The following is a 139687-nucleotide window of genomic DNA, read 5'->3' as shown; positions in this document are numbered from 1 at the left end:
GTGCATGATGTTACACAAATTCTATGGTTGCTGCAAAGCTGAGAGTAAGCGCTCTGGAACTACACTCTGAGATCCTACAGTGCGCTTTGCTTAGTTTTAACCCTACTCTAAATGACAAGGAACATATTCTACCAAGATATCAGTGGTGTAAGTCACAGCTTAAAAGACAACCAGAAGCAGGATCAGGCAAAACTCTCCAAAACAAAGGGCAGTTTTATAGCATTTTAACTATAGCTCTGGGGGAAAAAAAAAAAAAAAGAAAGGTTGGAAATGGATGATTCCTCCCACAGACCTTTTCTGGCAGCACTACGTCTCCAGGAGACCATAGTGCACAAAGAAAGCCAGGGTGGAGTTGTAAACTGGTTGCTTTTCCCTGCTTTTCTTTTCATCAGTGCTTGCTAGGTTCTCCGACTCCATTTCCTCAGGTTCTCAGCCACTTCTGTTAAAAAATAAAGTTTAAATAGTTTAAAGTTTAAAGTTAAAAATAAAGTTTTTTTCAAATATAGAAATTAAATTCCACCTATGGACAAGAAGTATCCTTCTTCAAAGGTCACTGATGGAGATGTAATGTCTCCTGAACAGTAATAAAATATATGCAAAATCTCAGGTCTTTTGTCTATAGCTTTGTTCTGCCAAACAGTTCAGCCGTCCACTTCCACATATGCTCTCTTGAAATCTGCTTTTCTCATCCAGATAGTGTATCCCACTGGTACATCCCTCAATGCCTTCTCCACTTGCAATAAAATACTCTGGGTTTTAATTCTGTTGCTATTATTTAGATATTGCTATAGTAGTATATCTAATATCTAAGTGAGATATTCCTGGGACAATACATTTAAACACAAATTATTATTAAACAACTAAGTCCATTTTTAGACATCAAAGTGAGATACCTAATTTCCAGGAGCGGGTAAAATTAAGTGGGTTTGAGCCTTCCTGGACATCAGGCCAATACTTTTATTTAGGTATCTAAAATCTTAGAAAAGAGCCTGACTTCGGATGTGTCCAGTTGATAGTGCTGGCCCCACATTTTCCCCCTGAAGTTGGAGAGGTGTGGAGGATGAAATGGGGATACTCAGAGGATGGAAAAGAGAACTACGTATTTTTCTGTCATTCTGGTGATACTGCCATTGCCTTTTCCTACCTGTTGATGTCATTACTATAGCACAAATATACTTTGTTGTCTGTTCCCCAGGAAAAGAGACTCCTAACATCAGCAGGGAGCCCTTGTGCCATGAAGCCGTACAACACAGCTGCCAGTGGCTCTGTGGGAGGAGAAGAAGAATCCTAAGGAAAACTACAACCATTTTGCACAAGTCAGCAGACCTACAGTTGCAAACCTGAAGAGCACTTTGTTACCCTCCTAAATCGAATAGTGTTTAGGAACACTAAATCTGAATTTATTGAAGCAAACAGCCATTTGGGAAAAGAGACAGATAATTGTGTGGTAAATATCACAAAAATCCCAAAGTTGTTCTCTGATCGAATTTAGTAATCAAAATCTAAGCTTCCCCTACTTAAATACAGGCTACCATTTAACAGAGTCAGCGCTAAGCTTTTGCTGAGCAGGAAGACACTATTGCAGCATGCCAGTGCCAGCGGCAGAGCGTGGCAGGGGGCCAGGGGCCAGCTGGACCCTTCCAGGGGTGATGCAGCCTGTGCCAGTCCAAGGGTGCAGGGACCACTGGGGAGAAGCAGCCTTCGACAGACCTTGGCCCATGCTGCCTCTTTGGGACCCGCTGGCCCACCCGGCACAGAGCCACCGGAGATGCTTGAACCCAATCCGAGCAGGCAACAGGGGCTCTGGAAATATATTCCTCTGATTAGTACTGTTGGACCCATTTTGTGCCAGAGATGAAAGGTGAGAAACCGGGTGCTGGAGCTGAGCATGATGAGGGTGGGACAGCGGCTGCTGACCCACTGCGAGAGAAGTGCCCAGTGCCCCACGAAGCTTGGCTGGGGCTGCTACAGCCCCCTAAAACATCCCCTGGCTTTTTGACAAGGTTTGCAGGATGGGAAAGTGAAAATCTGGGGAGTGGTTGGAGGGAGAAGGGGAAGAAGTGAGAGGTGGAGAGAAAGCAATGATTGCAGGTGTTGGGGGAGCATCACGCAGAGAGCAGAAATCAGAGCAAAGCCCATACAGAGGTGGAGTCAGAGGGGGTGAAGCATTGCAGTGGAGAGATGGAGGAGAAACTAGAAGGAGTGGTCTGAATGCCTGCACGTCTCTCAGGGTGAACAACAGCGAATCTTAACGAGGCATTTTAGTTACTACAGGAGCATGAGCTTAAGGATCAAGAGCAAAAAACTGCTGTTTTACACGGTTAATAAGTTAACCCTGGCAGCTGACACTGCCGCACTGTGTTCAAAGCTGGAGCGGGCGGGAAAATGTCAGAGGCGGCAACACCAGGGGTCCGCAGGAGACACTGGAACTGCTCGGTTGTGCCCACGCTGGCGGTACCTTACTTGTTTGGAAAGTGGTAATGAGAAGACATTTACTTAAAGGCTGATATTTGAAATAACAACCACCAGTTTTACAAGCATGGACTTGTACCAGTTAATAACCATGCCAGGAAAATGGAAGGTATTTTTAACAGCCAGCTCCTCAATCTGAAAGCCTTGACATGCAAACAAGCTACTCCTAGAATAACAAGTTACCAGAAGGTGATGGCTAAATTCAAAATTGCACCAGTGTGGCTTTAGATCAGCTTAAAATATATTTAATTAAATCAAGCAAAACCTCAATTTCTTACAATTTATCCAAAGGTCCTATAGACTTAATCTGAACTGATTCAAATCCACGTGAACCTGCTTTAAATACAATTAAGAAATGCCTGAGAGTCGGCTGGGTCTTGCGTCTGCCAGCAGCAGAAGCACACAAATGAACCTATGAGATGCTTGTGACTGGAGTTAAGTCAGGTAAATGGGAATGTTTTTCCTTATCAAGTAACGTGGCCGTCTGTGTGCTTATTCAGGCTGGGAAGGTGGCCCTCAGGACCCTGAAAATGAGGTGAAGCAGTAGTGATGCAGAGATCTGCACATGCCTGATGCCTCCTTTTGCATGTTGATGGCTTTTAGCTGGTAGCCATATGCAAAATAGACAGACTTTTTTTCATAGTAAAAAAGCAGTAACAGAGAGTTGGAGAAAATTGTCTTTTTTTCATTTTGTTGACTTTTTCATGCATAGCATTTTCCATGACTGTTTAAATCTGTGAGAAAAACCAAACTCTCCTTATTAAAAATATGTGTGTTTCTGAAGGGGTATACGTATTCAATATAACCTTCATTACGATGCTTCTAATTAACCAATCTGCTTCACAATAAAGTATCTAGCTGTCACCAAAATCAACACTTTTCAGTTATTAATAGATTAAGGAAAGAATGTTAATATCTTCAAGCTCCATTTCATTTGGTCTCATTACTTTGCAAGCCAGATGGTAGCAGGGCCAGACCTGTCAGCAGGCACCGGCAGGAAGAATACACTCACCGAGTGCCAAGCTGCAACACGCACGGCATCTGAAAACCTGCACTCTGGGGCGGCTGCTTACGATTCCTGGGAATTATTCTGCAGAGAGCAGAAGAAATCATGAATCGATCTAATTTTGTTTGATTTTTCTCACCTCTTCCCCTACGGTACCTGACATCATCTCCAAAATAACAGCGGCGTGTGCCTCCAGCTGTGAAGGAGGTAGCTCTCCATTCGTTTCAGGTGGCCAACTAATTGTCTTTTTCCTTATGCTGATGGATTTTACCGTCTCTTCTGAATTGGCTGAGGTGATGCCAAGTTGGAAGAGATGCTGCCATCTACATCCAATTTGCTAGAGACTTTCTTCCTGCAGTGTAAGTCTTAGGACTAAGCGAAAAGCACTTTGTCACACTGATCAGTCAAAATGTGTGGTGCATCCCCAGGCTCATATGGCAGTAAAACCCAGAAAGAGAAGTTCACCTCCATTTACAGCCTGGGTAAAAGGGCTCTCATGCTGAAATTTTAACAGTATTTTTTTTTCTCCTCTTGGAAATAAATTAAAGAATTAGAGGTTTTGAAAAAGAATCACCACTAAAACTTCTGAAAAAAAAATAAGACCATCTGTTTTTCACAAAAACTCTCCAAGATTTTTACTTTTAATCAGAAAAAAATGAAAAATTTCAATTTGACCTGAACTAAAATTTGAGAAAGATTTTCTCAGGTTCCCTTTTCTTTCCTTGAAGCTATACAGGGAGGGTAGTTCAGAGTAACACAAGGCTGGGTCAGTTATGTTTCCATAAAGAAGCAGAACTAAACATACCAAGGCCATTCTGGAAATATGTTCTTGAAACTTTCCATTGGGAATTCTGCCATCTCTCTGAGTAGCCTGTAACAGTAATTTTTTATTGTTATAATTAGCAAGGTTTTCCTAAAGTCAAACCTAAATCTTTTTTGCTGCAAATTAAGCCAATGTCATCTTATCCTTTCCCATGCTGAACAATTGATTACTTATCCTCTTTAGCATCTGTTTCGTGTATTGTAAGACCATTAATGTTTCCCTACCCTAAATGTTGTCTTCTGTGTATTAAAAGGATTTCTTATTTACAACAAGCTCAAATTTTCTAAGTTTATTTTCATTCTTGTTCCTCTATCCTGGATTTTCCTCAATAATTTTTTGGACTCCTCCCAGCTTACCAGTGCATCCATGACTGATTTTTTCAACTTGTTCACAGTTGAAAAACAAAACTAATTTAAAGAAAGCTGGAATGTTTTTCTTTTCCTAAGGAGAAAAAAAAAAAAAAAAAAAAGAAAAGAAAGGATTTTCCATTCTTTTATAGAAAATGCTCTTACATGAAAACATTTTACCATCCCAAAATTACTATCATCTCATTACAACCCTAGGCATAAATGTAGAAATGGTAATATTTTTATGAAACATTGCAGTGAAAAGGCTCTGAATGGGAGCAGGGCACAAATATACCGCAGCGTGGGGAGACCTGTGGAGAAAAAGCATCTGTTCTGGTCCTTGTTTTGCTGTGGGGAGGCCAAGTTGCAATTTCCTTGTCCATCCGAAGGACAGGACGAGCAGGGCTGTGGGAGTGGGGCGATGCAGGCAGGACCTCACTGGCCCCATCCTGCCGCAGCCTGCAGCCCGGAGAGGGAGCAGCTGCAGCGACTGCTGCAAGTTGGTGAGCTGGTAACGGTAAAACTAATGGCAGACAGAGATAAAAAACGATCTGCTGGTTCTAATTATAGAGTTGGGTTATAGAGTTTAAATATAAAAGGCTTTCACACAAACTCATGTGTATGATAGCCATATGTAATTAGATATTGCAGAAGACATAGATTAATAGTAATGAAGGCCATTTTAGAAAGGCCAGCTAAAATTACCCAGAAAACGAATTGAGAGAGGAAGAATAGAGGCACCGATGGGGAATTTATCAGAAAAAAAGTCCTGTCCTTCATCTGAATAATACTGAGGGAGGGGAAGCAAGTAGCAATATCAAAATGGTAATCTGCTGAGATAAAGACAATAAATCCTATAGTTTTTAGGAAACAAAATGAGCTGCAGCTGGTACTACACATAGTGAAAAAGAACTATTTATGCCACTGTGTACAAAAAGGAGTTTCTTCTGCAACTTTGTTTTGGCCTTCGCCAAACTATGTTTTCTCATCAAAGCAGGAGAGGTCAAGTTTAAGACCTAGACTGTTAAAGCTGCGTTTATTTCAGTAACTGACATACATACTTTCTTGGTGAAGAGTCTGTAGATAGAGAAAGGGTGCATGAGCAAATGCAAGAAAGGCCAGACCTTTCCCAGACCTCTCAGTCTTTGCCACACGGTCATAGGACTGGAAGGTTCCCCCGGGCTCATATGGTCTGTTCATCATCCCCAAGGCAAAATCAGCGGTAATCATGCCTTTCCTGAGAAAGGCTAGTTTAATCTGTTTAATCTGTTCTTAGAGACCTCCAACACTGGAGGTGTTGCAGATTTCCTTGCCAATCTATTCTTATTCATTTTTATGTACACACCTGTGAGATATATATTTTAACGTGTGATAAAACCTTCTTGCAGCAATTCAAGCCCATTATTTCTTTTCCTATTTACTCCTGCATAGATTTCTTCCTTCCTCACTGTAGTTGTGTTGAGGACTGTTATCATTTATTCCCTCGTTGTCTGGGTTAGACAATCCTTGTTCATTTGGTCTTGCCTCATACATCACATTTTCTAGAGCTTGATCATCCTTGACACTCAGCTTGTGATCCATGTCTAACATCAGCTTGAACTTGTTCTTCTCAGGGATGCATTTATTTGAAGTGCAAGGCATGGTAGTGAGGCTAGTTCAGTCAGGGCTTTTGCCTCAGGAGGTCTGGGCTATGTTTAACATCAGGGTAGACTGAATTCCTTCCCTGAAGCAAGTTGCTTGTCCTCTAAATGCTTCATTTCCTTAAAAATTGGTACCGTGATTTACCCTTGCTCCTACAGGGTGAGCTAAGAAGAACACCATTAACAAATGCAGAATGTCTGCTACAAAAACATCCCCCGTTGCTCAAACAGTTTGCTGCCTCTTCTTGTGTGAGTGGGACAGGGGAATTCAGGGGTGGACAGTGACAGAGGTGAGTCGGGGTGCTGCATTAGCCTTACTTTCTCTCTCCCATGGAGCGTTTGCAGCCAATTAATATTACCTCCCAAACAAACATCATTTAGTGGGATATCTCATGTCCAGCATCCCAGTTTAAAGGTATCAATAATGAAAAAGGTCTGTATTTAAGATTCTCCATTTCAAAAGGGATTATTTTAACTGAGGGAACTAGTTAAAGATGTCAAAATAACCGAAAAGCATCAGGACTGGCACGTAAGAGGGGGTTCAGATTTCTCTGCATCTCAGAGACAGAAATGTCCGAAACATGTATAGCAGCCTAGAGGAAAAAAGCTTGGAAAGAACAGCTGCAGACCTAGCTGCAGACCTAACTGCAGACCTGAAGAGAAATACTAGGGCTAAGTAATAAGACTATAAGCAGAGGAAGAAAGAAGTGATCAGTAAAGAAAACTAAGGTATTGGAAAGTATTGAAATAGAATGAGACTCTCCAAAAAATGAAACTGAGTTAGACCTGCCACAGAAAATGGAAAAAAAAAAGAACAGTAAAGGATTCATATAATTCAAAAATAAAAGGAATTTTCTGCAATGCACTTAGAGTAGGAGAGAATGATTAAAGATAGACAGGGTATGGCCTAAAGACTGATGAATACAAGTCCTCAATTTTCAATAAAGATATACTAAAAGCATTGCCAACATTTTTAAAAAATAAATTGTAGAAAAAGACTTTTGACAAGCTCATAAAATCAGGGATTATATCAGAGGACTGAAGATCAGCAAATACAGTATCTATTTTTAGGAAAGGAAGGGCAGAAGAAAAGCAATCCCAGCTACACTACAGTTCATGATCATCCTGGAACACTGGATGTCTGGAGGTTTCGAGAACAAACTGTGAGAATGGTGTTGTCAAAGTCTCAGAGGTAAACAGATGAGGATTTATCAGGCCAGGAGAGAGAAATTAAGGGGCCCTGTGCCTTCCCTCCCAGCAGCACTGGCTGGTGTTACACAGGTGGTGCAGTCGCTGGAGGAGTGGTGGGCGGTGGTGGGAGGGTTCTCACTTTGCTGTACAAATGCACCATCCAGAGCACTGCTGTTTCCAGTCCTGTAGAAAGAGGATAAAATTTTGCATAAGATTCCCTTTTTTTTTTTTTTCTGATATCCTAAAAGCAGATATCATCAGAATAACTCAGTGTCTTCCCTCAACAACTTATTTTTCCATGCAAATCACATGCAGGCAATCTAATCTATCTGATCTTCAGTAAAGCACCAGAGAAGCAATTGTATAGAGCAGTGCTGGTTACAGCAGGACTTTAAGGAACACAGGAAATGAACCAAATAGGAGATGGCAAAAGTTAATCTTGAAGGAAGAAGTATGATACTTGAGGGATCTTTAGGATCACTTGCAGCACGGACCTTGCTTAACTTTTCTTAATGACTCTGATATGAAAAACAAAAGTATGTTGATGACATTTTCTAATGACATGAAATTAAAAAGAATTGTCAGGGCAGGGAGGGTCATGATGACCTTGAAGACTAGAGTTTAAGAACTGTCATGAAATTATCATATAAATGGCAAAATCATGCACTTAAAAGCTAAAATAATTTTTTTTTCCTAGAATTTATGTTTTAAAAAATGTGGAAAGTGTAATGGATTTAGAAACCATTGAGGAAGAGAAAGGTGTGGGTATTGCAGATGATCACAACTTCCATAGAAGTGTCTGGCGAGGCACGTGTCGGGAAAAGCGATGAATGGCTTAAAACGTATTCAGGAGAATCAGGGAGCCATCCATGTCCATCCAGGCACTGGCAAGACATTATTTGGAACACTATGGCAGGTGCTGGTGACTTCTGTGCAGGAGCAATGACTGAACATATGGCAGATATGGAAAAAAGCTACTGGGGAGACAGCTAGGGAGTAAAAGCCCAAGACCTGAAGCATTTGATTTGCAAAGTCTCACAACATGCAGGCTGAGATGGAATGTGATCACTCTCTGTGGTGCACCATGGAAGGAAGAAAACAGGAAAAAAAGAGCTGTTGAAGTTTACAGACATTATTAGTCTATGAACAATATTGAGCTGAGGATAAACTTAGGCTGGACACTAGTGGGGTCTCCTGCCATGAGAAAAATTATGTTCTTGAATTGCCTTCCTGCAGAAACAGCAGGAACAAAAAACCCTCTAAGTCAGTCTAAGATGAAGTGAGATAATTTTATGAAAAGGATTACACGATATGACTGACTGAGACAGCAGCAAAAAGGACTTTATAATTAAGGAGGACACTTCCAATCCTTCTCTCCTGTTTCTATGTGGATCAACATTCACTTTGTGGATTAATCAAACATTTTCATTTCTAATAGCAGACAAGATGAGAACAATATAATGCCTAAATAATTCTGAGAGTCCTCATAAACAGCCCAAGGCCTTTCCACATAAAATTACGAAGAAAAATTCATCTGGTCACCAGTCCCCTCCTTTAGGCTACTGGATAGCCATGGAATTTGCACCTTTGATACTTAATATACTTACTTCAAATGCAGTCCATCTGTGACTTGCAAATTAGCAATTAACTGTAACAGCCTGACATCTCTAAGATGCAGTGCTAAGTCTTCATAGCTATGCTCCATACTGTGGCCTGCAGACCCAACCCTCTGGAATCCAGAGTGGAGAGGCTCCTGGAGCTCGGTGTTGACTCCTTCCTTTCCTGCTTGTATGAGTTTCCTACCAAAGGTACTGCATGGGTATGGGTAGAGGGTGCATGCAGATACACAGGTTAGGGAGCAGCTCTGTCTCCCAGTTTAGATTTACATGATGATGGAAAGGAAGGACAACCTGAGCAGTAACCTGGCTCTGGAGGGATTTTATGCAATTCCTGCATTGCACACCTTCTCTTTGACCTTGGCCAAGTTTCCTCAGCTGACTTTCTGTAAAATGAGTGTGGAAATTGTCCCATCTAATAGGATAAGGGCCAGAGAAAGAGCACATCTATGATCATGGGAAGGGGGGCTTTTTTTAGTACAAGAGGGTAAGTACCACATGTAGTTGTGTTCCATGTACATGAGTGTCTTAGTAGTAGGCACAAAAATTTGGTTTGTCAATAAATGCCCATTAATTTAATTCTCTATTGAAATATAATGAGAATGCAATGAAGGATAAAATCTTAGCTCCAGAAAATGTAGCAGGACTTTGGCTATTCACAGGAATAGGTTAGAGGATTTAACTTTGAATTTACAGAAGAATACTTTTTACAAAACCCAGACTGTTGTAAAGTCTAGATTACCTGTGTAAGGTCACTAAAGTCTAAAATACTCTGGCTTTGCCCAGGCTAATCACAATTCTGTATTACCCTTCAATTCTGCAAGGAGCACTTGACCAAAATGTTCTCAGAATAGGGGTATCCCTCCGACTTTGCATGCGGAAGGTCAAAGCAGGGTGCAAACCTTTAGAAATTCAGTGTTAAGTCCTTGGAAGTTACTTGTCCTTTCCTGTTGGTTTCACATGTTTGTAAGCAGCTGCTGCAGTCTGAGCCCTGGTGGACTGGGAGCATTGGAAAGCTGCAGGGCATCACAGAAAATAGGTTTAGGCAGCTCTGTAGAGAACCCTGGAGCTGGAGAGTGAGGGCTGATTGCTTTATTCTGGCATGGCCTCCCTAAATAAGCAGTTCTTTTCTTTCCGTCTCCTGGTCCTAAATTTGCTCCCCAGGAGTCCCTCAGGATGCTGACTGGTGACAGACAAGCACGTCTGCCCCGAACGTGCTGCCCCCAGGCCACCGCCACAGCCCAGAGTCCTTCGGCAAACTCGGCTCTGCTGTTCATAGTTGTTTTCCTTTCCTGAAAAGATTGACTGTGAATCTTAATAACTTGCCTGAGACAGAGGAGGATTCTCAGTCTTTCTTCCCCAAGTTAATGCCAGCATGCCTGTTAATATGGGATAAGCTCAACTACAAATCAGCTCTTTTTCCAAGCTAAAGCAAACCAAAATATTTCAAAGGCATTGCATACAGGTTTATAGGAGAAAGTCCTTTCTGTACTTACCTCTCAACATTTAAATCCTTCATCCATTCCCTAACCCATCCTCTTGTTTTGTGATCAGAGAGAAACAAAAGGTGCTGGAGAAGTTGTTTCCTTATTCCTCATCTCACCTCCCTTTTCTTCAACCCACAGCAAAGCAGCAAGAGAGATAGCACAAGAAGTATTTTTCATTTGTTTTGTAATTTTGCTTCAAACACATGATGCACTTTCCTGAGAGCATCAGACATCATCTCTGACATGAATGGGTTAAGACGTGGGAAAGAAAGTTATAAAATGCAACTGAAAGGAACTAGCTGACAAGGGCATGTGACTCAGTAACTAACAAGTTTGGTAAAGATTTGTCTTTATGGTAGTTGCAAAAATCAGGTCAAGTTCTGTGTTCTTTAATCTGCCTCAATAACACAGTCACCACCAGCTCCATAGGATACTGGTGGGGTCCTCATCAAGCTATACAGACTTATTCTGTGATTTTAAGTTTCCTTGTGCTGTTTCAGCAGGCAGATATTTCAGATGGGCCCACAGAGCCAAAAATGCAGGGAAAAAAAAAAGAAATGTTCACATATAAAAGGTTAAAATAGCGCTCTAGTGGAAGAGCATGTATTAAATAGTTTCAAGGATTGATCTGCTAAAATGCTTGTGCATGGGTTATTAGCAGTGGTGACTGGGTTGTGCTTCTATAAGAACTTCCTCACGGATCATTGCTTACTTACTACTTAATGATTTCATCCATGATTACACACAAAATCATTGCTAAAAACACTGGTGTTGACACAAATGCCAGTGGAAGGATAGATAGCAATGAGACAGAACAGCTAGGTATTTTAATTAATGAAAAAATATACACAGCCGTGTGTGTGAAACAAAGACAGCCGTTGAAGGAGAGATGGGAACATAAGACTTCCTGGTAAGGCTGTAATTTGCCATGCTGAGACAGGCTGTGCTGTCCAAGCACTCTTCTGCGCCTTCTAGTCTCTGCTTTTTGCAATGCTTCAGAGGACCACCATTTCAGATTAGACTACGGTCAGAAGAGCAGTTTCTAAAAAAAATGAAAAATTGGATTTGAACTTACCACATTGATCAGTAGTTAATCTTTTGCTTTCAGTAGAAGTGTTTGAGCACCAGGCTGCTGTGGAAGAGGAAGGCACCTTCTCCTCCAGCTTTAATTTGTGGGCCTGGTTTTTTGGGTCCAAAGTCAGAAAGATGCTGAGTCAGAAAGGGCAAATACCTTCTCTTAAAGAGGTGACACTGACTAAGAGGAGAGTGTTGATTTTGGTTTTGAACCTAATACCAGTAAGGATAGTCGTGAAAGTCTGCATTCAGTTCTGATATCCACATACTTATAAGTTGGCTTGAAAAAGAACACAGAGAGGAACGATACAGCAATTTGAAAGCTGGAGAAAACACTTGCAGAACATCTTTGCATCCAGCTACCAGCAAGAAAACTAAGGTACACTGACTATAATGTAACAATATGTCTTTACAAACAGCGGGTGCTGCATATTAAAAGATTGCTTAAGAGCTAGTATCTCCTTTTAGCTATATGCTCTGTCATTTTATAAAAGTAGGTGTAATGTTCTAAACTACAAAATACAGTATAATTTGTTCAGGACACTAGCATTAGTATTGCTATAGTTTTTTCATTCATATGTTTTTCAGGGAGGACTTTTACTTGCTTGAAGTGGCTGATGGTGCCCCATACTTTACTCTCAAGGATGTTTAATGGTAGTATGGGCTGATGTATATATAATACTTTCAGAGGTTTTCCTGATGTGTGCCACAGAAGCACAGAGAACTTTTTTTAGAAGGCAAAGTGTGGCCACTTGGCCTCAGACCAGCACTCTGCTAGCCCTAAATAACTCCCATGAAGTCCTTTGTCTTTTCTCCTGACACCAGCATGCTCTTGTTCTTATCCACATTTTCTGCCAAAATGCTTTCAGGAAATATGAGCGTTCGTATCTTGTGACCCCCTCCAGTTTAGCACAAACTGAATCATGCTGTATAGTTCAGCTGAGTAATAAAATATAATCTGATTGGCAGGAGGTATTAGAGCGGGCCACATCATTACAGATCCTCTTTTAACCCAGTTTAACAAGTTGCTCCTGAGAAGTTATTTATTCTAGCTGTCAACATCTTGTTGTTGAGATGACAGCGATCAAATCTCTGTTAGATCCTAATCTTATTCTTCTTACTCTACCTTCAAGTATCTGAGAGCCTCATATAAGCAATATCACTTTTTGTCAGCAAAATGATTTGTTTGACATTGATCACTCACTGAAAGATACAACAATGTATTTTTTTAATATCTACAACAATTATTAGCATGAGATAGGGATGGAATAAATAGCAGGCCATAGTGAATCATGGAGCGCTGAAAGTTTGAATTGTTGCTATGTTGAGCACACTGATCCATACACAAAACAAGAATGTATTTCACAATTATGAAAACTCAGCAACGCATTCCCAGGTGCATAGATGTCACAGTAGCAAATTATTAGTCAGAGACTGATGTTCTCATGGTGTCCTGGGGAGACCTCACTAGCTAGCAGAGTGCCAGACCCATCTCTGTTATGAAGTTATAAGAGTTCTTTTCTTATGCCTCTTGATGCTGGGAATTTGGGAGGGAAAAGCTATATATTATCTGTCAGGCAGACTCCACCTCAACTTGAACGGTCCTCTGACTTGAGAAACTCTTGTCCCTAAACGATGCATTCTGTCCTCATTTTATCTCCTCCAGCCCCCCAGTCCTAGACACTCATGCAACTCTGTCATGCCATGCCATTTGCATTATACTGGACAGTGAAATTACTTGGAAATTACTTGTATGTATTTGCAGACTACTTTACAAGAATGTTTTAAAGCATAACTAAAGCTTGAAAAATATCTGGAATTTTCTTAAAAGTAAAGTTTAAAATGTGATTTGGAATATGTGAATCATTTTTTAATTGTGGGGAGCTTAATATTGTAGGCTTAAGACACATTTGAAATAAAACATACCACCTACTGAGTTCAAACTTATTCATTTTCTGTGTTATCTGTCTCTTGGGCCATTTGTGAATGCTAGCACATCTCATTCCTGCAAGGAAGTCTGAAAGCAAGTTCAATTTCAAATGTGGGTACTTGAAGGTAATAGTCCTGATTCTCACCTGAGATCACTGAGGCATATTCTTCTAGTGAACAAAAATTTTAAACTCCATACACAGTATATATGTGTCAGAATGGAGCCAGCTGGTGTATTTGAAGGTATTCACAAAAGTGTGAAAATATTGCCCCTGGTGGGGAGAGAGCCGACCTAATCAGCTCTGCATCTAATTGACTGTTTCAGACACTCAGTATGTTCCAGCAGTCAGAGCAACTGCGTGTGCCCATGGGCAAAGAGATGCTGCCTACACTGAGCCATCCTGAACGCTCGGGCCAAGCTTGTCAAGCCTGCTGACCAGAACCAGAACCTTGGACATGAAAATGTCTTTCTTGCTCAAAGAAAGTAAAACTCTTCTCCGTTGACTGATATATTTCCTGCAGGGCTGTGCCTCTAGGACAACATGCCATGCTCTCCCCATCACGTCATCTCAAGCATATTTAGCTGTTTATAGAAAGGAGGCAAATTCATGTTTTTCTTTTCATGCAACTTCCTTACTAATTCAGCAAAGTCTGGATCTCCCACATCTGTTCAGTGCAATTTCTGCCTTACTGAAAGATGATGTTATAAATAAAAGAGAAAAAAAAAGCAATTATGTCTTCTCTCCTCCTCTTCTCATGGACAACCGACAACTTACACAAATGAGTATCATTTTTAAGATTTTCTTCACCAAAACTGAGTGAGACATACACATCTCCTCTATAAAACCCAACTTGCCAGAGTATCTCTTCACCACAGTTGTGTTTTTTATATGTTGAGGGGATCTTGACACTTACCTCTTCATTTCTTATTATGCTGATTCATTGCTTTTATTTTGGGATCTTATATTTTAGAGACTAGCATTTTTGTGCGTAATAGGAAAATGTGTTACTTTCTGATTCCCTTTGCATTGCTTGGCTTTCTGCAGTGATCTTAATAAAGCCTATATTTCAGATATATATGAAAAAAATCTATATCACCCCTCATCACCCCTCTTATCTCCTCCTCATTACAGCAGAGAGTCTTGTGTTTTTACATTATTTTTTCCGTCTCATTAATGAATAAATTTGGCTTCGTATTTTGAAATAGTTATTTATGAAAGTGAATAGCCTTGAAATTCTTACTAAAACATTAATTTCTACATTTCTTTTGCTGGTTTCCTTTGCAATTTCATTGCAGCTTTTATGTAATTAAAAAAATAATACTTCTGCATTGGTTTGTACACAGAACAAGAAGGAAGCCTGCTTTTTTTTGCCATAGGAATATTTTTGGGAAATATATTGATTTGTCTCATTGTTGGAATATAGATGTAAGCTATGTGGAGCTTTTCATGGTGTGTGTCTATTTCTGGCTTTCCTGCAGAAATTTCTGCATTTCAGAGCAGCACATTTCTGTCTAAATGGGTGAAGGAGACATTAAGATGGAAAGCTGATTATGAAATGTTGTAGAATTAAAGAAAAATTTTCTCTTAAAGCAATTTGACTAAAAAAGGTTATTTCCCATGCATTTGTCTTACATTTGAATTCTGTGGTATCCAGTAATGCTTAAATCTAGATATAGTACTTTGCAGAAGACTGCCCTGAAAGCAAGCTGTGAAGCAGGCACAATGGGAACTGCCCTGTTGCTCCTACTGGGGTGAGTCACTGTGCTCCAGAAAATACATGCCCCAGGGAGGAAACTGGAATGACACACTCTTGGGAAAAGAAATCCTGGGCCATGGCCCTTGCTCTAAGGATGGCTAGTGCATTTAGTGTGGACAAGTCATGGGACAGTCCTTTCATTGGTAGGCAACGTGGTTAGACCTGTGGAACTTAAGTTATAAGTGAGTTACAAGTGTGAAAATCTAGTTTGTTCTGTAGTTATAATGATGGTGTAGCTGGATATCAGGGCTGTGCCTCTGTACACGCTTCAGACACTAATTCCGTGGGTAGTCAAGAACCCCTCAGCCAGTCATTTGCTTCAGTGAGATAACAGGCTGGTTTGAGACAGTGGACTGGTTTGAAATGGGTGCTTGATGTAGCTCCTCCACAGCAAAGTGTTTGACTGATTGCGCTAGGAACTCTCCAGATGGGAATTTCAGGCAGTGCTGGAGATTCTCCCCAGGCAACAATTTGTATGGTCAAATGTGTTGATTAGCATCCTGGCTGGAGTGTTCTAGAGATGCCCAGGCTGTTTCTGCTGTAGAACTGATACATGTACATAGATAAAACACTTGGAAATAGTAGAAATTGTTCCTGCAGCTACAGAAATGGTCACATAACACAGTTTTTTGATGTAGTATGAGTTGTTTTGTAGGTAGTTAAGGTAATCATGTGCTGGAGTGGTCATGTCGGACCATGAGCCAACCAGATTAGAACTGAGCAGAGCAGCAGCTCTGGGAATCTCAACCCACCCAAAGGCACTGCTGCAAGGACTCCTGCAGCAGAGGCTCCTGTCCCCACCGCACAGCAACTGGCAGTCGTGCTTGAGAAATCAGATTGCCTGTGCAAGTGTTGGTGTATGCCAAGATGCCAATAAATTATTTTTTTCTTTTTTTAACAAACTTTCTGTCCATGCCTATGCAAAAGACAGAAAGTCAGGATCTCTAACTGACTTTGTGAATCTTGCATCTCTTTTCTGTACTGTCATTTGGCTTTACCACATTGGAAAATACTCTGCTCCAAGTAAGTTATATGGTAGTGGTTCAAACATTTTTCTGGCTAGTAGTGGCTAGAGGTTTGAACTTCTCCAGGCTGAGGAGGATCTGCCTTTCTTCCACCATCTGGGTGAATGCTCTGGTGAACAGCTTCTATAAAAGATGAGGACTTTCTTATTCTCTGATCATGTTTCCAAACTCTTAGTAAATTGTGACCTCAGGAAATTTATTTTAACTCGCAAATAGAGCTAGGTGGAAATAGATGCCAAGTGTTCAGGCAGAGCAGACCGCCTTCTTGGATTTAGCTTCATAAATTCGAAGTTGTGCTTTAGGGGTTGAGTTTCTCTTATTTAGTGCTAGACTTCTAATCTGAATTAGTCATTTAAATTCTCTCTACTATCAATAGAAAGAAATATACAATTCTAGGATGCAATTCATCATACTTCCAATAGATGTTCCTATTTCTCTCCATTGATTACAAAGACATCTTTGGGTAGCTGGGTTAGATGCTAACATTTGCTTTGCAGATATTAAAAGTTAGGAAAAATTTGCCCACAGGCTCCAAGGCTCTGTCAGGAAAAGCATTGCAAGTAGGTCAAGGGAGGTGATCCTCCCTCTCTACTCAGCCCTGGCGAGATGCCTCTGCAGTGCTGTGTCCAGTTCTGAGCTCCCCAGTACGTGAGAGATGTGGACATGCTGCAGAGAGTCCAGAGAATGGCCACAGCAATGTGAAGAGCTTGGAGCATCTGACACATGAGGATGGGCTGAGAGAGCTGGGACCATTCAGCCTCGAGAAGATAAGGGTCTGGGGGGATATTATCAAAGTGTAGAAATACCTGAAGGGAAGGAGTAAAGAAGTTAAGACGACTGAGCCACAGTCCTCTCAGTGGCGCTCAGTGACAGGACAAGGGGCAATGGGCACAAATGGAAATACAAGAAATTCTGCTTGAACATAAGAAAAAATGCTTTTTTTATTGTGTGGGTGGTCAAACACTGGCACAGGCAGCCCAGAGAGGTTGTGGCTTCTCCATCCTTGGAGATACTAAAAATCCAACTGGACATAGCCCTGAGCAACCTTCTGTAGTTGACCCTGCTCTGAGCAGGAGTTTGGACTAGATGATCTCCAGAGGTGCCCTCCTACCATTCTGTAATTCTGTGGAAATGATTCCAATTCATGGCATCTACGTTTAGTCCAGTAAACTTTCTTCTGTCTTCTTTTGCTTCTTTTTATAGCTTTTCCTTAATCTTAAGGAATGTGCCACATCTCTAGCATAACATTTCAAGAAATTGTTCTAATTTCAAGGATTTTTATTATTATCTTAAACTGACCTTCCCATACAAATTCTCATAAATAATGAACCTGAAAAAATTGTCTAGTATTTAAGAAATTTGCCTCATGTTAGAAAAAAATATGTAAAAGGAGCTTGGACTTTTGTTTGCGAATCTGAATATCTCTAAATATGAGTCTTGTATCTGAATAATTGCACTATACAAGTTAATCTTATATGATCTCTGTACAGGGCTTTATCTTGAAACTCTTGCCCAGGTGATAGACATTTTCTCTAATGAAAGACTGAGAAGAAAGAACTTTGAAGATATATTGCTATATTGTGTAAATGTGAAATATTTACTGTGCATTTGGAGCATGGATTTCATACTCTGACCTAATTCTTGCCTACAAGTACACCATGAACATACTGAAAAATGGAAAGTTTATCTTTTGATCTCCAACTCTGCCTAATTAGGACATAAGGCTTGTTTTCAGTAATAAAAAGAAAACATTCCATAGGATAAGATTGGGTTTGGTTTTGTTTTCATGTGTGAAGTTAAACCTGTAGAATACACCTGCAAAAAGGTAAAAAGCTAAATTAAAATCAGATTGGCTGTGTCAAAAAACTCTTAGAACAGCATCTTTATAATATTGTACTGAATGGAATATGAATAAGCCATATTCCTAGTAATAAGAAAATACGGCTTAGGGTTTCAGTCTTGAACCGCAGCAAAGTATTTGACTAAAATTCCAGTGAAGTAAATAATGCATCAATAATGTTTGCAATGCTTCCTTAGGTTACTTATGCAAAACAAACAAGAGGTTTACTTAACGTCGGCATAACTCTTCCCCCTATTAGTTTTGATCAATTGCTTTGTGGTCATGTTCATTAGACAGCCTAATCTGAACCACAATTAGATTTTATCCTTTTAAAAGACAAAGCCGAATCCCAAGCCATTAATTAAAGGGTCTGACTACAGTTGGTTACAAGATGGATGTTGCATACCCTTTACTGATGACTCAACTCAGCAAAACAGAGCACTTTGGTTTTAAGTGGTAAATACTCTAGCAGTAATTGAATGCAAACTTTTGCTCTGGTGCAGCTGGAGAAAAGGAAATCATTTCACATGTGGATTTTTGAAGGCATGAAATGCTAATGAGAACCATGTGAATAAGCTAGATATACATACAGCAAACTGCAAGTATGATGAAAACGTTTGAAATAGGGGAGGCTGATTAATATACATTCCTGCACCACTTATCTGCTGTATTATTTCTCTCAGACACTGGAAAACATTTAATACTTAGTCTTCAGACCCACTGTATCTAATGCTGCAGTATCCCAATGGCAACAACCAATTTATGGTACCTGAGAAATCAAAAAGCTCATTACTTTCTTACTACAACTGAAAACTACAGGTCAGCGAGAACATTAAGGCGTGTTTCCAGACAGAAGCTCTACCTCTGCAAATGTAAGAAAACTGTCTCCAGGTAAATAAATCCAATCTATTACTTACTGCATGATTCATTACCTCTGCAAATGCTCCCTGATTGCACTCCATGGACGTTCCCCAGCCCTTGCTTTGTGGTAGGCTGCTCCTTCATACTATCCAAAGTGTAGGATGCAGATTCCCCTTCCAGGTATGAATAAGTCCGTATTCTTGGTCCCTCTCCTCCCAAAACCACAAAAAGTCTTAAAAGAGTTGCTGATCTTAAGAAAATCTGATATCATCTGGCCAGACAATAAGCTGCACTCAGCCTTGCACAAGACCGTGTAATACCAAGTGCTCCAGGTTTAGGTCTCTGCTTCTCCAAAGATTTCCTGTATGACCATGGAAAATATCAAAAGGAACTTAAGTAGCTGATTTTGAAGGCAGGTAAAACATGGTACCTTTAATGTATGAGACTCAGGCTTCTGTGGATAAAATGGCAGTATTTCTCAAACTTCCAGGGGTCCTGCAAAGTGCTCAGCTCCTGTGGTAACTGGGGAGAAGCACAAAATGTGAGGTGGAAGGTAAAGGTGAAATTTGGATGCAGTAACTAAAGTTTTAAAAACAATAACCACATGGGTAAAGGGAATTTTTTTAATTAAAAAGTTCAGGATTTGTTTAAATGCAGGACTCGCTGAGGTTTTCATCTGGTGTCTATTTGGGTTTCTTTCCCTTTCCATGAGTTTGGAATAATGAGACTATTACCTAGAAGCTTTAAAAGAAGAAGAAAAAGCTGTTCGTTGCCAGTAAGGGAAAAACATATTGCAGATCTTGGCAATAAGGGCCTGCAGCTCTACCAGTCATCTCAGCGAGTAGCCAGAGTTGCTAAGTCAGCTATAAGAGAGCCAAAGCACACAGAGAGACTTTTTTTAAATTAGCTTATTGTCCATTATTAATAGGAAAACCACAGAAAATAAAAAATACAAATTGTGGATAAACACAAAAGCCTATTTTTAGTTTGTGAGATATACGAGAAGAAGGTACATTGCAGCCACAGGAGGTTATCTTCCATTTCTCTGAAGTTTTCATCATAAGTTTACCTATACAGCTGTCTGCTAGGGTATTATCTGCCAGAAATGCTCTCTGGCACTACCAAATCATGCCCTTGCACTAGGCTGAGGGGATGGCAAAGAAAAGCCTTGCAGTTAGCTTGAGGAAGGTTTGTCTGGTGTACATGCCCTCTAGGATGAGACTGAAAATGAAAAAAGAACTGTGTTCTCCCATGATAACCAAACAGAGAAAAAAAGTCAGGAAAATATGGGACCACCATGAAGAAAAACAACAAAACTAAATACAAAATTGAAAGATCATAGCAAGGACAGGCTTTGCTTCAGAGCAACATTACTAGCACAGGGAGTCAGAATTTAGTAAGTAATCATTTTTTCGTCTTGTAATGATTTTCATATAGATATTCATAGACCATTAAAAATCCTAGATATCAAACCTCTGGATCAGATCTTTCTGATAGTGAGCAAAACACTGAGCTGAAAGCACTGGGGCAAACCATCATCTTTATCAGGTTGTCTTTGCTGGGTGGGTGTTTTCAGCAGACAACTGGCAGATGAAATTATGCCCAGATTTGTATGCAATACATCATTAAAGACCAAGAGACATTTTAAGGAAATTCACCCTTGAATAGAAGGAAAAAAGGGAAGATTCTCCTAGTTTTGCTCGTTGTGGGGACTCTGCAGAATTTGCAACAGAATAAGTAGTGAATTTTTTTTATAAACAGCTTTCTTGCTGAAAAATGTTTAAACAAAATGTGGAAGAAGATCTGTATTTTAGCTTACAAAAAGAAAAGAATATTTACATAAACAGCATGAAACTTCCAATGTTACTATTCTAAGAAAAGGACATGCTGGATTTTCAGTTCAAAATGTCTTCTATACTGACATATAAGTTACTTAAAACACAGAAGTCAGAAGCAAAATGAAACATTTGAAACCACAAAAATGACAATTTCACCCCATTATTGCTTCATGAAAATTCTCAATATTTTGATTTCTGATATTTGCATGGTTTAAATTTTCAACATTCCTGAATCTTTGTAGGACAAAAAATGGGTCTCTCCTCTTTATTCTTTAAGTCTTCTTGAATGGAATAATGAAGACAATTATAGGGGTGCTTTGCCTGTGATTAAATATATTCCCTAGAGGAACTGCATCCTACCTTAAAAGTAAGAAAATTAAATATTTTATTGAATATTCGTTGAATTAAATGGGCATTTCCCGATTTATTTTAGTGTGTTATACATCATGCACAACATGAAGGGCTTCACTTTCAGACATGCAGGTGTATAGTTTCATGTTTAAACACGCATAGGCAAATAACTGCAAATTGTTCCACCGATCGTGTGTACAGATTGTCCTTCCAGTCTTGCAGACCTTTACACGTATTTGAAGATGATATGCATATATGTATGCCTATCAGGCATACATGGAAAATATTTATATATTTTTGACGGCATCTTCAGACCAAGTATGCTTTTCTACCCTCAAAGGTACACCAAAAAACCCCCACAGATTGGTAACAGCCTAGATTCGTTTGGGTTTTCTGATATATTGCTGCCTACCTGCTCATTAGACAATCTTCCTCTTCCTAATTTATCACTTTAACATCAGATTTAGCACAAAGAACCAGCCTGCAAAAGGTAAAAAAATAATAATTATAAATTATACTGACCAGTTCACATTAGTGTGAGTGTTAGCAACACCAAGGTGTTTCTATTTATCACCATTTGCTTTGATAGGGCACCATTCATTTCATTTATCATTTGATCCCTTTCAATTATTTCTTCTTGGGAAGAAGTACAATCAGCATTATTTAGTTAGGATTGTTTGCCCAACAGGTTTTGTAAAGTCCATTAAAAGAAAACTGTTTCTAGATAATTGTGCATTGGATCTAGAGTTTTCCTCCAATATCTGTCTGTTTTGTGATTTAAAAAACATATTTGTTTTCTTATTGTTACAGGAAGTCAACATGGATTTACACATTTAAGCTCAAAAAGAGTGTAGCAAAATCATATGAATCTTTTCTTTCCAATTTCAGGTAGCACACTTCTGTCTGGAATAACAGCCAATTTGAAAGTCTTCTACCAAGTAATATTGCTGCGTAGCTTACTGTTTGGGTTGGGGTTTTGGGGGGTTGGGGATTGTGTTGTTTGGGGGGGTTTCTCAATTTTGGAAGCATTGGGAGTCCTTAGCAAAGATGTAGGATACATGAATCTAAACATGAAATAAAAATGACTAAATTAGCGCAACTGTTGCACAACCTGCTTAGGTGCACTGAGTCACTATAGGTAATAAGTCTGCCATCCTCTCAAACCTCTCCTTCACCTGCCATCATCTTTCCAAAGAAACGACTGAGATAGATAGATGCATACAGCCAAGGGACAACTTAGTTGTGTGTACCTAAGTTCAGGGGGGGCTCTTGGACTGTAAATCCCAAAGCAGTTCTCTCAGCGTTTCTGCATTACTCCCTGTCGACCAGCTGGACTCACTGGGCATCACGAATTTAATCCTAGAGTGATTAACCTCCAGTTTGCTCTGGGAGTTGCATTGCTGGACCCTGACTTCTTAGGCAATAGCAACCATCTATTTTACCAGCACCTGTACCTCAGCCCCTTTGTGAATTTGAGCCTTACTCAAGTATCTGAGGATGCAACATGGTGAATAAATACAGAAATGGTGCCCAGGAGGATGAGGTAACAGTTAAATGTCAGATGTAAATTTCCAAGTGTGAGTTGGTACATTGCTAATGAGTTGCTCTTACTTTCAGTGACAAATTCCTCTGCTACTTCTGGTTTCTTATGTGACTCTGGCTTCTCATGCCCCAGTCCTGGGCACCTGGATGTTTAAGAATATTGAAAAGGAGGAGATCTGCCCCTGACAGTTGGTGCTGACACCAAGGCAACAGTAAGTTCGAGGGTCCTGAACAAATTCCAGTAAAGCAAAAGGGATATTATACATGTCAGTATTTGAATCATTACACTCGGAGGAAGAGGACTCTGACTTCTATGAGACTTTTAACTGCACTTGTCTAAAATTCTTCATTTGGCCCTCCTTTATAGGAGATGGACAAGGTCTTTCCAGGTGTCATTTTCAGATTGCCAGTTAATCACTTGGTTATCCCTGCAGTTAAAGACTTCTCTGTGCTTCAGTTAGCCCCAGCTAAAAATGATGACAAGAATGCTGACAGGCTTAGCAGGGGGCTTCAAGAAATGAAGAGCACTCTGTTTAACACTACTTTGTGAGACACATGCCACCCCTTTAGCTTCACAAACCTCTGACTTTCTCCGGGTAACAAAGAGAGACAGGGGAAAAAATTATATTCAATGGTAAGAAATAAAAGCAATTTTCAACAGCTTTTTAAAGAAGGAATTGCACAAAAGTGCCCCTAAAGTAAGAAGTCCATAAATATTCCTGCCCCCGACCACAACAGTCACACAATCCCACCAACCATTTCTGTGCCATGAAACCCTCTGACAGCTAAGGCTGTTTTTACTTGACTCCAGGACTCCTGTCTGTGACAATACACCAACCAAACTCATGGAAAAGAGTATAGCCTGCATCCTCTCAGCCTCTCTAAATAAGTAGGAAAGTGTCCTGAGTAGAGGTCAGGAATATACCTGCTTCTGTGTTTTGTTCATTTGCGAAACAGGGACTCACAGGGGCACAGCAGGGCAACTAGGCCTCCATCTGTTGTGCAGAGCTACGTTTTTTTCTGCAAGGTATACAGGAAATAACCAACACTTCATCAGAAAATAGTAATTTGACCTTCACTTTAAAATATGTCTTAGTCTGCCTAAGAAGCTGTAGCTTTATGTCCTCAGCCTCACCAGCCAGTAGTACTAAGAAGAGAAAACAGTCAAAGGGGTATCCAGAGCCTGACATCACGTCCCTTCACCACCACAAACATCTTGAAGGATCATGTGGAAGCCACAGGCTCTGTGTTTTATTCCCATCTCTTAAATGGTGTTTCCCTAAGCTATAGGAGTGACGTGAGAACCAAGGCCACTGCAGTATTCTCTGCCTTGTAATGCGTGGAGGACGGGCACGATTTATACAAAAAATACAATACAGCAACAAGTTCCCCTTTGAATATCAGTTTGAAGGTTTGGAAAGGCAGATTCAGGTGCTTGAAGTGGTACATAGATATTCAACGAGTGAGGGAGGAAGTTAAGGAGAGGGAGAAGGAAGAGGCAGATGAGTATGGAGAAAAGGTATAGGGATTTTTGTTGGTTATACCTGTTAGACTTTCTGAGGTACCTGGCTAGGATGGTGGCACAAGCCGTGATTGTGTTAGACAAACTGAATCCATACGTTGAGATCTGGGTTTGTGAAAGGGCACAATCTGCCAGACATTCCCCATCACAAGTAGTGAACGTGCTTCTGACTAAAGTTTTCTTCATAAATACTTTCCTTCTCCAAAGGGCAGCATCTGGGCTTTAGAGTGCTATCATAAAGGCTTTCTTTTGGGGTACAAGATGTGCATCATAGGAGTAGTTTAGACAGTAAACCTGGAAGGCTATTAGACATCAGGAAAAATACCAAAGGAAAGAACAAGTGCAATTAATAAAACATAAAACATTTGCTCCATAAAAATCTAGAATATCATCATTACTGCTTCAAATTAGTTGAAGAGTAATTATCCCCAAGATGTTCTGGCACCTTCTACATCTTGCTTGCAAAAGTTTGACAAAACAGGAAAGACGTGGTAAAGATAAGGATATCAAAACTCTGTTGGATTAATAAAGGGAAAAGAATTAAAATAAACTATATTAAGTTAAATGACAGCACAATCAAAACTGGATAGCAGTAGTTATCTGTGTAGGGAATGTGCACACGTGAGTATCTGAACCGCAGCAAAGGTGACCTTGCATAGTTTCATCTGATAGAAAAGCAGATTAAAATTCCAATCTATCTCAAATATTGTCATTACCTACTTTTAATAAACAATACAAACCTAGTGGAAGAGTCCAGGTGATTGTTTATGTGAGTAAGTGCTTGACTTGCTGAAATTGTGCTACCTTTTGTGCTGAGGTGATTTAGACAGAATTTATTAACCAGTTTTAGGAGCATAGGAATGCTTTGTGAACAGGGTGGAAAAAGTCCGTATGAAGCTTTACTTTAAAGAAGGTCTCCTTGCAAGATTTGTAACCTGGGATTCAATATCGTAAATATTTCCACCATTTATCTGTGATAAGGAAAGAAGAACACCTCTATATCCCAGTGGTGTAAAGGCAGCAGAAAAGTCAAGGTTAAGGCTGCCTTTGAGGCATGTTCCTCCTCTGGGTAGACCAGGTGAGACTTACTAGAGACAGCAAGTACATGCCCTGGGAAGGGGCAAAGGTGGTGATCTCCACAGCCCTTCGGTGCACAGAGCAAGTGGCAGGTTTAGCAGAGTAACAGATATCTCTTCCTTGCCCAAGAAGAAAAGGAGCGGGGGAGGAGGATGTGCTGAGAGTGTGTGGAGAGAGGGAAAGGAAAGAAAGATGGGCTGCTGGATGCCCTTCCCTCCCACCAGATCCTGAGAAGAAGAATACTGTGCTCTGTACTGTGCTAAAACATGACATTTAGACTTCAGCACTTTAAACAGTCCCCTGAGCTATGCTGAGGGTGCAGAACAGCTGTATGTATAATTAAGTAAAGCTAATTACAATAAATTAAGTTAACTAGAAAATCAGTCAGAGCTTTTATTCCTAAAAGTTCTGTTGTTGTTGCCAGAGTTGAAACTGCTGTAGGGCAAGATGCTGGGCCACCGCAGATTGTCAGAGATTAGTCACTTAGCTTTATTTTTAAATCAAAATTGGTAACTGGAAAATGTTGGAGTAATGGGGAGGGTGTTCATGCGCCTGAATTTTAGCTCCAAGTTTAGAAACTAGATGAGGAGGCTGATCTCTCTAGGATAATTGTAGAGCTGAGGTACATGTCTTCTCTTTCTCTTGGCTACAGAAGACTTCTTGAGTGCTCAAGTTGGCACCAGAATATGGTGTGAACATTTCATTTGCCCATCTACCCAGCCATGCCTGCACAGCTCTACTCTAAAACTGTAACAAGTGCAAAAACTTTTGTTCTAGCTCAGCTTTAAAACATGACACACAGTCCAGTGAAAATGTAGTCCAGCTTCATGAAAGTCAGCAAAGTTATACAAATATGCTGTTAGTGAGTCCTATCAGAGAGCGGGGTTTGCCTACCCATTTATTGAGATTCCTGTTTCAAGCTGCGCCAATGACAAAGAGGCAACTTGCCAGGAGAAAGCCCAATTCTGCTGTAACTGGTGGAGAACGTAATGCAACTGGATGAACGGTAGATACTTTGGATTTACGGTGGCATTGCTACCTTGAGGATCAACTCCAGGGAGAACAATGTACAGTATTGCTTGCAAACGTTTTATGGAGAAAAGCGTTGAGCAGATTTTGGCTCTAGCTGAGGAAATGTGTGAGGCACAAATCTCTGGAGTCGGGGTGAACACACTGGGAAAGTGTCATTGTAGTTTGCCTTTTTTTTTACACTCTTCCCAGAAGATCTGCTGCTGTCCACTCTCAGAAACAGGATACCGGGCTGGCAGGATCTTTGATGTCACCTTATACAAGTATGATGATAGCACAGTCTGCTCCTTCAGTTGCAGGCTGTATTCAGGAAGGAACAAATTGTGGTTCAGCTGGCACACAGCAAAGGGATGCCAAAGGCTGTGAGAATTCCTCCTGTGTCTCAGTACTGGATGCTGGAGTTAAAGACCAGATTGTGAGAGGGAGAGCGATCTTTCTTTGCAGAGTAATGACTTTACTTTGTGCAAGGAGAAAGGAATTAGATTGGCAGGAGCTTTGATTTTGCCTTCTCCCCACAACAAGGCAGTTCCCTGTGCTGGAGAATATAGACTGCTCTATGCATCACTGCCTCAAAGTGCTTGCTTTTCTCCAAGCCTCTCCTGGAACAGTGCAAAAAGATGCCCTTCCATTGCCCCAAATTGGGGCAAAACCTCGAGTGAGCCTCCTAGCAGCAAAAATACCATTGAAAACTACGTTTAATTCATCTGCATTTGCCGTATCGGATAAGAAGGGATGTCACCACAGTAAAGATTTTTTAGAATAAAAATGAGTCAGTAACTACCTTTAAAGGACTTGGTTTAAGGGTAGGCGTAATGCAATCCACACAGGCTGTGAAATTATTCTCATCAGGAGGCTTTAAGGAATGTTTCTGGGAACCAAGGTGAATTAAAGTTTGACCTTCTTTTTAATATTGTCTTTCTTGACACTTTCTCTTATATATACACTTGTTTTCAGGTTTCAGGAATGAGCTGCATTGATCCTGTTTTTGGAGATCAGTCATAGTGGTAAACAGCAAGTCTCTATGATTTATGACTGGGCTTGCTGATAGTACCTTAGAGATGCCTGAGCACCTGCAGCTGGAGATCCAGCTTTAGGAACCAGGAATTTAAGCCTTTCAGGTATAGCTCTCTCAGCCATGCTCATTTGTGAGATGAAAAGAAATTGGATGAGACAGTGATTATTAACAGTGATACTGATCACTGTTCAGCCCATAAGAAACAGATTTTTCTGATTTTATAATACCTTTCAATGCCCCCTTCCCCCATGCCATCCTTGATCAGCCCTTTAATAAAAGCTAAACATGCAGGATTTCTAATAACACCGATAATAACAAAGGGAGAGTGTCAGGAACTACTATGCATGTAATAGATTTGACAAAATTAGTAGAAATTTTTTTAGTTGGTGAAGTATTCAGACCAGTCAAAAGTAGTTTTGTTGTTGTTGTACTATTGACTCACAATGTGATTTCATACCAGCTACCCCAAGAACACAGCTACTGTGTGCAAGTCCTGGTTAGTCATCCCAAATGGCAGCAATACAAAGTAAAACTGTATTTGTGAACACTAAGTTTAATTAATGCATTTGCTTGCCATTATACCTAATGAAAACAAGGGTAGCATACAACACACTCATGGCATAGCCATACACACATCATTATCTTTTCTTTATGTATGACAATGATGGATATAAAGGCATCCTATACTACAGATAAACCTCTCAGTGACAGGAAAGACTGAGTCAGGGAAGACTCTCCTTAAACTCCAAGCTTTAAATTCAGCTGTTTTCACTGTGAACTAAGTGATGCAAGGATAAATTTGGCTACACAGGGCTGGATGTTGCCATGATATTGATAGAAAGGACTGTGCTACATTGCAGCTTCACTTCTGGCTGCACAGCATGGAGCAGAGTGCTAAGGGGGAAGTTTACCACCTTCTGAGCCACAGCTAAATCTGCCCTTTGGTACTGATGGAAAACTTCAGCGTGGCTGAGATTCATAAGCTGATTTGTAACATTACATCCTTTGAAACGAACACAGCTGCAGCAGCTAACAATTGTGGGAAAAACCCTGCAGGTAAATAGCATATCTGTATTGATCAAGAGCCACTTAATAAGGCATTGAAAACATGCCACTATTCATTAGCAGGGCTTGAAGGCACAGATTTTTTAAGGCCAGGAGGAATCATTATGATTTGATAGTCTGACCTTCTGTACAACATGGGCCAGAGGAGTCCTCTGGCACAAGGCCAACAGCCGTGTTTCAACTAGGGCATATTTTCTAGGAAATAAAGTGTAACCTTAATTTTTAAAAAGCCTTTGAAAGAAGAGCCATCTCAGTCCTTCATAATGTGTTCCAATCGCTAATCACACTGAGCAGTAATCTGTACGCTACTACTCTTACTGATCTCTACTAATCAGTTCATAGACATTAGGAGTAAGATTCGACCAACTCTAGGCACCTTCAGTAGAGAGCTGCAACTGTCCTAGTCACACTAGGTGCCATTCACAGACAGTGGAGCAAACAGAAACTTTAAGGGAGTGATTCATCTAACCCGTTTTAGACATCTACTTTAGACTGAGATGAATTGTGTTTTAAAATCCACTGAGAGTATTGCTTAGATCTGTATTGACACACAGAGGTTCTAGATGGACCAGCTCAGATATAGACATCTGTATTTAGCCAGATGAATCCTACCACCATGCATGAATTTTTTCTGCTGAAGAGTTTGGCCTTTCCCAGTTCGATACTTTTGGACTATAAGCAAACTATCTCTTAGCCCTGCCCTTGTTAAGGGAAATACAACAGGATCCCTTAGTATTTGACTTGTTTCCTAATACTTTAAAATATTGTTACAGTCTTCCAATTTTCAGTTTCCTTCTTGGACTGTGAACATCAGAACTGGACACAATATTAGAGATCTGATCATATATCAAATATAGCAGTAGTAGGAACAACATATGACTAGCTGTACTAGGTCAGACCCAAGGTCTATCTAGATAAATGGCTTGTCTTTGACAGTGATGTGTAGTGGATGATTCGGAGAAAGTTTAAAAAAGGAAAGAAATGAGTGATATTTTCTGGACTCCTCTACGAGCCTCCAGCTTTATGACAAATACAGACACCTCGGTGCTCAAGAGTGCTCCGTGGAAGGTACTTACAAGAACTTGTCTCATTAGCATAAGCTTTTGGTATCCATAATATTGTATGCCAATGAGTTTAGCAGTTTAAATATGGAGCATTTAAAAAAATAATCCCCTTTTTTGTTGTTTTGAATCTGCCACACTCTGTTTTCTTATCGTGTCTTCTAGGTTTCATATCACAAGAGACAGTGACAAAATATTCCCCGGTATAACCTCCTTACTTGAGATTATCCTGTTTATCTACATTAGCTCTTTTTGCCACAGCACTGAGCAGCAGATCATCTGTGCCAAACCCCAAGATGTTTTTCAGAATTTCTGTTTCTACAAGTGTGTTTTTTAATGTAGTAGTCTTTGTCCCTGACATTTGGGCCTGAATTGAACATAGTTGTTTGAATGCCAGTAAATTTGTTTGTTGTTTTCTCTCATGATTTTGGGGATATTTACAAACTTTACTAGGATTTTTTTTCCCAGATAATTGTTAATAATGAAAGTGCTATACAGCACAAGGTCAAGAATCATATTTTGTAGAACCACTACTAGAACTATAATAGCTTTACCATTATTTTGTATTAATAATTACAATTCATGACACTTAAATATTTAACAGATACTAAATGCATTTCATGTGGGCTGCATTCATATATATGTTTGTATTGCACTGGTGTATTTTACTGATCAAAACCTTGTGCTGTATCCAATTAGAGAATTAAATAATTTTGCATTATCTACCAAACCTGCAGTCACAAGAGGAAGCACCAAGAGACAAGACCTGTTCTCTTTGCATCCCCCTTGGTGGAGGAGGGAAATTCCTTAGTCCTGTTTACTGTTTTGTAAACAGAATTATAGTGAAGTGCTCTCTTAAAAATGATTATGAATAAGTAAAAGCTTTGTAAGATCTTCTTGCCCTTTATTGTCTGCCATATTCTTCCTTCTCAAGTAAGACCCTGGGAGCACAAGGAGCAATTCAGAGGCTGTATTTAGACTACAAATTAAGCACAGCTTGCAGTTTAGATCAGGTTAAAACAAATCTGTCCCTTACTGGTTTGTCTGCCTACTTTTTTTCCCAGGGACAGAGGATGTGGCATGGTGCAAGCCCAGACATCAGTGCAGCGTTGCTACCTGGCAGGCTAGATATAATGGGAGAGAACATATAGGAGCAACTGGAGCCTGTGAGTGGGGAGCTTGCTTTGAAACCTGAGGTACCAGCCAGCAGAGAGGCATTTATTTTAAAAAAAAACAAACAATGAAGTATCCAGATTTAAGAGCGTGCAAAGATGAGAACCATGAACAGTCATGGCCCAAAATGCTTTGGCTGAGAAGAACTTGGGACCAGCAGTAGAGCCCATCCACAACCCACCAGTGTCTTTTCACAGAGACGCCAGGATGCAGGAGACTGTACGTAGTCAGATAGCTCTCTTTCCTGGGCACATTTGTCCACAGAGCAGAACAAAAATGTTTCTCTTTTAGGTCATGGTAGAAATGGTGCTGCTGCCTTGCGCAGAGGATGTTGTCACAGCTCAGTTTGGCACGGTGCTGGCCTGGTGGAGGTGTGGTGTTCGTGCCATGGGACACAGCCGAATTGTAGCACAGGTTTGCTCCGTGTTACAGAAGCTGCAGCATGCATGGGAGTCCTTCCACCACCACTGTGGCAGTCACTCTGCCCTTTGTGATTTCCCATTTTTCATTATATTTGAATCTCACTTGTGCTGCTGATCTCTGGTCTGTGGCAGTTGTAATTGTAGAAATGTCTTCTGTGTTCTCTCCCTGACTTGCCTCAGTCAGATCACACAAAACAAATTTCTGAACGAGAAAATAGGACTTTCAGCCTATGCAACATAGCCAAAAATAGTTAACTCTTAAATGTTATTTACAATTTTATCTCCTTCCTCCTGGAGGTAGAAATGCTGCTGGCATCCTCCATGGGGAAGATGCTTGCCAGAGGGTGGAATGCATGAAAAAGGATAATTTCCTGAATCATCCTACGAAGGCGGCCACGCTATAGAGGAGGAACGGAGCGACCTCTCTGCTTCTTCCCTGTTTCACTCCATCTGGAGATGGATGTTGAACACAGGGAGTAGGAGGCAGAAGGGAGGCACATGGGGAGTTTTGTACCTTCCACTCGCCACATTTGAAGACACCAGCCCACTTGCGCAGGCTTGCCCTCTCCGCTTTAGGTTGTTCTTTCATATATTAAGGAAGACCAGGGTATACCAAAGCAGGCCTTCTACATTCAAGTTAAAACAGTTATTTTATAGTTTTATAATTTCAAACATACTGTGGCTTGCTCTATGTGCAAAACATAAGGACAAACCCTGGATTCTGCTCGAGACCTCAGAAGTGAGCGCTCAATCTTTATACAGATCTCCTATAAAAGGCGATTTTCATTGCCTATGAAGATGAAAAGAAGAAAAGGTGAATGTTTCAGGATATTTGAGGTAGAAAGGGGATATGCCTGGCTCTGTGGAAGAATTACCAGTGAGAGAGAAAGACATATCAGTCTTGCTACATCCAGCTATTCCATAAAAAAAAATAATTTGGCTCACCCATACTCAAGCAGCAACTAGTATCTCTTACACTACCAGAGATAAGAAGGGCTTATAGTGATGGAAAAGTCATCACACAGTTAAAAAACAGAACCTGCCACCACCTGGCTGTCATTTTTACACTATGAATAAAAGGATTTTCTCAGGGTAACCACAACCATAAATCCTTATTGTAATATGACCTTTCGTGCACTAAAAGATGACATTAAAGTGCCCTCTGATTATATAATCTTAATATTTCAATTGAATAAAGAGTACTTGTGGTTGTATATATGTATAGGAATAAAAGGAAGAACAAAAGGATAGAATAAAAAAGGTTTATCACTAAAAAATGATTTAAGCAGTCATCAGAACAGCTAAATAAAATTACATATGAGCTATGTCATTTAAGGCTTAGTAAGGATTTTGCAATCTAATTGTGTCAGTGATCTGAGAGATCAGTTTCTACTGACACCACTGTCCCCTGAAGATGCTTTGCAGTGTGGTCCAGGGTGACATTTTCCCTGGCTTTAGCTGCTCACCAGCACAAATACAACTTAATCCACTGCCTTTGAATTGCCACTGGTATCTATGGAAGGTTCTATATTTTTCTTAAATTTAGCAGCTCTATGTCTAAGGAAAATTTGGTATTGGAACTGCTGCATTGAAAACCAAGAAAAAAATCCTGTGGAGCTGTAGGTGCTTGATGTAATTACTGCCCCCAAATCGGCTGGCTCCAGAGCAGCACAGAGCGAAATGCCTCGTGACAAAGAGCACCTAAGCTGACCAATAATTCAACATCCCGTTTGTTTGGTCTTTGTATCACCACTGAGAAAGGATAAAGCTTCATGTTTGCCTATGCGGGGTGAATGTAAATTATCATAGTGTTTACTAGCGATACGGTAGCACTGTATACACACCTCAAGACAAAGCTGAATAGATCTGCATGTCTATGGAATATGAGGTTATACAGATGGCTGACACAACTGCTTCTGCAGGATTTGCAATAGTATAAATATGAAAACTGACTTTGAATCAAAACGATCTTATTAAATAAGCATTCGTGTCAATGGCATGGACAACACATTGTTTATTTTATCAGACATATCCACTTACTCCACTAGTTCAACAAAGCATTGTATATTGATTTGACAAAGATACTGTCAAATCACGTTGAGTGACTGCTGGTGGTACCAGTACAGACCTTAATTTATATTCTGGAACTGTGCCTTCTCTGCCATCTTGGATCTTGCTATAAAATCTTATAAGATGCACAAAAAAAATCTATTCCGCATTTTTCAGATTTATGACTCTCAAATGAAAGAAGGAACAGAAATAATCTTTCCATTTGTCAGCCTGTCATCTACATGGAACAGATACAGCTGCTGCTGCTGCAAGAAAATTCTGTTACAGGTGCAAAATGGACATTTTCTTCACAAATATTTTTGTCATTAATTTAGCATAAAAATCTATGAAATCTTAGGGCAATAGAATACTCATTTCACCTTATGAACAAAAAGACAAATCATAATTCACTTCAGGTTTTGACTTTGTTATTTTGTGCAGCTGAAAAGCTAGCAAATTCTGTGTAGTGCTCAGAGGTCCATGCGCCTGGTTTTGAGAAAGGTAACATGCAAAGTTGCTCCTTTACTTCAGTATTCCACCAAGGAGATAACAATGGGATACCCTACAAGGTCCCTTGAAAGGATGAGGAAATGAAGGCCACCTACGCCAGCAACATTACTCACTTATCTCCTCAGTCAGTTATGGCTGAGCACTGTCTCCAGACTAGAGATAACTAAGAATGAGGGTTTTTTGTTTGGGTTTTTTTTTTTTTTTCAGAAGAACATGTTGCTTAGGAAATACATGCCACTGTGAAATTTCATCAGTAAGCATTAGTGTGGCGGTAATATGAAAAACTATCTGAAATATGAAACAAGGAATAAAAATTAAATAAGATTAAAATTAATAGAAATTAAAAACCTTAGAGAAAAAGGGTAAAAGTTCTCACCTGACACACTGTACTATCATGCCATGTCCCTGTACCCCGTCCCAAGCACTTCCACGGGAGACAGATGGGAACCTGGAGAGTGCAACTTGATTGGGAATGTGCAAGGTACAAAGAGTGCTTTGCTGCATGCTTCCCTTTCAACCATCCGCTCCCTGGGAGGAAGCAGCCATCTCATCCTTATACAGTAGGTCATCCTCAACCCCATTTAACAAAGGACTTGACCATTGCTCCCTGCCCTGATCTAGTGTAGACGGACCGTACCCTACTTTCTCTTGTTCTCCTGGCTCCCCTGAAACTATTTCACTTCCTCAAATTTGCACGGGTTCCTTTCTCCCCCTCCTTTTGCTCTTCCCCCGCATGTCCCATCTGTAACCTGAAGGCTCCTGAGACAGGGGGTTCGCTGGCACCTTGCAAAGGGATGCCTTGCTGTCCCCCACCTTTCTGCCTTCTCCCTCTCTTCTCCTTCTCCAAAGGATGCCATGGGCTAATTGGAGGGGGCAGAGAATTGGAAGCTGCTAAATACCAGTTGGAAAGAGAATCAAAGTGCAAAATGTAACTAAGCTGGGAAAACAAGCTGTTTCCTAACCTAGAAGTCTTCAAGAACAACTACATGACATAAATGCCAAGCATTTGTACTGATCTGTCAATGCAGGTGCAGCATGGTATGACTGAAAAAAATAATAAAACTAGTACTTGCGAGCTTCTTACATTTAAGAAAAGAGAGAAGGCTTGAAATGACAAAATCAGCTATATACCTGTGAGTCTGGTCTGTCCGTATGCATGACTTCAGTGAGAATTTCAAATGAAAGAAAAATCAGATTTAACTGTAAATGGGCGGTGGGGTAAAATGCAAAGTGAGATTATTGAACTAGACTAACCACATATTTTGAGAAGATAACTGTTTCTTAAACTGTAGAAGAACTAGGCTCTCTGGATTTCAGTAAGGAATTTAGCATGATGCCACCTAAATAATAGTTTTGTGTAGTGTAAAACAAAGTTCTGAGAGCAGATCTCAGGAAAACAAACTTTCCATTTTATAGTTACTTCTCAAAGCAGACTGTGTTTCGACATCAGAGATGCTATAGAGCAAACAGATTCCAGCATGGAAACTTGATGTTTTCCTTATTTTGAAAAGTTGTAGACTTCATGCAATTATTTGCAACAAAGAAATACTTAACACTGCTAGGAAAATATAAATATCTGCTATGTTCAGAATTCAGAGATGTTCTGCGGCTCATGTATTTAGTGACGTATTATACACTGGATGGACAATTCTCTCATATTCTAAGTTCTTGCAAATAGAATATATCTAATTATTTCTTGGATTCATTAGGATACAAGGAACAGAAAAAAAGGAAGAAACAGAGCTTGCACTCTTTTACTTCTGCCATGATGACATGTGTGAAGCTCTAATTTTCTGAGAAAAGTTATTTTAAAGTTTTGAGAATAGAGCACTAGATAATTCACCATTTTTGTCCTGAGACTATTATGTTTATCCTTTGGTTTTAGTGGAGTTGGCATGCTCATAAATCCCACCTTCCTCTGGCTGTTATTTCTGTCTGGTAAATTATTTTTTTATTCACAAGGCAATAAAAGGTCACTGGAAAGAGGAATATAATATTCACTCTCATAAAATAAAGTTAAAGAGTATTTAGCATTTATATCTTTCCAGGGCGGTAAACAAAATATGGTTTATTTGACTCAATGAAGACCTATGATACTGAAAAAGATAAATCTAATGACTTCTTTTAACAAAATAAGATAAATCTTTCAAGACAAATGTTCAATAATGCCATGTTGTTCCTGCAGAAGTCCACTATACAATTATACATAGGTGCCCATAGAAAGAGCAGCACTTTGGCTCTTACCTGCCAGAATTATTTATGAGATACACAAGTAGATTTCTTAACCACTTCTGGAAGTACAGCACACTTCTAAGTTGCTAGCCTATTAAATTATAAAAGCAAAACATTGCTTAATAAAGTTTAGTACTAAATTTGATTACAAAATTGCAGGAATAACAGAGATTTTCCATTTTTCATCAAGCTTTATTTTGACTGAGGGCTGGTTCCTGGGGTGTGTTTTTGAGAACCAAAGCAAATTAATTCCTTTTGAAAGGAAAATTTAATTCTGCTTAGTAGGAAAATTTAATTCTGCTTGGGAGACTTAGTTTAAAAAAACAATATAGCAGCTAACCAACTAAATGTCCCTAAATGTATACCACAGCCAGAATAAGCCAGAACTTTTTAGAACCCAATTGTATGTGAAAACACAGAGAAAGAATGCATAATAAAGCATGCTTTACATATTGCAACTACAATATTCATTTTAATTTTCTTTTTTATGTGATTTCTTCACATTCATGTTCTTTTAGTGCAACCTGGAAGAATGGGAGTTCTGCCAGAGAATCATACTGGCCCCAAATAGTTCCTTAGCAAGGAGGAGAATTTTATATTCACAGCCCAGATTTTTCCTGTTTGAGCTCATGTATTAATTGTGATCTCTTATGTGGACATCTAACAGAAAAAAAAAAAAAAAAAAAAAAAAAAAAAAGAAGAGCAAGTTATCCTGCCAATGGAGAGCTGAATCAAGGTTTTCTCCTAAATGTGAGCTCAGCTTCAGAGTTTAGAAAGGAAAGTGAAGTTAAACATCCTTCTGCATCTGCCCTATGGCTTCTATCTGCTTTTTCCCATCTTAGCTCTGATCAGTCTCAGCCTATTCAGCCCATGCTCTTTGCAAACCTCAGTTCACTTCATTAATGTACATTTTGCATAAGTAACAGCAGTGGAAGCACTCATTTCTCAAGAACTTTTTATTCTTACATTTGCTGTCAAGCTGATGCCCCACCATGGGAGGGAACTATTGCAGGGAAAGTCCTTCTCAGTGGCAACAGCACTGGACAGTGTAAGGCCAGTCATTCAGCTGGGAGGGGGCATGTGTGGGTGTGGGGGTGTGTTATTTGCCCAGCATGCAGGAGTTGTGCAGTCACTCAGCATGCTCCATTAAGGTAGAATTTTCACAGAAAATGCTGTTGGTGGCCTAAAAAAATCATCTTGCAAAGTTAAGATTTAATTAACTGTTCTCTGGGAAGCTTAGCTCGAAATAACTGGCCCATGTTGACACTTGGTAGACCTTTACATTTCAAGTTCTTACTGAAGGATTACAGTGAAAAAACGTAAGTAGCTTTTTAAATTTTGGGCAACAATTTCCTTATTCCTATTATTGTTCTCAGAAGTAACTGAAATATTTTTATTGAAAAGGAAGGAAAGAAGTAAGGAAAGCAGAGAGATATAAGTGGGAAAGAGAGAGAAGGAAGGAAGGGAGGAAGGGAGGAGGAGAAAGGAAGAGAAAGAAAGACAAGAAAGGGAAGGAAGGAAGGAAGGAAGGAAGGAAGGAAGGAAGGAAGGAAGGAAGGAAGGAAGGAAGGAAAGAAAGAAAGAAAGAAAGAAAGAAAGAAAGAAAGAAAGAAAGAAAGAAAGAAAGAAAGAAGGAAAGAAAGAAAGAAAGAAAGAAAGAAAGAAAGAAAGAAAGAAAAAAAGAAAGAAAGAAAGAAAGAAAGAAAGAAAGAAAGAAAGAAAGAAAGAAAGAAAGAAAGAAAGAAAGAAAGAAAGAGAAAGAAAGAAAGAAAAAGAAAAAGTTTTAAGGGAAATTATGGCATCTGCAATTTATGTCTGACAAAGAACTGGAGTTTCACAGGCAATTGAAACCAGAAGTTCACAGTGATGAGAGAGAACCTGAAGTACAGGTATTATCATTAGCTTTGCATAAATGATTCACATTTTCAATCAAAGGCCCTTAAACAATTTCGGTTCTGGGAGGTGGGAAAATGGAAAAAGGAAAAGAACAAATACTGTTACCTAAAGCTAGGAATCTAAACAAAGCTGACTGGGTTTTCCCTTACTGCTTAGTTTCCAGCACTCCCACTGGAGTTAGGGAAAGCTTCAGGCACTCAGCATCTCACAACCCAGATTTTTTCTTTATGTGCCTAAGTTCAAGCAGAAGACTATGCTGTTGTTTTTTTCCAGTAAATAAGCCTTAATCCTTGCATAGTTTTTCTCTCAATTTGTGTGATTCACCAGCCGTATCTGCTTTGTAAAGACACTGATAGATTCAACAGAACCAAGACCATCTCCAACAGATGAATTTGCTGATTTATGCTAGTGGCATCTTAAAGAAAGTGGGGAAATGGTCCCAATAAACAAGCAGGAAATAAGAAAAGTGCTTACTCTCTTGCATAGTAGTTTTGATAATCAATTTACTTGTGCTGACTACCATTTCTCTACTATTCATTAATTAGATACTAGAACTATTTTCAAGAGTAATTTGGCCAAATCTGAGAGTCCTTTACCAATCACATGTACACACATTGGAAACCTAAAAACTAATTATTCTCTTGTTCAGCTGCCCAACTGTGGGTTTGGAGAACTCTCCTCCACTTACATCAGGATCTAAACATCCCAATCTTGCAGAAAAAAAAACCTTCCCCTAATTTGCCTACTTGAAAATCCACATGTCCACTAAGCATTTAGGTTTTGGCTATTACTTTTTTTCAGTAAAGGACCACCCTGATGTGGTACTGGAAACTGCCCAAATGCCATTGTAACTGGTAGAAAGATATTTTCAGAACAGGGTCTCAAAGAGTGATTGAGGCTTGATGGAACTTTTTCTTCCTTTCTACCTTAGTATTGAAAATCAAATATAATCACTATTTATCCTTCCACCTGCACAGCTCCCTGCCTTGGGCTTCTCAAGTGGCACCATGTAACTTCATAACTCCCATAAATAAGGTAATCCTGTGTACTCAGTCCTAGAGGTACCACGAACTCATTTTTTAACCCAACAAGATTTATTGGGTGGTGATTTTTCATGCCTTCTGGCACCCCGAGACAGTGGATATTTATATTTTTTCTTGCAACTTATTCTCTACCATTTTAAAGCAATGGCTGTATATCACAGTTTGTGTTCCAAAAGTAGCACCTCATGACGAACTCCCTGTGCATTGATACACACAGGATCTAAGAGTTCTGCCATTTTTTTCCATGGCTGACTGTGCTGCAGGTCTTTACAATAAGAGAACAGATGTATCTGGAATGGTGTGGTTTGCACCGTTCTTTTGAAAGACCTTGTGGTGTATAATGGATCTCCCCACCTTGGGGTTTGTAGAAACCGGTAAGCTACAGGTGGTATATTATGCCGTGGATGACAATCTGTTACCAAACCTTGTCACCACATTTTCAAAAGACTATTAAGAAATTACCTGTAAATAGGCTACTACAGGGAGTTTCTCTCTTAATACCAAAGTGTCCTGATACTCCAATGATTGAAGATGGAATGATTGTCATCTTTGTCAGGAAAACACTAAACCTATTGCAGGAATCAGTAATACTATGGTTTTACAGAAGTAATACTGTTCAGATGAACTTTCCTATTCTCATACTGAAATAGTGAGAGTTGAAGGTTCCCTGAAAAGCTAAATATCCAAGGGAAAAGAAACAGTAGGAAAACTGCACATTTGAGCCAGGCTTAAACTGCTTACCTTGGAACAAAGCCCGTGCTGCAAAGCCTGGCAAAGAAAGCAAACACACTGGAGCAGTGAAACACAAAATGGTCTAGCCCAAACTTTTCTATATTGCTGTCAGTAAAGTCATGTGATTTTTATATTAACTTAACATTTGTAATAAATGATTGTCTGTTCTGGCTTCTGCTGTATTTGGTTTCCTGATCTCTGTGCCGTTTTGGTTAGAGCACTAAGGAGCTGGTGAGTATAGAGCTAACTGCAGCCATGCACATCCCATTGCAGTCACATATCCACTGATTGTCAGCTCAATGGTCTGCAAAGATAGCTCTCCTCATTATAAACATTAGACTGCGATATGAATATTATTAGGTGTCATCATTATGAAGTTGATAATACTAGAATGTTATTAATAATTGGAGTGTATTATTTTATGCTTCACCCTGCCAGTGTTTTGTTTCCAGAAGTTTCTAACTGTGAGGCATTTTACAGTTTAAACATTCCCTGATTACATTTATCTGTAATCCTAGTGTTGTCTCTAGGAAGACTATTGTAGTACTATATGTAACATCACCTAAGATCATGTAAGTATTCTCTTGAATAATGTGAAGCAAAGCCCCATACAAGCCTCTCACTATACAATATTTGAGAAGTAATGTGAAGAAAACACAGAAAAAAACCCTGTATTTTAAATGCAGTCCAACTAAAGCATGACAGTCAGTGCCTGATAATTCATTAACGGTGAAGAGACTGCTTTGATCTGCATTGTATTTTAAGAGCAAAGGTGGAATCGCTACAATTAGTGTTGGGGTTGGGGCTGTGATTATAAAAGAAGCAGCTGAAGTGCTCCTTCAAGGCCCACAGAACTAAGATGAAGGCTGATGCTTGGAGGAAAACAAACAGTTTATGTTTTGTGCTTGTGTCATGGGAGGTCTCCCAGACTGTTTTTAAGGTCATGGTTAGGACTGAGTTGTGGTCAGGGTCACAGAAACATGCTAATTTTATGGCTTGATGTTCAAATCAATTGCGGTAGAGCAAGAAGCATATGATTGACTAATATTTCTGTTCCCATTAACTGTGCCTGGATAATGATTACCACTAGTAAGGGTTCTGATTAGATTTACAAAATGTAGATGATAAATTATTACTTTTACTGCATGATCCTGAAAGAACAGGAACTCAGGACAAGGACCTGGGCCAAAAGGGAAGAATACTTCTTTTACCCTTTGCTGCTATTAGCTCTAAAGCTGGAGTTCGATTAGTGCCACAGACACCAGGAACCGAATTTTTTATTATTATTATTACTGTGTGAAACTTAACACCTGAAGAAATAGGACAATGAATGTTAAAAACAGTTATGTTTGATTTTGGCCAGGAGAGAGGTGTCTAAACTACTATTAAGGATTATTGTTAAAATTCGGATAAAGGCTGGCAAAAAGGACTACAGACAGCAGTGGCTGAAGTGCTCAGTTTAGTTGCCTATCTTGCCAAATCCACAGGTTAGCCAGTGAAGTCGTCCCAGCTTACAATTATCCAGCAGTCATTTTCATAGTTGGAAAGGAGTGTTTATGGTAGACACAAGGACCTCCAGGTACTGAGTAATAAAATCAATATGTGCTGGACCTCTGCCCTCACGTGAAACTAACTCTACTTGGCTGCTGTTACCTATCTCAGAACAGAACAGAAACCATTTCACAATTTTCTTATCAGTCCTCAACTAGATCTGTGTGCAGTATCAATATCAATATCAAGCAACTTATCTAACAGTTCACACAAAACTGAAGTCCTCTTTCGTGTAAAAACAAAATCCACGCCCAGCCTCAATCAGATTTCACCTTCATGTGGCCCAACCTGGCCATGAGCCAGGTCTTTTCAGCCCTGTGCCTAATCATAAACTTGAGGAGGGATCCATGGCTGAGGCTCCTTTGCTCCTTTTGAAGAGCCCCTTCAAAGCTACTGGTGGCATGGTCTCCAAGTTGGCCTGGAGTGCAGGCAGCCTAAACTGGCAGCCTGTTGACCCTTGGTACAGCATGAATTAGTGATAAATCGTAAAAAATCTACAAGAATGAGGAAGCATGCCAGACTTGCATATGCCACATGCCCAAATAAACTAAGCTCCAACTCCTTTCCATTACTAACCTACACCCAACCCTATCTTTAATATTACGTTATGACAATAACCCATACCAACAAGCACATAAAGTGTAAGACCCTGTGGGTCCCAGCCCTCATCCTCACTGTAGGAGATAAGAAGAATCCAAACACTAAGCAAATATAACAAGCCTTAACACTATCCACAACCCTATAGCTACTGGTATACCAGCAGCACTCACCTAGCTCTTAAACCAATATGGACAAGGTCTCAGAGGATCAAGGAGTAAAACTACCAGCTCACGCCTTAGTCCCAGTCTCAACCCTAATTCAAACTATAACCTTGAGTCTAATCCTTCTTGTCCCTTTCTCATTCCAGTTTTGTACGACATCACAGAAATTTGAACAGCAAGTCTATCACTTCAGCTTTTCCCATCCTCAACAATAGGTCAAGAAGAAATTATTCATTAATCTTATGTCATAAATCAATTTCAATTCAATTGTCACAGAAAGCTCCAATACTTGAGCAAGTTCTTGGCTTGGTTAAACTAATATCAATAAATCAATGTATTTCACATGCTGAATTTTGAAGAGTAAAAGTAAAAGCAAACATTTATCCCCTGGGATTTTAATGAAGGGTAAACTAAGTCACTAACAAACATAAAAATAAAGGTATATCTGTTTCAAAAGTTTAAGAAATTCTGCAAACATCATTTATTCTTCTGAATGCTCAGTTGTTTTTGTAGCCTTCTAGGAGGAATTCTTTTGAGAAATACTAGATCTAGAGAAAAAAAGTAACTATATTTGCTCTCAGAAAGGTACTACAGTTAGCACCCTGGAAAGCAACAAAACTGAAGCAACCTATAAACTGGAAAGATATTGGAGAGAAGACATGGAACACTTAGCACGATTGCCTGAACCAGAGGACTGCAGTGAGAATTTATGATTTAAAAATTTACAGTAGTTCAGTTGGAAGGAATTTTTGTTTGAGCGCTCCCTCTTGAAGACACAGCAACTGTCAATATCTCTCAATAGAAGGACAGCCCATATTTTATGCCTATCAGTCCAAAATTTCCTTCCTAATAATGTTTTTGAAGTATACATATATGGAAAGGGAAGAAAGAGTCTTGGGAAATACCTGTAAAAAAAAATCAGGTAAGGTTTGTATGGTGCATACTAACTTCACATGTCCTTATGGATGTGTAATTTAATAGATGATACTGGAGAATGTAATATAGATTATGTTAATAGGTTATGGATTATGCTAACAGAGTGAGTGCTTGAGAACCCTATAGAATAGGATAGAAAATACCTTCTTTTTATTAAACTTTTTGTCTATAGCAAAACCAAATTGTTTACTCAATTAGTGGATTAAAAAAGAATTTAAATGTGCTTGCCTTATAGTTGCCAGTATGAGTAATAGTGACAAAATCTCAAAAGCCAACAAAGCATGTTTGGGCTCAGCCCTGCCACCTATCTTGATGAAGAACTACGTGGTAGCACCTTAACAGCCTCTGAAAAATTACATTATAGGCTTAATCTAAATATTTTTTTTTTTAAAAAAGGGGACTATGCGATCATGCAAAACTGAATGCATAACTGCATGAAGGCATCAGCCTTGCAGTCTCAGCACCAAAAGCCCGGGTGACATTTCGGCAGCGGCTATGCACTCCAGCTCAGGTGGTGGCTCGCTGCTGCTGTGCTGCTGGCTGCGGGGAAAGGACTCTGCTGTGTTCAGCGAGAGGTGCTGAAGCTGTAGCCCACCCTGCTAGCGAGGTTGCCAGGGTTACCGCAGGGATCCCAAGTGTTGAGATTCAGGACTATAATAGAGAAGCTCTGCTTCGCTAAACAAAACAAAACAAAAACAACAAAAAAAAACCCAACAAAAAAATAGAGAGAGATTATTAAATATCGGAGGACTGCTGCAGAAATAAATAAAACTGAATAAAAACATTAACAACTACATACAGGCAAAATGCCAGGGCTGACAAAATTATTGCTAAATCCTGAATTACCTGTTGATTTTAAAGGTGTTTTATAAACCCAGGGGGAATTTTTGGCACAACACAATTACGCTAACATTCCCGTCTCTGTTATACCCTTTACCACTCTCATGGTATGCTCACATTCATCCCAGCTATACCACTTGCAGACAGATGTGTCTTGTTCCTGGTGCAGGACAAGATGAAGCCCCAACTTCAGCCACCTATGCTGCTTCAGCACGGCTCCTCCTGCATTTGGCCATAACAGGTCTCATCCAGGAGTTTTTTTTGACTGGGCTACAGGTTAGTTCCATGTTTGACTATAAGATACCGTTTGAATCAGGACAGCTGCTGTGAGTTGTCCCGTTTTGGCACAGCAGGTCTGTGTGAGACAGGGTCACCAGGGCCGAACATCAGAGCACAGGCGTGAAGCCGTGCTGCTGCTCGCCACAGGCACACGAGCAGCCCTGTGTAAGCACAGCAAGAGTGTGACTAATTTTATTACATACGCAAGGGTAAAATAGCTTGTATCCAAGTTCAGAATTGAGCCCCTGATATAAATACAGCCTTAAAATATGAGTTCAGAAGATAACAGTGGTTGCTGTGAAATGCACTAACACTTCGAAAGCCTCCTAAAATTTTGAGAAAATTCCATCAATCAGAGTCTTAAAACTGTTTGTGCTCTTCATCATTTTGTGGGTTTTTTCCCATACTTTTCTGCCTCTATTTTATAGTCTCCAGTTGAGGAAATCCTCTTGCTCTTGCCTTTTTTTCATTTATTCTTGACATGGAGGCACATACATTTTTATGATACCTTTGCAAAATCTTATGTTATCAGCATAAGGTCAGGAAAAGGTGACTAATGTAATAAAAGAGTTTGAGAGAAAACTTGTCTTAAAAGTAACATCCCATCACCTATATCATTATTTGCAATACAGTATTATACTGAGAAATTACTTCGAACAACAATATTTACACTTTTTTTTGCGGAATTGCTTTTTATATCTTAAGTCTAAACATCTCAGGCCTAATAATTCCTGCAAAATATTGTTCTCCACTGTAGGTTCTCTCTTTGGCTGTGAAACTTGGGTTGGACACTTCTGCATTAGTATTCTTAACCATTGCAGTTATTCAGGATATCATAGAAATCTGTTTCTATTCTAAACCATTTCTTTTTGAAGCTACTAGTTTTGAAGATTGCTATAGTGTAAATCCTGAACAAGGAAAGGGTGTCTGGATGCGTTTATTCTATAAACACCCAGTAGAAAATTAAAATTAATAAGGCAAATATAGGAATGAAAAAGAATAATTAGTAACTGTAAAAGGGCAGTTTACCTAGTGGAAAAATAATTTCCTGAACTTAGCTATTTAGGCATGCATCTTTATTTATTGTGAAGGTTTTCAAGCAGTATAATTAAACTAGGCTACATTGGTTCATTATCTTCAAGTTCAGTCCACATTGTGAAGAGTTCCACAAAGAAGCTAGACTGCTCATTGTGGCTAATTCTGCTTTTGCCAGTTTATATTGGTGACTCTGCAGTGATTTTAGGAGACGAGGAAACATTACTCTGGCAGGAGGCCCAGGACATTTCTATTTGTAGGGGCCAAATCCAGGTAAACGAGTAATCTGTCTATTATCCTCAGCAGCGATTGGTTTGAACACAAGGATCCCTTCATCCAAAGTGATGAGGCTTGTTTCCCCTGGGCATTTACAGAGGATTTGGCCTTTAATGGTTATTTAGGCACCTAAGTGTCCATTTCCGTATTTCTTAACGCTTGGCTTTCTCATAGGAGGAACCATGAATGTCCTAGGCTTCTGGAGGTTGTACCCATATCAGTAAACTTTGAATTTCTGGGTCTGTCTCTCTCTTCCTTTGGACAGACTCTTCAAGCCCTTGTGTGAAATGGGGATCGCAGGAGCCAATTACTCCTTAGTCCTAGGGAACATGTGGTGCCTCCACAGCCTCTGCTAGGCAGTAATCAGGGGGACCAAAATAAGAAAGAAAAGGTAGAGAACCTGTCCTAGGTATTGATAGCGCCCCTTAATTTTTTTTAAATGGTATGTTTAACCCCCATGTAAAAAGCATGACACCAGTTTTGGTTCCACCTCATTCCTACCTGGTCTTGTTCCTGCGTACCGATTGTTGGACATACAGGAGAGGAGCAGAGAAGCCTGATGTACAATGAGGAAAGCATACTGCAAGGCTACCTTCTGCTGCTGATGCCCTTTTCAGGAGATTTTAAGCCTCTTTTTCTTCTTTGCTCTTTCCATACCTCCAACTGGAAGAGACTCAGATTGGAAGAGAGCAGACAGGAGACAAAATACTCCATTTGCTGCATCAAAATCCCATGGCAGCAGACATTTTAGGTCACAGACAGGTTTGTGATTTCATTGAGGGATAAAGCTGAAGAAGAAGCTGACAGAGATGAGAAAAATCTCTCAGCAAATGTAGAAAAAAATATCCAAAAAATGTAGCCAGATAAATTGCTGTTTGTACAAATAGTGTGAAAGTCTATCTTCAAAATATTCAACATATAAATGGATTTATTCAGAATTTCTCTGTCTTTCTATCTGTCACAAGTTTTCTACAACTTTGAATTACTGGACCGGATAACTGAATTTAAAAAATTATGTTAAGTGTTTAGCAATAACAGACGGATATAACAATGGTCAGAATTTCAGTAATACAATTATGACACGATTCTGGGGTTCTCACAAAATTAAAGGGATTAAATATCTCTCTTAAGGTTTACAGTATGATGTGAATCTATAAATCAAAAAGTCTGCCTGCAGTTCTGCTGCCTAAAAGATGTATATTTAAAATGCACCCAAAGCTTTTGATCTAAATGAAAAACAGGAAGAAAAAAGTTGTCATGTTAAAAATTTGAGGGCACATTGAGGCTGACTTTTTGGATATTTTATTTTTAAAAGAAGTTTAGAGGCAACTAAAAGGATTTTTCCACCTTACCTGAAGTAAATGAGAGGACAAAGGGAGGACTGTCCAGAGTACAAACGATGACCTGTGAGATCAAAAAAGAAGTCTCTTTGTTGCAATTTTATCATCACTTGTAAGTGACAAAGTGCCAAAAGACAGGTTTGTGGCAGCAGCAATATATTTTCTTCAGGGCAGGAAAATCATCAACAAGGTGTCTGTATATGTGTAGCACTGCTTGAATATGAAAGCAATTTTCTGAAGCCCTGTGGCTTAATTCTATTGTTTTCGTCAAGAACGAATATTCTGGATCACAGTCTTCAGCGACTGATAGTAATGGACACACTGTGAAAAATGGATGAGCGAGTTCCTCAGATGACTGCTGGACAAGGCTCCAGTACCATCAACAGCAATATTTGCATTTATCTAAAAAGATTAAATGCTATCAGGGTTTCAGTGCATTTATCTGCCTGGCTTCTGTGTATGGTTCCCATTAAATTAAAGGTGGAAAGGAAATGTGTAAAGGGAATAAAGTGAAAAGAAAGAAGAAGAAAAAGGCATGCTGCATGTGGAGAGCAACTATAATCTTCCATATTCTAAAATACATTTATTCTAGAAAAATATCAACTAGAGATGCAGAAATACAAGTATCACTAATGTGGGATAATAGAAATTATTGCATGATCTACCTCTAATCTACTAACATACCTTCAAGAAAACCTAATTATGCATCCAGTAGTCATCCTTAATATCTTCTGAAAAACGCCTCAGATACATGAAAGCCAGTTCTTTTCCTGCAGCAGGACCATATCCTCCAGCATTTGATGGCAACATAAATTACAAGCTTCTTTAATTAATCAGTTCCATCCAGCCTGGCCGGCATGTTCATTATCTTCCCATGCAGAGCACCCTCCGACTTGGAGCAAAGACTGAGTGTATGGGAGCAGGTTCTGTAGACAAGCTCAAAGGCTTCTCTTTTCATTGGCAAGTAGAGTAAAAGTTGTTGACTTCTCCATCCACTCAAAATCAGCCCAAAAAATTGTTGGGTTTTTCCCAGTTATGGACTTGAATTAATGGGTTTTGTATAAATTAATTTGAGGCATGAAGAATATTTGTATTTGATTCTATTTCTTCTGAAATCAAAGGAAAAAACATGCCTTAGGTAGGACAAGATGGGACACTGAAAGCATTTGACTTCAAATAAAAATTCAAGATTCTCATCCTGATCCAGGCAAGCCTATCATCTAGGTACAGGCTGTACTTCACACATGTAAGCAGTCTCTTTTCAGACATGGCAAAATTAAAGCAGATGGAGGTAAACATGGGCAAAATTAAGTCTGTTCAGTTCCTTGTACATATAAACTAAGGCATTTACTCCCAAAACTTCAAAGCTATTTAGGCACCTTAATCTCTCTGAGAAGCTGGGCATTACTCAGAAACTGTTGAACTGGCCCTCTCCAATAAAAAGAGCTGTAACAAAATGATACTTTAATGAGTTTATGTGATTAATCTGATCAGAAAATCTGATTAGAAAAATATTACGATTCTGTATTCAAATATATTGTCTTGATTTTTACACTTCGTATTTTTTGCATTAAAAGCTACCTTTATATTAACTTTAAACTAGATTGTCTGGTTAGTGCAAAACTTAAACCATTAAAATAACATTGGGAAAATAGTTTTTGGAAGTATTAATTATTTGCTTATTTACAAATTGAAACTTTCCAAGTCTAATCATACAGCTCTCTGCTGCAAGAGTAACACAGTCCTGCCAAAGACACACCTTACTAATTTGTTACGAAGTTCATAAAGACAGTGCCTTGGGGCCAAAGCACGGCCCATCCACAAAATTCAATGGAAGCTAGCAATGCTTAGTCAAGGATAGACTCTGCCCATAGCTTTTTCTTTTCCTGCTTTTCTGGGGCAACAAACTTTCACAGTCATCACTGGAGATGATATCCAAGATGATAAACAGTGTATGGGTATGCGTATGCTGTTATCTCTTCAGCTAACGGAGAACTTCCCAAGCTGCGATGAAGTAAAAGGGTTACAGGACCCACAGTTTACAAGGTGATGGCATCTCCTGTAGTGCGACTCTGTGTTGGTTACGCTAGGAAATATTTTTGCCTAACCTCCATGAAAAATGGAAAACTACAGCAATCTGTCTTTAACTCCCACTCTAATAAGCTGTGAACAATAAATGGCTGAATACAACTATCACAAGTGAGGCTGCTATTTAGGTTAAATATAATAGCAGGCACTGACTACATGAAGGGCCATAAGGACAAAGGGGAACCGCTGGTGGTGGTAAACACTGGTTAAAAGCCTAACTGACTGCCTAACTAGGGAAAAGAGTATTCTTTATATTTCAGGTATGAAAAGGGAATCATGTATACATTTCTATCATCTAATTCCTTTCAACGCCTAATTTTTTACATTGTTTGCTATAAAAATAAATCTTAACGCACATTTAAATACACATTTTGCATGTGTATTATTCCTGTAAATATAGAACTGATATGAAACCAGTACTGTGAATGTCTTTAGTGACTGCTATAGTCTATTTGAAGACTCAGAACATTTCTTGAATTGAATTCACCATTGAATGAGTTTACCTCACAGCCATAAAGATAACTCTTGTTTTTTAAAGGACAATTATAAAAGCATATAGTATTATAGTATAAAATAATGTAAAAAGTGTTTTGCAGCGAATTCTAGTGCAATACAACCAGCCTCAGGTCCTCCACTTTGATTTCTTAAATTTCCTCAAAACTGGCTCCCTCCATGAAAAAATAAAGCTAGTCACAACGCGAGCCCATTACTGGATCGTGGAGGCCAGTCTCATTAGGGCCTGGGATTCTGGGAGGGAGCTCCAGAAAGATCAGACTATCAGCAAGAAAAATAAGTCCATTATTTACCAAGCTATTGGCATTCCGTCTCTTCATTCAACTACTTCTAACACTGCACATGAGAACTACAGTACTGAAAATATACTGTATCAGGAATGGCACACAAGATCTATGAACAATTTGTCCCTCCTGTCATTGCCAGAACAAGCCTCACTGCAGATCAGAAATGAAGCAAAACAAAAGAAAAACCTTAAAAAACCTCAAGCAGCAGAAACTCCATTCAAACAACCCCGATATCAAGGGCTAAATTTTCAAAAATTGCAAAGTTCAAATTGCGTGACACAATACTTACATGAAAATACACAATGCGTACATATGTCAGTGAGGCATTTCTGAATGTATGCATCCAGTTTCTCATTTAAGGTACAGGTATCTGTATTTTACTCTGTACTTGATACAGCTAGACACTGAAATCACATGGGTACTTCGTTCAATGTAAAAATAAGTAATTTTTTCAAGAATGAAAATTATTTAAATTCTTACGGGTTAAAAGAGCAGCTAACAAACTATAACACTGGAATGCTTTATATGAACAAGATTTCTACAATATTTGGGATAGATGATATAGTAATGCAACCATCAGCCCTGCGGTATCCTAAACAACCAAGTCATATCATTCCTTTCCTACATTCATCAAGCTCCATCTGATCCAGCTGTCTCCACAGCCCACACACAAGATTTTCACAAGCTCTCTATCCTAAAGGTTGCAATATTTCTTTATATTTTAGCCTAAATTTATTTATTCATATGTTGGCCCGTCTATACTCATTTGTTTTGAGTCAACAATGCCCTTGAGTTTAGGCAATTCTCAATCCCTCTTGTCCACCTTCCTGATGTAATTAAAGCAATCGCATCCTCTCCCAGCTTACTTTTTGCAAGCCTAATAAAACCCTGTTGTGATCTCCGGCTCCTTGATCATCCAGGGAACTTTTCTTTGCAATTGTTTCTACTTGATTTCAGCTTTATTGTAGATAAGTGAGTAGAATTTTATCAGTATTCCACTAGGGCCTTATAAAATGGCATTCACACTTCCTTCTCTCTTGGAAACATTTTACCTGATACACCCTAAGACTGCTTACTTGTCACAGTCCTGCATCCAACCAATTTCAGAGTTATGCTTTGACCGACTAAGGCTGCGTCCACATTGCTTGAGACACCTACGACAGGTAACAGTAGAGGACACAGCAACAAATGGGGCAGAATTACTCATGCCCGCACTGCTTGGGACATGCAGACCTTTTTTTAGGGAGCGCCAACCATGTCCAAATTTCATAGCACCTGATCTGGGTCCTCTGTGGTGCTTGTGTGAAGCTCCTGTGGCCCTAAGAATTAATGCTGATTCTCTTGTGGCTTTCCAGTTAAGGTGCCCAAAATAAAAGATAGACTGCATTGCAGTATGCCGGAGTAATGTCAGACCAAGGACACTGTCTGGACGTGTGTGATATATGAGAGGTACCGGGTTTGCTGAAACAGGATTGGATGGCTACACGGGGCAAAGGGAATTAAACACATGTTTAAGCTCTCCCTATCTGTATATGAGAAGTAGTCCCTGGAGTGAACTATGCCTTCCAGCTAATAACACACTTGGATTTCGCCTGGGAAGGAATTAATGGTGAGGTCCAAGAGAAAGCCTCAGGATCCAACATACATGCAGTGCAGCTGATGAGGAGAAGACCCAGAAGCGAGCTGAGGATTTCCATCATTTCACCAGCACATGCTTTTTTTGCCTTTGTTATTTCCAACAGATGGTGGCCCCTTGCTTGACAGAAAATGTTGCTATTGCTCTCCATTGATCAGATCCATGCAAATTACTTTTACATTTTCTTTACAACTAATCTAAATTGAATCATTTCACAGTCACCTCTTAGATTATTTTCTGTGGCCATTTCATCCTTAAAGTCTCCACTGTTTCCCTACATTGAATATAAAATAACATCAACTTGTATTGATTCAATGACTGTTTACTGAAGAAGTCAGTCTGTTTCCCATCTGTTACCTACAGATATACCATTAAACAAAACAGCACCAGTGAACAATGGAACTCCTCTATCAGGCAATTATTAGAAAAGTCCATGATATAATTTTGCCCTGCTTCAACTAGCTGTCTCAGCCAACTCCTAAGCACAGTTTAGGAGTTACCACAAGCTGGCAAATAGTCTCAATCGGCAGCATGCATGGAGGCAACCTGTTTGAAGACTAAAAGCATTTAATAAGACCGACATGGGTTATGCCATGCTGTTGCCTTCTGCATCAGAAAATACTCCCAGGGCCCCTTAGTTTGCTGGTGTAGACTTGGTCCACATCATTATTAGCCTTGCCTAATGGCAAACCAAATATTTCAAACTCATTTGGAATTATTGCAACCACTTAAATATATTTAAATCTGTATTTGAATGCATTTCTTCAATGTGTGCACTAGTTTGCCATTTTGTCAGATCTTTAGGAGGCGAGACATTCAGTTAGAGTCTTCTAACCTTGTTTGAATGTACTGAAATCTAATTGTGAACATCGCAGCTCACTTTATCTCTGTGATGAACAGAACCAGTCTCTGCATTCAAACACCTCCAAACTTTGGGCATTTTGCCCAGCTTTGCTACTGGCATGGAGAAAATGATATTTTAGTATTACAGGGCTTTTTCCTATAACACTAAAACCATCAAATTCCTGGAAGATATTTTCTGTGCATAGAAAAGTGGGACTATAAAAAGAACATAAACCTGCAATTGTGGTCAGAAATTGTGATCATGCAGAGTTTGTGCAGATCATACCGAGTTTCAGAGAGGCAAAACCTTATCAAGAGAGAGACAGCAGCTGCAGCCACTGTCCTGCAAACACACACACATTGGCATTGCTCCCTTGCCTGCGCCATTGACTCCAGTGGGACCACATATATGCACAGAGCTCTGCAGGATCAGGGACTGCCTGTTTCATACTCTTCTATGATCCTGACTGGCTCCTCCAGGTTCTCAGTAATTAATAAGTGATCACCATACTGCATTATGCATTCAAAAATCTTTGTCTTATACTGATATTTCTTTGTTCACCCAGGTAACATAAATGTTGAATTCTTACTAAATGCATTGCTCTAGGTTACTGTTTTATACTTACTCGGGCTGCATCTTTGTGCCCTTGCTTTCTCAACTACTCTCACTAATGCTCGGGAAATGCCCAGGTTGATTTTGTTAGCATTTTTATAGTACTGGGAGCAAAGAGGGAGGGGATAATGAGAAGGAAAGGGATCATTTATCAAGACAGAATTAAAAGCAAGACTTTAACAAAAATATATTTGGGTTAAGATTTTAAATGGCATTTGCCTGAATTGTCTGGGAACCAATTTCCATCCGCTCTATCCTCCTGTGGCCAGAAGGCTTATACAATGCATTTTACACTGTGATTTTCCCCATATTATGAGGGGGGAGTTATTTCAGATTCTACTGTGCTTCCAGAGTTTCAAAGCTGAGTCTTAACCTTTCAATCTGCTTATTAATACTCATGTCATGGCTCCTGTTGAGAAAGAGGTTTAGTGTCACTGTCCTCAATCAGTGTCCTTTCATTCACTTTCATTAAAGAACCATGTTTTCCTGACAAAGGATAACAAATGGATGCTGTGGGTCCCTAATGTGCTTTTTGACTACAGAGCCTGTACCATTTCTCTGAAGCAATGGCAATTATTTGTCATTTTAATATGACTTGGCAAGGAGATCCAAAAACATATGAACATTATTCATCAATATGTATATCTTGTGCTTGCATTAATATTAGAATATCATTATTATTACACTGACATTGTATGAGCTAGACAAAATTACATCATGTAAAAAATGTATTAAGCTATGTTCAGCTATATCCATACAGCAAGGCAAAAGCAATTTAAAGACCTGTAGCAGCTCTGTGTTGAATGCTGCAATTTATTCTGATTAGCAGTGAAGCCCCTTTACCTGTGTATTAATGAAATATATATTTCAGTATCACTCCGCTGTTAATTGGAAACAGCATAGTTCTGTGTTACTATTGTTACCAAACATATGCGATGATTTAATCCATTTCCTTTGTTCCTAAAATCTCATGATACTTAATACTCCTGGCATTCCTGGTACATGATTAAAAAAAAAGCCAATTTCTGTTAATTTTGGGGATAGCATAGCCATGTTTCTTCCATTTCTTCTAGGTGTTTTTGTTGCTACTATTTGTGTTCAAGCTATTGCACATTTCTATAAGCTGAGCTTGTATGTGATACTCGAGTTCAGTGCTAGGCTTGTTATTATTTTTCCCTACAGAGAAATAAAAGAGTTGTTCTTATGTCAATGACAGTTGGATTTAGATCAAAAATTACTGGTTAAAGCCAGAATGACACTCCTATTGTTTCCTGGTATTGTTGAGAATGGAATTAGAAGAGGATGAAGGAAACATCCTAACAGTATTTAATATTTTTCTTCTCATTCCCCTCCACCTGAAAAATAACATTATTCTATGAAAAAGTGAGGTAGAAAAGTCTAGGAGTAACAGCTCTGTAATAAAATTCAAGGGCCACAGGTTCTATTCAAGTAGGCTATTACCCTTCATTGCAGAGTTAATTCAGGCTATTTCTCTCAAGAGAGCATGACTTGAGGGAGAAAGACCCCACCATGAAATAATATTTGAGTAGTTATCTTTTCCCAGGTGACATATTTATTTTTGCATGACATTAAAAAAGCTTCAAAACATACATTCCCTTGCATTTAGCAATGCAGCCAGTTCAGCCATTCAAGGACACTTTTCTGGTGAATTGTTGGAAAATATAATTCATAACTAAACAGCAACAGGAAAAATTATTAGAGGTGATGGCAAAGGCACATGGCTTCAAAATGCTCAAAATGAACAAAAATTAGTTTTGTATCACAAAGCCTGGAACCCACATGATATAGTAATTAGTTTAGTAGCTGATGAGTTGTATAAACTTGATTTTTCACCTATTCCCCTCTCAGTTGTATTAAGATAAGATACAAGGAGCATAATACTACACTTGCAAACTTGTATGTGTGAGATTTTTGTCAGGTCACTTAACCCCAAGTGTCTTATCTCTCCATTCAGTAGGCCTGGATTAATATCCACTAGGATCTCCTAAGGGCATGGGACTGTTGTGTATTCGCCTTGTCTTTCACTTAAAAACAAAAGCTACATTATTTTACGTCTCTAACCAGATTTGTCCATTAATTAATGTTTGCTCCAACTGTAGCAACTTATCAATTTTGTATCAGATATTTCTGTTAAAATTAGGTTACTCTAAACATTTAAACCCATCAAACCAATTAAGTACCTTACCGTGCACTGTGTAATTAGATTAATATCTGTTATAGGAAGGGCTCCACTTTGATCACTTGGGTGCTTTCTTAGTAGGCAGAAGAGAGTTGCAAGATGCCATTGAACTACTTCATGGAACAACATAATGTGAAGCAATAGTTGTGTCAACTTAGGAGCAAGCACATATGACAGACAAACAAAGGCACATCAATTATGCGGGAGGAGGGATTTTTGCAGAATACCATTTTGTGCAATTGAGGCAAAAAGACCAAAGACATGAAGAGAAACAATCAATAAATCAACAATATGTCCTGAACAACACTGGGAGTATAACCCCAAAAAAAGCCCAGCGAGAGTTGTGCCAAGTGCTATCTGAAAGAGGCTTATAATTCCTGTCATTTTGTGCACTCTTTGTAAATAAAAAGTATGATATTGAGACACATGACTCCCGCAACAACTTCTCCTAAAAGAAATATCTCAAGTCCAAAAAGAGTTATAGGAGTATTCGTTCCACTACTATTCGTATGTCTTCTTCACCCACGTGCCAAGGAAGCAGGCCAGTCAGAGGGAGATAAGTAGGCCTGGCCAGCGCAAAAAACAAACGCAGCATCAGAAAGGGGAGTAGCAGGATCAGTGAAGGTGTCAGCACCATAACAATCACATAAAGCAGGAAAGAACAGGCAAAAAGCAATCTGGACTGCTCTTCAACAGGTTTTGGTAAAGATTATAGCAGAGGGATTCCACAAACGTGAAACTTGATGTAGCATGAAGCCAGTATTTTAGTTTTCCATTTTTTACTAAGCATAGGAATGTTTTAGATATTTCAGGTTGGAAATATGTTTCTTCAGAAGTCAAGCCCACAAAAGGAGTAAGCTGCTCTAAAGCTGCTAGGGATTTGACATATACAGAAAGAGAGAGGAAACAGAAAGATGGCAGCGAGCCACCCTGTTCTCATCCCAGAGCTCGGGGGTAGGAGGTCCTGCTGTGTAAAACAAGAGAATCAAGTGAACAACAAAATAATGAAGCAGTTGGAGAGCTCGATTGAAAAGGAACGATCCAAGGCTTAGCTAAGTGGGACGGCTCTCTGAGCAACAAGGTCTGAAGATAGTGAGCTATGGTTAGGTGTTTCATAGCTGCCCAGAGTGGATTCACTAGGGTGTACTTTTAGTACCACTTTGGGACTGACTTTCTGTTTCCTACCTTTTGATGCAAAATCAATAAGCACGTGACCAAGGCAGCCGCATCAATGCTCAGCTATTGCTTGGAGTGCTTAATAAACATGCCTTTTCAGTGTTTTCTCAAGTGTATATATTATGGTAAGAGCAGTAACATTTCTTTAGTCTTCCGAGAGCATGAGTGGGAACAAAGAAAAATGGAAAACACAGCACAATTAAGGCCATCACCCTTAAATAAGAACAGCTACACTACAAAGCACTGAAGGAAATCACACTGACTAAATATCTTTAATATGTACCTATATTTGGCACTTGTGGATCTTTTAAGATTCAGGTTGTTTATCTTTCCAGTTTTTAGTAAACAAAATACAGCTGGAGTGAGCTGCAAGAAACCACTTTGTGCAAAATAGCTCATGGAAGACCCGAATAGCATCTGAAATAGCAAATCACCTGCAAGTACTATAGAGACAGATGATACCCTAAAAATAACCTAAAAAAATAAAAAAAAAATAAAATTGCAGCCTTTATTAGTTTCCTGACCTGGCTTACCAGTGGGAACCTCACTACCAGACCTATTGGCACAGCGGTGGGGGAGGAACACGACAGACCAAACAACTTGAAGTGAGAGCTGGCAAGAGAGAAGCTAGGACTGCTACTGAAAGAAATATACATTAAATATGGCATAGTAAATAAATCTCCTGTAAGCTTTATGTCTTCTTAGGATTGCGTGTTTGTGTAATTGCTCAGAAAACAGCAACATTTTTTTCCTCATGCTTCACTGGAGAGGACCCAGAGGAATACACTGTGCATGTGCTTGGTGGCCACTAGTAGTAGCCTGAAAAAATCAAACCTTGCATGAAGCTACGAAGCGTGGCCACAAACATTTGAAGGATATAAAGAACAGTTTCTCAGGATAATCTAAGACAAAGAATATTGGTCTGATGTTTAAAGTCTGGAAAAATATGGAACCAATATAAGAAATCCCTTCATGCTCTTAAGAGTTTGGCTTTGCTGTCATGGAGTTCCTTTAAAATGAGACCAAACAAAGCACTGGAGAATAAGAATGATGGAACAAGGCCTTTGTTTTCTATAATTTGGGGGTTCTCTTTCATCATTTGATCAATTTCTACATTGTCAATAAAGAAAACAAAGTTTTAAAAAGAAAAAGGACATATAGAAGGCACCCAGGCTTATGCTTAAATACAGATATCATTTAATAAATTTAAAAGTTTTTTCTTCATGCAAAAAAGTTCTTGCTTTACTGTTTCTTGAATCTACCACATTTGCTGTCATTTGCCACATTTTCCATGACATGTAGCAATTTTCTGGTAAACTCTCTGGGACAATTATTGTCTTCTATATTTGTTAATATAGTGCACCGAAAATGGAAATTTTCATCCCTTTTTCAGGTCCCCAAGCAGTGGTACTGAAAAAAAAAAGAAAGGGTATTATCTTGCACTTTTTAAAGCTGCAATTGATGTGTATTATATTTTTGTTGCTGCTCTTTTCTTCCTGTGAAGGCAAATATTTACCTTGAGAGGTCAACGAACACATAATAGAAGCAGGGTATTCCACACAGTACAGTGCTGCACCAAGAACTTCTTCAAACTCCCTTCTCGAAGGATATTTACTGTCCTTGACCTTGACTGTCCTTTGGGAAAGAGAGAAAATTCGGTCTTAGCTTTCCTAAGCAGTAGCAAAAGCTAATCAAACTCACTTTCACTTCCATTTCCAGCATGTGTGTTGCCTTCTGATGAAGACTGCTGCCTACTGAGAGCTTAACCCAAATCTAAGACATTTCCCACAGGATCTCTGGGTACGCTGACACAGCTTAAGTATCTCCATGTCAGCTTCAACTAATTTTTAGCTAATCTGTGGTTCTCCAGAATTTACCTTCAGAATCTCAGTTATATTTTGACCTGGAGAGCCTTGCATTTTATAATAAATTTTGATAGTAAAGAAATGTCAAATTAATTTGGCAAAAAGGGAAACTTTCCAGTAGGAAAGAGGGTTTTTTATCCCATTCTAGCTTCTCCTTAAATAGAAATACTGCATATAGCACTGTTTATAGCTTGACAGTGACGTACTTATGAATGCACGCACGGACAATAATTGCACCAGATTAAACCTCAGCGCAAACACAGTCTCAGAGGTCTCTGGAGGATATCCTCCGACGTGGCAGGAAAGAGCATTCAAAGGAGCAACCAGTGCCGCTTGTGATGAGGTGTAGCTTGTTTTCTACTTGGTAGACAGTCACTAATGCCTAGTGCTACTAAATTCTGCCAGTAAAATACACTTTGGATGAGCTTTTCTCATCTGTTCCACTTTTCACCTCTTGAGAAAGAGGATACCAAGACCACCATCACAAAGAAGACTTTCTGTTCTAACAGAGTTATAAAGCTAGTGTCTGGAAAAGAAATATCCAAATCGTGTGTTTCCAAAAGTCTATATTTTGGTGATTCAGCTAAAGAATAAAATAAAAGCAGTATGAATATATTAAAATGAAATAAATTAACATTAAATTATCACATTGTTCAAATCCACAAGTTGATGAAATAATATTAAATAACTCGAGAATTCGTATTAAAGTGTATGTATTAATTTTAGTTGTGATGCTATTTAGCTCTCTGTCAGAAAGCTATAGGATTTTATCTGCCAAATAGGTTCCAGAAAAAAAAAGTAGTATAGCAGTAGTCAAAAACTCACAGATAAAACTAGAAATTTCAGCTGATTACACATCTGATGTTAAGTGAGGCAGCCTGCTCAAACTATCAGTTGTCAGTTTGCAATGAATCTTTTCACTCTTAATACAATAATGTAATCAAATGTTTAGGTATAATTCAAGATAATGTGTTATATTTCATATTCATAGCAATGTGATCTCTCAGGATCAAATGCTGAGCTTCTGATGATGTAATGACCTATATCTTTTACATATCGGGATTGTCTAATCTATTGTCTGCTTCACTATATGGGAAACGAATTATTTGAGACTGGCCAAATACAAACTTAGGTACAGAACAGTCTATGGAAGACAATTTTCAGGATGTTCATTGATCATGTATTTTCCTGGGGATGGTAATGGGAGTAAGTAATGGGTGGCAACTACAGTTCAGCTCTCTCCTTGCTTCAGTCCAGAATAGTTCTTTTATTTTCACCCTTTACTCGGCGACATTCATCAGCTCTTCCATTCACTGCAGCTGGGCTAAGCTGCCACCACTACCTAATGTTTCCAGTAATGGTCCTGTTGGGTCATGACCACAAATTGCTACGGTAAAAGGACCTTGAATTGACCGCAACACAATATTTTACATTTTACTTTAAAATCTCATTGTTCAAATGTTTCTGTTTAAAAAATCTGATATTCTTTTTTTCAGATCAACTCTGGTTTCAGACACAACTAATAACATTTGAACAACATCTTTACACTATCTGCTGGAATTAAAGATGGAGACTGGTAAACAGAAGTTGATAATTATGCAGCAAGATTTTTGCAACCATTGGGGTTTTCTTCAACTTCAGGAAGTCGGAAAGATTAATCAGTACTCCTATTGATCCTGATACTTACTCTTTTTTCTTTTTTGTTCATCTTCGGTTGAGAGGGTGCAGAAAGCACGAACCTCTTTGTTAAGCATTATGTCACTGCATAGCTAGAACCTGGCATCTAATGAATAATGGTTGTTTATAGAAATACAATAGCAAGACTTTTTCCTGTTACTCAGTTTTGATCATGAAGACCTTGATTACCTCCTTGGCACCTGTAACTCAGCTCAAAAATTTCTTTGGCAAAGGGGAAAAAAATGTACCTCGTAAAAAGTTGGAAGTAAAACCATATAATATTCCAATCATTCATTAACTCATATGTGCGCAGAGAACTGCAGTTTTACAGGAAGATGCTTAGAATGTTTCCTATACATTTTTGAATTTTATAGTTCTAAAAATGATTTACTGACACACAAAATCTAGAAGAGAATATCGGCTTTGGTTTATCACAGTAAAAATCTATTATCCCAAATAACCCACAACCTGGCTGGAAGAGATACAATGGCAGAAATTCCAGAAGTGGTTACAAGGAAGAAAATCATAGTTTTAGCCATTAAGCAAGCAACTGAAATAAGTAAAAGATTTGTCTGCTTAAAACAGGAGAGCTCAGTCCCACTGCGGAGACTGTTGTAAAGCTAGGCTCTGGAAAGGCTTGTGCTCATGGTCTCTAAGTATTTCAGCATGCTTGTATTCAAATAAGGAAATTTTGGCAACTCAAAGGAAAATAATATAAGCTTATTTTCTTACATGGGTATACCTCACTGGCATATGCAAATATTTCTCAAAAATGGATGATTTCTTATTGAAAATGGACAACAATTATTCCAGACTAGGAAATAATCTAGTTAAAGGAATTATGTGGATAAAAAGTAATTTAATCAAAATGAAAAAATAAAGTTTGGTTTCAAGAAGGTCCGAACACAGAAGTCATACTGTAAATTTTACTTTGCCTCATTGCTTAAATAATTTCTATTCTAAACATATGCTATTTGTTTTCAGCATATTTTGGCATTCTATTTGTTAACCGTTATCTTTCATGGACTTGGGTGAATGACCTGCATCGAACTGATCCCTCACATAAGATCCTACGGAAAAAACTGAAAGAACAGTCTCTTTGGGTTCCTGTTGATCCTTCTGGGTGAAATACTGAGTCTGCTGGAATATGGTCATGGATTTAGTATAATTTTCTCCTAACACATATGATTTTTTTTTTCAGTGAATCAGTTGTATAAAGGAAAACATGATACAATAACACAAGCTGAATTCTATCATTGGCTTGCATGATATGAGCATAAGTAGGTTGACTACATCTCACATTCATAAGATCAAGTTATTTAATATATAAAAATCAAGATGTTGCTCTTAAAAATGTTACATTAATGTTGCATAATGTTTCCAAGATTGTCATAAATATTTGCAGTCAAGCAAGCTAAAGCTACATTAAAAAGGAACTGTCAATAATTTCTAAAACAGAACATAAAAATAACTAAGGTGTCCTTTTGATCTTTGTGAGTACACTTTATTTGTCCTTGAAAAAATATATCCAATGTACCTTTCAAAATGATTTATTATGTGTTATTGTTACAGTGTTCAATATTGTTCAATACTGAACTACTGTACTGATTACCACTCTCCCAGTCTGCTTTAGTTCTATCATGTGCTTTTATTTACCACCTGAGGCAAAAACATTTTAATTGGTTTAGGGAAGCTTGAACTCTCTTTTATCAATGACATATTTCATCAAAATAGAACGAAGCCAGGAGGTGTACATACTCTCCCAGGGTTGAAAAACAATGGTTTTGTTTGAGGGCTTAAGTTTGGAAATGGATCTCTGAGTGTAAATTACTTAATCACTTTAATAGCAATAGCAGAACATCTTGTTTTCGTCGTTCTTCCTTTTTTTTTTTAATAGTAAGAAAACTTATAAACAGATTGCACTAACTTTTCCATAGTTTAACTCTATTCTAGTCAAATACATTCTGCAAACTGACCCTAAAGTCTGTATTATAAACCTACCAAAGTTCTAGAACATAATATTACATGGTTTATAGTACTGCAAGTGACAGAACTAAATCATGTACCTTCTCCTGATTTAAGAAGTTTCTGTTCAAATGATCTTTATATAAAACAGAGAGAGAATTGTAGTCATGTTTGAAATAAGTTTCATTGTTTGCAGTGATTAGGAAAAAAAAAATCAAATTTTTCCAGATCAAAAATGCACTTTTAAAAAATTATATGACTCTCTTAGGCAAGATCTCATATGACTTGTGAACAGGAAAAAAACCCAAACCAACAATTGTCTTTCTATTTTATTAAAAGTACTTTGTTGACTAGGCCAGGACCATAGTATGAGCATCATATTTTTAAAAAGTTATTAAACCAGAAATATATGTATCATTACAATATAGTAGTTAAACTTAATTACAAAACAAGGAATAAATCTATTAGTCTGTTTCTATCAGTACTTCCACCTGTGATCGCAAATATTTTACACTGAAATACAAAAAGAATTATACAACATAAACATTTTTCCATGAACAACAGAATTAATGAGCCCTTTTCTCCTAGGAGGTTACGTATTACATCCCTCACAGAGCCTGCCACAGCTCCTGCTTTGATCCCAGCTGTTTGTCTGGACAAAAGGTGCAATGGCTGGCTGGTACCACACACACGGCTACTGACCAGACAGTTTCTGTTTCAGCACGTGCAGTGGTCCACATGTACTTACGCATACAAGTTCTCTTTGTCTTTTCCTCAATGAAGGAAATCTTCTCTATTCAAATACCAATTTTCACAAAACCTCTCAAAATTCATCACCTTTAAGATCTCGGATCCACCCTGCCCATATTGTTTGAAATTAATTTCTAGGATTCAAAAGCTTTTAGGGATAGTTGGAAGGAAAGATGTACAGGCAGACCAAAAGAATAATTGCATATGTTTTGTTTCCTTAGGAATTCAAGTTAAACAAAAGCAATAAAAAGTGACACCTATGATCTTTACCTTTCAGTTTGCAAAGCAGTACCTTACTGCATGTCAGAGACCCGCCAGCGTCACCAACAGTCACTGGAAAAGACTTCTGCTTCCCCTGACATTTGTGGGGCTTGCTCTCTGCCTGTTTACTGCAGAGGGAACAAAAGGAACAAGTCTGCAAACTTTAGACACTGCGGAGGATGCGTTGGGGATCGAGAGCACTTGTTAAGATGTCAAATGACCCTGCTTCACAGATTCTTTACAGGCTTGGCTGAGGAATGCCTTGTTAACCTTAAATCACACTTAAGACAGGTTGAGAAAAAATGCAAAAAAGCATGACCTCCAGAACAAATAATACAGTTAAAAACATTTACAGAATACGTCAACATAACTATCATTACTTTACTTACAATTAGTTTACCGTTAAACTAGTAACCTATTTTTCTCCTAACAAGATGCTAATAAGGTTTTCAGGTTTTGTGCATTTCCTTCTCCACTTTTGGAGGTACCTTAAGTCTTAAAGCTATTTTCTTCTTTGATAAAATCGGTCTCTTTTGACCAACTTAATTTTATTCTCTCCTTCAATATGAAACAATTTCACTACCCTTTAATTAGAATAAAGTTTTTTCCCTTTCACAGTTACCTAATTGTTTCTCTTATACCTAGTACGGAACTTAGAAAAATGAGGTGTAATAAGGAATGTATTTCTCAGTGGACCTTATACTCTTTATCAGTTTTTGCATTAGAAACATACATGATACAAATACCTAAAGAAGCTAGTGCTGTATAGCTTATTGCCTTCTCCAGCTTGGAACCAGATATTGGCAGCTATCAACCACTTTAGGGTGATTATGTGTTTTGGGTGACTGATCTCACGCTCTAGTTGGAGCTGAATATATCATGCAAGCAATTATGTCAGTAAAGCTGCTCAGTTAGCTTTAGATGTGAAATAAAGCAGATTTCTCTCCCATTGTTCAACTGTTGATGATTCTGAAGAAGCATTTGTATCCAAAGCCTCCACAGATGAAGACAGCATTTGATACTGGGAATCCATACTGAGATACTGAGAAAGGGATTTGTATTTCAAAAGTCCAAGCAGAGTTTCTATTGCCTTCAGTGTTCCAGGTGAGCTGCTAAAAGAGCACTTGGCAAATCTCTGCCAGATCCTTAAGCTGACACAAGGTTGAAGGTCTGGCACTGGCATTCATGCTAAGTTTCATACTAAGAAATTTGAGCAGGCACTGAAGATGACTTTTATGATGTATTTGGCATTCAACTTCAAAACATTTCCAACACTATCCTACCCAAGTTTTTCATATAATTTATTCTGAAACATGAAAGAGCCCTTCTATCTAGGGAAATACTACTGGTATTTGGGTGACTGTTAGGAATAGGGAATATACAGGATCTATGTGCCTAAAAGTTTAAAAAAACTTCCCACTGTGAAAGCTGTTTCACTTCGGTTCTTGAAAATGCTCTATAACACAAAGTTTTGTTGACAAGTCATAATTAAATACAGAAAAATGGCAGCCCTTCAAAACCATTTGTTGAAAATCCATCCAACTTTGGGCCCCTTTGGACCTAAGATTCTGATTACATAAGTTGGCACTACTGTATTTCTTTACCATGCACACTTAGATAGAAGAGGATAATATATTTTTCATGCTTATGAAAACCTTACTGGCAAAAGAGCTAGTAAGGTGTTTATTGAAAACACTTTAAAAATTTATTTTAAATTTTACTTGAAAAATACTCCAAAAACATGCCACAGGAGATGATGCTTCCAGACCTGACCTAGTTTCCAACAAGTCAATAATAAATTTTTGCACTGAATCCTAATTCTGTTCAGTAATCTAAGATATTAATTTTGACATATCAAAACTTAGAGTCAAGCCAGGAAATCAAATACTGCAGACCATGACTATTAAGAAGCTCAAAGACAGCAAAAGACTCAGCTATAGCAAGATCTACAGGCAAACAGCAAGGTAGCTATAACATTTGGTAACATGGGAAACATTCAGCATATTATTACTTCATAGTCTTTACCTGCACAAACTCAGTTCAAAGGAGTGCATTGTAAAAAAAGGCTGTGTCGTTTCTTCTAAGGCCTGGTTGATCTTACATAAAACAACAATGTGTAGAAACTAAAGTAGGTCCTATGATTTACAATGTTTTTTCCATGTTATTTATTACTGAATGGCTTTAGATATATAGCATATTATTTAATATTCATCTCTGGATTATTTTGAGTTAGCACATGATTTCTTAAATTCTATTCCCTTTCTTTCCTTTTGTTTATTGGGTGCAATAAATTCTTATTGTTTCCCTTTCTTCATTTTACAAGGTAAAAACTGTACTTAATGCCTCATCTTACGGGTATAAAAATGAAAGTTGATGGAGTACACTGTTATGATTTATACATCTTTACCCAGAACTGTCTGTGTATTTAATCCCATAGCGAGGTTATAATGTCTCTATAACTACCATTTATTTCTGAATAAAATTATTTGATACAAGAAATATATAACTTTTGGGGGAGAAAAACATTACAAGAGAGAAAACCAAGAAAGGCTAGAAACAGATCAATTATCAATGTGCAACAATCAACCAATTATCAATCAATTATCAATGTGCAAAAATCAGACTTTAGACCTGAGTATACATCGCACACTGGTTTTGTCTTGGTGGTTTTCCTCCATGGAGTATTAGCCTGAGGAAACAAAGATGATCCTGTAACTGATTACTACCTACATAGAAACCTTTCTTTTTTAAGCTTTTAAGTATTGGACTATCAGAGGGGGAAATCTCAAAGCCTGTTAATTTTCTAGATAGTAATGGGGTGGGCAGGCACCAGGAGACTTCTAATTCAAGTAGGAAACTGCTAAGCTGTTGATCAAAGCACTCAATATATAGCTTATACTATCTCTGTACACAGTTGTTGACTCAAGAGAGTTTAGCTTCAGTAAAATGACTTCACCTCTCCCCTGAAGATGAGCCTTCAAAAAATACTAGTGAACTTCTCTCAGCAGTAGGAATAGACAGAAGCACAACAATAATAATAATAATAATTAATGCAATTAGCCTGGGAATCAGAAGTTACACAAAAACCCTCCAGTTAGACCAGGAGGATCAAAAAGTCTAGGTTTCAGATGGATCACCACTGGTGTGTGCAAGCAATTACATGATGTGATTATCTGCAACAAGAAAGTGAATGCAATTCCTAGGGTTATTATGAAAGAAAAGAAGATATCACCTGAAATATCAAGAAGACACAGAGAAGGTGGAATAAATCTAATACTGTTCATGCACTTCTAAGACTCAAGTAACATACTATACAAACAAAAATTCATAACTCATTTCTTCTTCTTTCATTTTAGTTATTTCTTCTTTATATTGTCCCCTGCAAAACCAAATTCCTTTGACCTGTACCTTCTACTTTAAAAATATGAATAAAGAAGATAGATGTCTCTTACTGGTGTTAGCCCGTACTCATTCAATGACTACCATGTAATGAATCCCTTAGACAGAATCATTTGGGTTGGAAGGAACCACTGAAGAACATTTACACCAACCTCCTGCTCACTGTAGGTCCATTTAGATCCAGCTGCTGCAGGCAGTGGCCAGTCGAATTTTGAGTATCTCCATGGACGGAGATTCCACAACCTATCCAGGCAACATGTTCCAGCGTTTGACCACTCTCAGGGTGAAAGGTTTTCTCCTTGCATTAGGACGGAGTTTCCCATGTTGTAACTTCTGGTCACAGCCTCTTGTCCTTCCACTGTGCTCCTCTGAGCAGTCTAGCTCTGTCTTCTCAACATTCTCCTGTTAGGCAGTCGTAGACAGCAATAAGATTCCCTCCATTGCACTAGCCTTCTCTTCCTAGGATGGATCAAACACATCTCTCAGCCTCTCTTTGTACATCATGTGCTCCAGCCCCCTAAGCACCTCAATGGCCCTCTGACAGACTTGCTCCACTATGTCAATGTCTTTCCTATACTGGGGAGCCCAAAACTGGACACACCACCCCAGAGGTGGTCTCACAAGTGACAGATAGGGGTAAAGAACCACCACTTCCCTCCGCCTGCTGGCTACCCTCCTCCTAATGTAGCCCAAGATGCAGCTGGCCGCCTTTGCCAGAAGGGCGCACTGATGATTCACATGCAACTCACTGTCCACAAGGACCTCGGGTCCTTTTCTACAAAGCTGCTTCCTAGCCAGCCAGTGCTGCCCTGTGCTGTTGCGTGGCCTTATTCCATCCCAGATGCAGGACTTCTTGCACTTGCCCTTGGTGAATTTCATGAGGTTCCTGACAGCCCATTTCTGGATCCTGTTTGAGTCCCTCAAACAGCAGCCCTGCCCTCCAGTGTACTGACCACCCTTCCCGATTCATACAATCTGCAAACTTGCAAACGATGCACTCTATCCAGTCATCCAGGTTGTTACTGAAGACAAGCATGATTGGCATCAATTGCTGAGGCATGCCACTCATAACCAGCTGCCACGTGAGCTTTGTACTAGCAATGACCACCCTTAGAGCTCAATGGTTGAGATAATTTTCCACCCACCTTACTGTCTGTTTATCCAGTCCATAGCTCACCAGTTTGGCTGTAGGAACACTAGGTAGACTTCTACAGGCCTTGCTAAATTGAAGGTATACAACATCCACTGCTCAGCTAGTCATCTCATCACAGAATGGGACGTGGATGTCCCTCCCAGACCACATGACACAGAAGATATATAGGTAACCTAAAGAAAGCTTATCACAGATGAGGAGTGGCCAGAGTACACAGGAACCACTTGCTCAGCAACTATTTCCAACTGGTGCAAGCTAGAAAAAAATAAAAATCCAGAAATCTGGGAGGCCATAACCAGTTCCCTGCTGGCCTTGTATTTTCTTCTGAAATTTTGTGAGGTAACTTCTCTGTCCCCAAGGGTTCTGCTCATTGCAAACACAATGTCCTCTGAAATTCAAAAAAAGGAGTCAGGATTTTAATTTGCTCTGTCAGTGTAGCAACTTCTCATGCGAATGTGATAACACTGGAAGCTCAGAGGTGCAAGATTTAGGGTATACATCCTCACCACTAATTGCCTGAAATGAACAGATTTCTTCACTGAAACACACAAAGCTTATTGAAATTTTTGCCATGTTAAGCTGCACATTGATTTTTCTTTTCAATGTCATGTGAAAAAGGTGCCAAGCCAAAAATGTGCCTCGTCATGTGATTCATCGTAGCACAAACTTACATTCACAGCTCCTGACAAGCTCTTGAGTTTTGCTTTCAGTTGCACTGCTCCAGAATGAAGCTATCAAAGAAAGAGGAGAGGAAAGCTGGCCTAGGATTTCTCTGTACATAGGTGATGCTGCTGGAAGTATACTAATGCTAACTGCTTACGATGATTTTTGAAACAAAAAAATTGGTGAGGTGATAGTAGAGACAAATGGATTTTGAAACTCATCCATACGCACTTCACGTAACACTAAGTTTTGTAGAACGCTATGCGAGGATGTACCATATGTCAAATTGCAGAACAGGCTCTGACACTGCCAGTTTCATACAATTTAATAAGCATTTCAACTTCACCCATTTCTAGTGACTCAACAAGATGCTTGAATATCAGACTGTCTCCTCTGTTTTCCACAGCCAGCCATCTTAAGATGAGAGTTGTCATAATACTCTAGATTTATCTGCTGATTATTTTTTCTTAACAGCAGTGTTAACAGCAGTCCTACTGTTGTGCTAAATGGGCAGTTTTCTTCTTAGCCCTACTTTTCAGGAGTTCATATATTTTTAAGAGAAAACTGGGCTAAAATTTCCCGTACTTTTGGACAGCTTTGCAGTAATGACATTTTAAACTTCTGGCAAAATTTTGCTTTGCTGTGAGGCAGAATAAGCAGAATTTCACAGTTTAAGATCGATTTGATCCTTTCAAATGTTTTGGACCTATAATCATTATCAATAAAATAGTGGAAACCATTTAACTGGAAGAACAGATTTTTGCCATGATTAAATATATGCGTGAAAGTGCTTTATTTAATGTTCTTTATTTAAGAATTTTACAACACTTAATAAATGCAATTTACACTTCACAAAACATCATTCGAAGAAGTATATGTGTATATGTATTACATATATGTATATGTATTACAAAGGTATTACTTGCCACTACACTGATATATAATCACCACTATGAAGTAACGAAAACAAGTAGCAGTTTGGAGCAGGAGATAAAGAACATAAAATATATTCAATTGAATCAGCAGTTGAGAAATAGGTAAGTGGTATATCATTTCATATTTTTGAACTTTTGCTAGAGGACTGTCATCACCTCTAATTGTATGAAAAGGACTAAATCATTTTAAGCTTAAATCTTCAGAAAAAAATGCTTTCAGTTGTGTGCCTAATTTGCATAGGCAATTACTGTCCTTTCACACAGTCACTGTAATTGTGATTGCTCTGACTACGTGTCCAAATTAGAGAAAAAAAAGCAAGCGGTTACATAAACTTGCTGCCTGAATGACTGCAAGTCATTAGTTTCTTCTCATCTGAAAGATGGATTTAGCAATAGAAAATATACAGGATACAAATGAAGAAATGTGGCCTCAGGGATATGAATCTCCTTAGTATTAAAAATAAGGTATGCCACGTACTGGACATTAAAGACGGACAGAGATACAAACACAACAAGAGTGGAGCACTACGTAATAGCCATACGAAGCTGGAATAGCCAACATATGACAGGAGGATTAGAATGGCCACATGGTCCTGGAAATACAACAATGATGACGATGATGGTGGTGAATGATTATTGTCAAAAAGCTACGGAGTGCTGGATGAAAGCATGAGGCTATGGAAAGATTCACAGGAGAGTGAGCACATATGACTTGCAGGGCAACTGCACAAGAGGCAGTAAGAATGGCGTAAGAGACAATCAAATGAGAAGGCTGACCATTAAAGCCCGACGGATGGGTATACACTGAAATGCGGATAGATAGCTTCCACAGCAAATCAAAGGTAGGACCTCACTAATAACTTTTTCTAAGGGCATGTGATACCTAAAGCTATTTAGTGTATTTCAAAGGGGCAGAAGGGAAGTAAGAAGAGAAAAAAACCCATGTCTTAATAGGCTCAGACCTTTCTGGAATTGATAGTTTCACAAAACCCAAAGAAAACTGAATTTGTACAAAACAGGAAAACTTACTTCTTTCCATCTAGTGGCAAAATTTCGAAGAAAACCCTTTCTAGTACTTGCAGTTATGGCCCACGGTCCGTAAGGACTATGAATCATTCAAAGTATTTTATCTTGGGAATAGATTGTTTTGACTAACAGAGGAATGTAGTATTGAGGAAATGTTCCTATTCATCTACACAACTTTTAACTGAGAGGAATGTGGTATTGAGGATATGTTCCTAATTCATCTAGACAGTCCTAGATCACTATTATCTCTTGAAGCTTTGATGCCTATCAATTGCTACTTAGAAGGACAGGAGAAAGGGTATTTGATTTTATTAGTCTTTATTCTTCTGTTATAAAGAGAGAGAGAAAGTGGGAAGCAAACAAAAATGTCAGCATAAGTCTGTACGTGGAGAAATTTAAAAGCAAAAAAAAAAAGAATAAAGCGGTTTATATGTTCAAGAATAAAAGTTGTCAGTAAAAATGCCAACAGTATGTAAAACAGGGACAAGTCATGGTTGTTGTGGGAAACCATAAATTTGAAATCCTTTGCTTTGTGTGTTCCAAAGCAGATGTTCAGCTGCTATAAATCAGCAAAGCACCCTGACCCTTAATTTCTTAACCACAGGATTGTGCCGAGGACTTTTTTGCATTGAATTTAGTTAACTAAGGAGTATTATTCTAGCTATCCTAAGAACTACAACACCCTCTAGTGGGAAAAGAATTTTTATTCAAATATGCTAAACCAGTTAATTTCAATGATCTGAAGCAACCAGTGGCTGCATTCTTCAAAACATCGAACTTGAGTGCGTGACTCACACATATATATATATATATACAATAAGCTATAATGATGTATAAAATCCTATGATTTATTTTGGTGTGATGATAATGTTCTGTAAAGATGCAGTAGGAATTCATCTCAGAACAAATAAGCATCACATCTGATGGAAGAAAAGACCCATCTCAAATCAATTCTGAAGTTACAGTATCTTACTCATGACCTCCCTTTCCCTCAGGTTTCTCATCTGATGGGTGCTTTTCTCAGTACTGCCCACCATCTCCTCTGAGGTCTGATTGTGCACAAATCATTTTTCCCAACATGGTTGCTCCCTGTGAATCTCTTGTCCTTGCATTCTTCCTTATGTATCCTTAAAATGCAGAATGCACTGCAGAAACAACCACATCGCAGGTCCAAGGAACTCACAGACTCTTGCAGAAAGGGTATCAATATGAAATTAGATGGGATTTTCAGCTACCTCTGTGAAAAAGAGATGAAGTAACGAATTTTCATAACAGATCTGAAAGACAAAATGTTATCTAGGAAGAAATAGATCGCTCCAAGAATAAAAAAGCAGTAATATGCTTTTTAAGACAAAACAACGGTTAAGGATGGAAAATTAAACAAAAGGCAAGTGTCATTAAACTTAAGTACCATAGATGAAAAGGAGATAAGAACATAAAAGAAGGAATACCACTGTGTCGGGCTTTTAGAAAGGAGGCATTTGAAACAGAAAACCTGAGAAAGTAAGAAAAAGCATTTAGAGAGCAAGACATTTAAATGGGCAAATGGTTTTGAATGCCACACTTGGAGAACGAGGCTCCTGTCCCTTTACTACAGACTGCTTTCTGAGTATCTTCATTTTCGCCTGTCAGCAATCTGAACAACCTCTTCATTCTTCCAACACGTCACCTGCTTCAAAACAAAACTTCCCCAGGAAAATCAACTTTTCCCCAATCTCTCCAAGATAAAAAGTAAGGCTGGTCTAAATACTTTGATGGAATTTTCTACTGGAAACCAGTCCTTTTGCAAAACTGGAACTTTCCCGTTCAATTTTGACTAACTTATGTGTATTTAATTCTTTTAACATTTCAATACAATTAGTATATTTTGACTCAGCTTTACTGAAATCAAGCAATTCAGTCTTTTGTTTCAAATAACTTCTCAGTTTGAAATGTAGTTCACATTACTAAAATTGATGACTCTTACAGAGTTTTAAAACTCATATAGAGTTTTAAAAATGTAACTGCATGACTAGCTCTTTTTATCTTCTCTTCTGTGCATTGTCACTGCTAGGTACACTCTGCAATTAACCAGAGGGCAGTGACTGCACAGCAAGTTATTAGCCCATTCATGCCGCACTAAGCTTGTGTGAGCCACTTGTAACTAATAATGCCAGAGATACAGTATTAGCATCACTGTGTTGGTACTTCACATTGTTAATTTAATTATATCCCTAATAGTCTTAATAATCACAGACTTTTTCTGGACAATTACAATGCCGTTTTTTTCTTTTTCTCCCCGAAAACTGCAGTCCACAATCCAAAGGCATTTGCTGTGAGCCATACGCTGAGTGACCACATAAGGATAATGGATGCTTAAATTTTACCTGTAACATCATTTTATTTGAAAATAATAGAAAATCTCAGTATGCTTTGGAAGGGAAAAAAAGACTCTTGTCTTTAAACAACGTGAAAATGCCATGATAACTTGCAAAAAGTGAATAAATGACTGTTTCTAAAATAGTCCATTTTCTGTCATACTTTTTTCCACACTTATGAATCTTCCATGAAATGAAAGTGAGTAGAATCGTTATGTTCTGATGTCGCTTGTACTATGAATATAGGGATATTCACCCATCGGTGTTTCTGCAAATGATGGAGTTATAGCTCCAGTAGTTTTAAACAACTTAACCTAAAACTAATACTGTCTATACCATTAATATACTATATATATATGGTATATATGCAAGAAAGAACTCTTTTTAAACTTTCTATATTGGCTACCACAGAAAGCTGCGATTCTCCAGGAATTCCTTCCCATTCCACAGGAATGTCAACCCCAAACATCATTAACACGCTCAGGACAACCAGTAGCTTGATTGGTCTCATCAACAGATTTTGAGGGCAAATATCTACCAAGAAACTGCTCATTTTCTCTTTTCCATAATTTCAGTAGGAGTCAGTCCTCTAAGAACTTTTTCAAATCTAGCACCAATTCATCATTTAAAAAGAGAAAACAAGCGCCATCAGAGCTTTCTGTTTCTTAGACTTGAAGTCTAGCTTCCCAGAGAATCTAGTGTTGACGCACAAGTCCAAATGTCGGAAGTTTTACCCCCTTCTCAAAATAAGGAGGCCTAAGGAGAGAAAAAATGAACCACTTGAGTCTCAGGGCTATAGCAGGTCTCTCTACACCTGAAGAAGTTCACTTTTGTGCCCCAATTTCCCTCCTCATCTTCCTGCTGGCAGAAAGCAACTTACTCTGCCCATTCCCTGGATTGTGGGGCCTTTTCCTTCGCCAGGCAACAAACCCTGCAGGACTGCCCCAATTCAGGATGAGGACACTGAGCAGACGAGCATGACATTGTGTTCTTGTCTCTTCCATACAGCATCTCACTGGCTGACCTAAGCAAAAACCAGGGATAAGTGTCTCTCTCCCCCACCGCTTTGTCATCCCTGTTACTACAATTATCTTTACCTCTTAACTGAGAACAAGTTGGAAGAACCGATGTCACCCGTTCTTGCTGCTTACCCACAGTCCAGAGCTTACCTCTGCTGCAACAGAGGGAGTAGTCAGCATTTTGTAAACTGTCGACATTAATTATTCCCCAGACACAAATGTGCACACAAATGGAATTCTGAGTAGGATTTTTGATATCAAAATTCCTTCTCAGAAATCATCCCAAGAGCAAATAGGTACATAATACTTCACGTTGTGCTACAAACAAAGTCCAGATACCTTCGCATCAGTAGGATGCTAGGTAACCAAACAACAGAGAGACAACTAAACACTTTTGTGCTTTGGTTCAATGGCCTTTTCTAGCCCACCACAACGTTTCAAGTTCTTTATAACATTTTTTCTATGTAGACCCGATGCTGTGATTTTTGTTTTGTTGGGTCAGGGGGTGGTGGTGGTGTTGAGGTAATTAAAGAAAGGGAGTAAACAGAAAAGGGAACTGTAGAAAACTTTAATTGTAATCTTCAATTACAGCTCCTCACTAATGTCAGAACAATTCAGTTATACACCACCATTGTGATTCCCTTTGGAGCTGTATGCACCAAGTAGCTTGGCATTTACTAATATACTTGTTTTTCCTACCACCGAAGCCAGACAATGCATTTTAAAGACAAGTAAGACAAAGCCCTCTCAGTGTGGATGAACTTTATTGAGATTTGTCTGGCAAAAATGTACAATGTCCGTAACTCCTATCGCAGTCTGTCAACAGTTATAGCAGTAAGCCCATAAACTCTCAATTAATCCAAAAACTGTCATGAATAGTCTTAATCCTAAAAAAATATACTAAATAAACCAAAAAGGGCTGCACACGTATAGAGTATATGCTTATATTAGTGGAGAACTGTTCTAACATGTTGCATACTGAAATTAACAGGATCAAGCTAAACCAAGTGAGTTTGGATGAGAGACTGGAAGGGAGAGAATGGTAGTTGCCATGTTTTCCTAAAAAAACCAAAACTGCCAAACCAGCCTGCAGGAGGAATTAACAGCATTTCAGAAAGGAAAAGAAAAAAAAAAAAAAAAAAGTGAATAGTGCATATTATTTAAGAAGAGAAAAAGAAAACTTGCAGGTATTTTTAAAAGTGCATATTAAATCACCAAGCCAACCACATGATGGCAGTCCAACATTAAAAAAAAGGAAAAACACCAGTGCATTTAATAGAAACTATTTGAAAAAGTAGTTCAGATCTGTGCATACTACTCAGAATATATCCAAGCAATGATGTAGAGCAGTGAGTTTTAATCTTTCTTGATTTGCATACCTCTAAACATTTTTAAGGAGGCCAAGACCTGATATGCAGAGAAGGCTGCTGTTTTATTTATCTTCCGTGAAGCTCTGACTTTATACTACAGTTCGTACATCCCAGAGCCCACAGAAACAAGATTTATATACCACTGTTTCATAATTTTAGAAAATACTATTTCCATGTATTAGTGTCCTGATTTGCACACTCTTCATTCAGAGTTCAGACTCCAATTCACATACATTGTTTCTGAAACACAGTACATAGTTTACCTTCATATAACATACGTCAGCCTGGTACTAGACCTGACTGAGCTCTTGGTTTCTCCCTTAGTGAGCAAAACCAACCACGCTAAAAAACAGAAGTCCCAATACATTCCTAATTCCAAAATACTAGTTTTCTGGTATGCTTTTCATAGAATCATAGAATCGTCAAGGTTGGAAAAGACCCTTAAGATCATCGAGTCCAACCGTCAACCTATCACTGCCAAGTCCATCTATACCATGTCTTCAAGGACTGTATCTATCCGTTCTTTAAATACCTCCAGGGATGGAGAGTCAACCACTTCCCTGGGCAGCCTGTTCCAATGCTTGACCACCCTCTCGGTGAAGAAGTTTTTCCTAATATCTAACCTAAACCTCTCCTGGCGCAGCTTGAGGCTGTTTCCTCTCGTTCTATCACTTGTTACTTGTCTCCTAACCCTCTTCTTTAGTTTCCCCCTCACTAACTGCAACCCAGCTGCCAGCGTAAATTCACATACATGTCATCTTCCAGTCCAATTCTTTGGTACGCATATGCAACACATCACTAGCTTACGAATGCCCAAAACTTAAAAGATGATCGGTGAGAGATCAAAAGTTTTAACTGATGGCATCCACAGCCTCATTCGCTCGTATTCAGTGTTGTTCACTACAGCTGACTATACCGTTTGCCTTTTACCATTTTATTAGTGAGGCTAATGATTTCAGAGGTATTTCCAAAATAATTTCCATTAGGAAAGCATTAGCTTTTCCTAACCAGCACATGGCAGATTGTTCTGGTTGGCGCGTATGCCCCAAATTGCTCCCTTGTTCCCGGATTCATTAATTTATATTTGTCTATATCGAACTCCATGCCAACCAAATCAAGACAGGTGAAATCATTTTACATCTTGTGTCTCTCATTACTGGCTTTGCTTTTGTCAGTATAGCGAGTAACTCCGAAGACGTGTTTTCTCATATCTGCATGCAAATTACCTGGTGCGAATTAGCAATATCAGAGGTATACAACAGTCAGTAGCTGGTGAGACATTTTAAAAGTGCTATCATTTTTACACAACACAGGGCATTGGCCTAAAACCTCACTGTTGCTGCTACACAACAAAACTGCTACTACACCAAAGTGTGGCTATTCGTCATTCTAACTCAGGTTAGAAATATAGATTCAATTTAACTTGATATTGTGACTTGTATTAGCTGCTAGCTCACCTGTGGGTCTACAATCACAGATGTGCGGCTGATAAGCATTCTTCCACTCCATGATGAGACAGTAAACCTGTTGCACTTATTCAGAGCGCATTAAACCGCAACACCTCTTCTGGCTCACAACTCTTCAGGTTGTGACTGAGCTTTTCCTTATATCTGTTTCAGCGTGAATACCCGTTTGCACCCATGAAATCAAAGGGCACTCTCATTCTAATTAACTTCCTTTCCACAACATGCAAATGATGATCCAGCACACCAGAGAGGGAAGCAGAGGAGGAGCTTTTCCAGCCTTTTGGTGTCCCTGGGTGGTGCCACCCAACTCCTCTTCCATACAGCAGTGGCCATCGTCCAGTTGTAGGCTCAGTATCCTTGCTCTACAGTGCCTTCTCCCCTCAATTCTCCACTTGTTCACTGACTTCAGTTTTTCAGATTGCACCCCCGGCATCCCTGACAACACAAATTTGCTTCCTCAGCCCAGCAGCTTGAAGAGATTGGCTAAAACTTGCAGTTCTTTCTTCCTCCTCATAAAACCTGCCTATCAATGCACAGCCTGCACTTTGTTGAGCTAGCTGACTTATGCTTGCACTTTGTTGAGCTAGCTGACTTATGCTTGCACCATCGCGCCATTTTGATACATATACTTGTCTGAAATATTTCTAATTTTTCAAATGTATATTCAATATACTTTAAAATAGATATACTTTGATATTTTCCTCCTGCTCATGGGATGTTTACAATTTGAATCCTGCTATATCTAGTATTAAAGTACTACACTTACAAGAAAATTTGCATTCTACTGCACAATTGATTCAAAACGCACAAAAACTAAAGAACATGATGGCCTTTATTATAGTATGTACAGAACATGATTTTGTTGTTATGATGCCTTTAATTCTAATTAAATTCTTTCCACTTGTTTGGAGTTATTCTTTATGCTAAAAATCAGAATGTGTCCATTATAAGCATTACCTATGCAAATCCAGAATCCATTCTGTTAATCAATACTGGAGGAAATTGATGGGTTGTCAGTAATTATTCAGAAAATGCTTAATTGTCCAAGTATTCCAAAATGCTTAAAAATCAGAAGTACAACCACACCATCTTCTGATCAATTTGTGGTATGACATGTCAGAAAGCTTATAAACACCCTGATACTGGCGATTTTCATACTTAATTCAGAATGATTGCACATGCAAAAGTCTCAATATGTGCTCAATCTCCATAAAAGTAATAAGTATATGATGAAGCGGGTGGGCACAATATTACAGCTCAATTCCATTTGTACTCCACATGAAGAATTCCAAGTGGCATATGCAATACAATTTCACCCAGAAAACTTTTAGATTGAAATGTTTTTTTTCTAAGAGAACATCCTTAATCCAGTTTTGTCACTGGTAATGGTTACCACCCTTCTGAAGAGTTTTAATAAAGTCTATGCTAATCTTGTGCGCAACACTGACCACAAAACCTCCATGAAGAATTCCCATTTGAATGGCAACTATCTTTTATAAAACAAAAGTCTTTATTTCTATCATAGAATCACAGAATGTCCTGAGTTGGAAGGGACTCAGAAGGATCATCAAGTCCAACTCCTGTCTCTGCATAGGACAACCCCAAAATTCACACCATATGTCTGAGGGCGTTGTCCCAATGCTTCTTAAATGTCGTCAGGTCTGGCGCCATGACTGCCTCCCGGGGGAGCCTGTTTCAGTGCTCCACCACCCTCTGGGTGAAGAACCTTTTCCTAATGTCCAACCTATACTCCCCTGGCATATCTTCTTGCCGTTATTTCTGGAATGTCTACTGGAAAAAAAACATTACTAAATTAGATAAACCAAATTTATCTTCCAAATCTGAATCTTTTCAAATTCATCAGCTGGCCATCTAACGCCACTCCTAAATAGTTTAAGAAGCTCATATCGCTACCTTTCATTCTTCATTTCAAACTATTGTATGAATATAGGTACTGCCAGGTAAGAGAGCTGTTTCTAAAACAGTAAAAATATTTCATGTATATATGCAAGCACTACATTTTACCTGTATGTTAGGTTAGCGCTTGCACAAGACACTATACAACAGATACATAAAGAATCTTAACTGCTTCAGTTAAGACCCAAAAGGCCACCTTCTCTAACGCCACCATCTCCTCACCAACGCCACTCCGTTCTGCTCCACTTTTACCGAAGCGCCTGGGGCAGCCCGTACTGAGCAGCACCTGAACCAGCACCGCAAGCAGCGGCAGGGCCAAACCCCGGAGGGCGAGGGAAGCCTAAGGGGAGCCGCTGCCAGCCGGAGGTACCGGCCTCACGCCCCGGCGGCTGGCAACGCTGCTGCCAGCCGGAGGTGCCGGCCTCACGCCCCGGCGGCTGACGATGCGGGCTACCGTTGGGTTCACTGCTGCGCCCATCCGGCCGCCCCCAAACCGACACGCACATGCCGTGAGGCCAGCGGCCGTGCCCTGCGCGGCAAGCCCTACCGCCAGGCCTACCGCTACCAGGGCAGGGCAGCGCGGAGCGAGCGGGCGGGCAAGCAGGGCGCTCCTCGGCCCCTGCCAGCCGCCGCTCCGCCCTCGGCCAGCGCCTCCTCAGGGAGCCACGGCCGCACCGGGCCTCGCCCCCGCTTCCTCCGCTCGCGGAAGCAGCGGGGCCTGCTGGGAGGCGGAAAGCGGCCGCCGGGCCTGCGCAGCTCCGCCCGCCGCCCGGCGAGGCCCCGCCCCCCGCGCCAGCGCCCCGCCCGGCCCCGCCCTCCCGTCCTCCCGCCCGGCGCGGCCCGGCCCGGCCCCTCCCCTGCGCAGGGGCAGCGGCTGCCACAGCCGTCCTCGGCCGCCGGGAGACGCCTCGCCCGCCCGGCCCCCGGGCCGCCGCCGCCCCGTCATGTCCGAGGCGGGCCAGGAGCTTGTCCACCTGGTGTGGGGCAAGAAGGCCGGGCCCCGCGGGCTGGCCGACACCATCTTCTGCCGTTGGGCGCAAGGTACCTGCGTGCGCCGTGCCCCGGCCCCGCTCCCCGCCCGGCCCTTCCCCCGCCTCGGTGCCTGCCCGGCCTTCTCCCCCCGGGGTCCCTCCTCGGCCCCTCGGCCCGCCCCGCCGTCCTCGGCCCACCTGCCCGGACACGCCCACAGCCCCCCCGCCGCCCCCGCCTGTCCGTCCGTGTCCGTCTGTCTGTGAGGGGAGGGAGGCGCCGCCCCGCGGGGCAGGGGCCGCTCCGCGCCCCTGCGGACGCGACAGCGCGAGTTGTTTGCGCTGGTGTTCCCGTGGCAGCGGCAGCCCAGCCTGCGGCCCACGGGGAAAATGATGCAGCAGTTTCCCTTGCTAAATAATATTTTGTGCAGCTTCGTCGTCTTTTGCCACCAATCTTCAAAGGAACTTAAAATGAGTAGGGAGGGAAATTGATTTCTTAAATATATTTCAGCAGCATCTTGCGCCATTATTTTACATCGCTTTGTGGAAACACGAACATAAGTTGCCTTCTTTTTTTATGCGAAGAACATGGGAGTCACGAATGGACTTCTCAAAAGTGGGGACAGGCTTGGGACAGAGACCCACAAGTGTGTTTGTAAACTGTTTCTAGTATGCTTTCAAAACTACAATTGCAAGGTGTAGTATAGAGACGTACTGATAAAAGTGACATGCAAGAAATCAGTCTGTGTACCTGTGCTGGCTAAGGAAAAGGAATAGTAGCGTGCTCTATAACTTACCATGGGCTTTGAAGAATTCTGGTTATGAAGGTCATAATAAAAACACCCTTAATTCCTGGAAAAAGTTCACAAATGATAGTGGAATTTATAGATTTATTTTTTTTTTAAATTTAATGCATTCAGGTCTGAGGGTAAAGTTGGCTGAAACAAAAGGATGTTCTTAGTGCTCTCTGTTCCTTGCTCTTCTTTTTTCTAACATGAGTTTTGTCATCTGTGTAGTTTCGGTAGATTCACGTGTGATGTTGATTTGGGAGCCGCACCACTTCTCCCTGTCACAGGACACAGTGCACTACCAGACTCTCATATCTTTTTCCCTAGGTTAATCTGTGTTCACATAATTCAGTGAGAAATATTCCGGGGAAAAAATGCTAAATTCCTTCTAAGTTCTAGAATTTAAACACGCCTAGTAAAGCCATTGCTTTTCCTAGTGAATTGATTATTTTTACTGAAATATAATTACTTTCTGAAATATCTCTTAAGTTTTGGTAGAGTGTTGCTGTTTGAGTACAAGGGTTTTGCAAAGTCAGAAAAAAGAATTGGTGTTAAAAAGCTTAATTATTTCTTTAACTAGTTAGATTACAGAAATTGACATTTTCAAGATTGTTTGTTTATATTTGGAATTTTAGCAGTTTCAAAATTTATTGAAATGCATGTTGTAATGCCCCACATTTGTGATCCTGTGGAAGATTAATGGAGAAGGCCTCTTGTGTTCTTGGTGGCTCTTGGAAAGGAGTTATTATTTCCTATCTGTCTTTAGGGAAAGTCCAGTAACTATACTGTGTAGTGTATCTGTTACCTTCTCTATATCCTCTTTAATATAATCAATTTTGTGTAGTAAAAACACATGACAATAACTTAGTGTGTTGTTTTGAGGTCTTGTGCTGGGAATAAAAAAAGTCAGCCTCAGTCCCTTATGTTGTGTAGCAGCATAATGCATTTACCCAACTTTCAGTTTCTGTTTTGTTGAAAAAGTTCTGCACCATTTACAGCGAGTCTTGTCAACCCTGATTCATCAAGATTAAAAAAAAACAAAACATAAAAATCAAGCTTTCTTATTTCCAAAGACTTCAAAGTTTAAAAGATAGACCCTTGTTTCGCATCATATGTGCAGAAAGTATCAAAGAAGTATAAATGAGGCTTGCTTAAACAACTGGTTTGGTGTTGGGGTTTCTTGGTGGTTTGGTTTTTCTTTTAGAATGTAGTGCCAACACTGGTATTTAATTTCAGATACTTTCTGAATGTTGTCTGATCCTTTCTCAAACCCTTTGGAAGTTGAGAACTATAATTTACATTCAGAAAGAAAAGTAGAGAGTAGGGAGGATGTTGAGGAATGTAAGACTCAAACCAGTCAGTTTCTCAGTACAGATAGCAATTTTCCAGGAATCCTCGTCATGCACCAAATTCATTAACCATCATATTTGTTTGGTCAAAACTGAAGACAGGCTGATCTGCAGGCAGTTAACAGAACTGACCTAGCTGATGTGGATATGCTGTTTTAAGTTAGTGACAGTAATTCCCTCATTTTGCTGCATTGGCGACTTTAAATATATTGTTTTGATTCCTGACTTAATAAAGGCATGGCTGCGAAGCTATTGTTGCAGTTGGGATTTTTTTGTTCTTGGTGTTGGGTTTTTTATAGATTTTTTTTTCTATGTGATTGCAGCAGAATTTGTAGTTTGAACCTCCTGAATCCCATTTACCAGAATCCTCAAGGTGGACACAGAGGAACGTAGTGCAAAGGCTCAGACTGCACTTTGGTGTTTCCTGGCATAGATATGATGACTTGGGAAGGAGTTAGGAGGAGGACTGAACTGTAAAGAAGCATACCCATGTTAGGAGTGATTTTCTTCATTGATTCAAGAGGCAAATTCCATTAAGAAAGCCACTCTTCAGATCAGCCCTAAGGCATGTGGCATCAGGTCTACACAGCTATGAATGTCTGGCATGTTTCAGCGCAACATCCTTTCAGAATTAGCTAAGCTGTTTTGTCACTGGTCTTTGGAAAGAAAGATATGGGACAGTCTTTTCAAAGCAACTATTTAACTTCAAAAGCATAGTGTGAAGGTATTAATACTACAGTTGGTGTACATATGTACATACAATATTTACATACAGTGTAAAAGGGTCAGTTTTATTTGGATCCTCTTCCAGCTTCCAGGTTGAGAACTGGGTGAGTAGATTCACAACTTGCCTTTTCTTTCTCCCCTATTCTTTCCAGGTTTTCTTTTTTTACATGCCTGGACCTCTGTTTCTGGTCTAGCACATTTAAATATCACTGATTGGCTTTTTGACATCCTTGGTTGAGGAGCTAAATCCTATAGTATTGTTTTTAAGTCATTGGAGCTGTAGTATTGTTAGACCATGATCAAGTCAGGGTTACTAGGAAATAATTTTTTTACCAGACAATCAGATACATTTTGAGCAAAAGGAATACACTTGCTACTCTTTAAAGTCTTAAATAGAAGTAGCAATTTTAAAAGTGTTCCTCTGAGCTTAATTTAATAATGTTTAATTCATTTGGGTGATGGGAGAGAAATAGTCATAGATATCTATGTAATTTTTTTAAATGTTTTGATGACTATGATTTATAGACTATTTGCATTTGTCTCCTTTCTGTCTCTTTGAGTTCCATATTACTGAGTGCAAACAGTTAATCAGAAAGAAAAGAAAAGCATTTTTCATTTAATATTCACAGTTAGGGTTTAGGCAAGTGTGGATTGTGCAGACAGCTGGAGGAAGTTACACCTCTTGGTCCACCTCTGCCTACTTGTTGCTGCTTGTCTGCCGTAAGTATGGCCTCTTCGAATCTTTTGGCGGAACCACTTTTGAAGCTTCTGTTTTACTGATGCTGGTCATGCTTGGCAAAGTAAACCTTGGTGAGTGGTCTTCAGGTCATGGTCTGTGGACTGCTTTTAAGGCATCTCTAAAAATTAACTAAGAAGTTAGAAGCCAAACCTGCTGCCAGGAATTTGCACATCGTGTGGAAAATATGTTGAGGTCTTAAAACAAAAAAGTACTGATGACTACCAACTTGGAGCTTCTATTTAAGTAGAAGATGTTGCTTCAGTTTAAGTAGACGTTGGTAATTCTGCCAGTAGGAAGTGGTCTTTCTTGCTAACTCAAGTCATACTACTATTAAATGTGAGACAACAGTAGCTTTTGGAAAAACAGCAGGGACATGCTGCTGAGAAGAGCTACCTAACAGCCTTCTCTAGGCAGGAATTTCTGTTCTCAATTTTATAGTGGTAGACTTTTTTCTTCTTTCCTCCCTTGGAGTGGCATATTGGTTTTGGGTTAGTGATACTGTCTTTACAGACAAAATAACCACATCTTGCTGTTTTAGACAGACTGTCAAATTCCCTTCTATTGTATATGAGATTTAATGTTTATTTCATGTACTTCCGTAATGCAGAGTAGTCTTAAAATAATGAATTCATTCTGAAGAACGCAAAACCTCTTGTGAAGCTTGCTGAATGAAAAGTTAGGCTATGGGGCAGAAATACAGTTTTTGAGGGACTGTCTGTGTCATTATGTGTAAGTAACAGCCCTTTCAGCACTGTTAAACTGGAAGGAGAATAGAAGATACCACTCACTGTGAAAAAATGGGGTGTGAACATGTAAGTTAAGTTGCTAAGAAGATCGTATTTTCTGGCTAATGGGCATGGTGGCTAATGCAGTTGGAATACACATAGAGCAGTAAGAATTTGAAATGCCCTGTTACAAAATTATCTAAATAATTAGTGAACCCTAAAATTCTTTGCTGCTGCCTGGGCCCAAAAAGGACTATCTGAAAAGACATTGTCCTTACTTTAAGAAAGGATATGGTGCTAGTGAGGCCATTCTTTACTCTGGATAAGGCTGACAGGCTTAAGAAAATAAAAGGTCTTGAGGAGTGCTCACATAGAAGGCTCTTACCAGGCTACAGATTCAGAAGTTTCAGTCAAAATTCAGAAGTTTAACGTAGCTGTTTTATTTTTTTTTAACAAAGGTGTGAAAAAAGGGAGACACGTTGGAATCTTACCTTGTTTTCTGGCAGCTTGTTGCCCAGTTTAGGGGTAGCCTACCAGGTAATTTAGATACTTTCCTCAGACCCTTCCAGGACTTCCTGGCTCTTTATCCACAACCCATGAAGTGGAAGTTTGTTGTGGTATTGCTGTAGTAAACATCCCTTTCTTTTTGTGTCTGTGAAAAAGTTGTTTTGTTGTTGTTTTTTTTTTTCCCCCCAGAAAATTTAAGAAATTTCATTTTACTATAAAAATACACTTTGAAAACCCAAAGCCATACGCAGAATGTGTCTATCTTTCTACACCCAGCTCTAGAGAAAGGATGAAATGTTAAGACATGTTGTACACCTTAATGGATTATTCTGGTGTTTCCGTCAGGCAATTCTTGTATCCCAAAAGAGAAAAAGAAATACAGTTTCATGGTGAGACACCAGCTCAGCAGAGAACAGGACAAAAAAATGAATAGTGCAGCATCTTTGTGCTAGATTGGATCAGAGATAGAGCAACGTTTTTTCCTAATGTGGTTAATGTTGCATGCTCTTTAGCTACTCCTCTTGTCTCTTTCATTCAGCTAGAATTGGTTCTTGCAGAGTGAAAACAGTGAAGCTATACAGCATCCTTTGTAAAATGACAGTGTTTTACTAATGTCTAGAGTGTCTTGGATGTAAAAAAAAAAGAATATTTTTTAGAAATAGGCAAATAATAAAAAGATGCAGGAAAATGGTGGGGTGGTCATAATAGAAGAATGAATGGTTTTGGTAGTGCTTTGGACCATGATGTGGAGTATTAAAGGCAAGAGTAGGTAACTAAGTCATACGTTCATTTTGGCAAACTCTGTGGAGAACAGCTAAGAATTAGGTGTAAGAAAAGAAACGTGGGCCTTGGTAAATGCTAAGTGTTGGGGAAATAAGGAGAATAAAACTTTGTTTCGTGTGGTTAATAGTGGACAAAGGATATAAAGAAAGATTTGGTGATATCATAGCCACCATAACTCAAAATATTGGGCAATACACTGATTACCAACAGGAATCTATATCTACTCCCCCACCCCCACCCCTGCCCCTGCCAGAAAGGTTAAAGCAGTAGAGCAGTAGTGATGTTGAAAAAATGGGGTCAATGGAGCATTTAATAGGGTTATAAATGACAAGGAAGATGAATGATAATTAGACTGTTTTATGTTTCTTATAGGTAAATGAGGATAATTATGGATAAAAGGCAGGCAGATTAAAAAAAAAAAAAGATTATTTTGGCTGCATTACATCTATTTTGCTCTTGAAATTTTATCTTGAGTGAAAAGAGCTGTATGATAGATATGACTGATTAAGAGTGAGAGTAAGTAGAAATTAGTCTGGATCAGATGGTAGCTTAAAGGGTGGCCAGGCCATTCCTATGTATCATAAAGAAGAGCGTGGGGGTTGATGCGTGTTTACAGAGATTGCCCAAGACGTGATTATTGTGGAAGGCAAAAAAGGTAAGTAGGTATGATTGCAGGCTGAGGTAGACTTGAACCCAGCTGGACTTGAGACTGCCGGTTTCTGAAATTTTGCATGAGCTGACTTCAGATTTTGTAGAAGTTTTAGAAAAGAGAGCAAGACCAAAATCCCTGAAGCCCATTTTTTTGCTTAACACCTTTTAGAACCTTGATGTTTATTAAGCATTAAGCAGCATTTAGGTACAAAGAAATGAAGTGTTCCTTTAGGTATTATATGTTTTTTATTTTTCCTGTGGTTGTATTCTGTCAAATTCTGTGTAATATCAATTTTGCCTTGTGTGTCTCAAATTTGTATTCACTCTGATAAATCACATTCAATTTTCTTTATTTTTAGGAAGCAGTTTTGAAAAATAGGGCAGGGTTAAGCTGAGACAGTTCTTGCTTTCTGTAAGAAGCCTGAAGAACGTGAAACAAATTCAAGATTTAAGTGTGTTTTAATGGTACCACATCCAAGTATGTTGTTTTTCTGTAGTGGCTAAATCATTAAAACAACTAAAAAAACCTATTGTTGCAGTGTGCTTAGATGGCATGCAGTCACGCTTAAAAGTAGAGGAAGACTTACCTTTTAATATGATAAGCCTGCACAAACTTATTCGGAAAGTTTAAAGGATATTTCTTATTAGGGCATGTTAATAGGGGAGTGAAATGACACTAGTGCAAACTTTGGTTGAAGTACGGATTAACGGAGCTTTGTTGCTACATCAAGTGATGCTGGATCTAAGTATGTAGGCTTGACGTGCATCTGGGTTTTGGATATAAAATACATCTTTGTAATGTACATTTGCACACTCTGTTGAAAAAAAACCTGGAGCCTTCTGTCAGATACAGGGGAAACCCCATTTTTTTAAGAACTATGGCAACATTGATCCATCTTAAAAAAAAAAAAAATCACACTGTTGTTGAACAGCTGTCATTTCTGTGATGAAATATGGCCTACAAAACATGCAGCAGTCCTCTCTTGTGCTGTTTGGGATGATGTACCTGTCATGCAGTAGTGTGGAAGTCTGCGCTGGGGGGATGCATTTCCTCATTTAAAATTCATATCCAGGGGTTAGGGATGCTTTTGATGTGGCAGCATGTAATGATACAGAATTGGGAAAATGAGAAATTGTGGGAAAGATGCATTGAATATTCTTTCTGCTGAGACTGGCACTGCTGTGAAAATACGCATGCGTATTCCTTTTCTCCCTGCCCCCACTTGCTTGTGCTTGCTGGTTAGTTGCTGACTACAGTTGCATGGTTTCTAGATTACATTGAACTAGAGTCACTTCAGCACAATCTTATCAGCACTTAAAAGAATAATGCAAAATATCACTCACTGTAAGTAAGTTGCCGTGTGTGAGCTTCATCAAAGTAATTGTCCATGTATATGCATTTATCTATGAGAAATGCCAACTATGAATCACCATATCTTGAAGACAAGTTTAAGGGCAGGTGGTAACAAACAATTTTGCAGTAATTGCTCCAGCATTTGCTCTGTTATGTGTCTGTAAGGTAATTCTGACATACAAATACATTAAAGATAGGGAGGGAAGAGGTGGTCTTGCATCTCAGTAAATATAGTGTATCTTCTGTGAAAGAACACCATTAAGAGGCATGCTTCAGTGGTTACAAGTGAGTATTTGAGTTACTCATCATATTTCAGTTTTAATAGGAAGCACTGATGATAGGCCAAAAATGAGATCAGTGGGAGGCATACTGTGCCCTTCATAGGGAGTAGAAATGTATTATACATGTTCAGTGAAGGTCCAAAGATTATTTTTTTTTTTTACGTATGTGAGACAAAATATTATCACTTACAAACACATTTTAATTGATTTATAAGAAATAAACCATAATAAACCCCCCCTATGGTTTAACTATCCAGCCACATGTGCTCTAGTGACAGTTTTGCTGTTAAAAATACTTTTGTTTAAAACCCTAGCTGTTGGCGCTTTGTGGTTGTGATTTCATTGCTGAGTTAAATAATTCATTTCTGTGCTCTCACCTGTATTCATGACTTTTTTTCCTTCAGGTAGTTTAACCACATTCTGTTGCATTATTAGGGGAAAAAAAAAATTTAAAACTTAGCTATTCTTTAAAGGTGAATAAATCAGGTGTCATTTCCGTTAGGGAAGGAGTATACATAAATATGTGCTTGTTTACATATTTCACTAAGTTTAGTCTTTTTTCATTTGACAGGATTTGTCTTTAGTGAATCTGAATCAACTGCATTAGAACAATTTGAAGGTGGCCCTTGTGCAGTGATCGCACCTGTACAGGTAAGATGCATTTGTTACAGGAATGGTTTAAAATTAGTAAGCCCCAAATTTGTTCTTTTCTCTATATATGTGGAACTAAAATAAATATGAAAAAAATTGCAGATCAGTTGTATTTTGATTTCATAATTATAGCGTGGAGGAGACAAAGAACTCGGTAAAATGGCAGAGATGGGCTGATTTTGAACTATAATTTTGCAGAAGTGGATTTGTTTGAGGAATTGCAGCAGGTTGATCCAAGCAGAGGCAACTTGAAAGTGGGGAATGCAGGATAAAGGGGAGAAGTAAAAGATGAGATATAAATGTAAGCCTAATCCTTTCTCATCTCTCAAATTCCTTGTCCTTAAGAAGGGTAATATCTGTGTCACAATAGCTGCTTTAGCAAACTGTATTAGAAATACTTGAAGTAATCAATTTTCAAACCTAACAAGGTTTGCTATGTAAGAAAAGGAGAAATGTTATACTTTCAAAGTCCTAGTTAGCAGAATAATTGAAGTATGTCAGGTGAATATATTTTATTCTGGATACCTGCTTAGGATTTCACTGGTGCTTCAGATATACTCAACCAACTGTGATTGTGATTTTTTGTTTTCTTACTCCATTGTATCCTGTAAGCTATGTGCGTACTCTTTGAAATGCTGGTTTTGGGGCAATTCTGACTTCTGTGTAGATACATGACATGTAGGCTGGATCTGTTCTGCTAGAGCAGTTTGTCTAATCTGCGATTGCTCTTCATTCTCTTAGGAGCACCCTGTAGAAACAGGCAGACATTGAGTCATGGGCCAGATTACTTTTTATGGTAACCTGCTCTTGGCTCCTCTTACACACAGATCAAATTCTGCAGGTATGTCTAGGTCTGAGTTGAGGCCTTGTCCACTGATAGGGGGCATATTAAAGTCATGCAGCAGAGTTAATCTGCTCATGAACTGGAAGGTATCTGGGTCAGACAACTGACATCGTGGAATTGTTTGCATCTCTGGTGTGTGTAATGTGATAGTCATAAAACCTCTGTTATGGTGACTTCAAGACGCTCTAAACGCTGGTCCCACCAAAAGATGTGTACCGCAGGAAGGAGCACCACTTATTTAGGTTGTAAACAATCAATAGAAAAATATTATGTTATGAATTGAACTCTGTAACATGGCTCTGCTTAGTTCTTTGGTCTTAAAACCGGATGTAGAGTGTCTCATCTCTGATGTTAGAATTACAGGTCTTTTATTTGGGGGGAGTGGAGAGAGTAGGACTGGCCAGCTCCTTAAAGGCAGTGCCAAGTCTTTACCATTTTAAATGTTCTTATAGACAGGGTTTTTCCAGATTTATATGTAGTTCAACTTCCTTGAAATTAAGTATTTAAAGCATGTTTAAAAGTGAGCTGAGTTCCAGCTAGGGAAGGAGGAAGGGATCAAACAGATCTTGCAGTGCCTAATGCTGCTGTGAATTACTAAAAAAAGGCGTGCAGAAGGGTCTGTGACAGGAGAGCAGGGTGAGTCTGTCACAGAAGAAGTGAAAGTTGAAGCAGCTGTTTTTAAGATGCTGCAAATACCTGAAACAACATCTAATAGAGTAATTAGGAAGGCCAAGAGTCTGCTTCCCAAAGTTTGTTCTTTTGTTGTTCCTTCTCTGTAACTTAGAGGATATCTTTTTTTTTAATTGCAGCATTAGTGTTGATGGAAGACAAAGCAGGGATATGGAGATACATAGGTTTTCTTTAATCTGATCTGTGAAATATGACTTGCAATGGTTTAAAGGGGTGGGCTTTTTAACTACCAAAGGGGTTTGTCTGAATGACTAGAGTTGTCTTGTACTACTCATCAGTTATATTGCAGAATATTTGTGCCTCCGTTACTGCAGTCCTGTGAGGCGGGAGATGGTTATGTAAGTATGCACTCTTTGTGTTTGAAGCATGCTTGAGGTCCAAACTCAGTAATGTTGAACGTAGGTATGAGGCCACCTTTGTAGTTAGTCTGAATGGGAAAAATCAGTAAACAGTGCAGGCTCAGAGTCTCTTACTGAGCAAAGAGCAGCTTGGAACCCTTCTAGTACATGCAAAAATGCTTTGGTATACAGCTTGTGACATAATGTAAAAGTTGGTGTTGTCTTGTATTTTAATATTATTTTATGCTTTGATAACAAAGGCATTCCTTTTGAAGAGGCTTTTTACCAGTGAAAAGTCTACGTGGAGAGACTGTCCAGGTACTGAGACCTCTTTTTTTTCCTCTTTATTTTTTCCATTTTAATTATTTGTAATGCGTGTCCTATTACAAAGAATTTAAAATATTTTACACTTTCTTTTTGTTTAAGTGTGCTCCCATGCCGTTTTATCAGGCATACAGTATGTATACTATGTCTCTAAACTCCCATTTGTGAGATCTATGCCTGTCCGTAGTACTTCTCTGTTTTATAAATATTTGATTGAAAGCTGTTATTAGAAAAGGGAATGGATTAGAAATCGTATTAAAACACATTTTTCTAAAGACAGCTTTATAATTCTTTGGTCCAGTGTAGGCAAACAGCAATTAACATTAATAATTAATAAGACAAAAGTAATAAACTCAATCATTTAGGTAACATTAATGTATAAGAAAGATACTAGTAGCTTATATAGGATACTGATTAGCAGCAATTGAACTCATTTAGGTTTCTGATCTTTCAGAAGAGGAGCAGAAGAACCTTCTCTGTCATACATTATGTGATATTTTGGAAATGGCTTGCTCTGATAATTCTGAGTCGTACTCTCTGGCAACGTGGATAAGAGGAAAAACAACTGAAGAAACTGCTAGTATTTCTGAAAGTCCTGCAGAATCTAGTCGTCAAGAGGAACAACCTTGTAAGATGTATTTCTATACTAAATTACCCATCATTTAGTGAAGTATTACATTGTTTTTGAGGGGTCACTGCTTTTTATTACTACACAGATGGGGTTTTCACCATTGTGATTCCATTAGCCGTAGGTGGATTTTTGCTATTGTAATTAGAGGCATTGATCCTTTTTGTCGAAAGGAATGTGCTATCTATTGCTGGAGTTCTAACGTCCATGTTTCTCTTGAATTTGAGCAATTTCCATAATCTTTTCAATTTTATTTTGTAATTTATTGGGACCTGATCTGTCTTTAATTTGAAAAAATCTACATGCTTCCTAACACGGAAGAACTTTTAACTTGTCAGTTGCTGCTTTATTTCAGAAGAGCTTTTGTAGGAAATTCTGCAAAGCTTTATCTGTTGTAAAATATTCTGGATCCCCAGCTATGGAGAAGTAGCCTTTTTCCCTTTGTTTGATTCTGTGCAGTACCAAAACAGCTTAATCAAATCACCTCCTAGTAGATGCACAGGTTTTTCTTGTAGGTTAGGATTTTTTGGTTACCTGCTTTTTGCAAACGTCTTGATTCCTTCATTAGTTACTGACAATCGAGGATCTGGTGAACGTCACCTGTTGCACTAAGATACAGCATCGAGTCATATCTAACTGCTGCAGAGCCAGTGACGTGGAAAGTTTATCTGTGCACACATTATCATTGAGATGTGTATTTATTATCTTTTAATAGGAGATATCTAATGTGTTAAAAGATAAGCTTCTTTTTCTTTTAGTTTTTGTTCCCATTGTGTCCCTTTAGAAGTATGAAAAACTCTTCATATGAGAACATGCTTATAAAGGTGCCATCTTTTGATGGAAGGAATATGTTATTTGGCAGTTTGTAGCATAACGACAAAGTAAGAATTGTACAAGTAGATTTATACATGCGCAGCTAGCTATAGCAATTAGTAGTGCTGGAGCTCTTTATGTTACAAGTCATCTTCATCTGCTTCTATCAAATGCTCCATGTGCTTTAGAAGGCTCAAACAATAATAATTAAAATGTTACTTCACTGAAAAAACAGGTCACCACACAAGAGTTCCAAAGTGAGTGGTTTTTTCATTAAGAAAAAGTATTATAAAGAAAGGTGTATTTACAGCTTTTCTGTTTAGAAAAAAAAGAAGAATCTGCCTTTGCAAGATAATAATAAGTCAGTTGTAACTCTGAAATTCCTGATTTGTGTGGATTTTCCGGTTGTCTCTGAAGCTCTTGCTCATATTACGAAGTTTCCTTTGAAGAAAAAGTGAAGTACAGACTAGTTATCAATAGGCTTTTACTGTCCTGTTTATTAATATATTGCCTTATTCTGAAGAACTTTTAACTGTAGAAAATGTTCAGCAGAAAGTCTTTCTAAACATACACTCAATCAATAATGACTCTCAACACTGACACTTAATGAACTAATCCATTCTATTACATATCTACATTTTTCATATTTCTGTACAAGTCTACAAGTTCTCCCTGACTTGTCCTTAATACCATGGAATGTGCTTAGGAGGAGCAGGATACATTTGCCATGAACAGTCTGCGACATTAATCTCTTTCATTGTTCATATTCTATGTTCCCTGCTAGACACTGAATATACCTTTTATACGTACTCTACAGTTCAAACAGTATTTTATCTTATATGTATAATGCAATACACTTTCCGATATACTATGTATTTGTTAGGGTTTTGTTTTTTTTTTTCTTTTCTGTCCTGCTGTTTAACTATAGACCAGCTTCTTGCCTGGTTAGGCTTGGGATAAAGATGTGGAGAAGAAGGTATTGTTAATAATGCAGGGTTCTGTTACTACTAGCACAAAGGAACAAATTTATTTCTTGCTTCATTGCTGTAATCAGTAAAAATAGAAACAGGCATTGTCATAGTTGGTAGGACTTAAGAGATGAGTTATGTGTGTGGGGGAGTATTACAGATACAATTCCACATGGCAGGCTACTGCTGTTTGGGAATTGAATATGGGAATATATTTATAATAAAACCATGAAAGATGATTAGACACAGCATGATAGAGTATCATTTTAAAGAGTTTGTATACAATTTTACTTCTCATACAGCTCGTGTTCTATTGCTGTTTGTTCTTTTCCTCTCCACTAAGCACTGTCTTTATTAAGCCTTGTTTGGGTTATGTATAGCTACACTTCTCTTTAGAATTTCTACTTCTTTCCCTTTGTTTCAAATAGTAGTTCTCTTACCATTTCACTCTGTTCTGTAGTAACAGAATGAAACTCCCTATCATCCTGCTGTATGAACAAAAGGTGGATTTGAGCACACTTACTGAATGCAATAGCATTTTTCATCTGCTTTTGTGGTGTATACTAGTGACTTGTTGTTGGCCATGTGTTGGCTGTAGTAGTGCAAGTTCCCAGGTTCAAAGATTGCTTTATATGACTTAGTCCCTCTAACTTTCTGCATACAAAAACATATGTTCTTGGAGCAGGGTTAGTTCCTGTAGCATCTTCTGCAATTTAGATACATTGTCTCATTTTTTTTTTTTTAAATGTCTTAAAAATACATTTTCTTAAGTCTAGTTTTGCTCTTGGTAACCTAATTTTAGCAATTCCTTGTTTTCAAATGAAAAAACTAACGTTCTTAAGATTACTGCTGCCTTATTTCTGAAGTAGAAAATGAAAGTATTCTATTGCTGGAGAATCACTTGTATTTGCACGTAGGCAAATAAAGTGCATCTTTCAAAACACAATCAGAAAGGGCATAGAAAGCCCTTTCTGGGATTCTTGTGGGAAGAATTGATCAGTAGTATTAGCCCTAATGGCTGCAGGTCTTTAATGAATTGTATGCAGTCAAATTCAGTAGCTAGATGATCAGACATTATTTAAATATTCAGCACTAAGTGGCCTTTATCAGAAAGCAGATCTATCTGTTTTGTATGTTATTCTACTAGCAGGAAGATAAAGTCCTTATGGACATAGAGGGCACTAAGGACTGCTACAGTCTTAATATTTGAATGCCTATAGAATTTGATAATTACACAACTGGCGAGTATAACTTCCTGTCAGTAAAAGAAAATTTTATTTTAAAAGTTCATTTCATCTCCTTGGTTTGGAAATGTAGTGAGGGGAACAAAGGTATAAAGCCTTTGTTGAACTTGGGAAGACACTAATGCTGTATTTTTTTTCTGTCTTGGATGCCACACTTATGTGAAAGGCTATTTATCCATTATTAAAAAAAACAATGAGAATTTATTTAAAAACAGGATGTGTAACACTGTGTAGAATAATTCTACTCATTTGTTTGTAATAAATAAGCATTAAAAGGGGGAAAAAAGCCCAAAATTTCAGTAACAGAAATGTGTATTTGTAGAAAAAATACAGCTTACCTACATTGATAAAATGATCCAAATAATCATGCTTGCTTTTCTAGGAAGTAATACTTGTTAACCTGCAAAATTATATCTATAGTATGCATATGCTTGATGACTTTGTGACAGCCACGTTTTGTACAAAATCAACAGCTTAGTATTTGATAAATATTTTCAAGTCTACACACTCCAGTGGCTTTGTGCTTTTGATAAATTGATTAGTCCAAACAGAAACGTTCTCACTAATTTGTATGGTGGAATCTTAATGTTGCGTTAAATTAGTTTATACTAATCAGTTAAAAAAATTTAAATGTCAAGGGAGGATTAAAAATTAAAAATATAATTAAAGCTTGAAAGTATATTAGCTTGCTGTGTGTATCTTGTGTCATTTTTTTGCCATGTGTAGTGCTGAAAAGTGTCTCTTGTGTATAGCTGCCTTGGCTGTCGAAGAGCTTGGCTTTGAGCGATTTCATGCATTAATTCAGTAAGTAATATGTTGGAACATTTAAAATACAATATTTTGAAGTTACACTAATATTCACAGCCCTGAAAGGGGTATGTTGAGGAACTTTGTGTGTGTTACACATCAGGTTAAACTTGGATTTCAAGTTTTGGTTTGGGGGTTTTGGCGGTTTTTATTTGCATTTTACCATTTAAAATGGAATATTATTTTGAGCATTAGGCTTTAAAATAAAACTGGAGCAATGTAATGTGCGAAATTGGCTGAATAACTTGTGCATTTCAAGTATATGAATGCAGCTAATTAAGATTCACATTTCAGTTAAAGATGTTAATCCTCAGTTTTTTATACACAGTCTTCACAGGTGATTCTATCTGAAATACTTGAATACAGATACATATACTGAAAGAAATTGTCATTAGTGTTTTTCCTGATTTGAGACAATGTAAGAAACATTTCTAAAAATTTTTAATATACAAGACCGATTTTTGTTTCATACTTCACGCACTGTTGTCTTTTTGGGGTGTAAATACAGAGCTTACAGTTCCAGTGAGTTTATCTTTAAAGGTAACAGCTTTTTGTTTTCACAGTGAACAGTTGTAATCATTATACAAATAAATCCCCAAAGACGAAATAAAGAGCAACAGAACTTCAAAAAACACTTGAGATCGAAAAGGTTACTAATTAGAACTGAAACAACTACTGCTTATTGTATCAGTAGTAATTATAGTTTATTCTTTAAACCCATTGTCATATGAGGAAAGAAGAAAGAGGAGAATATAAAATTTTTTAACCTTCTCTGAGCAAAACACTAATTTCCTGCCTCCCCCCTCCCTCCCACTCACCCTCTCGATCTTTGGACTTGTGGTACCCACTTCAGTTTTTCTCAGTCTTTCTCACTGGAAATGAACGCTCTGGCATACGCCTTTAGAGCAAGCTGAGCGACGGATTTCAGAACCGACTTTGCCTTGCATACACTGTATGCCTTATATACTCTATTGATAATGAAAGGTAGTTTAAAAATCTCAAGTGTTAGCCAGAGTAAACCCATCTACGGATATATTTTTGCAGATGTTTGTTTCTTTTTTTAAACAAGACTTACTAAAAGCGTGCAAGAAATCAAAAAGAAAATAATATGCCTAAGTTTGTGTAAGATAAGCAGAGAGTTGATCTAGTTTGAATTACTTAATAAAAACTCATGTTTGTGTTCTGAAAAGCAGTATATAGCTCTAAATATCCCAAGAAATAGAAAGTGTATTACTTCACTGGAATCTTGATGGTTCTCTTCCTTTCTTCTGCTTTTATTTTACTTTTTTTCTTTTTAAACATGCCATCAGTTATGTTATAGAATCATAGAATCGTTTAGGTTGGAAAAGACCTTTAAGATCAGCAAGTCCAACCATTAACCTAGCAGTGCTAAACCCACCACTAAGCCATGTCGCTAAGCACCACACCTACATGCCTTTTAAATACCTCCAGGAATGGGGACTCAACCACTTCCCTGGGCAGCCTGTTCCAGTGTTTGATAACCCTTTCGGTGAAGAAATTTTTCCTAACATCCGACCTAAACCTCCCCTGGCACAACTTGAGGCCATTTCCTCTAGTCCTATCGCTTGTCACTTGGCAGAAGAGACCCTATCATCCAGGCAGCAACCCTATTACACAACCAGATAGTTTCTCAAAGGTTAATGCACCACTTGTGGTTTTGAATATTTTGCTTTTTCCAAAGCTAGAGTCTAACAAAATCAAATTCTTATGGGAAATGTAATAATTACTTTGAATGCCTGAAAGCTAGTCTTACATGGTTAAGTGGAAGGTTTTTTTCTCCACTGTTCATGGACCAAATGTCTTTCAGAACACTATATAATGCAAACGTTATTTTGGTGACATACGGCCTCTTCGCAATTTCAGTAACAGTGTTTTGTAGAATTACTGGTTCAAGCCACTCAGCTGTTTCACAAGTGTATGTAACTTTAGGGTTAGGGTTTGCATATAAAAACTATGTCCATTTTTGCACATTGCTCCAGAATTATTTATCATCTTCTGATGGGTAAATACTAGTGACTCTATGGCAGTTACAGTAACTCCAGAACAGCTGCTGTGTCATTCTGTATATAACACCAGATGTACTCTGCTTTTACTTGGACATTTTCATGTTAGGTATGAGTAGTTCTTGTTTGTGCTTTGGAACACTATTCTAATGCTTCATCTAAATACATTCCCCTTTTCTGTTGTTTGTTTTTTTTTTTTTTTTTGTCTTTAGCAAACGAGCATTCAAAAGCTTCCCTGAACTGAAGGATGCAGTTTGGGATCAATATTCAGTGTGGACAAACAGATTTGGAGTACTGCTTTTTCTGTATTCTGTAATACTGACAAAGGTTTGTAGGTTGTTTGATATTTTGTGTGTGTGTGTGTTTGTTTTGTTTCTTTGTTAAGAGAAAGTTTGATCATGTAACACTTTCTGTAAAAGGTGAACACTAAACTGATTAAGTCAAATCTAGATGAATGGATGGAATGGTATCTTCATTCATGTTGCAGTACATTTCCAGCATAAAAACTTGAAATGCTCAGTCTTTTTTTTTTTTTTTTTTTTTTTTTTTTTTCTTCTGATCTGGGAGAATTACAGATTTTGGAACTATCCTTCCTTGTATATGCCTAACACCTCTTATCAAGAGAAAGAAGTGTGTTTAGGTATCAATTCATATAAGAACATTGGTCTCCTATGTTTTACTGTTGCATTCTGTTGTTGTAAATGTTGCAATTCATTCAAAAATGTTTGTAATTTTTCTGCAGGGTATTGAAAACATAAAAAATGAAATTGAAGATGCAACTGAGCCATTGATAGATCCTGTTTACGGTCATGGAAGGTAAGTTGCAAATATGGTTGCTACCACTTAAAATAGATTAGAGAGCTAATTTTTTGTGTTTGTGTAACTGATCATTCTTTTAGAAATTATTAACATTACGAAAAAGATTCAATTACAACTTTATAATAGCTAAAAGCAACACTTAACATAGTGTGCCTTTTTCACCGCTTACTCCATTTAGTGCATCAGTTCTGAGGAAATGCTTCTGTTACTGCTGAATTTTCAGAAGAATAATTCTCAAATTCAGGGCTACATTTTTATATCAAGTTGTTGGTTGAAAGAGTGGAGATCATATTAGCGTTGCTGAATTGCAAATACATGCTAATTAAAGGAATGTAGTTAGAGAATGTCTGCTTAGCTGTCCGAGTAATACAATGATTTTTTCATTTGTTAGAGATAATCACTTTTTCAGAAATAAATTGTGTGTCCCTTTTAATAGGCTATTTCTTTCTGTTATATAGCCAAAGTTTGATTAACCTCCTGTTGACGGGGCATGCTGTTTCTAATGTGTGGGATGGAGACAGAGAATGTTCAGGAATGAGTAAGTTGATTCTAGTTTACACTTCTTCATAATTTTTACTTGCTATGAGATGCTGACCTACAGATTTGGAATATGCTCTGTTTCTGTTTTGATAGTCTCTTTGTTCAGTGTTCTTTGATTTAAGCAGACCTCAAATGGAAATAAAACATACTTGCACAAAATCTCTGCTGTTAATATCAGTGAATAGAGGATTGTCAGCTACAGGTTGAAATTATAAGGTACCTGATGATCTGGATGATGGAAGGGAGTGCAGCCTCTGCAAGTTGGGAAGGCTGGTCAATACACTGGAGACAGGGCCACTATTCAGAGCAGCTACATCAGGCTAGAGAAATGGGCTGACAGGAACCTCGTGAAATTCACCAAAGTCCTGCATCTGGGATGGGATAAGACCATGCAACAGCACAGGGCAGCACTGGCTGGCTAGGAAGCAGCTTTGTAGAAAAGGACCCGAGGTCCTTGTGGACAGTGAGTTGCATGTGAATCATCAGTGCGCCCTTCTGGCAAAGGCGGCCAGCTGCATCTTGGGCTACATTAGGAGGAGGGTAGCCAGCAGGCGGAGGGAAGTGGTGGTCCTTTCCCCTCTATGTGGCACTTGTGGGACCACCTCTGGAGTGGTGTGTCCAGTTTTGGGCTCCCTAGTACAGGAAAGACATTGACATAGTGGAGCGAGTCCAGTGGAGAGCCACCAAGGGCTGTTGTGGTTTTTTGCATTTCGTCTTACAGAGAAGATGATCTGAAAGCAGAAACACTGAATTCTGAAAGTGTTCACATCCTCTCTGCCACTGCTACAAAGTCCATCTCAGGTTCATCAGCATATTTTTTACACGGATTTTCCATCATCGAAGTCATCACTGAAAAATACTGACTTGAGCTGAGGTTCAAGACAAATCCATGCAAGACCTGAATCAAAACGCTCTGGTTTGACAAAGAACAAGTAGTATAATCTCCTTTGAGACTTTTTAGACTTCCACTTGATTACGATTCCATACAGGCTGTACTTCAGCATCAGACTTATCAGAAGTTATTTAGATATTGTATCGAACTCTTCTTACCCCTATTTGGTAGACCTCTTACCAGGGCGTTTAGATTGGATTATTGCAGTCTGTTATTGATGAGCCTATACTGGCTGCTTTTTTCTTTTTTTTTTTTTTTTTTGAGGTTAAAATCATCCTTTCTCCTCGGTTTTTCCTCTAGCTTTTTTTGTTGTTTTTCTTAGGGTAAGTACCCTGTTTTCCCTTTTCTAGTCTCCTGACACCTCCTTTATCTTTGATACGTAACGTAATCATTAATGGTTCAGAGACTTATTTTGTCTAGCTACTTAAGTGTTATATAGTGAATTTCATTAGGATCTGCAAGCTTGAACATGTCTGTCTTTTTTACAGTTTTTTTAGCCAATTTTGTTCTTTTTTTTATGGCTGACACCATTATCTCATTGTTAATCTTCTTGAGTATATGACGTCATTTACCTTTTTGTGAATTAAAGCAAAGATGGCTTTGAATACTTGTATTTTCTTTGTATCATTTTCTTTTGTGTTATCAGTCAATTCCTACCCTGATTCATGCTGCCTGTATAGAAGATTGTTCTCATTTATCCTCCTCTTTGTAACTGAAATTTGTTGTAATTAGCCTTCCTGGTTTTATCCATATGTTCTCTTCAGTATTTTTAATTTTCTCTTTTTGACTTTTAGATTATAATTTATCAATCTGAATTGTTAGATTATGATTAATCAATCTGAATTGTTCTTGCAACTTTCCTTTACATTGGGATAGTTTGCTATTCTGCAATTTAATATATCTGGTTTTGAAATCTTGCAGTTCATTCCCTCATTTGTCTTTCAGATTATCTTTCTGGTAGACTTTATTCATTAGTTATCCAAGTTGGATTTTTTTTCTTTTCTGAGAATACTGAACTCTCAGTTCAGCACAGTAATATTCCACATTTAAGTTCTCAATCTATTCTGCCCTAAAAATGCAGAACCAGAACTCCCATAGAAACATGTCTCTTTTTTTAAGGGAGAGGAGGAGTAGGAAATAATCTTTCGTACCTCTTAGGAATCTGGTATTATGTGTCCTGTTAGTTTTTCACCAGTCAAGTAACTGGACTTAACTACTGTTGGGAGCCCTCCATTTTCCTCAAGTCCTTGGGATGATTACAGTCAAAACCAGCTTATTGACTGTCTTAAGTCTATAATCAGTATCTATTACAAAGTAATTTGTGTAGTCTATCAAAAAGAAGGACAAAGAATAGCTTGTACTCTTCACAGCTTCTTAGGCAAGACTGAATTTTGGATACACTGTTACATTTCCTTTATCTATCAGTCCTTTTTGTCATCTTTCCTTTTCTCCTGTATTTTGACTCTCTTTGGCTGTAGCCTTCAGCTTCCTTTCTGCCAGTGCTGAGTTTCTCATGTGGAAGGGTTGCAGGTGTCAAAATAACAAGAGCTGAATGTGTTTGCTGACTATTTTCTGAATTTGGCTTTATGTATGTTTTTCTGGTTTGGTTACTGGTCACTTGCCTGAAATTCCTCTGGTCAAGCAACTACAAGGTGGAAGGTTTGACATTAGTATTGTACAGAGCTGATTGCCAGTGCTGCTTGATTTTTCAATGTGTAAACATAACGGAAAGAAATTTCAGGTACTTTTGTGATTAGGTTTAATCAGTAGGTGAACTTCTAAAACTGGGGGGCAGGAAAGGTACCCCTGGGCATGGAGGAAAGGTGGTGCTAAAGAACTGCAGAAAGCAGTGGATGTGATGTGGTTCATGGCATATCTGCAGGGGCAGCAACGAAGCAACTGTGAGAACTTTCAACCGCAATGCAGGAACAGGAAAAATGCTAGATAGGTGATGTTATTATGACAAGTAAACACATTTACCGAATTGAATATTCAGGATGGCGCTCGCCTTACATTTTTATTCAGAAGTTACGTAAAGCCACTTTACCTCTTGTTCAATTGTTTAGATAAGCAATTTTTAATGAGTAAGTAAATCTTTAAAATTATTTTAAAGCCATTTTAAAGTTACTGCCAGTAATTTTATCAGTGACAAAGAACATACGGAATTACAAACTTGAGGAATTCCCATGTAGTTCGCAGATTATACTCAGAGCTCCGATTCTTACAGTATTGCATATTTTCCAAATAGGGCAGGAGTTATTAACTGGAATTGTTCCTGGCCACCACTGGTACAAATACCAGTGAAATGATCCCTCTTCTTTGACTATCTACATATTCCCCTGTTGTGATTTAATCCCAATCAGCAACTGAGCACCACACAGCAGCTCGCTCACCTTCCCACCCATCTGGTAGGGTGAAGGAGAGAATCGGAAAAAAAAAAGTAAAATCCATGGGTTGAGATAAAAACAGTTTAACAGGACAGTCGAGGAAGAGAAAATAACAATGATAAAAGAATATACAAAACAAGTGATGCATGATGCAATTGCTCACCACCCGCTGACCAATGCCCAGCCTGTCCCCGAGCAGCGATCGCTGCCCGCCGGCCAACTCCCCTAGTTTATATACTGAGCATGACGTCGTACAGTATGGCACAGCCCTTTGGCCAGGCTGGGTCAGCTGTCCAGGCTGTGCCCCCCCCCCCCCCCCCCAGCTTCTTGTGCACCCGGCAGAGCATGGGAAGCTGAGGAGTCCTTGACAAGTGTAAGCACTACTCAGCAACAACTAAAACATCAGTGTGTTATCAACATTATTCTCATCCTAAATCCAAACCACAGCACTATACCAGCTACTGGGAAGAAAATTAACTCTATCTCAGCCAAAATCAGGACATCCCCTTTAAATCTTTCTTCTTATTCTAATCTTTTCTTTTACTACAGTTATCCACAGTAGGAAGATATGTGAAGGTAGATTTTTTTTCTCCTTTTTTAAAGACTGTCATTCTTACGTGAAGTGTAGCAATTTAATATGAATACAAATAATGCTGTAATTGCTTTCTCTTAAATAGTGCCAAGAATTTGTGGTGTTTCATGTTGTCACTAGGTGGCGGTGTTCTGATACGGTTGGTAACTATTTAAACCATTTTAAAACCATCCTTAGTTTGGACGTGACTTTTTTTTAAAGGCTCAGGTTTTCTCCCTTTTTAGAAATTTGAGTACTTTTCAAAAGCATTCTAAAAAAAGGTGAAACTAACTTTCTGGCAAGAGACATAGGTATTCATTTTCTTAGATGATCTTTGGTATTATCAGATCTCTTCCAGGGGTGGTGTTTCTTTCTGTGGGGTGAGGATATTCACAAGGATGAATTTTGATTTAGGGCAGCTAGTCTCCCTTCGTTTCCTCATCAGTCATCTGAGAGTGATTTTTGCTTTTGTGTCAATCTTCTCTGTTGACTAATACTGAAGAAGGCATAGGTCGATCAGTGACTACAGGCTAAAGTTAACCTAATAGCTTTCAGAAACACGATCTATGTAGCTTGACTACTAGCTATTCAGGATATTCGCACTCTGCAGCTACTCTTGTAGCCAGGATCCCAGTTCTCTCTAGTTATCAGTCAGAATTCTCATCTAGTTATCTGTCAGGGGAACAAAATACTTAATAATCTGATTTTTTTCTGAATAATTTTCTGAATAGTAAGTATTATTTATATGTGACTTTGCTGTTCTGTTCCAAGCATCAGCTCCCAGATCTGAAGCCTTTGTTTAGCAGATTGAACTTTTCATTGGTCTTTGTTAATGATTTTTAAGAAATACATGTGATGTGTTAAAATTATTTCTTTAATATACTGTTGCTTACTTAGGTCAGTTGTTTCCATTTGTTGCACTTACAAATGTGCTATTTCTGAACAATAGCTATTCCCTAATTTGAAGGATCCTTCACCAGTTTTTTAATTGGACTAGCTCTCTTGCCGTCAGCTCAAAGAAAGGATGAATTGTCTTAGCGTATGGCAATTTATAGCAACACAGCTATAAGTCAGTGAGGTAATGGGGTTCTGCAAAGTATTATCTATGCATCCCCGGATGTTTTAATTCCAAGCAAGTCTGAAGATAATCCTTGAAAGCACGGTTTCAGATCAAAGAATTCTGCACTGGAAGGAGAGCCTTTTAATATGTATAGCTGACAACTCTAAGGAAGGAGTTGTACTTCCAGGCCACAAAGGTAGAGAACAAGCTAGTGTTTGTAAGTTTTCTGGGTTTTGTTTTTTGGAGTTGTTTTTTTGTTTTTTTTTTTTCTCTTAACAGTAGAGGGAAAAGTTAAACTATTACTGTAATAACTGTTCTGCACTGTCGCAAGATTCAGTAAGGTAAACTTGAAGCTGGTGAAGGAAGCATGGCATCCCATGCCTAGCTCTGTGAGTTCAATGAAATGCAGAGTTGATTTCTGGAAGTCCAGAAATCTTTTAAATTTAGAACACTTTCACTTGCTCATGGTCCTGAGGCTTTAGCCCATGGATAAAGACATCATAGTTTTATGCTGTTGTACATGAATGATCAACGTTAAAAAATATAGTTGAGAATTAGAGTTTTAGAAGGAACTTTCAAATACAAAAGTCAATGTTCTCCGAAAAAAAGAAATACAAATCTTGTTAAATTGATCATGGTGTATGTTCCCATGTGTATTTGCAGGATCAGACATGTGCTGCTCTTTGTTTAGACAACATTTGGGACCTAGCAGAGTTGTTACAAGTAGACAGTACTTGCACTGTTGAGATGATGTATATGTAAGCCCAGAGCTGCTTCAAATCCTTATGATTATAACTAGTTTCTAAGCTTGAATTTTGAACTACTTTCTCATTCTTTATTAGAGAGCCTTAAATAAGGCTCTGTAAGTGCTCTTCCAATCAGTAGTACGTAAATATTTCAGCTGTTCCTGACAGCTGTGTGTGTTTGAGAGCTGTATGATACATTAAGTGGCAGTTAGTACAGAAAATCAAATTGAGTGAATGCTTTCTTTCCTACTTACAAAAGTATTATTTGGAAAATTACGTTTTGTTATTGAGAATGTGAAATGATTAAGATAAATATAGCCAGGGAACTCTAAAAAAAATAAAAAAAATAAAAAGGAGGGAAAGAAAACTACATATATGAATAGATACACTTTTTTTTGCTCTTCAAGATAGCTATTTTTCTTAAATTTTTCTGAGAATAATTTTGGTGTAAGTTACAAGTGCTCCATCTCCTAATAAATCCAACAACTTTTGAAAAGAGGCTATCAACAGTAAACTTTTAAAACCATCCATTTGGATCTTCTTATTTTATAGAGAAGGATATTATTAAACCTTTGTAGTTTTTTGACTATACCTTGATGATTTGCCATTGTTGCTAAAACTGCACAACTTTAAAAATTGTTGTTACTTCACCAGTTTTTAAAGTAAGAAAAATGGCTTAAAAGAGGCTTTGCAAATTTTTCTTGAATAAATTTTGTGTTTTCTTTTGAACAGAACTTCTTGGTATACATAAACAGGCAACAGTAGGCTTTTTGACATTGATGGAATCTCTGAGATATTGTAAGGTAAGCCGTTTTCTGCATCATTTAAAATTTTTCTTTCATTAAGGTGTTGTGGGCTTCTTTGTCAGTATTACTAAAAGCTTCACTGTGTACAACTGGAGATATTAAAGAACTTTCAAAGTCTGTTCAGATTAAAACTGAGACTAATACTAGATTAAAACAGATATATAATAAAATCATTAAATGCATCTTACTAAGTAAATGTTGTTTGATGCTATTTAAATCAGAACTTTATTGCACCAATTTAATGTGGCTAGTTAGAAGCTTATGCTTTTACTAAAATAATGCTTAATGCAAGTTATGTAGATGGCTATAAAACTGTAAAGTCCCAAAGTGGCTTGCTATTGTGAATGTTGCAGTTTTATTTTTCTCTTTTTGTGCTATCACTGTCTTCCATTTAAAATAAAGAGCCATAACTAAAAATGGTAAAACTACTATTAAGTAAATATACTCTGAATATAATATATTCAAGACCTAAAAGTTAGTTTATGTATTTATCTGTGAACATCTGAAAGTAACTGAAGTGCAACCTAGTCCATATTGTTTCTTCCTGTTGTGACACAGAATTTCTTGATTTAAGGTTTTTATTTGAGAGATTTTGTGCTTTACAAATATAACTTTTGAAACACCATTAATACTCTTAATTTCAAAAGACTTTTTGGTTGTTCTTTGCTTCCCTTTCAATCTCTATTGAATTTCTTTAACTTAACTTAGGGTTAAAGAGGATTATGTAGTTTGCAGAACGTTGGTGTATTGACTCTAACTAACTGTCCCTTCATTTATTAAATAAATGTCAATTCTGAATTGTTTAATCCAAAACCAGCTAATAAGTCAAGTGGACTTCTACCTCATTTAGCATCCAATTATAGTATTGTTAAGCAAAGGAGTACTTGTGTGCGTGTCTCCAAGTTTGAAATAAGGGATATTGTTGATACCACTTTCTCACTGATGTCTTATTTCAGTTAATTATCATAAGCTATGTTGTTTTCCAAGTCAAACAGGAATCAGTGATCAAAATTAGAATCTAAGTATTTTACACTGTTTTGTCATTTTATTGAACATTTTGTATTAGTTTTCAGAGCAGTTGGGACTTCACTAACTGAATTGTCATTAACTTGATCACTAACTAGATGAGTTTTCTGGGTTTGCTTTGTGTTTCTGATTTTGTCATACCTTTTTAGGTTGGCTCCTATTTGAAATCTCCAAAATTTCCCATTTGGATACTTGGCAGTGAAACACACCTCACAGTCTTTTTTGCCAAGGTATGTTAGATGTGATCTTTGGTAACCTCAGGCAGATAAACACCACATAAATTCGAAGTTCAGATCTTGCTACAATGTGAGTTTCCTGTGGCTTTAATGTTAAAATGTAGTCACCAAACCTTTTAATTAAGCTTTCCCTTCAAGGCAGAGTTGTTCAAATGGTTTAATGATATCTCATAAATTTTAGAGAAGTCTTTCAGTTCTAGCTTAATTTATTGGGCTGGGGGAAGGGTAAGCTTTAGAACACCATAATTGGGATAAGTACTGTCTTAAATTTCTATAGGGCAAGAGAGATGTAAAAAGGAAATAGTTATGTGTAGGTGCCTGTTAGTAGTTTAATCTCTCTGACAGTACTTTCACAATTTTTAATCTATAACCGTAGTTTTTTGTTCTAGATGAAAAATAGATATCAGGACTGGATAATTCCTTACATTTATTCTATCAGATATGTACCGTAATCTGTGAAATGTACAAAATGCTTTTGAGATGAGTTCGCAGTTTAAAATCTTAGACCAAATTTTATGAGAAGACAATCTCTGTTTCTTTAGTTGAAGATTGTAAGTTGTTTTCCTTACTTTTTTTTTTCATTTCTGTAGAGCACTTGTTTCTGATTAAAAACATTTACTGAAACTTTAAGTGGTACTTACTAGTATATTTATTAATGCTTATTAGGAATGAACTTTCCTGTACTTAGTATCTTACAAATGAATGAATATTTTAGGTATAAATCTTGCAGATAAGTACTAGAACATATGACAAACTTAAAGGCATAATTTCTTGACCTGTTGAATTTCCATAAGGAAAACTTTGGCCTGATCTTTAAAAAGAGGATGCAAAAGCTAAGAGATTTTTATTACAAAAACAAACAAACCAACACCTACAATACATGGGAAGTTCATGTGTAGCAGTATTTCTTTACTGTTACACTTAAATGAAAAAATCCTTTACATTAATTAGTCTGTGTTGCGCATTGAATATTTTTTTGCAGATTCTGATGCAAATGCTATACTAGAACTTCCCTGATTTCCTTGTGTCTGATAAATGCTCTTCCTTCCCTACTCCATGGTAACAGAAAAATCCTTATCCTCCTTTGAATGTTTGTTTTCTGCCTTACTCTCTCCCCAAACAGTCTTTCCTAGTAAAGTTTTTTCTTATTTCAATTTTGAAATTTTATCCATGATTTTTCTCAATTATACCATCGAAGTCAGTACCTTGTATAGATAGCAGTCTGATGCAAATAGGCATAATCACTCTGTTATACAAGTCAAGTGTACCTGTCCAGAATGTTACTGCATCTTCTAATGTGTTGTGTCTACAGTGACGATTTCCAGGTAGAGATCCATTTCTAATGCTCTTTCTTTTAGGATGTTGAGGGCTATTTGCTGGGTTTAAAGTAACTGGGCATCAGCATCTGGTGCCTCCAATACACCTTGGCTCCTCTTTCTTCACTGAACTCCACTTAGGCTATGGAAAGCTTCAACTTGTGATTAATATCTTAGGAACTAAGAAGCATGAAAAGGAAGCAACACAGGCTTGGAAAAGAATTTCCTTGGAATTTTTTTGATGAAAAGAAGTAGGAGCTGAAGGTGTGTTGAAGTTCCAAGAGTTCTTGAGTATGTGCTTTGCATGTCTGACCTCACCCTTTCTAAAGTGAAGGTTGGTGAGCATTTCAGGTGGAGCAGACATGTCCGCTACAGTGGAAATATGAATTGTGTCAGCAATCCATTGTTTTATCATTTGAAGCTACATGCCAAAAACTACAGGAAGAAACTTGAATTCATTGCCAATGGTTAGTCAGCAAGTGGTTAGTGTGTGGTGTTGTCTAGATGGTGTTTGATGCTGAGTATGTAGCTTCTAGCTTGATGGTGAGTTTGATTACATGAGAAAGAAATCTTCAGAACGGAAAGAGGAAAATGGACTGTGGAGCCAAAAGCAGTGCAGATCAAGTTTGAAAAAAACAAATGCAGCCTTAAGTCTTTCAAGCTGCATATGATTTACAGGAGCCTAAACCCTTATGTTTAAATAGAAGAACATTAGGCAATTATTAAGCAGAATAGTAGTCACTTTTGTCATTAGCTGAGTAATTGGGCCTAGAAACCTAGAAAAAAGCAATCTTCCTAGGATACTTGTCACTATGGACAAGTAGTGTGGGGAAATTACGGAACGGGACAGGATCTTCATTGCTACCTCAAGGACTTTTCTTGAGCACAGGCATTCAACAAGCAAAAGGTTTTACTTAAATTCTGCATACCACCTTACTCAAAGAATTCTAATTTCTAAGGTGGACCGTATTGAGCAAAAATACTACAGCTTCTTCTGCAGATGAGTATGTAATGAAGTTGGAAAGGACATAGGAACATTTGTATTGCCTAAATAGTTAGTTCTTCAGAACTCTGATACTTATGTGTATCACAATAGAGGTGAAAAAACGTGTGTAAATAGTTCGGAGCTGGGGGGGGAGGGGGAAATGTTAGCAGGGAAATGTAATTAGTACCAGCATATTTTCTTTCTTTCAATTACAACTGTGTGTGTATAAGGCCAGAAAGTTGGTTGATGCTCAGCAATCCAAATTTAACATTTACTGAAAAAATAAGAGTGGCTATTACTCCTAGTAGTCATGGACTGTGCATTTGCAATGAGGTAGATTTTCCCTGAAAACGTGAGTATGTAGGTTCTTCATAGACAACTAAATCCAAGCAGCCATCATTTCTGCCTCTCCCGGCCCTCCCTTCCTTTCAGTGAATAAGAAAACTTTCAAATGGGCTCAGGCCAACAAAAATAAATAAGGAAGCTTTCATCTGACACACTAAGTATCCCTACATGCTCGGTCAGGTTGTGCTAAAACAAATAGACAGCATTGTAAATGTCCTCTAAAAATCAACTTTACAGTCATCTTTTTTTTTTTTTTTTTTTCATTGTAGGGAAAAGAGAGAGTGAGAAGTGGGGCAGCTCTAAATTACTTAATGTAGGAATAAGGCTGTGATGCCCTGGATCAAATGCTGTATGGTCAGATCTTGGCTATTTTTATAATACTCGTAACATAGGCAATTATGAAAAACTGAGACTATTCAGAACTTTTAGGAATGTCAGAGTGTGGTCAGACACTGTATAAAAGAATACAACAGGTTGAAGTGTTATGTGAAATATAACAAGAAACTGTTTCAGTGCAAACAATAGGAAGAACAACAGCAGGTTAATAGCTGCTTTCTAAGTACTATCTGCTGACATGCAAACTCACATGGTCTGGAAGTTTGAATTCAGACTCTTTGAAAGTGAAAAGACAGCATGGAATGAGTGTCTGTCTGGTGACTTTAGGTGACTGACACTGTCCGTGGGGACACTTCGGAACTGTGTAAGTTTTTCAAAAAATTCCTTAGTCTGTTCCCAGGTCTTGGAGCACACAGGCCACAACAGAATCGGCTATCCATTTTCAGCATTGTAGCATTTCTAGACTTGAAGAATCAGATAAGCAGAGGAAACTCCTGGCTGAGACATCTGAATAAGTTACAAATTACTGCTTTTCAAGGAAAGTGTGCCTGTTTTGCTGTGTTGGGACTGTACTTATGGTTTCAGATTACGTTTTTTTATTTTTCTAACTTTGATCACTGTAACCTGTTCTACATATTCTCAGGGCCTTTGTTCAGCATCCTTCATAGTATTGTCTCTCAGAAGAAAGAACATTCACTTTTCTTCCTAAACAATCTTTTTGATCAAAGTTCAACAGAGGGACACCTGAGCAAACACTGACACTGCTACAGGAGATCCTGAATGTGGGTCAGTGGTGTTTACCAGAACTGGGCTAAGGGGGAGAGTTATTGGGTACAACATTTAATCTCAGAACACCAACAGAGAATGTCAGTGGCCGTGAAAGAAAATAAGATGCATGTGTAAAAATTCAGCTATTACTAGTATGTGTTAACAGCTCTGGTCTCCACAAAAGTAACCTACGTATACACAAATAAATTATACTTGTCCTTTAACTTAGGAACTCTTCTACTTTGGGAATGTAGTGAAAAATACCTACATCCTTCTTTTTGGTTTTTGTTCCTATGACCAGTGAATGCAGGTAATCAGATTTTGAAAAAGTCTTTTTTTCATCAGAGAAGAAATCAAAATCAGATTTTGAAGAATTCCACTTCAGGAAATGGTTACTGCATGTGTGGTTTCAGAGTCTTTAGTTTCCATGAGAAAGTGGAATTGGTTCTGGTTGAGACAGTCTGGATATCTAGTAGAAATAATATAGATTCATGAGGCAACTGCAGAAATAACTTCTGGGCTAAAGTAGGGTTTAAATTTTCTGTGTGCTGATTAAGAGCAGGGAGACGTATGCTGCTCTGTTCTTGACAGTAGCTCTGACCTGGCTAAATCAGCAGTGAATCTTCAAATATTTCTATTAGCTGTTAATTTAAGAGCTGCTTTCTGCAGGAAGAGACCCCTTTTTAAAATGAATGTTAGAGCAGGGTGTTTCCTGTGAGATCTGTGGGCCCCCAAAGACAATTGAAGTTACTCTACTGATTGGTTTAAGTTTCATAGTGTAAATGCTATTGCTAAATTAATTTAAATTGTTCTGAATAATGCGGTAGTTCATAGGGGTTGCTTTGTCCAAACAAGTTGCCTAGCAGAAACGCCAAGTCTCTTGAAAATAATGGTCTCATAGTTGGCAGGGGGCACCTCAAAATAAAATACTTCTGTAAGGTATCTACCCTATTCTAGCTTTGCAAGATCACAGAGCATAATTGTGAAACCTTATTCTGCTCTTTGTGGGTCTACTCAAATTTTACTTTCCCATGAATTTGTTCCTTATACAGAAGTGTATTTCTCTCTATGAACAGACACTTCCAGGCAGTTTCTTTGTTTATTGTTTGTTTGGGAGGTTTTCTATGGGGAAACTTGTGCTTTTTTCATTCACGTAAGTGATTTTCACACCAGCATTTATACAAGTAACTTACAGATTTTGTCTAAACTTTTCATTGTAGTAAAATAGACTTTATTTGTGATGCAACAGTGTATGGTGCCATATTTGTTTCTAATGAGACAAGTTCATGACATCAATTTACCCAAAGTCATGGTGGCTTTATTTTCTCTAAAGATAACAATCTGGAGCACTGTCATTTATGAAGTCTGTATTTCTATGTCTCTTTTTTTTCATTAGAAATGTAATTTTGGCTTTAAGTGAAGGTAGATTTTGTGAGAAACTTCGACCGTCATACAATTTTTGGCTTTGCTCAGGAGAAACATTTCTGTCTCCTTTTATTTTCCTGTTTCCCACACTGCTGGAATGAGCAGCCCACTGTGATAGCTGCAAGGAAAAATCGGATCTCTCTGTCTCCTCTTAGGTTTTGATGGTCTGTACTTCAACTGTACTAAAAGTATTTTTAAATAGTGGAGAAACAGAAGCTGCTCAGAGTGGTTATACCAGCTTTCTACAGGACATGTTCTTCTTCATGTCTTACACAAGGTTTGGGAAAGAAGAAAACATTGTGAAGAAGCCAAGTATGCCCTCTCCAATCCAATTCTGATTTTGCCACCTCCCTGACATCCTTTCAGGCCTACAAAGAGTCTTGGAGAGCTCTGGACTTCCAAGAAGTGCAGAGATACGGAGAGGACAGCAGAAAGTTTGAGTGGGAAGATTGAGGTGTACGTGTCTATGGTAGGCAGGTGGGACTGACCTGCAGAGCTAGAAGGTTAGGACTCATACATCATTGTGCCGTAAGACATCCAGTAATAGGTGTTACAGAGGCCAAATCATATTCTAATGCAGTAGACAGGAAACACTGTGATTACGACATACATTTTTACATCCTAAATCAAAGAGAATCAGGAGACTATACTAAAGTTTTCAGGATTTTAGTGGGCTTGACTTGGATTTTCTGATTTTAGGGTTGGTGATACAGGATCATCATTCCATCTTCCAGAGTCAGGTAGGACTCTAGTTACTCAGGATTTTTGGATCTTTCAGGTATTATTAGAAGGATGGAGCGTGATCTGAGTCCCTGCCACACAATTATAAAGAGGCTTTGAAATGGAGATCCAGCTATACAGATTTTATTTTTTTTAGCCTGGTACAGTAACTAAAAATGTGGAGCTAGGAAGCCATAATCATGGTATCTAAGGTCACGTGATTGACTTTTATCAAGACTGGAGTACAATAATATATCCACATATGTTGAGGAAATTGCACGTGAAAAGTATTAAAGAGCATTCTGAGTGATCTTCCAGTTCCTGAGGTTGGGTGGTAAAGAAGTTGATGTCTTTGAACACTGGAGAAATGAATCTTTGGGCAGTGGTAGGCATTTTGACAATTTGTGGCAAAAACTCTGAAGTGAGAACATTCAGGAATTAGGTCAAAGTCCTGTAATGCTTGTATTGCTCTTGTCAGAAGTGCTGTGCATCCCATAATAATGAGTAGCAATTATGAGGCTTTACTGCTCAGATCATAAAGACGTGACGCAGTCATGAGGTTTTGCATTATTTGTTCTTAGAGTTGAGACATACAAACTGTAAATGTAGAGGTCATTAAACTGAGAGACGTAAGACTCTGAATGGTAATCTAACCAAGTATTTGGGATTTACCATCCTAAAAGAATTGTGTTCACTGTGTTTACCCCAATTCTCTTGACTAATTTCAACCATTTAGTCATATCTAGATGTTCTCTAAAGTTTTAGAAAATGTTTAACGTTCATCCCATTATATACAGCTTTCACGATGATCATTTAAGGACATTGTTCATGGTTGGCTGATACAGACCATGAAATGTAATTGTATATGCCCCTAAGCAAATAAGCAAATTACTTCCTTTTGGGAAAAGACTTTTCATCCATCTGTTTTCTTTCAGAGGGGGAGGTTCAGTTTTTATATATGAAGTAGTTGAGACTAGGGCTGCTTAGACGATATCACTTTTCATGTGTTTGTTTGAGTTGTTCCAGTTTTTGTGTCACTGAATTCTTTCTCCTGAAATGTTACATGTTTTGATACTGGTTTGTGCTGAGATAGATGAGAGAATGACTTTGTACTGACTCCTTGCACGCTGTTTCCAAGCCTAGAGGAAAACTTGTAAAATGAGGCAGGAGAAGTAGTTCTAGCAGTTCCGATGGGAACTGTTGATCTAGCAAAATCTAGATCGAAAAATTGAAAATAAAACAACCACTTGTTGCATGAGATGCCCTTTGAAACGAAGGAAGGAAGGAAGGAAGGAGGGATGAAAGAAGGAAGGAAAGAAAGCCAGTGCAATGAAGAGAACCTTTTCTAGATCCACTAATGAAAACTGAAGGAATTTTCCATGAACTGCTAAGCTCTCAATGTATTGTAGGAGCACTTCCGAATTGGAAAACTTACAAAGACAATATGCTTATGTAATGACCATGAATATCACATTAACCATTTATAGAAAAATTGTATTCCTTAATCATTTCAAGTCTATTTTAAATACAATTAGGAAGAAAAGTAATTCTAGTAGTCATGTATTTATTCAGTTTTCCAACTTCCTAGTTCCCTTCAAAGCATATGCTCGGTTTACTTTCTGCTTGCTGAGTTTGCATTTCAGTTGGTTAAGAAACAAACTTTTGTGTGATTTTTAAAGATTGGCAGTAGGCTATGGGAACGTATTTGAGTCTAATGTGCAGTCCTCGCCATGAAACAATATTTTGACTATAATTTCAATGATCCATTGTTTCTGAAAGTTAGTTAGCTATATTTTTAATGGAATAGATTGTAGAGGTGAATATGTAAAGCACCTGTTGTGAAAAATGCACAAAGCGGTATAGAAATGGTGGCGCGTTTACTGTCCGTTTGTAGGCGGCGCAGTCCTGAGGAGTATTTTTTCCTTTTCCTCACATTAGAATGAATGGCTTTCATACGTAAACTGCAATTGGGGACTGGAAGGTAATGGACTGGGTCCTATCCCATACAAATACTTATTAGCATCTAGAAGGATTTATAGCCTCCTGTTTCAGGAAGGAGGGTATGAGCAACATCTAGTTTGTATGTACGTTGGCCTATCAAACGAAAGGCTGATTTTTTAAAGAAACACATTGTAGTTTTTTCTTTCTTTTTTGTAGTATATGCAGAGTGGCTTGCAAATAGTAAATGCATCAAAGACATTGCTAAATGCAACTGTATAATTTATAAGTCATTGTATCAAGTAAATTCTGAAAGTCAACATACCTCATAGAAACAAGGGCTGAGAACATTATTGTATCATTCTGTATCCCTTTTAGGTGTGAAACCAATGTTGGTTCCAGCTATATTTGGTACAATAGTGAAGATATTGGCCCTGAGTCATCACGTGACGGGTAGATACTCTGTTTTTCAAATTTGGAGGAATAAGCATCCTGGCTCATTATTAAAATATGATGAATAAATTGATAGAGTTTTTAATAGTATTGCAGTTTTTAAATATCAATCAAATTTATATTTACAGAAACATGTTGCATAAAAAATTGGTATTCCTAATTCCAAATCAAGTGAAAAAAAAAATGCTGATGGCTTTTTCCTCCATCATTTGCTTCTTCCACTAGTCAAGTGCCCTGGCCTTTCCGTGTACAAGTCCTACTCAATTCTGCCACAATTATCACTTTAGTTCCATTTTCAGCTATATTAAATAGTGAAGTATTGTTTATGCTGTTGCTCAGATAGCAATGCATTGGGATACAACCATCCAGTGAGTACTGACCTGAAGTTTTCTTAAACACACCTTTTTTAATATAATGTGCTCTTGTATGTTGCATTACTTCTTTTTTTTTTTTTTTTTTCTGCTGGTCACACAGGATAGCCACCTCACTCAATGCATTAACATTTACCAGTTGCTGTCTTGATTCTGCATTTGGCACATGCTACGTTTGCAGGTATTCCAGTTTGCTGGTAATGTTCTGAAATTAGGTGTTGTTTATATATATGTCTTTGCATAATTTATTTACAGACCCCTTCCTTCTGTTCGGTCATTGCTACTGAATATTATACAGTACAACTTAGAATCCTTCCCGTGTGTGATGGCTTCCAGTTTGCATATGCATTAATGGTTAGCTCATGGTAGATCTTGGCCTGAAAAATACAATTCTGCTTCAAAAGCCCTTTTCTCATTTGGATGTTTATATCTTGACTTTTTAGTGTTCAAAATGATTTTACGCTTTAGCTTTCTGCATGTATTTGAATATTTTTCAAATTTCCCCAAAATAATAAAACTAACCTTTCTAATTTGAGTACTCTTGATAGTGGAACACCCTAATCAATTCATAGTTCATTTAGTATTTGTGGGAGGGGAGAGGCATAAACTTCTCTTTTATTCCCTTAAAGACCTTCTAAAATCTTAGCCCAAAAGCTTTGACTTCGATAAATTTAGTGCGCTTTCATTTCCTGCTGGTTTACAAACCATTGAATAGTATGCAAACAATTAGAATATATTAGCTTTCTTAATAGTTAATCTGGCATCAAGTGAAGAATGGAAAGAAGAGTGTTAGTTTCACACAGTAGAATACTCCTTTCCAGAAAGTATATAAATGCAATGGTATACTCCAGTGTTCACATCAGGTTTTGGCATGACTGTCTTTATGAAAGAAATAAGGCAGAGGTAAAAGATGCTGCTCTAGTCATAAGATGCAGCCTCAGCACATGGAGGAGGAAAAAAAAGCTGAGTTTAGTTTCCACGCTTTTTCAACAAGTAAATATGCGTGATTGTCAAAGTTTCTGAACCGATGCAGGTCAGTAAATAAAACAATTTAGGACAGCAAATGGTATATTCATAGTTGGGGGTTATCTTAATGGAATCATTCCAGAAATGGCATTTTAAAAGAGAAATTTTATTGAGTCCTTTCCACACAGAATTCTCTTTCTAACCCATTGTCTTCCAAAATATGCAATTTAATATGCTTGTAGTATCACAATGAAGAAACATGACGGGTAAGTAGAATGAACAACTTCTCCCCATATTCCATGTATCCTTATATGAGGTAATAGGTAGAAATCGTAACCTGTCATAGTGCCAGGCTCATGCCATCCATTCTTTGCTCTACAAGCCACCTTCCTTTTTTATTTTCTCTTATCTTCTAAGTACAGCCTACTAACTGCAGAAATTGTTTACCAGGTAATGACATTGGGAATATTATTTTACCCATTTTCAGTGAGACTTAGAATTGGAAATCTAGCATTCACTACGTGACCGAATGGCAGTTCCAGAATTAGTGTATGAACTGATGGTATGCCCATCATGTCTTCTGTTTGAGAAAATGAATCTATGTGAATGGCTGTTAATCTGTGCTCGCCTGTTATAAATATATGTTCTAGATTGATTCCTCAGATTCTTTCCTCCCCTTAGAATTTTTCTTCCTGAAAAATGTCCTGAAGTCATAAATGTCTTACAGAGCTTATGAAATAGTTTTAAATGTAGTTACTGAATGCCTATTAAAGATATTTTAAAGTAAAGTTTTCTTGGGCTAAACAGCAAGGAAATTATTTTGTGGCCATTTTCGTTCTCTCTGCATTTTTCTTTTTCCCCAAAATGTCTGAAGACCAGATGTTCTTTCTGAGCAGGGCACCATGTATCCTTGGGAAGTGGAAGATGGCATTTTTTTATTCTCTGTTCAGCCTGCTTTATTCCCATGTTCCCAAACCCTACTGGGATAGATGCAGGGAACTAGAAACACTAAACGAGACTGCCAACATGACAACATATGCTTTAATAATAAAAATATTCTTTAAAATAGTAACAGTTGTAGTCTTGTTCTGAAACCTATGCCAAACTCTGCTTTTTGCAAAACTCCCCAACTGCCTAATTAACATGTGACAGGACAGACTGAACTTGTGTAGAGAGTCTGTATGTTTCCAGGAGACTTTAGGTAAGTTTATAAATGGCAAGAACCTGGTTGATATCAGTTTGGGTTTTAGCTGTTGTTTGATCCACAAAACCTTAATGCATGTGACAGCTGTTGAATCCCTGGGAACATTAGAGCGAATCCATATACAGCATCTGATTTCATCCTTTACAAGTACAATCACAAATACCCTTAGCAATCCATTTCTAACCGCTTTTTGAGAAGCATTGAAAATTGAGGTTTTCATCCCTTAATTGTCTCCTCTCATACTGATGGCAGCTTTGTTGTGTACAGAATAACATCTTTGACCTCTTTTGATAAGGCAGCTCTACTTTCAGGTTAGGATATGTGAATGAATTAATTGAAAGTCTAAATGTGGAAGGAGGAAAAAATACAAAAAAAGGGGGGGGAGGGGACTGTCTATGGTGGAGGAAGCTTTTAGCTCTTCCTCGCAGAGGTGAAGCATGTTTAGTGATATTTAAGACCTTACCTTAATTTCACCCCTTATAGAACATCAGAATTCACATTTGATTAGCTATCTGAATAATATATTTGTTTGTTTCTAAAATGGAAGTAACCTCATTTCAGTATTTAAGTGCATTTTTTCCAGTGTTGGTTTGTTTTACATAAGAAGGGTATGAAATATATTAATATATTTTCTCGTTTAAATTTGTATTATAGGGAGTCCAATGCTATTTTGGTCGACTGATTGATAGTTTAGGGACTCTTTATATGCATATACATTTATTTATGTACTTTAAAAATAACTGTTTTGTGTTACAGAGGGGTGCCAAAGTTGTCAGTCTAAGACCTGAATAAGTTAAAGATGCTTTGGTATGGAAATACTGAGACAGTGTGGATGTGCTTAGAAAAAAAGTTCAGTGACTGCCTCTGCATAGTTAAGAAAATGAATGTAATTGGTGTGACGTGAGATGGGCTTTACTGTATAATACAGCTTTAAGGAGAAAAATATCACAAGTTTTGTATTAATTAAAGGAATAAACGTACTGTGTTTCATAGAAGCTGATTGCACTATTCTGCTACTACTGGAATTAGCTACCTGAAATACCAATTTCAAATATGAACACAAAAGGCAATACTGTTTCTATAATATGTGAAAATGTGTAAAGTTTGTGAATACTTAGTATTTTCTCCATACGTTTATCAACGCATGTGTGTATAAGGATTCCCTAAAATACTACTTAACAGTACAAAATAACAGTGGACTACATGGCATTATTAATATATTGTTTTCATAATTACTTCATAGAACTCATACATTTCACATGTAAAGCCATAAGATATTACTGTTAGAATAATTAACCAGGCTAATAATTGTCCTCTAGAAACATTTTTGTCATATTTGAGTTATAAAATAATTAATCTGGTCCATTTTCAAAAACATTTCATCATTCTGGACTGAAGCAAACCAGAGCGTTTTCATCATCCCAAGAGAGAATTATATGGTTTAAGTGGGAAACTGAACACTTGAAGCTGGTTTCCAACATTAAGTGCAGCTTTCAGTACTGTGAGAACTGTATTTAGGAAGATTTGACTTTCTGCAGTACATCTTCACTGGCTTTGAACTCTGCTATCAAATGTTCCTGTCGTACTTGTTCATTTCCCACCTCCTTGTTGTAACTGCCAAATAGAGTTAGTACGTTAATCCTCGCCACAGGTTGTATAGCAAACGCTTCATGTCTATAGGCTGAAATACTATTAGATACAGAAATAGTATTTAACACAGATATTATTTTTTTAAGTAGAAAAAAAGTAGCATGATAATAGCAGCTACCATTCATCTTGAGTGAATTATTTTGTAAAGTTTTTGGAAGTCAGAAACCATGGAATTTGCCCACTTCCAGTGTGGTTCCTCTTAGGAATAAAGTTTGGCGTTTGTATAGCACTGTATTCTGTCCTCCAAAAAAAAAAAAAAGATATCCGAATATGGCAGACAACAGGTAATTTGAAAAGCTGCCCTTTCAGATTAAACTTGTGACTGGAGGGTAATATGTAATTTAGTAATTAGATAAGAATTCCAGTAAACTCGATTTTGCTGACTCTTGGTCTGTAATTCCAGTAATGTATTTTTGCTTTCAAAACAAAGACTTTGTTGTGTGATGATGAGCAAAACAAGTTAGTAACTGTGAATAAAAAAAAGACTATATACCTGATCTTTATTGTTTTACAGTAATCTCTTGTAATCTGTCCTTGAAAGCAGGGAGCATGGTGAAGAAGCTCTTAATTTTTTTATGTGTCAGCAAGTTAATTGTTGCCGCCTTGTAATGTTTTGAACTAAACCACCAACATGTGTGACAATGTAACTGTTAAGCATGTATTCACTGTAGTTTGAGTTTCTCTTATTTTTGAAAAACTGCGATGCTTTGGCTTTTTTTTGTTGGCTGTCTCATTAAACCATCCTCTCCCACAGGAATGGAGCATATATTGTGGTTTCCATAACTTAGCTGAGTGCATATTAAAAGCCCTGCTTTCCAGATGGATAGGCTGACAGTGTGCTTGCTGTAGATTTCTGTTATTAATTCATGCTCTTCGGTTTGTGTTTGCTTTTCCTCCACAGCCTCACCCCACCCCTAGATCAAGTAGACTCTGGGTAGTATGGGTGAAGGTGAAAAAGGATTTGAAGTAGTTGTCCATATCTAACTTTCCATTCTGCCCTCTTGAGAACTCTTCTGTTTGCAGTACCAGCAAGGTACTGCAGGTACTGCAGAGTAAATGCAATCCTTTTACTCACAAGGCAGAGTGCAGCTAGAGCCATTTTGCTTCCTTTCAGCCACCTTGTTGAAACAAATGCTTACCGTGAATGTTTCTTCTTCACCACCACCTCTACCCCTTGATGAACACTTTCAGATAAACTGTCATCTTTTGCTGGTCTGAATTACAAGGCCTGTATTTTATTTTCTGACGCGGAATAAGGACTCTGCTATCTTGGGGGTGGCATGCTTCCTTTTGTGTCTTTTCCCTCTCTCGTTCAAGGAGAGGATTTTCTTTTGGCTTTTTCTGAATCCCAGATAGACCTAAAGCCCCTCTTTAAGGCTGAGGAGGATATGATCTTTGACACCTGCCATTCTGAAGTGGAAACAGTCGTGGCTGCAGAGCTCTTGTATAGTGACAGCTAAGTCAAGGACATTTCCTTCAGTTCCTCCGTTTACAGCTCTCAAGCAGGAAAATCTTTTACTCCTTCAAGTATTCTGTGTGTATTTTCCAGTTGTGTGACATTTTTTAATGCCTTCTCTCATAGAAGATAATATGCCACAGAGCAATCTCATATTCCACCAGCCAGCACAAGAAAAGCATTGTAAGCAGGCTGTAGAAGATAATTCCATCACTGCAACAACTACGGGCAGTGGCCCTTCCAAACTATTGGAGCGGGTGATGTCCCTGAACACAAATGGGAGTCTTGAACTAGTCTTCATTGGCCGTCCCTCTGTTCAGAGCCAGACTGGTAGTCTTTCAAACTACATTTATGTCAAATAACATCAAATGCTTTACTATGGACTTTACAGGTGAGGGTTCTAGGATTTGATTTGCTTTGTTGCCACAGCATAATTCTCCAACCCTGCCCCTTTCAGGGACCCTTCACAATAGTTTGCCTAAATTGACAGTAGATGCTATGTTGGTGAGTATTTTTACAACCAGTAACTGTGTACCTCAGCAATCTCAACATCTATTCAGTGGTGCCTAAGAGGAAACAAGATCTATGGCCTTTGCATACCTGTTCAGTTCTTTGTATGATGGTAATAACGGCCTCCCGTTTCAGATCTTAGAGACTCTTCCTCTTTCCTTGATTTGATAATTAGCTCCTAGGAAGACCTACAAGAAAGCTGTTATTTAATTTCAAGCAATGCCCAGGTTCTGTCTAATCTTCTCAATCTCAATGAGAATCAACAACTAAATTTTATATCACTTCAAGACTTTGAACCTGTTTTTACTTCTGTAGTGAGGATAGCTTTCCTGCTTGTGAACTGATATCAGTCTATGTTAAATTTCATTCTTCTGTTCACTTCCTAGCCAGTCTCTGCAAGTAAAACAGTATCTGACACCTTTAGGACACATAACCTCATTTGTATAAGCGGTGCTACGTATGACACTTCTGCTCCTTGCCTCCAAATAAAGCTGCATTCAGTCTATTCTCCCTCAGTTAAGTGGGTTGTTATTTCTCAGGCTGTAAAGGCCATTTCATCAGTTCTGGCTTTGGTAGCAAGATCCCTTCACCATTTGCTGAAGAAACCTTTTTTGTGTCTCTCTGTCCTCCAGGGTACTGACATTGGATGTGGCTTTTGTGCATCTGGAGATTCGTTGCAAATGGATTACAGCCACAGGAGGAACTGAAGCTTCACATTCTTATTTTAGAGCACTACCCAGTTTGAAATGCATTCTGGTCATGTGTGAAAGACCTGTGCATCCAAATGATAATGATACAGTTACATAGTACATCAGTAAGATTGTGTGAAATGTCTTTTCTCTTTCAAAAGATAATCTCCAAAAGAACCTTACTGACATTTAAAATCAAATGTCTTTTTGAACCAACTCCACAGTGAGATTAAGTGAATGACATTCTTGCCTCTACAACATGCATCAGGTGTTTCTTGGGTAGTCTCACAGTATTAAGATTGATCCGAGTTTTATCTTTTTACTTCCCATACTGTTAAAAACTGCCACTTCTTTCTTAGTTGTGTTTCTCATGGCATGCGTGGTTGAAGAGACAGATATTGTATATCACCCAGTTTAACTTGTCCCTTGAATCCCACTCAGAGTAAAACAGAACAGGACCTCAGTGGTTTTGACATTGTTGGGGCAGTTTTGTTATCAGGACCTCAGTAAGCTGACCAGAGTCCCCACCATTACATTTGGACCAGGAGCAGTGGTTAAACTATCTGATCCCTCCAGACTCCGAAATCTTCACAACACCGGATTGTGGATGGCTGTCATTGGATGAGGACTTCTGTTCCTCTCCAGCATGAATGACAGGAATGTGTAGACTCTTTTCCACCCACCTAAGTGGATCAAAATTTCATCTTAGTTTGCCCGGCAATCTGTTCCTTCCACATCAACTGCAATTATTTTTGAATATCCACTTCAGTTGAGTGAAGAGATAAGTGAAAGTCTATACTGAGTCAGCCCATTATTCTGCTCTTTATTGGACCTATGCTTTTACCCAAATGATTTTTGGATTTCTGGTCTGGTCTCTTCCTGCCACCTCCCTCCCCACCATCTGTCAGAACTGTCTGTGCCTTCACCAACTGTTTTGCCATCTCTGAGGCCCCCAAGACTGATGTGAACCTTAATAAAGCAATGTTCTTTGATAAAAATCTAAGGTTGCTTCCCTGGGTAGTTAGTGAAACAGTACCACTACTTCAAGTCATGTTAATTCTCCTATGAGGAAAGCCTGAAAGAGCTGTGTTGTTCAGCCTGGAGAAGGCTGCAGGGAGACCTTATTGCAGCCTTTCAATACTTAAAGGGGGCCTACAAGAAAGACGGAGATAGTCTTTTTAGCAAGGTCTGATGTGACAGAACAAGGAGTAATGGTTTTAAACTAGAGGATGGTAGATTTAGACTAAACACAAGGAAAAAATTTTTCACGATGAGGGTGGTGAAACACCGGAACAGGTTGCCCAGAGAGGTGGTAGATGCCCCGTCCTTGGAAACATTCAAGGTCAGGTTGGATGGGGCTCTGAGCTACCTGCTGTAGTTGTAGATGTCCCTGCCCATTGCAGGGGGGTTGGACTAGATGACCTTTAAAGGTCCCTTCCATCCCAAAGCATTCTGTGATTCTATGATTCTAATTTAAAACTACATATGGAAGCGCTTGTAAGTCAAAGCATGTTATGTCAGAGCAGGCCATCTGAAGCCGGTCTTCCAGCAGCTTGTCTCTTAGACCCTTTCTTAAATTTTTTTTTACTCTTCCCATTTCTGTCTTACACCTCTCTTTCTCTCTCTCCCATACATACAAATACCTGCTATAGTAACCCACCACTTGTCTCCTGCGATGGTCCACCCAACAACAGCCAGGTGTGCAGTCACAAGTCTGGGCTTGTGCCTGTGGTGGTAGAACGGTTGTCCACCCATTGCCAAGCACAGCGGTTCACAGCAGGGTTCTGCCTTCCCTCGGTGGGCACACAAACCTGTACGGTTCCTCCCTCCCTGGCTTCCAGTTTCAACAACCAGTCGTGAGACTCCATTCCCTCTGTCAAATAAAATTGAAATTGGGCAGTGGATTCAGAAGTCAGCTAGAGAGATGGGAATCGGTTTCAGGGATCCCATCAACCTTGTTTTCTTAGGAAACCATTTTGGAAAAGTTGCTGGCTTGAAAGCCACTGATTATAGCATTGAAAAATACACATTTTTCTCTGTAATTCAAGACTGGATTAAATAATCTTCATTCTTGCAGATCTGATTAAATTATGGCAAGTTAAATCGTTGATAAATTATCAGTGTTTCTATATTGTCTTTAGGCAACTTTTTAAGAAGAAAGTTAGTACTACAATACGTAGTTCTTCCACGCATGACTCAACAGTGGTAGCGTAGAACTGTAAAGCAGTCCATATGTGAACACATTTCGTTTTCAAGGGCAACCGGTCTTTCAGGGTGAGATCTTTGTAAAAATTCATAGCCAGGATGTCAGGGTAGCTTAGCCATTATGTTCTGCTTTTGATTTGTAGAATTAAAACTTCTGGAATGTTTTCATTAAAACTTACAAAGAGTATTTTTTGCCTCTGAGAGTAAACACGGGATCTTAAAATAACTGGTACTACTGATGAGAATAACTTTTCAAAGTAATAGAAAATGACTTGTTTGTGTATCACAAGAGCCAACAAGTGAAACATGATTTTTGGGACATGTTGTACTTAGTATTGGAAATAATTATTATAATTAACTGTTGATGGGATTCCCGTATTTGGAACTTTCAATGCATGGGATACATCAAAATAACAATTCATAAGGCTGGGGTGGGGGATATATTTTGGCACATATATTGAAATATCAGCTTGGGCAGCTGAAGTACATTTTTGTTAGATGTTTGTCACGTTTTCAGCTTTGCTGCCTGAAGGAGGTATGTTATGCTTTTTTTTTCCCCGAGATACAAATATTTGGACTAGTTGAACTTTTAAAGTTTTCTGGATACTGGAAATGAATGACATGCTAAGATAGGGGGTGCATGGGATTTGTATATACAGGATTAAAATCTTGCATTTTTAACTATGTATAGCATAACAGTCTCAGTGAAAGGTTAGAATTATTTAGAAGATAAGAGGGGGTGGTTTTTTTGGTCACCTCTCCAAGGCAGGTATTTTTTTCTAAGTTTCTTTGTGAAATGATTTCCTTAGAGCATCAGTAAATCACATTTAATGAATAAAAAGCATTAATATGTAATAATTGGGAGGCTTTACCATATTTAAAAGTTCAGTCGAAAGACATGGAGAATTTTCAGTATTGAGTAACGCATTCAGTGACTTATTCTCTAAGTTCTTCCCATGTACACATGCACTGAAATAATTAAGGACCTGGAAGATTAAAATGCCAACAGGAATGCACACTATTTGCAATTGGACTATCAAAAAAAGTTGTTGGTAGTTGCAGGAGGCTTATTTTTTAAAATCTGTTTTGGGTCACATGAAACTGTGGAAACTACTACATTAACAAGATAATTTGGGGAGAGGGAGGACAATGCAAATGATTGATAGTCTTTATTCTTGGATTGCATTAAGATTTTGCAGAAAGAACTGCATACTCGTAAACCAAAGTAGAACTATGTAGTTTGCATTTGAAATAATGTGTCTGTGCAGTTGAAAGGTACTTTGCTGATATCCTTCCAAACCAAGGAAATTTTAAGAGTTCTCCCCTGTTACACTGCATCCATAAGCTGCTAATTCATTAATAAGAACTTACCATAAAAATATCCCCTCTTTAGAGTTAAATTCTGAACATAGAAATCACTGGTCATTGTGTCGTTAATAAGCTCTGTGTACTACAGCATCATCTATTTTAAACTGAGAACTAATTGCAATAGTGTACTGTAATTCACTGATAGTGAAATCTGCTCCTGCTTAATATGTTTTGTAATACTGACCCCCAAAAATGAAACTTTTCCAATTCTGGAGTATTCCAAATTATTTAAGAGTTGGTCACATACTATCAAATTTTACAGTGTATGTATAGAATAGAACAGAATAGGCTATTTCAGTTGGAAGGGACCTACAATGATCATCTAGTCCAACTGCCTGACCAAATCAGGGCTGACCAAGTTAAAGCGTGTTATTAAGGGCATTGTCCGAATGCCTCTTAAACACTGACAGGCTTGAGGCATCGACCTCCTCTCTAGGAAGCCTGTTCCAGTGTTTGACCACCCTCTCGGTAAAGGAATGCTTCCTAATCTCCAGTCTAGACCTCCCCTGGTGCAGCTTTGAACCATTCCCACGTGTCCTATCGCTGGATACCAGGGAGAAGAGCTCAGCACCTCCCTCTCCACTTCCCCTCCTCAGGAAGCCGTAGAGAGCAATGAGGTCGCCCCTCAGCCTCCTTTTCTCCAAACTAGACAAGGCCAAAGTCCTTAGCCGCTCCTCATAGAACATGCCTTCCAGCCTTTTCACCAGCTTTGTTGCCCTCCTCTGGGTGCCCTCAAGGACCTTCACATCCTTCTTCAATTGTGGGGCCCAGAACTGCACACAGTACTCAAGGTGAGGCTGCACCAATGCTGAATACGGTGGGATAATCACCTCTTCTGACCAGCTGGTTATACTGGGTTTGATGCACCCGAGGATGCGGTTTGCCCTCTTGGCTGCCAGGGCACACTGCTGACTCATATTGAGCCTGCTGTCGACCAGCACCCCCAGATCCCTTTCTGCAGGGCTGCTCTCCAGCCACTGCTCTCCCAATTTATACCTGTGCCCTATTACTCCGTCCTAGGTGCAGAATCTGGCAATTGGGCTTGTTAAATTTCATCCTATTAATCATAACCCAATGCTCCAACCTATCTAGATCCCTCTGCAAGGCCTCCTGACCCTCAAGACAGTCCCAGTTTGGTATCATCAGCAAACTTGCTAATGGTGCATTCAACTCCTGCGTCCAGATCATTGATAAACATATTGAACAGAACTGGCCCTAGAAGTGAGCCCTGAGGAACACTGCTGGTGACCAGTCGCCAGCCAAATGTAGCCCCATTCACTACAACCCTTTGAGCTCTGCCTTTCAGCCAGTTCTTCACCCAGCGCACCATGAACCTGCTCATCCCACAGTTGGACAACTTGTCCAGAAGGATGCTCTGAGGGACGGTATCAAAAGCCTTACTAAAATCCAGAAAAACTACACCCACCGCCTTCCCTTCATCCACTAGGCGGGTGACCTTATCATAGAAGGATATCAGATTAGTTAAACAGGGCTTTCCCTTTGTGAACCCATGTTGACTGTGCTTGATGATGGCGTTACCTTATACAATCACCTAAGTGCTACCCATTAAAACAGAGTATATACTCAACAACTGCCATCTTCATACATTGTTCGGCATCATTAAACTAATTGTGTTGAGCTGTAGATGTCATTAAAGCAGTATGATCCCTTTATCTGCAAAGTACTTTAAAAAAAGTTTAGAACATATGTAAATATGAAGATACACTGTTAAAGTATTGATTTTCTGGAAGTGTTCTAGTTGTGATTCATATATAAAATCACTGGAATATTTTTCATTAAATAGTGGTTTTGTTCCAAATTAGTCATATTTATGGATCCTTATAATTACATTATTATGATACTGAATTAACAGAAAAATCTAGGGTTTATATTTCCAGTATATTAAGCAAGCAATTTACAAGTTGCTCTCATATGAGAGACTAGAAGGACAAAGGGACTTCTCCCAAATTAGTTTCTTCTGTACGCTTTCTCACTTGGAGTACTCGGGTGCGGGGTGATGGGAGAAGTCACATAGTTTGGGAGGCACAGAGTTCTAGCTTATCTGCAGGCAGGCCTGCTTCTGACCTAAGGATGGGCTCTGCAGTCCAGACACAGCCAAAGGTGGCACTTGTGCTGCAAGAGAGGCAGTAGGCTGCAGCCAGAAGTAATTTAGTCTTGGTAAGTCTATTGTGTCTGAGGAACTAGGAGAATTCCAGCAGACATGATTCACCAGATCCATCTACACTAGTGATTTAGCATGTTGGAGAACTTCTTTTTGGTGCAAATTTGCGTTGCATCTGTACTTGGAATCCTGCTGCATGCAATTAAGTGTCCAAGAGATGTGCTGAAAGCTGTGTCTCTCCTGGTGGGGCCAACACTTGACGTTGCACACTGGGAGGCCTTTTGGAGTGCCTCGCCTGCAGAGTGGACACAAGAGCTTACAGCAGCTGGCTCTGCTTCTGCATAATGTGCTTCTAGGGCTGATGTTTGGCACAAACTTCATTGCCAGTGAAGATGTGATGTGGATACCCCTTAATACATCACAACAAATTGAACCCAAATCCTTCCCACCATGCATGGCATTGCTTGGTAATGTAGATGTTTGCATTGTGCTCCAGTGGCAATGGAGTAGCCCTTAGGAGTGAAAGTATAATGGGCCGTGTGTGTGTATATATATATATTTATATACATATAAAATGAGAAAGTATATCTAGAGCCTTGGAAGACAGGGCAGATGTCTCCTCCCAACTTTTTGTCTAGTACAATCCTGTATAAAGCCAAAGACTTGTCTCTCCTGTATGTGGAAATGAGGGGAGCTCTGTAACCCCCACTGTATGCTCCTTGTGCCAGTAATGGCTGTATCATTCATGTGTTCAAAGTAAAACTGTTGCCTGTTATTTTTAAGTGTATGTTGTGTTCCATGTTATCCCTGTTTGTGTGTCCTAGGCAGTTGGCTTTCATTCAGGAAAGCTTTTAAGTATATGCTGGATGCCATTAGGTGTATACTTAGAATTCTTGACTGATTTGGAGTCAGCTGTTAAGAGAAACTGGTTAAGAGTGGAATTTTGGTCAAATGTATGATTTGTTTCTGTTCTTTTCCTGAAGCAGTTTTCTTAATCTGGTAAAAGAACAGTAGGTCACTGTGCATCTTTTAATTCTACATTTTCTGATTTCTTTTCTGTGCCTTCCTTCAAATGAAGTAATACCGACTTGTACAGTTTAGACCAAAGTTCACTGTTGGCACATGCAGGTATAATGAGAGGATATTAATGAGATTTTCTCTTTCAAGAAAATCTAAGTCATCTTCAGAAAGCAAATTTGAAATGAACTAGAAATCAAAAGATGATGTATACTTTATGAAACAGTTTAAGGTAACGTTTTGATTTGTAACAAATCAATTTACTTAATACAATATGAACAAAAGCATGTTTCCCAGGGTTTCATGTTATTCAGAGTAATGTCAATGCTGCTGTTTCTGGGGGTTTGTGTTTGCTGTTCACAGCGCAGCAGGTAACATTACATTTCACTTTGAAGAAAAACTATAGAGGGAATATTGTGAAATGCAGAGTTCACCTCTGAGCAAGTTTTTAATTTCCCTTTTTACGTGAAAAACAACATAGGTGATCAGAAATTTGCAAGAGGAGATGTAGGATTTAAGTACTCCTAGCGAGCAGGTTTTGGAACTCTGTTTTGGAGTTTCATGTTCTATTTGAACATGAAGTCTTTGTATCTTTTTAAACTAAAGGGTGTCTTGAATGGGTGCGTTTCTTACCCTTTATGCCACCTCTCATTTCTCATGAATACCTTATCATTTTCACTTTTTTTATAATAATGTTTTTGGCATAAAACCAGAGGGATATGCTTCTTGCTGGTTTTACGATAGGGGATAGACATGTGCCTCTCCACATATGTTTTGGAAAGCATGACTGTATTTGAGATTTAAAAAGTTGTGGATAAATAAAAGCATTGCAATAGCTACTATTGAAATCATACTTTTTCGTGCAGCTAACAAATTTGTGTATTGTGCCATTCTGTGAAATGGACTTCGAAACATTCTCTCACAGCTTTCTATCTAAATAATTTTTATATGTTTCAATGTATGCATAGTACGCTTACTAAATTTCACTGGTACAGGGATATGTATTTTCAGATATAAAGAATGATACTATAAATCTAAACCTCCACATAATACGTGTAGTCTCCAAGTAGCTTTTGTGCCACAACAGCTGCATGAAAAGACTTACATAAAATTTGTCTAGAAGTTTGTGGAATAATCTTTAACATATTTCTTGATCGTTTTACGTCACTATCAGCAATATTGCCAAATTACCGTAATTTTTCTTTTGTATTTAAATTTTCATTAACTTAAGGTCCAAACCTGTGTAGTATGGCTAAATATTTCCTTAGTAATCTGTACCTTAATTAAGAATATTCTGAATGTTTTCTTCTTTTTTTTTCTTTCTTCCCTTTTTCTTTTTTCCTTTTTTTTCTTTTTTTCTTTTTTTCTTTTTTTTTTTTTCTTTTTTTTTTTCTCTAAGGATATGGCCCTTGTTGCTCCTGAAGCGCCTTCAGAACAAGCTAGAAGGGTTTTCCAGACATACGACCCTGAGGGTAAGGGCTGTATTTCTTGCTGAAATAAAATTTCATAATCGAAATGTTCTTATTCAGTAGAGACAAATTCCAAATAGTAATGAATACTGCATTGTGTAGGGAATCTCTTCAAAAATAGGACCATTACTTTCTAAAATTTGTTCCAAATACTGCACTTTCAAATCCATTGTCCTTTCCAGGGTAATATGCTGTTTACACCTGAGCTGATTAGGAGAGGAATGAAATACTTAGTACTTAAGACAAGAAATTTTCAATACAGTAGTCAATCTACAAGTGACATGAAGAAATTCCCTGAGAATTCTGTAGTAAGGGAAGCTGAGTACAACATTGCGCAGTAGGAAGTAGAGTTCTTAGAGCGTAAGCTTTTTAACCTTGTAATGTTGTTTGTAATTAACATAAAGCTTGAATATAGTTTGATTTCTCTTATTTTACATTTTTATAAAATAACTGATCTGCTATGCATTCTTCATGAAATTTCGTTCTTGAATGTATGTGGCATACACTGAAAATTTTCTTAGGTTTTGGAAAACAGAGGATGTCTAACATTCAGGTATTATTTTAACTAATCAAAAGGGAAAAAATGTACAGTTATTATCCCATGGTATCAAATGGAGATTACTATAGAGAGACTGAATTCTTAGCAAGCTTCTAAGTGTATGAATGATAAACCCACAGTTTCTATATTGCACTCCTCATTTATTTTAAAGTGGGAGAGAAGTGTTTGAAAACTATGTTCCTTCTAGAACCCCACCATTTGTTTGCAAATCTTAGAGATAAAGATATGCAGTATTTGTATTTTTGAATAAAATTTGTGCTCCTGGAAAGCATTTTGTTTCTTTTCCTAATGAGAAGCTTTGCTACTTCTTCAGATAATGGTTTTATACCTGACACTCTGCTAGAAGATGTAATGAAGGCTCTGGACCTTGTTTCAGATCCTGAATAGTAAGTATAATAAAATTTAAATACTACAGAAGTATCAATTAACCACATATGAATTATAATTTAGGATTTTTTTTTCTGTATTCAATTAATCACATATCAGTTATAATTTAGAGTTGTTTTCTAAATTTTTTCCTAGCTTGCCTAAATTTTTTCCTGGCACAGAATGTTATTTTGAAGTGTTTAAGTCAGCTTTAAATTAAATGGGAGGAATTAAAATTAAAATGTCTCTAACTTTGGTAGTGATAACTAGAAGCCAAAAAACCCCTCAAACCTACTGCATTACTATATATTGAGGAGATAGTCGTGAATATATTTCTGTATGCTAATAAGGGTGAAACTGTGACAAAAGATCCAAACAACCAAGGTACTCAGAGGCAGATGAACATTGGATTACCGCTGGATCTATCCGCAGAGTTTGAAGCTGAAACTGCGTCACTTACACTTTTGTTTCCACTAACACTCAGTACCTTGTAGTGTTTATAATTGTCATTTGTTTCCAGAAATGACACCTTGATTCCTAGGATTAGAGATAAAACTATCAAATGAAAAAGGTAATTTATGGTAGATCTTATGTGGACAGACAGGACTAATATTCAGTAGCAGCAGTTCACATTCGGTGTCAAAGCTTACCACCTTTTGCCACTAAATGCTTAACCCAGAAAGGAGAGCAATGTGCTTGAACCTTTTTACATCTCCAAAAGATGGCTCTGCTCTTTCGTAAGCATATGGTCTAGTTTATCGGGGTCTAAATCAGTTGTTCCTGTAGAATGGCTGTGGAGACTGCCAGTTTACTTAGCACAGCCATCTGAAATTTGATTGTTGCCATCTTCTGTCCTTTCAAATGTTACAAAGTACAACAAAGCTTACTGAGCTGTTCGCTGTGGAGAATAGGAGTGAAAACTGAAATCAAAAGACACCCGGGAAACTAAAACCAAAGAAAACACAAGACAAAAAGGCTAGCGTTCATATCATGTCAATAAATGGTGAAATCTGCAAGAGTTTTTTTTAAAGGAGAAAAAACAAAAAGGCCGTAGTTTAATAGGTCTGAGAAGCTTTCTTTTGGCCTTTTTGTTCTGCTGCCTCAATAAATCTGCAGAAATCCTCTTTCTGCATTCAGCAGTTTTTCCATTTGGCTGTTTGGCCTTCAGGGTGTTTGTGGCATAGCCCTGGCCTACTTTGTTGTGCATACCACAACAAATATAAATTGATGTAGGAAGAGCCAGTCAGAAGGCCTTGTATTGAAAAGCCATGATCAAACCATGGAATATTCAGTCTTGCAACATCTCTTCTTAAATAAAAATGTTGTCTAATATTACTGTCTTGAGGACCTACTCTGTTTTGGTTCTAGATGTCCTGTCTACTTAATGTGGAACACAAGTATAAATAACACATTTCAAATTCCATGTAGGCTTTTCTGTTTTTTTTTTTTTTGTTATTATTTGTTTTGGTTTTAAGTAAAATTAAAGGCATTGCTTCCAAGTGTACTATTTACATTTTTTAGTTCAAGAACTAAATGGAAATTCTTTGTGGTCATCTAATCCAAGGCTTTAAGCTTCTCAGAATCTCAAGATGAATAACGGGTCAGAACTGCTTAAAGAATTATAGGGGGGAAAACTCTGTAGAACAGACGTGAATTAACAAGGTGGATTGGCCATTGCAGTACCGAATGCCATTGCATGTGATTTTGGTAGAATTTTCTAGTCTTTCAGTAAACACATCTGAGAACCCAGCTGTCTTGTTTGCTTTGTCCATTCGTTTCTAAAAACCATCTGATACTCTTTAGGGCACCGATTTGAGTACATCTGTCAGTCTAGGTTTAGCTGGTTTAAAACATTTTCTCCTGTCTGTCTGTTTGACCAGTGCTGGCAGCTCTTGTCCCCACACACTTCTCAGCCATAACAGTACCAAGGCCCTCAGCATCATCACCCCAGCATTCATAACCTCTTCAGTTAAGGTGCTAGACTTTGCACCGAAGTGACTGAAGCACATACGCACACGTGTTTTGGTAGCTCTGCTGTAATATCAGTAGCATTGAGCAGCATTAGCTGTTTGCTGAATGAAAAAGCCTCAGTTGAAACATACAGCAATCATTTTTTATTAAATCTCCCCTCCTGCTTAATTGATTTAATTTTGGACACTGCCCATACTTAAAAACTTAGTATAGCTCTGCATTTTTAAACAGTTCTTGTATTTCATTACTGAGTATGTAGCTTGCTTTAATTTTATTACATAATTCTAAATGCATTTTCAAAATTATGTTTACTTAAATCTGCCTTAGTTCTGTTTCCAAACATAATGTTTTTAGAACTCTGTTACAGCATTTCAAGAATTTGAGCAGGTTTCAGACAGCTACTGAAATATCTTAGATTCTGTACTTTGAGAGCAGCAAGAATGAGCAACAGAAGGATTAAAGTCCAGTATCTTGCAAATCCTCAGTTGTAGTTTCACTTGAGTAGTGAAAAAAATTTTTTTTTAGATATTAAATTAACATAGTTCATAGGATATCACATTCAGTTTTATGAATTTTAAAATTCCTCCTCCAAGGGCCTTAACAGAGGCACTCTCTTAAGAATTGCATAATGTATTCTCTGTGTGTTGAGGCAGAAACAAAAAGAAGCCAAATAATTTACTACTAGTACTACGTTAGGACCAAGAAAGGAAGCTACTTAAAAATGAAGACACATAAGTGCAACAATAATCTAAAAGAGCTTAGAAAGACACCTGCCCGCAGCCCCCGACAAAAGAGACCTAGGTGGTTATCAGGTGGCAGGTTCAAAACAGGAGATACGTATTCCCAGAATCCATAGTTTAATTTTAATTTTGTGAGCGGAGTTTATTAAATGCCACAAGTGTATATGGGTTCAAAGCCAATTAGGCACATGCATGGAAAGAAAAAATATATATCTTTGTGTTTTAGATACTGCCTCTCACTGAAGATGTCTTTGAGCAGCAGACTGCTGGAAATGGGGAGGGTAAACTAAGGATATCACTGTATGTTTGCCCTGTTGTAATCGTAAGCATCCACTGCTGACCAATGTCAGAAACAGGATACTGGGCAAGACGCTCTGTTGGTTTGACCCAATGAGGACATTCTTGTGTACGGTACAACTTATAACTTAGGCGAAAAGACAGGCAGATGCAAATAAATGTTTAAGCGATCTGATGCCTGTAGAAATATATTGCTTAACTAGAAATATAAAGTTAAAATTGACATTCATTTGTAGTGACCTGAAATGATACCATATTCATGCAGGAAGGCTTTCAGATTAGTATTGTTAATATTTTCATTATTTATTGGTTTTGGCTTCTTTGATACCAAGGATGTGATGTAAATAAGAAATGTATCTGTTAATTTTATTTCAGTGTACTTAGAAAATCTTGGAGGCTTTTCAAATGTCCATTTAAAAACAGGTTGTTTGGCAGTTACGGAGCCGTATTTAAAAGATGACTGGTTTGTGTATCTAAGTTGAAGAATGCTTACAAGACAGCAAAATGCCTTTTGGGCTGTAAACCTGGTTTTAGATTATATGGCTTTCAAATTATTTTACCAAATACGGTGGTCCTACAGAATTATCACTTCTTTAATTTAAAATAACAGATTACTTTTATTTAAAAATAACCGTGTTTTGGCAACTTGCATGCCATTCTGGTGCAGTTGTCACTTAACAATTAAAAATAGAATAGTATTGCTATACTTGGCAGCCAGTACTGTGGTAGCACAGCATAACTTAGTCATGGAAGAATACAAATGTCTTACTCATACTTTTATATTCAATGTTTTTGTCATAGTGTAAACCTCATGAAGACCAAATTAGACCCAGAAGGACTGGGCATCATATTACTGGGTCCCTTTCTGCAAGAATTTTTCCCTGAGCAGGTAACCAACATAGCTTTATTGCTGCAGAGCATTGTCTATTCAGCTTGGCTTTGAGATTCATTAAACACTTCCATCAATATCACAGAGCTATTTTTAATAATAAGTATTGCATTCGTTTGACACAGCTGACCAGCAAATAACTTCTTGTATTACACAACAAACTGTAGACTTCCATTTTGCATAAGGTGTCCATGATTTTGTCAGCTTTATGCTGGAAAGAAACTCCATTGTAGTGACAAGTTCTAAAATTAACTCCAGGAAATATATAATCATTTTGCATAAGAAATTGAACTGGTTTCCTACTCAAAAAGTTCATCTCAGTTTGGTTTCTCTGAGAATAAATGACCATACTGTTTTTATCAATATTACAAATGTCTGCTGTAATTGCTAGCAAATGGGAAAAGGTTACAAACATATTTAAAACTATTTTAATGTATCTCTCTAATAATGTAAAATTTTTGACAGTTTAACAAAAAGTCATGATGGAGTTATGTTTAGCATATGTGGAAGTCAGTATCTGCCAGGGTAATGGAAAATTATTTTCAAACTCTCAGTCTGTTCCCTATATTCATGAAGACAGCACCACCACCGAGAAGCGTGTGTTAACCTAGCACTGCCGTCCTCTTCTCCCTTTGCCCTGGGTCACATTTTCCTGCCCTCATGCTGCCTCCCTCCTGCCACCAGGAGCCTCTTTGTACAGATAGGTGGTAAACCAGAACAGGGAACTGCTCCAGCTGAGAGCTCTCTTTGCAGGTTTGTGGAGGTTTGTTCTACGTCCATGCAAATGCTTGTATTGGCCAAAGAGAGAGGGTTTCCCCAGTGACAGAAAGATAGGCTGGTGAGGCAAGAGAGGGACTGAGAGGAGTACTTCTGTGGAGGCTTTTTGGCTTAACATGTCATTGAAACTATATGGCTTAATTTTTACAACCAAGAAATGTGAAACTAGTCTTTTTAAAATGCCTTCAGCAAGCCTCTTTTGGTTAAGGGTTGTGCAGCACTGTTTGGGTGTAGTATTCTGTACTATGAAACAATCTGGTCATTCAGAAGACACTAGAACTGCGCTGCTAAAGATGGTGGGGACTGAACACATCATTAAGAGACGATTCATCATCTGGAGAAAAAAGAAGGCGTTAGAGTGTTCATTTTCTCCGGATTTACAGAATTACATCTGCATTGTGTATTTGCCAACTGTTTCTTCTTCCTTTCATTTGTATATCCAGAAGTGGAAATATCGTTACAGTTGAATGTAATTTAATCTTATTTCTTGCAATTATATTACACTTGCAAATCTGGAAGACTCCACTGCTTAATTTTAGGTCCCAGATGCTAAGAATGAAGTTCAGAAAGGCAAAGCACATCCTCCATAATTGGCTGCGCGTAAACCATCCCGTACTGTGGGCAATAGGTAGAAAAGAGCCATCGTGTGGGGCTGCTGCCTCTGTTGCCTATCGCTGAAGGGCATCATTGGCTGAAGGGCAGCCGGAGAAGGGGGCATAGTGGAATCATGGGCAGATCCCCACCTTAGTCACCTAGAGAGTTGCCGGAGGAACTCTTTCCCTGCTGTAAAGTTGGAGCCCTCAAGTCAATGCCTGTCTGTCAAGTACTAATTCCCTGCTGCACGTCGTTCCCCACCACTCAGCTTTGCCTGTGCTGTTGAACCTTTGCTGGCTCCAGTACAAAACATGGGAAGTGTTACTGCCTTACGGGTCCAGGCTGAACAATCGGCACATTTTGGACTGGGACCTGCCAGGACCAGTTACTGAATGAATGCTGAGGGTACGGATATGTTGTCCAATCTGTCTGTGCTCTGTGGATCGGATAGACACCTCGTTCGGAATTCAGACACCCCCATATTGACACCTCGGTCAGAATTCTTTCTGAAAGTGAAATTCTGCAGAAATGAAGATGAATTTTTTTCTTTACAATACTGTGAGCAAATAGGAGATGCCAGTGATGGCTGGAATTGTTGATGTTCCCCTTTACACAATATTTGAACACTTACCTAGTGCTCAGGAGATCCAGATTCGATTCCTTCTTTGCTGAGAATATTCAAACCCCCATTCTTACTCTCCTAGAAAGTACTAAACTCCACCTCAAAAGCAAGAGGGGATCTCAGCTTTCCTTTTCAAAGCTCTTGGCTTAGAAGAAAAATATTCAAAGATCATTCAGCCTGAGAGAGAGCAAGCCTGACTCATTAGTGCTTGGGGCAGTCAGCTGGAGAGGAGGATTCCTGAATTCCCCAGTAGCCCCTTTTTTGGGGACACAATTACTGCACAAAATTCTTAACATCCATGGGACAGGAACTGGAAAGCAGCACTTCTTTTCCTTCAGGGTGAGCATTCCTTCCTCAGGGAAAAGAACAAGTGTCCACTTTGCTTCCCAGCAAAGCTTGGTTTTATTCATCTCTGTGAAGCAACTTCTGTAAGCAGAGTTACCACTTACCTTCCTTTTTGCCACCCTCCCTCCACTGAATAGCCTGGGTTGCTGTGAGAGACCCATACAGAGATAAGGTTTTTGAATCGTTTAAGAGGAGAAAAATGATCGAGGGCTTTTTGTAATCTGATGGATGTACTGTAACCTGAGCAGATTTCTTCTCATTCCAGCCTTTACCTCCATGTACTTAAAAAAGGGATAAGCTTTTGTTTGGAGCCTGGCCCACTAGGCGTAGAAGAGATGACATTACACCTGATATGTGGTTCCTGATTCAGTGAAATGCAAAGCTCTTCAGTCCTTTTAGGACTAAAGCATTTAAACACCTGGAGTGGTAAAGGTTGACAACTGCAGTACATCTGCTGTTAGGCCTCAGCTGAGCAGGTGTCTTCACGGGTAGTTTACAGTTAGGCAGGCACGGGCATAAATAGCTTTTTAGCTCTCAGATGGAGGGTTGGAGATTGGATCTGGGCATAAATAGCTTTTTAGCTCTCAGATGGAGGGTTGGAGATTGGATCTGGTCCTTAGTAAATATTTAACTTGGTAGCATCCAAACAGTCATAAATGTGGCTACTACATAAGGTGCCTGACTTGAAAAATTAGGAAAGTTTCTACATGCTCAGTGCTGAAGTTGTAGCTTGAAGTGTCCAGAGGAGCACAGAAAATCATGACTTGCTCTTGGGGGCGTTACCCATTAATTTACTGACCTCTTTTTATTACTTCTGATGAGAAAGGTAAAATGAATAAAATCTTCAAGATGATGTCACCTGAAAGAAATCGTACTTTTTTACAATTTCCGTGAGTCTTCCTGTTTAAATGCATCTGTCTAGTTGTAAAGAGAAGGGACTGGCAAGGAACAGTGTATATGTTACATGAAATTAACTGTCTTCTTTCTACTAGGACTCCAGGGTTTCAGAGTCATTCACTGTTTACCATTACAATGGACTGAAGCAATCTAACTATAATGAAAAGGTAAGACTTCAGAAACATAAATCTAGCCTTAATAACAATTAGCATGCAGAACTGACTCCCTGTGTTAAATTGTAAAACTGACGATAGAGGCAAAATACTTGAACTTGAAATGGACTTTTTACAAAACTGTTATTTCGATAATTTTCTTCCAAAATTGTATATTTGGAATTGGAAACTGCTCTGTGCTCCTGATCATATTTTACACACACACGACCCAGTGTACTGGATTCGCTGGCTAGGCCGCATCTCTTAAGGCTTATCCATGAGAGGTGAGATCTGAACTGTAAAAGACAATGGAGATGCAACACAGACAAACTGCAACTTCTGTAAGTAACCCTACACCTACGTTGAGATGTTTGGAATTTTTTGTGAAATATTTTAGTACTCCAGACCTGCATCAAAAATCAGTATTTTTTGGAACCACTTAGTGGGGGACAAAAATGACCTGTTTCATTTTCAGCTTTCTTGGAAGGAGGGGTATACACAACACAGCATGACTGCTTCTAAGTTGGTTCCTGAACTAGCATTTAGGGTAAGAGAGTATAAGGCATTAATAGACAGAGGGAACAAAAATAACTTCAAGTAAGAAGACTCTTCGATAAAATGTATATACTCAGTCTTCGGAATAGCTTGGGGTTCAGTCCTTAAAACTACCCCTGTGAAATCTCCAGCAGTTTTGTACCCAAAATGTAGGCAAAAGCGTTCAAAGATGCATTAATCTTTACTTTTGAACATGTATACATAATGAAGAATATTTAAACAAATTGTTGTTGTCAAAGGATTCTGCTTATAGCATTTCAAGTATTGTTTTATGAATAGAGCTGATTTGCAACAGAAGTTCCATGTTACGGAAAACTAGTTCCATAAAGTTAAGTCTAAGGAACACTCTCCTTATAAAAATAACAATATCAAACTTTGCAACTGCAACAGTAGTAGAAGATCTATTGTCACAGAATTTTTGCATTGCATTTCCTCGATTATTTTTTTTCCCAGTTTTGGCCTTTACTGTCTATTGAAGTAAACAGTCAAATGAATATGGCCTGATCAGAATTTTCAGGCACTTGAGTCTAAGAGATTAAGTTTTTTCGATTTCATACCTCATTTCATTAAAAAAAAGTATATAAAACTTCATGGATTTGATATTTGTAGTAAAAAAAAAGTATCATAACAAATCCTCTTGTAACCTGGTGAAAATAATCACCTCATATTAGAGTTTTTAAACAAACATAGGCTGACATAATTGGATGTATTTTGACAGGTCATGTACGTAGAAGGCACAGCAGTTGTTATGGGTTTTGAGGAACCAATGCTACAGACTGACGACACTCCTGTAAAACGCTGCTTGCAAACCAAATGGCCATATATAGAACTACTCTGGACCACAGATCGATCTCCTTCTTTAAACTGATACGTTGCGCATAAACAACATACTACTATCGATGCTTGAATGGGGATAGAAGAGTTGGTATTTGCTTGGAAAGTGGTATACTTTGACTGTGTGGAGTTATACACTGGTATCATTGAGGAATTGTAAATAATGATTAGAAACACTTTTTCAGTGTTAATTGGAATATTTAATTTTTTAATCAGATTGATTTCTATTATAATAGTTTGTCTTTTTTGGCCACTGTAGTACTGTTAATGTGAGTTATCCTAAAAAAAAAAAAAAAGCCTACATACAAAGTCTTAACATTATTTTGCCATCTCATGAAGATTTGAAAAATGTCTGATATTGCAGACTCTGCGTATTAGATGTCACATCTTTAAAACATAAAACATATTCAGCTTCCTCTGAATCATATAGGCATGTTTTATTATTTAAATTATATTGGCTTACATTACAGTACCATAATGTGTGGACTAGACTGGCCTTTGCACTGGATATGTTTTGATAAGTTTAAATTTTTTGCAATTTTTCCTAAAATCTAATTTTACCTAAAGAGCTTGCACAATGTGACATAAATATGATACAGTTTTAGGAACATTAAGTATAATTCATAAATACTCTTTCTTGGCAGTTGTATATTACTGTGGCTTAGTTATCGGGCATGTTAAAGGTGAACACAAGATCTGAGGAAAAACAGATGTATTAATATTTATTTGAATTTGTATAAAAGAAATGTAAAAACATCGGAAAGAATTTCTTGTTCTATAATCTCTAACCTGTTCAAACTTATAATATTGCCAAATACCTCTTCTCAATTTGTCCAAACAGCAGTGTAAGCCAGCGTTACTGTATGTGTTAATGCATGAGAACATCTGTTATTACATTATTATATTCCTTTATTTATTATCAACTTGTTAGCCCTAAAATAAAATCTTTTCCTTGGATCATGATGTATTGTTTTAAGTTTGCTTTTAATTCAACTTGTTTTACTGCCTCTCTAAGACGATGAAAAAGGACCGTGGGTGTAGAAATGTCAGGTTTCAAGTTGAACACATCTCAGGAAAAAAACAACAAAAGATCATTTATTGCATCTTAACTGTGATTGCAGAGCCTATGCTATTACCAGCAGGGCTGAATTTCGCATTCGGAATTATTTACTTTTAAAAAATTTATTTTCATGTGTGCATAGCAATATGACTCTAGAATGATCATCATGCAGGAAAACAAACTGATTTGGTCAAAAATGAGGTATGTGGTGTGGGGGAGAAACCCTTGTTGGAGAATTTGCACTGTAAAGCAGGTAGTAGTGGTGGAAAGAGAACATCCTTTGCATGCCCCTTTGCAGATACATCCTCTGCAAGACTGTACAATAGATCTGTTAGATTTGCATCTGGAAATGGATGAACAGTAGAGTTCTGTGGTGGGTTGGGCTTGGTTGGCTGCCAGATGCCCACCCAGCCGCTCTCTCACTCCCTCTCCTCAGCAAGACAGGGGGGAGAAAATAGATGAAAAAGCTTATCTTGTCAAGATAAGGACAGGGAGATTGCTCACCAATTATCGTCATATGAAAAGCAGACTCCAAATTTAATTTATTGCCAATTAAAAATAGAGATAGTGAGAAACAAAACCAAAACTAAACCCACCTTCTCCCCCAT

General features: G+C 38.4%; 1 protein-coding gene across 2 annotated transcripts; it reads left to right on the top strand.

Annotated features, from left to right (window-relative positions):
- The first annotated feature begins 78663 nt into the window (after positions 1–78663).
- MINDY3 (MINDY lysine 48 deubiquitinase 3) lies at positions 78664–138982 on the top strand. Of its 2 annotated transcripts, XM_087775806.1 has the most exons (16): positions 78729–78864; positions 85419–85537; positions 87266–87345; positions 89478–89535; positions 89996–90169; positions 93947–93998; positions 96238–96352; positions 96768–96841; positions 97303–97382; positions 103773–103843; positions 105022–105102; positions 128352–128424; positions 129294–129366; positions 133156–133243; positions 136574–136645; positions 137904–138982. In XM_087775806.1, the coding sequence occupies exons 2-16, from the start codon at positions 85522–85524 to the stop codon at positions 138051–138053; spliced, it is 1257 nt and encodes a 418-aa protein (XP_087631932.1). In that variant the 5' UTR covers positions 78729–78864; positions 85419–85521; the 3' UTR covers positions 138054–138982. The 2 variants fall into 2 exon arrangements, with proteins under 2 accessions (XP_087631922.1, XP_087631932.1); XM_087775796.1 differs by lacking the exon at positions 85419–85537 and having other exon boundaries at positions 78664–78864.
- Positions 138983–139687: the final 705 nt, after the last annotated feature.

This window comes from Nipponia nippon, unplaced genomic scaffold (genome assembly GCF_047370975.1).
Source record: "Nipponia nippon isolate SJK-2023a ecotype South Korea unplaced genomic scaffold, ASM4737097v1 scaffold_1, whole genome shotgun sequence".
Lineage (NCBI taxonomy): Eukaryota > Metazoa > Chordata > Aves > Pelecaniformes > Threskiornithidae > Nipponia > Nipponia nippon.
The sequence above is the reverse complement of the archived record's forward strand: the minus strand, read 5'-3'. Positions and strand labels throughout refer to the sequence as shown.

Coding starts and splice junctions, on each gene's coding strand:
- MINDY3 (XM_087775796.1), top strand. CDS start 78,768: ATGTCCGAGGCGGGCCAGGAGCTTGTCCACCTGGTGTGGGGCAAGAAG. Junction 93,999..96,237: donor CGATTTCATGCATTAATTCA/GTAAGTAATATG, acceptor TTTTGTCTTTAG/CAAACGAGCATTCAAAAGCT. Junction 97,383..103,772: donor CAGAGAATGTTCAGGAATGA/GTAAGTTGATTC, acceptor TCTTTTGAACAG/AACTTCTTGGTATACATAAA.